The sequence below is a fragment of the Tachysurus fulvidraco genome, chromosome 3 (assembly GCF_022655615.1).
Source record: "Tachysurus fulvidraco isolate hzauxx_2018 chromosome 3, HZAU_PFXX_2.0, whole genome shotgun sequence".
Lineage (NCBI taxonomy): Eukaryota > Metazoa > Chordata > Actinopteri > Siluriformes > Bagridae > Tachysurus > Tachysurus fulvidraco.
The window spans coordinates 18,386,176-18,502,606 of NC_062520.1; the positions used below are offsets into that span (position 1 = coordinate 18,386,176).

The following is a 116,431-nucleotide window of genomic DNA, read 5'->3' on the forward strand; positions in this document are numbered from 1 at the left end:
GCCTCAGAATGCCAGTGTGGGACATTCCTGATGACTGCGCCTTGCATGCCGTCCTCACCAACCTGCTTCTCCCCCTGCTGAGCCTCTAATGAACGGAAATGCAGGCAAAATGTGCCAGCAGAGTCAGGTCTTAGCTACAAGTGCACTGAGAAACATTCAGCTCTACTGCCCACTCACAGGCTGTCACAGAGCACAGAAATCACCGCAGATATAGCTGAATCAATCAGACAACTGTTTCTCTATTTCAACAGGCTCAAGAGACTGCAAAATAAAGACTCTAGAAGATTCTATTATAAATTTCACTGAGCATTTGATTCAAGCTGATGAGGCTTTGTCTCAGTCTGAAGAATTGTCTGGCAGGCAGAGGTTTTTCAAGATGCCTATTCAAGCAATTCATGGTTAAGACTTGACACAGCACTGCACTGTTACACCACCTTCAAGGACACTGACGCTGACATAAGCTGACCAAAATATCTCCGGTAAGCCAGGATCCAGACGAAAGCAACCACCTTCCGGAATGATGTGCTTGAGGTCATGCCCCTTGAGTTGTGCTTACAGTAAGTGTCTGAATACACAGATGCTCTCAGGCTGTTAAATATTGATATGCAGTTAGTGTTACAAAAAGGGAATAGAACGAAAAAAGAAAATGAAACCTTGATCATGAATTATACAGTGTTAGACATGTGCAAACCTCAGGATTCCAGAAAGTATAGGCAGCTATACTAGCGACAGATTTAGCAAAGGGATCAAAATTCCATTCAGTTTGTTCGCGAGCCTGTTCTGAGTTCTGCTGTCTAAATGGAAATGCACAGTGAGAACAGCAGTAGCAGCTCTGACATACACTCACACTTACACCCTGCATGGTTTGACACCAGCACCATTTACTCAAACACTTACAGTATGGGATGGATTTTGAGTGGCTCCATGAATCTAACTTTGTTGACATTTTGTCAAAATCCTCACACTGCAATCAGAGCTGTGAAGTTGAGGAGCTATGTGTGGAAATTCAAACGCTCTCTGCAGCCTGATCAGAGATTGTTTATTTCATCATCAGGAACAGGGAAGCAAAAACAAAAAGAGAGCTTTGATTTTATGTAGTCACAGACAGAATATACAATGTATTTACATAAAATTATGAAATTAATACGTGTAAACAAAAAAGGACATTCTCACAAAGCATATTTGAATATTTGCTTAGAGTCTTGATCTCATACCCAATGCTGTGACACCTCCAGACTTGCTAATATATCACTAAGGAAATATAAATCACTTCAATTTCTTATTGCCATTGTTTCTCTTATAACTGAAAATGAATTCAAATATGTCCAACTGATCCAAAATATTCCAAAATACATGTAATACTATTGATTAAATACCCAGGAAAAAATTCAAAATAAAGATCTCTTGGGTGGTACAGTGTTGTTTGCCTCAGCTCCAGGGTTTTGATCTTGAGCTTGGGTTACACAATGTGAGTAATGTTCTTCCTGAGTCTGTGTGGGTTTCTTCTAGACCCTCTAGTTTCTACCCACTCCATAGATTGTTTATAGAGAAACGGTCTAGCTGTGTACATGGTGCTCTGTGACACTGGTTTCTCATTCACGGTGTATAGTTGCCCAGGATTTCTAGGATAGACTCCAAAGGGAACACCACCCAGACTAGGAAAAAGGCACTTACTGAAAGTGAATGAGGAACTCTGTCAGTAAACTTGGTTTGAAATTGAACTGTTAGACATGATTAGCTTAATTTTTTCTGTATCTTACCTAAAGTTAATCTCAAAACAATTAGAACTTGTATGTCTACATCATCTATCGCTTTTATAAGATCTTTTATAAACAGTTGTGATTCCTCCTAGAGTAGGTTTGCAAAGGTCTTGGCAACATAAAATATAAACTTAACCTCCTCCAAGCCTCATGTGTGGTAAATTATTCTTATGAATGATAGTACAAATACTTAGAAAAATCTTTTTTTCAGAATATATAATAATGCTTTTTAATTTATTCTACATAGGTATTAAGAGGGAGTTAAACATGAGTTTAATTAATTAAAGATGTGACGTTTTTATGTTTGAATGCCTTATATAATATTCAACTTACATTCCATCAACAGACAGTAAAATATCTGCTTTGAGGGAAAAAAAAAGTCTGTAGCATTTTTGGCAACATTTGAACAACAGAATGAATTGTCTGTATTTATCTCTTAGCCATGTTACCTGTCAGAGTGTATTACGGTGATTCCATTAAAGTAATCACTAAAAAAGGGGGATGTATTTTTATGTTTTCACTTTCAAAATGTTACATCTAAAAGGCAGTCTAGATTTCACTGCAAAATTTTGTGTACACACTTAGAAAGTCTTTGGTTGAAATTACGGCCATTTGCTAAAATTGGCTACCTCATTGCATGCTAGACACTTTAAAATCAGTTCTTTAATTATTATGCTGAGCATAAAAATGCACTCAGTTAAATATGCTGCAAACTGAAAACACATCTGTGTACTCTGAATTCCCTCAAGTACAGACAGCTTGTTGACTGTGCCCTTCTTTAAAAGCCTCTGGAACAATGTTAGATGACACTGAGGGCATGTTAATAGCTGTCAAACAATTATAGCATAATGGGATGCCTTTAAGAGCTCTTACAATGATGAAACACAGCATCGAGACAAACAAAAACTATAAGATAAAGCATGTGGTTCTGTTGCCATGGTAGCTGGATAGCTCCTTTTCAGTAAGTAAGCAGGGAGGTGGGGAGATGATCCTGTTTCCTAATGCGCCACCAGGGCACACTCAATGGGATACACATCACAGCTATCAGGAACAATGTAATTTTAGTGTTGCATGAACTAGAACTGTCCCACTGCTTGGGTTGTTAGATTTATGAATTCTATTCTTATCAATAGAGGTGTATAACACCCTATGTAAGACCAGCTTTAATAACAGAGCATGTTTTTTTTTATTATTATTATTATTTTGTTTATTGCACTCGGGCCAAGAGTCTGATGCATTCTCAATCACTACTGATGTCTAATCCATGTGTCTATGTGTGAGAGAGACGTCAGAATAAGTCCCAGCTGTGTGTGAACATTACATTCTTTCTGCCTTGTATACGACCAGGTCACACTGCTGATCACAAGAAGTGCATCCTTCACCATAAAAACACCACGTCCCACTATACTTTTCCCACTATAAGTTGTTCATTAATGCAACCTGTAAAATTCTCATTTAAAAGTCTCGCTTCTGGCTTAAATCACATGGTTATACTGATTAACTTCTAAGAAATGACGGACATTCATTATTCACTTTCAAAGTCTAATGGTTTTAGATTCATCAAGTGAAATTAGGGCACTCAACAAAAATTAAAAAAGGACAAGATTTAATCAGCTATGTCTTATCTGATTCATCACAATCCCATGTTATGCATAATGAAAAAAAAAAGGTTTCATCTTTGATTGTGCTTTGATGATTAATTCACCATTTAGCAGTCATTTAGCTATCCTCTGGTGATAAATCTCTTTTTTCATGCCGTCATACAAATGTACTTGACTAATGACTGAATACAAAGAGCTGTTAATAAGCGTACATATAAAGAAACCCTGCTACCAGAAGATGGCACTGAAGCCCAACTAATAATATAAGATTCTCTTATGATGAAAAGTGAGTACTGTATGTGTGACAAGACATTTGACACCAAGCAAAATGATGAAAATAGTAACTGCCTGTGGTGTGTGCATGTTTAAAAGTGTGAGAACACAGTGATGAATCAGGAAACAACACAAGCACACACAACAGGGACCATGAGAAAAATCACTGGAACATGGTACCCCATGGTTCTCCTGTGGAGATCTCATTCAGTTTTATCTGGATAGCGTTATTTAATGTCAAACTCACAGTTGGTACAATTGGCTTGATAGATGTCCATATGTAATTCGACAGACAGATGACAGATTTAAAAGAAGGTAAACATGAATTTTATTATTAAGGCACACTAGTTTTAGTTTTGGGCTACCACACGCTATCAGATCAATGTCAATGCACCTTGGAATAGCCTTTACAAGTTTTTAGGATTCCTGAATATTATTGACAAGATAAGTCCCATTTTTTGAGATATATCCTCTTGTAGGTTGATGATGGTGGCTGGGAATACTGTCTAACATGCCACTGCAAAATCTTTCATAAGTGTTCATTTGGGATGAAATCTTGTGACTGTGAATGCCATGCATGTGTTTAGATAATATCCATAGCCATCAAACCGTTTAGTGAGCCCTTGTGCCTTCTGGCAATGTCATTGTGGATGAGCCCACTCCGATCATGATAGAAGTGTTTATTCATAAAGGTGATCAGTCACAGTAACTGATCTGATTAATTTGTAGTGACCCTTTTGGCAAAGGGCACAAGGGCTCAGGATTAAAAAGGGGTCCTGAAACTGTTAGGTGAAAACGCTACATACTGCACACCAAGGTGTATTGGAATACAATGGATTGACAACTTATAGAATTAAAATATTGTTCTTTTAGTTTTCAACAAAGTGCATTAAAATTCTGTTTGTCTGGTACTTTGTACCTGAGCCTCATTTCAGCTTCTGTCAAGACAATTATCTTGCAAGAATCCACCTTCTCGCTCATCTCTACATAAATCTACTACCTCCATACACATCAGCCTGCTAACGCTAACTGCACAGACAGCTAAAATACAGGGAGAGAGCAACAAAGAACGAAAAGACCTCTCTGTCTAGACCAAACATTGAATCTGGCAATGAAAAAGATCTATTGAAGAGACAGACTTGCTCTTACTGTCCTCAGCATCTATAAGCACTAATAGCATGAATTCCCAGCAACCTCTGCCTCTCTCTCGCTGGGTATCCACAGTATACTGGAACATTTGCAAATTACATTAGCCGCAAAGGACTGACTTCAATCTCATACTGTATATGGCCATTTGTCGAATTATGTCAAATGGATTTGTCCAATTTCTCTGTTTCTGTTGATGTGTCCCCTTATTTAACTCATTCTATATGGCACTTAATCATACAATAAAATGGTATAATCAACTGTAACAGGTTATCAGGCGATTAAATATCGCTAGCAAAGGTAGAAAGAGACACTTCATTAACCTACAGGATTCTCATTGGTGTATTGATGGGGGATATTTACATAGGTATCTGCACTTCAGATGAATGAGAAATGGATATGCCTATGAATTGTTCAACTGAACCTTACATGTAGCTGAGACAATCTGTTTGAAAGAGTGTATACATAAAAGCAGCCCCTGTATGTGAACTACATGTCACGTGCTATAAGGAACACAGCAGCAATGAATTTAAAGAAAACTGTGCATGAAAGAACAATGTACATCGACTGACAGGGTCCTCTCTTCCCACAATCATGTGAGGAACATGCAAACTTTCATATCTGAAAGCCACACAGGCTTCACAGGGTTAATATAGTGGATTCACCTCATCATGCAGAATATTAACTTCGTAAGGGCAATCAAGGGCAGCTTCAGGTGTCAAGGGCATCCGTTTCTCTGTTTTCTGACCTACTTTGCGGTATGTGTCCATGTGGATTGCTTCAGTGCACCAATACTGCTTGCATTTCATTAACAGTTAAACCAAGTCTGCACTCATGCCATTCATAAAATATTCAAAGGCTTTAGGAACAGGTCCTGTAACAGACACCTCTACAAGTAACATTCCTCCTGTAACCTGCTCTGCCTGCTCAAGTCACTGGAAAAAATCGAAATGTTGTGTTTTCTGTAATTCGTTACTGCCTAAATTAAGATAGGCATCAATGTAATGATACTTACAATAATGACTAGCTCAGTTCTAAGAGTAAATTATATTGTAGTATATCATGTGTATATTATACCACAAAAGGGCATTTCATATGCTGTTTTCTTTTTGTCATTAGCCGTGAGCGAACATCTTATTGACTATCCTGCTGTTTTTACAGCTTACAGCTAACACAGTTAACCAAAACTGCAGCTTGTTGCGCCATGGTGCAACACAACATACTGAACACACTGAAACACAAAACATATGAAAGTACAGAGGAGTACAGTCTGTACACACAGTGAGATTATTGCAACCATTCTCTTTGTGCAGTATTTGGTTTGTTCTTGTAAGCAGCCCCTGTATGTGTATTACATGTCATATGTGAATTTTCGAGGGTTTTAAGAATACCATTTAGCTGAAGAATTCAAGCCGAGGCTATTTCTTCTGAATTTAGTTTGCAGTTGAAGTCCAGAGTAAAGAGGTGGATCTTTAATCTCCCTTTGAAAATAGACTCTAAATCTCAAATTCTTGCTAAATCTCAAATTCTTCATCTCAGATGCTATGTAGATTTCTGTTCTGACTAAGCCGTTATCACACACAGATAAGGAGACCTTCATTGTCACTAAAGCATATTACCATGTGAGCAATGGTAACATGACAATGAACTGTGACAGAGATAACATGCTATGACACTGTAACAAAATTGTATAATTGTGGAAACTAAAGCCTAGTAAAAGCCTTCTATAGCCTGGGCCTCACTTTGGGGGTAAACCCCTGATTTTTTTGTGATTGTTCTTTGTTACTATGACATTCCATGAAAGAGAGAGAAAGAGAGAGAGAGAGAGAGAGAGAGAGAGAGAGAGAGAGAGAGAGAGAGAGAGAGAGAGAGAGAGAGAGAGAGATCATCTTCACTCCAGTTTGTTGTACAATCCTATCTAAAATGAAATGTGGCTTCAACCTTTCTGTGACGACATCTTCAAAATCACTGTATAGCCTAATCATCATTTGTCTCTGTTTGATAATGTAGTAACATGTTTATTGCTTTGAAAGGTCATTTAATAGATATTTAAACTGCACTGCAAAGGTTATGATTTTACATTTGGGAAAATGGAATAATTAGAAATCCAGAGTACGTCTTAAAGGCAGGGTTGAATTAGGTCCAGCTTCACTACCTGGACTATTGTGTTTTTCCTATCAATTTATTTAATTGGTCATATATTCTATTAGATATTTTTCTTGCAATGATGTTATTTAATGTTATGTAGTAATTAATGGATCCTATTCTGAACTAAACTAACACAATACCTGGTACAATTATCCTCTTTCAGTTCTACAAAGGCAGAAGACTGGAAAACAGCATTGTAACCATAATAGTAATTTACTGTTGTAACTGCTATGTAGGAGTGTTTATGCATTATGAACCAATGAAATTAAGTGTTTACTAGTTGATTGAACATTTTCAGTTTATCTAGTGCTATATTTTAATTGAAGTCACAGTGGGGAGTCAAAAAACCTAACAAAAAATTGTAAGATAATTTTAGAGAAATCCAAATAATTGTCAGGACACTCCTACAAATGTTATCTGAGCTCAGGGTATCCGATGGTCGGGTGAATGTTAATAACTGCACTGTTCATGACAACTTATAGAAAGCATTATGAATGGAGATAATAGAGAAATGAACTGAATAATGTAATGGAAAGCACTTCAGTCAGCCCGGTTTTTATGAAACCTCAAATAAGAATCAAAGACTTCATCGTGGACTAAATAACAAACATTTATTCAAACACTGCTACACAGTTTCCCCCCCATGGATCCCTTTTCTTACATGGATCTGGCACAGTTGATGGAGAGAGATAGGAGATAGGAAAGAAGAAGGAGATGTAGCTTCTTAAACAGAGCCTGATACCAGTGTAACAAGGTGCTGCTGTACTTGTTCCCATACACAGCTAACCTATCAACACTTTCCAGATTAAACACAAATGCAGTATTTTAGGGAATAACCCCTCAGTCATCTTAGAAACATGCATGATGCATTCCTTAAATCAAATGTACACACACTATTCAATGAACTGTCTTTCCTTTGTAGTGCTGAGGTTACTATTCTAACAAAATAACACATTTATAAAGATTGTCCACCAACAAGAATAAATATCCAGAGTAAACAATTAAATAATTAATAAAACATATGTTTGATATGAAATCATCAACATGCAGACACTCTAGCTGTGCCACACTTTTTGTGGATTTACAAGAATACAGGGTGTTGTGGAAATACTATAGCAAAGCACAAAATGATCCCTTTTAAATACCCTTTGGCACATTTACATGTTTTTTAATAAAAAAAACTCACAGCAAAATCTGTTTAAAGAATATTATTAATCTTCATGTCTAATAAAATAAACATTTCATTCTATTTTTTTTTTTATGATAGTTCATATGGCACCATATTGGGTAAATACATCTAAAAATAGTTAACTTGTGTGTTCTTTTAGTAGCCACATTTATTAATCTGACTAAATATAAATATACTTTACATGGATATAGGGGCTGCTTAGATGAAATATGGTTCCAGAAATCAAGCATGTTGTTTCAGGATCAACAGTACTCACATATTAAATAGTTAACTGGACCTACTCGAAGAGATTTAAATGGAATAATGGAAATATCAATGACTTAAGCTTAAGAAACGTCTGCCCCGCTTTGCCCACTCAAGTGCAAAAATGAGTAGTGAACAGCACAGCTAGAGGTCTGGGCTGTGAGCGATCTTACAGTAGCAGCAGAGTGTGTTTACTAGCACCTGGTACTATCAAACACACTAAAGGAAGACGGTGATCTAGTTGCACCTTGATTTGCTACTGAACATATGTTCACCTTAGTGAGACCAGGAGAATTCTTTAAATTACTGCGTATAGCAAAGTTTAGCAAATATGTGTCATTGAGAGCAAGAAACACAAATTGAATTACGTTCATGGTGAAATTTATATTGCAAATAGGAGAATATAGTGCATGGTATTTCAAGCAGGGCCGGTACATACATAACGGTGAACTAGGCATTTCCTAGAATGGCACTTGAACATGGGCAGCTTATAGTACCAACATACATTTTCATCCAGTATGTCATTTTACCAGGCTTTTTATGAGTGCACATGGTAAGCACTTTAAATAGATAAGAAGACAGTCATCACCAGTGATGAATTTGTAAAAAGTTTATACAACAAACTGGTTGGAGGTATAGCTACATTCTGTTTTACCTAGAGCATCAGAATAGCACGAACCAGCCCTGATTGCAAGACTATACAACAAACTACAGAAAATATTCTAAGCACTTATGGTTATTAAATGCTTTCACAAAACAATTTTCTGATCCAAGCTTTTTTTTTTTTTTTTTGCTTTGTTCTCCATATCTAAATAGGACAGCACCCATTTTTGAGAATAATTATAATACAAAACGTTCCGGGCTCGGGTAATCACTGAAAAATTAATTTGTTCAACATTTATACAGTGTTTAAGTTAAGACTTGGCACTAGGTCAACTTCACAGTGTATAGAATAAAAGTATTAGTTTATATGCTACAATATACTGTACTTCTTCATTAGGACAACAGCCAACAGCGTAGAAAGAGTTCTGGGTTTGTGCTTTTGTGTCACTTTAGAAACTGGTGATTTCATGCAGTGTAAGAAATGGTGTCATCCAGAGTGCAAAACACACCAGCAAACTGTAGATGTGTGGACAAAAATAATGAACACCTCATATATGGACATCATGTGTGATGCATAAACAGTGAAAAAGCATCAAATGCTGGCTACTCTTTAAATGCTGGGGAGTTGGTGGAAGTTCCCTTGTAGAAAATGGTCCTGGTGTTGTCTGGGCTGTTCCCTCTTTCAGGTATTAGGATCATATTGCTTTTTCTTCGTAGTGTTGAGTCGCGGCTCTCTGGGCCACACTCATTGCTCTCTACAGGGGTGACCCGGATGGTGGAGATGGTTTGCTGAGGGTGCTGATCTCCTACTGAGTTGACTACAGTAGAAATAGAGGAGACAGCAGGAACTGTTGGGACTGTGACATGTATTGGAGCACCAGAGTTGCTTCTTTTCCTATCTGTTGAACCATAGCTGTCCCTAAGTGTATCACAGTTCGCTGAGTCTCGGTTTAGGTCATTGAGCTCAAAAGACTGTCTTAAGCTGTTCTGAGACTTCCAGGTCCAGAAAGTGGTGCCATCAGTAGAGTGGGCAGGAACCAAGGGCCGTCCATTCTCTGGGTGTGCTTCCACCCTGACTATGGAACCCTGGCTGGGAACACATGAACCAGGATCCTCACTCAGGCTCTTATGGCGGTGCAGAGGTGCAGTGGAGCTGGTGTGGCTACTACTCTCAGAACTGGTGGAGCCTGTGGGCAACAGGCCATGCTGCTTGGACATGCCAATTACTGGCACAATGCGTGGTTGTCCATTGACATTCTTTTCAATGCTTTTCAGCCACTTATCCCGTACACTGCCTCTAGGTGAAATGCTCATGCCTTCCTGAGTCTCCTCTGGAATATGCACCAGTTGGGAAGAGCCTGGTCTGGGCTGAATAGACACTCTTGTACCTCCAGCAATCCCACAAGGGTTACTGGGTAAAGTGCTGCTTCCAGTGGCCAGTATGAGACACGAACCTCCTGGACCTTGCTGTTCCCCATTAATGCCTATAGTGGAAGGTTCTGAGCTACAGCGAGGCTCCATGTTGCTGGTTGAACATTGGCCCATGGCACTCTCCACAGTCTGCATGGAACTCTTTCGACTGTCATTCTTACTCTTCCACTGCGACAACAACTGCTTGGAACGACTGGAGTCCATGGATGAATAGACTGTTCCATTGTGCATTGTGTCATCATCCATGGTTGGTGGGTGAATCCGAGGCAGAGTGTTACTAAAAGTCACCACGCTCTCCTTATCTATGGGGCTATGGGGCTGTGGGACTTCAACATCTGCACTGGATCTCTTCAGGTTAGTAAGGGATCTAGTGTGACGGGTCTGAAGATTACGGTGAAGGAGGCCATCTGAGTGTGAGGTGGACATGCCACCACTACTGCTACGGCTTTTAGCAGGTAGATGGTGGCCGATGTGTTGACCCAGCTCACCCAGGGACCTAACAGTATCCTGAACCTGAGGTTCATTCTTCAGCTTCTCCTCACTGGGTTGGAAATTCCCAACAGCATGCAGACCCTATTGTGATCAGAGAGTTGAGTATTTAAGTAACACATTACACCACAATAATACTAATGCCATATGTAATGATGTCATGTGAAACTCTGAATGTATTTTAACAGTAAAAAGCTTGATATGATTATAGAAAAAAAGAACTCACTAAATAAATGGCAATGCCCCCTCCAAGGAGAAATCCCAGGTAAACATCAATAGCATGGTTCCTGTGCTGGATAATCCGTGTTTGACCACATATGACAGCACTTATGATGAAGGAGAAGACCAATAAGGGCTTCAGAAGCTTAGATGAGTCTGTCAGAGTGCTGTTGAAATACATCTAAGCAGAAACATGTACACTCTCATTAAAGAGTTACCTTCACATATACTGCGCTTAGCATAGTATAATCTCACACTGTTGTTTTACTTAGATGTACATATCAAAGCCCGGAGGATGATGAGCTCATTTGGTACCAAGCAATTTGATGGCTATTAACTTCCACAGCACCTGCTCATTGCACTGTAAAATGATTGTCTATGGTAAAAAAAAATGGTAAATGTCCCTGAAACACGGCAAGGCCCTTGATACGTATGTAACTTCGTTGCATTAAAAGCAAGATAGATTTTTTTTGTCATATTACACTGTCTTAGTTTAAAAAGATACTGATCTGTTTTAGAAAATAAACAGTTGATTGCCAAAAATAAATGTTTGCAGTTGAGATGTACTTTGCCTATTTAGTAAGCTTTAGTCCTGGACGAAACTCCCTCATGAAGCTGACAGAGAAGATGCTATGAGTGTCCAGGCTTCATCAGGAGCAGTATAAAAAAATTAACATATGAATATTGATATAAGATTTTTTTTTTTTTTTTCATAACTACATACTGTATATGTTCTGATACTGATACTTCTATCAGACCAAGGCTTTTATATTTCCATTTACAGAATTTGGCATACGCCCTTATCCAGAGCGACGTACAAAAGTGCTTTTCTATCCTTATATTTATTTTATTATTGTTTTTTCCACCAGATTCTTCTTGATTCAGTCCAGTCCACTTAATTCAACCAGTTACATCTCCTCTATCAGATGACGGAATAACACACATGGCGGAAACGACTATCTGCCCTATTACACTTGCTCACAGGCAGCCATAAGTGTCTAATGAAGCTATGATTGATAGGGAAGTGAACATATGATACCACTGTAACCAATTAAGCATGGCCACTTTTGATCTCTTGTCCATGAATGTAATCTGCTTGTTTACTACTATTTATAAATGATACCCCGATACAAACAACCGATACCATCAGATACAACAGGTGATACATAAGTCTGTTCTCACACTAATAAATAGACAGTACATAATGACAGCAGTCTTAATCTGTTACTTGGTTAATGATAACAATCAAAGCAAAGAAGACTGCAAACTATGATCTGTGAAAATGTCAAGAGGAGGAACTGCAGTATCTTCCTGCAATATAAATAACCTGGTGAAACATCTTAATGTAAAACTCAGTATTAGACGTTCACTGCTAAAAGCACATGACAGCAAATAACCCTACAGTAAGCAAAAAAGCTGATAACCAGTTGTTTTTGCCAAACAGCAACAACCGACCATTGACAGCAATGGATTATGGAAACACAACTGAGACTCTAGCAGTCTATTAAAAAGCATGTACTCTATCTGTTAATAAAAAGTCTTATCCATATGTAGCATCTAAAAATAAAAAAATGAAGTAAACTCTACAGTGAATGGATGTATCCCAAATTTGACTGATAATGTATGTGCAAGAATAGACGAATAATTGTAGTGCATATGTTGGAATTAGTCTTATTATTTGTCATACACATAACCGGAAAACCTTAACTATGTACACGATTAATAAATGGTGTGGTAAAATGTACAATTTTATTTATTGTCTTATTGCCTTTTGTCTTTGCAGTGACTACAACTGTTCCAGGTTGTGAATCAGCATTACATCACTCATATCCTCGAAATAAATCCACACACTGCTCTTACTACTCACCAAACACTGAATCTAAAGCACCAAAGGGACAAACTATCAGGTGAATACCCTTTTCTGTACATTTTACATTCACTGTACTAAGTGCCAATAACATACATTTATCATTTTCGAGAGTTACAAAGCAATGAGACTGAATGATGAAATATTTCATTCCATAAACACATCAACGCTAAGTGCATTGCCTCTGTGAAGTGGACTGAATATTTTAAGCTTTAGTATGATAATGAGGTTTAACTTGAATAGACATTGTACACTGCATGGGAGTGACAAGCTACTCACAGAGATGTAGACAGCTGCAAAGGATGCCAAGGTTGCATGCTGGGAAGGGAATGATTTTCTGGAAAATGAGGAGAACCCAAATCAGACTAAATATTATTTATTAAAGAAAGTTAATATTTACCTTTTCTAAACAAATGCAGAGAACACCTACTGCTTGTACTCTGCACAGACTTTCAGCACAATGAAAGTGGTTTTATTAAGCTCAGGTTCAATAAGCACCTTCCTTTAATAAAACTTTCCTTCAGAATAATATCTAACTACATTTACCAAATATACAGCCACTGTATGTATTTAGAAGTAAGTGAAAAGGAGAAGTACGTTTTTTTTCTCTCCTGCTGTCTCTGGTGTAGGAACTTCAGTCAATATGCAAGTAAAACAAAACAGCAATCTGAATGCATATCTGCCTTTGGTAAAGAAATATACATCATTGAGCTGAGTCTGCTGCCTTTAACTCGACAGTTACTATTAGGTTGCTTGTACTGTCTAATATACAGGATGCACACTGGTCGGCTTTATTTTGTGTATTTCTCCTGTAGTGTTTTGTATCGTCTGTACTGTCTTTGTCTCACACAGTTTGTACTGTGATGTTTTATGTAGCTTTAGGTCATTTTATGTGGCACCATGGTCCTGGAGAAGTCTCATTTTACATTTACTGTGTCAGAAATGACAATAAAAGCCTCTTGACTTGACTTCTTTACTTGAATTAACTTGAAGCAAACAATAAAATGCAGTGTAGTTTACAGTTTATAAGCTGTTTGCTTAGGAAAAGTAACAAAAATCTACACAAATATTAGTCATGCTAACTTCCACAGCTGACATCATTTTAAAGACCAGCTTCTTAAGTGATTAAAGGCCGAATAAAGACACTCTGGACTTTAGTAAACACAACCTCTACTAGTGTAATAAATCTGCCTGATAGTACTCTGTCGAAATAATCTACTAATTTAGACAGAATTTGGTGAGCATTTCCAAGGACTGCCAAATTCATTGTGCAAAAAGAATAAATTCTACTAAATTATTGCCATAAGAGCTACATACAGTTAAAGTAACCTACATACATGTGTAAATCCAATTATAGATTTCTGACTGTTTCATTATTTACTGAATTTGCATTACACAAGAGAATTTGCAGTGTCATTACTTGCCATGAACCTCATTAAAAAAATAAGGAAAAGCCTCTTTAGTGCTCCAGAATAGCCCTCTAATACATGCATGGGCTCTTGTCACCTTAGTTAAAAAATAAACCCAACACCACTGGAAAAGGTTTGTTTAAACATACCATGTGGAGAAAGCTCTAAAGATAGATGAAGAAACGCTTCACTGAGGAAATATTCGGGTCATTCTGTGACAGACTTCTGCCTGCTTTCACATTACACTGCATGCACTGATGCACTACATATTCTGCTTCATACTGAAATAAAATAAAGCAGTTTTCTTTTTCCATACGAAGGCTGACTGTCTACAATCATTTATTATTCACTTCTACACCAGTCCTACCTGCCGGCATTAATGATGGCAGTGTCAGATCCAGAGCATATGTCTTCCAGAATGAAAGAGTTCTCATCACACGAGGAGTTCAGGTGTGTGTAGTTGGGTTTGCATACGGTAAGAAAATATGGTGTTGGGTAACCTGTCGACAGCTGGATGATGTCAGTTATCAAAGCAGTGGCACAGAGACCAAACACATGAACCCCTAAAATAAAAAGCAAATAAATAAATGAATAAAAAAAACTGAATGGTTAAATTTCAAAGATGATGTTACAACGTAATTAAGTGACAATGTACTGAAGTTTTTTACTTCTAGTATAAAAAAAAATTATTTTACTGAATGTTTGACTCATGTTTGTGAGTCCAACTTACCCACAAACCTGATGGCGCGTCGGACATAAGAGTTGAAATTGCAGCCAGCTGCATTGATGTTGGCCTCGGCTCCAGGGCCGCTCTGAGTTTTGGAAAGCCAGCAGAACAGAATACCTTCTCCAATCATTATCTGTAAACAAAATGAGGCTTTTATAGGTTTTCCTTCTTTCATTGTGGATTATCTTTCTGTAAATATGTATAAGAGAATGAGTGCAACATCTTGTATTTTATTTTTGCACACTTTTTAATTAATGTTCTCTCACCATAGACCTGCTGGTGTATCAGAGAAACATTTTTTTTCTCGTACTGCCCGGAATCTGTCCCTGTTGTTCTACATAAATTGCTTTTCCTGTAGTTTTGGACAACGTATAAGCAAAAAGCTTCTAACTGCTATCAACATAAATTTGTGTGGTGTACAAGCCTAAGATGCTCAATCCTAACACTCTGATAATATGCATGATGAATGTATTCTATAGACACTGTAGACACAGTTGCTACTGCTTCCTTGTCTATAAAGACTAGACTGCTGTAGTCGATAGGTGAGGAGTTTAAATCCCGGCAGGCCTTTGTGTTTGATGTTAGCAGTGCTCTACATATTGCGATGGCAGGCGAGCTGTTATGGATATAGACAGACGGTTGGCTTGATGAAGTGCCACACAGCAAGCTAAATCTGAACTCTGACAGCATGCAGATTACACCACACACCACTCTGTGTGACTCTGGCCGTCCAATCTCTCTCTCTCTCTCTCTCTCTCACTCACCCTCTCTCTCTCTCTCACACACACACACACACACACACACTCACACACACACACACACACACACACACACACACACACACACACACACACACACACACACACACACACACACAGTCTCTCCTCTACACAGTGACAATTGGCAAAACCACAGGAGTCCCAAAAGCCTGCAGTCACTTCCGCCCCTTGTGCTAAATCTGTCAGGTAAACAGACTTTAGACACAAATGAGCTGAGTAAAAAAAATTAGAATGCTCCACTGCTATTTAAACCCAAGCTTAGTATTTATGAGACTTTGAGAGCAGAAATATAGAGGCCATTCCACAGGATGCAAACCATCCATCATCAGTAAGAATCCGAAGACCAGAGTGGAATGATATAAGTGTGATCATCAGGTTTCAACAAAGGTTTGGCCACAGACATACAAACAACTGTTGCTTTTAAAAATTGGAGAATTACAAACATGGCAGAATGATGTAATCTTCTCAGATCGTTTAGCTCATAAGATGGACTGTGTGTATAAGCAGGGTGCTGTTTTCACAGTTCATACTTTAAACCCATTTAGCCATCTTGTGAACTGTATTTAATAAGCTTCAAGAGGTCAATATGAAGCCAAGCGTGAAACAAAGTATGTGTCTAGCCATAAGGGTGCCCTGCGAATAATAACCCTGTGTACAACAGCTCACAGAATTTATGTCATATACAGTATATATATACACACACACACATACAAATAAGCACATTATGGAAGGGCTAACTGATTTTCATTGCTGTCCCACTATATGTTAATGAATTTGCATTTAAATAGGTTATAAATGTCATATGGATGATATGGAATATATATATATATATCTTTTTATATGTAAAAAGAACTACTAGAGTATAGCTATTTGTGGTATATTAGCTGGGCATAACTGACCTCTAAATCCTTCCCACAGGCAATATATCATCTATCATCTTCTTTAAGGTAAAATAGCTTACAAGTCAAATGACTCAAACTCATTTTCCTATGTTAATTTATCTAGACTACAGGCAAAGTTGTCAATTATCTTTAGTAACTCTATAATTCCCATTCCCTGTTCACTTTATTAGTAAATCTCATGCTCATACCAATAAAGGTCAAGAGCTTCCATTAATAGTATCATCAAACATCAGGAAGGAGAAAATGTCTCTTTAACGTTAACCGTGGAATAGATGTTGACTCTAGATGGGCTGGTTAAATGGTTTAGAAACTGACGATCTCTTGAGATTTTCACACTGAAACTAGATGTTATACAGAATGGTGTAAAAACAGCATTGTGAGTGAAAGACTGAGGGATGAAACCCTTTGTAGATGACAAAGATCAGAGGAGAATGACTGGTTGGGTAAACAATAGATTGACCAAGAAGTTTGCTTTAAATTCTGTATATTCCATTGAAAATTTTTAAAAATGTACACAGAGTTGTACTCATCTGCTATTTGCACAAAGCAACATGGTTTGTCCATGTTATGTGTGTGTGAGTTGAGTTTCCTAAAGCTGTATATAATGTTTCCACATTGTTTAGAATGTTTGCACAACCTTCCATGGTCTATATATAGTAATTCAAGCTTATATATGTAATATATGTGTGTGTAAATATATTAAAATGTATATGAAGTTCAGCTAGTCATAAAAAAGAGGCTTTTTTTCTAAAGAAAAAAAAAAGCAAAATAACATACATCAGTGGATGGGCCTTATAAACTTGAAACTGGGGATTTAGATTTTAGATTTCAGAAGACAATTCCTTAAAATACCAAACTGGGAAATCAGAATTTAAAACTCTGTACTCGGAACTCGGAATTCTGAAAAAGAACTCGGAATTCCGAACTCGGAACTCAGAATTCCACAAACATAATGAGCCTCATCTTACTTGTGTGTATGTGTGTGATACTGACCGTAAGGGCAGGCACACCAAAGGTAAGGATGAGTAGCATGAGGAAGGGGATGACCTCGTGTGTTGGTTCGATGTACGGTAAACTCAGACTGCGATCATAGCAGCTGAAACCCCAGTGCACAGGTTTAAAAATGTCTGTCCATTCTAGGAAGTAAAGGCTCACTACAGATGAAACCAGGATTGGAAGCTGGAATAAAAGAACGGCAACATGGTTACAAAATGTGGCAAGTATCTTAAGTTCGAGAGTTAGTTCAACATTTATGTAAGGAAAGGTCCTTGTTTTCAGTGTCATGTTATGCAGGGAAGTTACTGCTGTAGTACGATCAGCTAGTCATGTGGAATCAGTTTGGTACATCTTGACTCAGTAAAAATACTTATGATATAGTACAAATTTATGATTTAGATCCATTCTGAACTCTGGCTTGGCCATCCATAACCTTGATCTTGTTTTGTTTAAGCCATTGCTTTGTATATTTTGTAATTCCTCTTCAACTTTTATGTTTTAGCAGAAGCCATAAAAATTTCCCACCAAAACTGACTGGTATATAGAGCTAGAAAATTAATCACCAAATTATGACCAATCAGGACCAAACATTCAGCAGTGCTGTGCCATTATGCCTCATGCAAGTGAATTTGGATTCTAATGAGTCTTTTACTAAGAAGAGTAAGTTTGCTACTGAAGAGTATGTTAGGCTTCACAGAGCAAAGTGTCCTCTCTGTGGCGTATTGTCTAAATTTGGCCATTGGCATCTTCTCGCAGACGTGTTCCAAATACAGCTTTAACAGGCAACCTTGAAAAGAGAAAGTACAGGAGCTCTTAGTGCTGAACAGAAGGACAACTCCTGCTGAGCTTGGGAGTGCTTACAGATCCTCCTTTGAATTCAACCACACACAAATATCAAAACACCAAACAAATGTCTCAAGCCAAAACATGAATCTATGTTCCACAGGACATTTAAAAAAAAAAATCCTAAAAGTGAGCAAAGACTGAGAAATGTGCAGAATAGTTACTCTCCTCATTGCTGAAAAAAGGTCTACAATATGTAAAGATTTGGATGTGTTGTAACCATATAGTAATGATGAGGAGCTCTCACTTTTCTCTCACTCTTATACAAAAATATAGGTCAGTGGAACCACCTTGACTACAGTAAAGTTTTGCAGTATCAGCATGCTGAGTCAGCTGCTCACTGTAGCACTGTGCATATCAAGCAGCTTCTCTTTTTACTTCACAACCTCATTAATTGATCAGGGCAATGAAACAGACATGAGAACCATTGTACACCAGAACAGGCCATGTACAGTAACACGATGGAAGAAGTGACATGTCCTTCTTTCCTAAAACTTGGCACACTTTTAGGAAAGGTAAATTAAAGGGTTAAGTCTAGATGCAATTTCAGCAACACAAAATCCAATCTGGAAAGACAGATTAGAAATCCTCTCGTACCTGAAAATAGGCTTTTAAGATTTCAAAGCTTATTCGAGTGTATCACTCATCAAATGGTCGACAAAGAACTTGGAGGAGGAAGAGAAAGTCATTTAAATAATGAATATATATGAATGGAAGATGGTTGCTTATTTATAAAGGCACAGGCACTGGTAATATCACAACAAGCACTTCAAGATTCCCACATCCAGCATTGTTCAAATATTCATGCTGTGCTGTAGGTAGCAGGTGGAAGACCCTATTAGGACACTCTTTAGCTTGAGCAAAAAAAAAAGAAAAAAAAAAAAAAAAACAGCTACACACACACACACACGATTTCTGTAAAGCTGTTTTGTTAAAATCATTAATCATGTAATATATTTCGGAAGTCACATGACTTTCAATTGATCAGACCGTTTCAAGCAGCTGATCACAATTCTTTACAAAATCTTAACATGTACGACAACAATAACGGGTGGTGAATGATCTCTTTATGTATTTATTGGTATATTTGTATATATTGTGTATAATTCCCATATGACTGGCTTGTATATGTACATTTAAGCACAGGGACATGAAAAATAGGCACAGGGAAAAGTGGCAAAATACTTCAGTATGAAAAAGTGGCAAGATATACTTGTTGTGTTTATCAATAAAATGATTAATTAGCATATACATGTATTTATTTATTTAATAAATTTCATTTAATATAATTATTTAAATATTATTTACGAGTATTTTTAGACACATATTTGCCCTTTTACATTAGTCCGAAATCTCTCTCTCTCTCTCTCTCTCTCTCTCTCTCTCTCTCTCTCTCTCTCTCTCTCTCTCTCTCACACACACACACACACACACAGACACACACAGACAGACACACACAGACAGACACACACACACAATTCTAACAATTCACACATAATTCACAATTCTAATTCTACAATTCTTTTGCATCTTTCCTCAGTTGTGTATTACTGTAGCTAAATGATGTTGTATTTACATTTAGATCAGACCCTAAACCTCACCAAACCCTATAAAATATAGGTCACCATAGAAAGGTGACAAATCTCCACTCACAAACCATCTACAAAAAAAAAAAAAGGAAAAGCAAATATGTTTCTGGTTGTATGTTTAACAAAGGAAAGGGTTGGATCAGGTCACAAGGTGCACAGCCATCTCCTGTGTTTGACCCAGATATGCTTGTTTCTCACTAGGCTTAAAGATATACTGTAGGGTGCAATCTTAAATAAAATAAAAAAATACACCTAATGAGGAACACTATTTCATGTACGGATAAGATTTAGAATTATCGTGATATTAAGGAAATATTTGTCAGTGCAAACACCCTGTCTTCACTGTACTGCTATAAAATAAACATGATCAGATCACATAAATGTAGTGAATCAAATATGAGGTACAAAGGAATTACTACTGTAGTTTTGTTTTGTTTTTAGACCAGGAACCATATTACAATGTGTTTTCTATCTAAGATACAACAGAAGGTATCACTGCATTTGATCCACAGTGCATAGGGAAAAAACCCACCAATGAAAGAATGATTTGCTTCAGTAACCTATTTAGAAAGTACCTTCTTGGCAACAACACAATGTGAACACTGATGTATGAAAAGCCTACTTTTAAACTATTTAGGGAGCCTAGATGCTCAGAATGGAGCTCAATTCACCTGCTACATTGATTTGTAGATTCCCAAAGCTTAAATCTCGTAGCTTAGTTTAAATGCGCACAATATAATTTACACACGTGAGATACATTTGCACGTTTGCACGACTGTCCAGAAAAAAGCAGCTTCTACTTTAATGGCTGATCACAACATCCAGATAAAAAGGAATCACTGACCCACCTCAACAAAATAGAAGCATGGGAGCAAAGAAAGGCTATCCTTCGTGGCGTTTCCCTTCGCTCTTTCTCTCGCAGACATGGTTATTTCTTTGCCTTTCCGTGCCAACAGGACAGCTGTCTCACTTGTAGCGTTTTTCACCAGCCGACAATATTCCAGGCGTCTAAAGGTGCCATTAGCTCCAAGGATGGAGGAGCTCGAAACGTCTTATTACAGCATCTCGTCCATTAACTAAGCAGCTGCACCGGTTTTGTAGAGCTTTTGTAATTTGCAGTATAGTAATGCGTGTATTCACGTTGGCTACAGGGGGATCATTTTGGCTAAATGGCTACTGTACTGATGCGCGTGCGCACAATAACAAACGCTTCACGCGCCTCTTATCTCACAGGGCGGGGGGATTCATCTTTATTTCCGTATTATTATTATTATTATTATTATTATTATTATTATTATTGACTAATATAAGCCCGTGTACAGAATTGGCAAAAAAGTAGGGATATTGAAAACACGTAATGTAACACCGAGATAAATATGGTTACTTACTAATGATTAATATTACAGTTAAAATATTAACTTGGCTCTATTGAAAGGTTTTCTTCCAAAATCAATCTAAATCCTAAATCTAAATATTATAATGTTTATATATGATATAATAAAAATATGTAATATTATATGTGTGTGTGTGTGCTCGACCATTTCAGACAAAATCACTTTTTTTTTTTTTTTGCAATTTTTCTTCCCTTTATCTATTTATTTATTTTTGCTCATTAAGTTACATCCAAATGGTTCCAAAAGCGTGACACATTTTAACTCATCTGTTCCTGTTCTCCTGTCCTAATAATAATATATGGAGGGGGAAAAAAGAATAATGAAATATGGAATACTGCTAATTGTTTCCAGTATCCTGACTATACTCACACTGCAGTCACACTGAGCTAATAATTTTAGGACATCCTCTACTTTCATTCCAAATATATACAGATTCTTTCATATATTGAATTATCTTGGGAACTGATATGCTCTAAAGTCAAGCATATATTGCATATATCTGTACCATCTAATCTACCAAGTCATTACTCCAATAGAGATGGAGAGTGTCACTTGTAGTCAAGTTTTATTGAAAAATCTTTTTGTTACAAGAACATGGTTAGTTGGGCTACCTCCAGGATTGTAGAAAATCAGCTTTTGGTACATTTCTATTGAAATGAGTATAATTATTATTGTTGTTGTGTGCTGCATCCAGATGTACTGTTAATCAGTTGTTATTTTAAATGTAACTTTTGTATTGACACAATATATAATTTTGTCTATGGTATATTCTGCTGTTTCTGCTACAATCTGAAAAAGAAAGCCAAAATAGACATGTCCCTAAAATTTTCCAGCATCACTACAGGCATTGTACATTAGCTCATTTTAATTTGTTGCTGTCTTGAGCTTGTATTACACTCTGTTGATTCCAGTGGTCTTGTTATTACTATTATTACTTTTCCCACTTTATTGGATGATCACGATAAAATCATGTAATGTAAATTGTCAATGTAAATTCAATGTAAATTGTCTTACACAATCAGCAATAAATCTGCCAACAGTAAGCATGTCTCATTTTATGTTTAAAGACTCTGACAACAACTTTATTATTTTTTTTTTTTGCTGCCAGGGTTCCTACACCTCTGTTTGAACATTCACTCCACAAAATTGGTAGATTTTCTGTCCTACTGCCTCTAACATCTTGGTTAACCCTGCACAGAGAGAAGAGGATGAAGAGGACTATGGAGAGGGTATATATACTCTTATGTTTTCCGATTATCTGTGAACAACAAAGAAGTGTAACCTCCACTTTTCTTATTCGGCTGTAATCCATGGATTTTCGGGTCTGTCACGTCCTATATTGGACCTAAGCAATTTATATTCGAATCATTAACCTCTCATATTCTTAGTCATATTTGTCATTATTGCCCAGAAGCAAATAGTAATAGAATGCTGGTGAAGTACAGAAAGTTTAATTATGTATCCATAGGTAGAGTGTAAACAAGTTTCATGACAACTGAACCACTTCTGTCAAGGATTTTGTGTGTACCATAAGGCCATGTTCTTGCAACCTGATACTGTACAAATCAAGGATACTTTGTCAGGATGATATGTGTATGTGTGTAGCATGAATGTAATTCTTAAAAGAAAATAGACTAGGTTTGCTTGTGACCTGTGGATGAAGATACATAGACCCAGAAAAAGTAATTATTTGCTCATAAACACCAACCTCTTATGATCTTGGCAATTTCAGACAGGCATCTTTAAAATTTCTTTTACAACTGCTGATACTTATAAGGGTATATTATTACTTGAAATCATATCCCTGGGTCATTCTAAACATTAAGCAATTGTCTGTTTTATTACTGCCTTAATGTTTTTATTTTTATGTTTGTGGTATCAACAACATGACGATAAATACAGCACATAGCAGGTTTAAATAATGACTTGACTTGCACATTTATTTCAGTAAGCAAAAACCAGACAGATCTGTGTCCGAGCTGGTATTATTATCCTTCACAGCTCCTAACACTCCATAGTTTCAAACTGTACACATATACAGTAGCACCGCTTTTACCATTACAACTACAGTATATCATAGATGAGACATTTTAAATTATGTCACCATGCATTGTTTTTCTCATTTAGTAAATTTTCTAGCGTTATGTCACAAACTGTTCAACCACCTTCCATCCAGGAAGAGATCTTTCCACAAGCCATCAGACTCCTCAATAACTGAACTGAACTGTACCGAGCACAATACACACACATGCACAATCAACTATAAAGGACTTGACTGCAAAGAACCACACCAAATACACACTCTTCCAATTCACATCCATGTCTATCCACATCCATTCATCTATATCTATATCTGCTGCTATAATACTAATGTGTTCATTCCAGTGTTTCTGCACATGCAATATTGTTGAACATACAGTATTTACACTGATCAGTGCCATTTTTGTGTATTATCTTTTGTGTATTGTCTTTTGTGTAATGTCTTGTATTTTTTGTTTGCACTGTCTTTTGTTCTGCACTGTCTTGTTTGTTTGTTTTGTCCTGCACTATCTTGTTTGTTTTGTCCTGCACTGTCTTGTTTGTCTTGCCTTGCTCTGTTTGCACAGTTGCACTTTATGTACCTAGGACTACTTACTAAGTCCTTAGCCCTGTCTTTGTTTTATGTAGCACATGGTCCTGGAGAAACGTTGTCTCATTTCACTGTGTACTGCAACAGATATATATAGTCAAATAGATAAATTCTTTTTGTCTGCACGCGCATCAGTACAGTAGCCATTTAGCCAAAATAAATGATCCTCCTGTAGCCAACGTGAATACTCGCATTACTATACTGCAAATGACAATAAAAGTTTCTTGACTTGACGAGATACAGGACCATTCGCACCCAAACCAACAGGTACAAAGCCACATTAGTGTAGGTTGTGGTTAAACCTACACCACGTAAACACCAAACCCTTACACAATACTGACCTGTTAAACACCAGATATTTACCTACATAATAACATGTTAAACACCAGATACTTACCTACATAATAACACGTTAAAGACCAGATACTTACCTACACAATAACATGTTAAACATCAGATACTTACAGTACCTACATAATAACATGATTACCAAATACTTACCTACATAATAACATGTTAAACACCAGATACTTACCTACATAACACGTTAAAGACCAGATACTTTTCCCTACACAATAACATGTTAAACATCAGATACTTACAGTACCTACATAATAAAATGATTACCAGATACTTACCTACATAATAACATATTAAATACCTGGTACTTACCTACATAATAACATGTTAAATACCAGATACTTACCTACATAATAACATGTTATATACCAAATACTTACCTACATAATAACATGGTAAATACCTGATACTTACCTACATAATAACATGTTAAATACCTGATACCTACATAATAACATGTTATATACCAAATACTTACCTACATAATAACATGGTAAATACCTGATACTTACCTACATAATAACATGTTAAATACCTGATACCTACATAATAACATGTTAAATACCTGATACTTACCTACATAATAGTTAAATACCAGATACTTAGCCACGTAATAATATGTTAAACACCAGATATTGTATACATCACACTGTACAGAAACAATGTCGCAACACATTTAAAACAAAACGAAGTTGAACAGCCTCATCTCTTGAGCTAAAATCGAACCACATTTATGCGCATTTTTCTTATTTTTTTTCACCCATGTTGTCTGGACACAAACAGAGTAAGAACGCAGGTGGAAAACGACGCATATTGGCGGTGTAGATGTCCATTGAAAAGACATTTGAGTGCTGGATCGTGAGTCGTGAATCAAACGAATCAAATTGCTCGGACACGAAGATACAACTAAAGCAGGAATTGAAATAATCGATTCAGTTAAGTGAATCAGAATCCTAAGAATCGGTTCGAACGTGCGCATGTGCAGTATGAAAGTACAAACTTTCGACAAATGTATTGTCAGTAGACACAAAGTAAAACCCGAGATAATGAAGAGTTAGACTGGAAATTCCATCTTCTCCTCTGGTACCTGAGATGTTGTTGCAGCACTAACACTTACTTGCTAAACAGGTAAGACTCTAACCTACCTTGTCAGGTGATAGTGTATACTACCATGTTGTTTGGTCTTGGTAAAAACTGCACTGAAATTCTTTTAAATCATATGGTTTATTTTTGTTTTTCTGCTCTGACTTGAACACCTGAGTTGAATTGGGTATGTAAAATGTGCAGAACATGGATAATTTATATCTACAGTACATGCCAAAATGTTAATGGACACCTGACCAACACACCCATATTTTCAGATTTTTAACCTCCACTCTACTGTGAAAGTCCACTAGATTTTGGCATGTGGTTGAGGGGATTGGTTCATTCAACCACAAGACCATTAGTGAGCTCAGACACTGATATCCAGTGAGAAAGCCTGGGGTACGTTCAATGTTAGCATCCCAAAGGTGTCCAGTTAGTACTTTCTGCACTCCATTCAAGTTCTTCCACTTGAACCTTGGCAAACCATGTCTTCATCGACCTCACATCATGCACAATGACATTGTTTTGCTGGAATAGGTTTTTCTATGTTAGTAGTTTATGTGAAGGCAAATTGTATTGCTACAGCAATACACAAATGTCTAATGTTATTGTGAGAAGCTGTTGAATTGTTTTTGGGATGTAGGAGGCAAGTAGACATAGGCGCTAGTAGAACATACACATAGTAACCCAAGCACAGGATTGCACCTTGGAACCTGGAGCTGTGACATGACATGATAATGTTGAATATGTATTATAAAATGTAGACAGTTAAATGACATTTTCTGGGAAAATGTAAATCAGGGAGTATATATAGGGTCAGTGACACAGTAGAAATCTATAAAGTTAAAGCACTTCTAAACATTTAAAATGTAAAATTTTATTATTCAAGTAAATGACTTGAAATTTCAAAACTACTACTTGTATTAATATATATATATATATATATATATATATATATATATATATATATATATATATATATATATATATGATTATAGTGTTATTAGGGCATAATATCTTGAAGCTTAATGCTTTAATTCTAAAGCATAGCTTTTTTTAAAATTAGCTTACAGATTATAAATAAGACTGTATATGTACTGAAATGCTTTATGACTGTCTGCATCATAAGTGTCTCCCTGATTGCAACAGACATAAGAGTCCATTGTTTGGATGGCCAAGGTCCTTGGCTGTTTTTTGGTACTACCTGCTGTAGATCAAATGCAGGTCTGGAGATCTCACCTATCCTACTTGGTGCTGTTCCAAAATCATGCTGTGATGCTTCTCAAGTGCAGGTGTTAAAGGTCCTTATCACCTTAGAGGGCAGCTTCGAGTTCTTTAGGTTTCTAAAGTGGTAACAATGTTGATGGAATGGGTCTTTCATACCAGGGTGCTGTTGTGACAGGACCATGAAAGATCCTGCATGATGTGAACACAGTATATCGATGTATAATTAGGCAGTACACTATAGTCATGCATATAGCTTTGGTTGTTTACAGTCAGATGCCTTTGACTGAAAATGAAGTGAATTAGAGCACTAGAATTAGGGCATAGAGTGATGTTCCAGGCAAAAAGAACAGATGACATTATTTTAGAATATACAATTAAAATATGAAAAGAGAACACTCAGTAATGTTTTTTTAAAACCTACCTAGAAAAGTAGTAAGGTAAATTGTACTGCCCCTGCTGCTTCTGTTTCTAGGGTTGTTTTTTATATTAATGAATGGATCAATTTAGCATATTTTCCAAGCATAACATCTGCTATAAATGGACGACAAAATAGTGTCAACATATGTATGTGCAGTATTCACTTAAATGTTCTGTTGGTTGCTGTGTTACAGAATTTTGACAGACGTGCTGTCAACAGACACAAAGCTGAAGTAAATCCGAGTATTAGACTGGAGAAACTTGCCAAAGGTAAGATTTTTATACACCTTGCCAGGGCATACTGAAGGAGTGTAGTCTTATTTGAAACTAGGTCTTAGAACATATTCTTCCAAACAAAATGTTGCCTTTTGTGGTTTCCTGCTCCGACACACCACTAATCAGTTTATTTTCCCAACATTCCTAAGTTGAAGTGGGTATATTAAAGCACAAACAGGATTATAACATGTAGAATATTTAATACTCCAGTTCCAGGTTTGGAATCCTGTGGCTTATATTAACAGTGATGATATTAGAAACAGTATACGACCGAATGTTTGTGGACGGCTGAGTTTTAACCTCCATTTACGGTTAGCTTAAACAGTTAAATTGTGTCTCTTGCTATAAATGGACTATAAAAGTAATTAATGGTATTGTGGGGCAAATTAACACAGTAGGTAGTGTTGGTGTCTCACAGATCTAGTGTCCATGTTATGTTTTTTATTTTGTACATGTTGCAAATGTACATTTTCTCATTGGCACCATATAATTTGCCACCCTATTTATTTATTTATTTATTTATTTATTTATTTATTTATTTATTTATTTATTTATGCTTTCCTTAATATTTATAATAAAGTACTTTGAAATTTAATTTGAATAAAGAGAGATAAATTGTGTACTTAAACTAAATGAATAAATGAGTGTTTAATAGATGACTGCATTGTATACTGTATGTATTCTGAATACACTGTGTTTGTTTTGGATAAAGATGGTGTTTAAGATAAAGATGGCCACCTGGTGTTTAAGTTCCAGAAAATTATGTTTACTTCTCTTGCACACTTTCTTCCCTTAGTGTGTGCAGTGTAATAGTGTGTGTTAAAATAAATGAACATGTTGGTATAAATAATCAGTGCTAAATAGTATGAGCAAAACATTACCATTTGGAAGAGATGGAAATACAGAAATGTAAAAGAGTCACAAAATTATTTCCAAAATATCAGTGAAGTCACTAAAATGTGGTAATGGTCTCCATCTAGTGTTTCATTCTGGTAATGTGCTTATCGTTCAACATTTTTTTTTAGGTTGTTCAGGGGAAAATGCAACCTGAAGGTCATCACATTGAAGTCTATGCTTATTTTGCTCTGGAGGTAAGACGTTGGAGGGCAATAACACAGTCATAAGTTTACCTTAATGAAATAACTGTAATTAGTTTCACAACCGTATCAAGGACTGTAGGCTCAGCTTTAATTTCCTAACAAAGTTATTTGGTAATTAATTTTTCAGGACACAGCTCAAGAAACCAAACTGTGAGTCTTCTGTTTCAGAGTTTAGACACATTTGCTGAATAGAACTGGGATTTGTAATGGTATCAGAGTGGATTGAGCTAGACTTGGAGAGAGAATTTCACTTAATAAAGTGTCTTAGTTAAAAATAATTAATGTACAAAAACTAGTGGGTAGTGTGCTCTTGTTCTGTAACTACAAGGCCAAAAGTTTCTTGCATGAGAGATCTATTTCACTGTTCTGCCCCAACTAGGCCAATATTATATTGCATGGGCAATCTCTTGCACCAATTTCACTCTGTAGCCTTCTGTGGGAATTTAACTTCTGTGGTCAGAATCCAATGTCCTAACCACTACACCAGGAAAGCACTGCGTTAGCCTTTGACTATTAAGTATATTTTGATTTATGTTTATTGCTCTATTGATTGTAAATTACAGTTAATGTATATAGTGGACTGTAGAGGGGTCTTGCTCTGTCACTACTAGGCCAACATAATCATGCATTGGAGACCACTTGTAGCAATTTCCCTCTGTAGCCTTCTGTGGGATTTGAATTTTGGTCTCTGTGATCAGAATACAATGTCCTAACCACTACACCAGGAAAGCACTGCTTTCCCCCCTGACTATTAAGTATATTTTGATTTATGTTTATTGCTCTGTGGATTACAAACTACAATCAATATAGATTGTGTACTGAAGCGTGGTCTTGTTCAGTCACTGCTATGCCAAAAGAAGATTACGTGGGAGACCTCTTGCACCAATTTCATTCTCTAGCCTTCTGTATGAGTTGAACTTGAGTCTTTGTGGTTAGAATCCAACGTGCTAACCACTACACCTGGAAAGCTCCTCTTTAGTCCATTACGATTGAGTATATTTTGATCTCTGTTTATGGCTCTGTGGATTATAAATTATAAATAATTTAGATCGTGTAGTGATGTTCTGTATCTACTAGGCCAAAGGAATCATACCCAATTTGCACCAATTTCATTATTTCGTCTTCTGCGGAATGTGAACTTGGGTCTCGGAGATCAGAATGCAATGTGGCACTTCTTTTGCCTTTATCTATTAAGTATATTTTGACCTATGTTTATTGCTCTGTGGATTATAAATTACAATTAATATAGATTGTGGACTGTAGAGGGGTCTTGTTTTGTCACTACTAGGACAACAGAATCCTAGTAGTGACAAAAGCTTTCTGCGTTATTTGAACTTGTGTCTCAGTGGGCAGAATCCAATGCCCTGACTACTACACCAGGAAAGCACATCTTTAGCCTTTGACTATTAACCAAATTTTGATCTACGTTTATTGCTCTGTGGCTTTTAGATTACAATCAGTGTAGATTGTGTACTGTAGCGTGTTCTTGTTCTTTCACTTCCAGCCCAAAAGAATCTTGCATGTGAGACCTCTCGCACAGATTTCAGTCTGTAACCTTAAGTGCTATTTGAACTTGGTTCCATGTTGCATGCGTCTAATGTGCGAAGCATTACACCAGGAAAGCAGAGCTTCAGAATTTGACAATTAAGTTTATATGTTTGATGTATGTTTATTGCTCTGTGACATACATTTTTGATTGTATACTGTAGAGTGGTCTTGTTCTCTCACTTCTACCCCAAAAATGTTTTGCAGAGCAGAGCACTTGCACCAATTTCACTCTGTAGCTTCAGAGTGAATTTCACTTCTTGAACTTGTGTACAGAGTCCATTGTCCTTACCATTACAACAGGAAAGCACCTTTTTAGTACTGTATTTGAATATTAAGTTTATTTTGATCTATGTTTATTGCTCCGTGGCTCATAGATTACAATGATTTACACACCTTTAGTCTTTGGTTAAAAATAAAAAAATATATATAGCTAATCACACAAGAGACCACCAGATGGCACACATTTACCCTTTGAGACTGGCAGTGCCATTGAACATTTTTAATCTCCCCACTGTAAACATTTCTTGGTAGTAGGAGGTGGCATGATTTTCAAAAAATATATAACATGATTTTGACATTTTTGACAATCATTATTGTACAGCAAAATATATCAGCTGTAACCATGTATGTAAATGAGATGAGTGCTCATAAGGTATTGACAGTGGATGCATATACTCGTGACAGGCCACATTCCTACTCTCCATTGGCTGATGCTAGTGGTGTGAACATTGGGTTGGAATGTTGCAGCACAACACTTTGGTATTAAACGAAATACAGCATTTCACTTATGATTTAGACTGTAGGTCTATATACTAAATATACTATGTATCAAATACTAAAGCTCATGTATTTGCTCAGATCTGATATTGGATCTGCACTTATCTATGGATGTGTAATTTGGCCAAATCTTTGGTGTTTCCTAATGCATTTTGTTTTATGTAAAATGTACCGCATGACTTATGTTTGCTCTAAATAAAGTATGCTAGGAATTAAACAACATTAGAAAACTAAGCCATGAGTGAGTTCTAAAAACATCATGCCTGGCCACTTGCAGGGAAGGGGAGCAAACCTGTCCAGTCCAGCTGAACAATTTTATATCATGTACTGAATAAAACAGTGCCCATTACTGAAAAGTGACTTAATGAATTAAATGAATGTGTGAGGCAAGTGAGTCATGGCTATACTTGATGTCTCATGCATAAAGAGTGTTTATCAAGACCGATTTTTACGAAATGTGGCTAATGAATCTCAATCAAAAGAAGACAAGAAACGTTACTGTGATAATTATTTAACCATCTGGTAAGATAGATATTTGCTTTAAACATTGGGTTGACACCCAGAGCTTGTGGATGAAATGTAAGATATGATTAGAGTTTTTTTTATGTTTTTTGCTCAGGATATAGGATTGAAGAGGTGCCAATAATTAGGTCATTTAAAATGCATGACTTTTACATGTAAATTAGATGATTAGGAAAGAAGACAGTCAGAGAAGCTAGGATCAACCAAAAGGCTAATTTGTTCTACATCTGCACCACACAATAATATCAAAGGGACACGCGTCACAATATTTTGTGCTGAAATGAAGCTAATGTAGAACTTTTTGGCATGAATACCAACATGGCTCACCACCAAAACACCACCCTGTCTGTGAAATAGGGTGGCGGAAGCATGTTGTTGTGCGGATTTCTCTGTATCAGTAAGAATTTGTGAGCCTGTAAAGATTGAAGGTAGGATAGATGCTGGCGAGGACAATAATATTCTGAGGAAGAACCTGATGAAATCTGACAAATGTTTGAAAACAGTTATGAAGTTCATAGTCCAACAGGACAAGACCCAAAGGCCAAAGCTAGTATGGGGTGGTTAGCTAAGCAGCAAAGAGACTGTTGCCTAGTCAAGGTTGTGACCTAAATTCAATCAGAAATCTATGGAATGATTTGAAATCATTCCATCAAGAAAATCTGTCCATCAAGAAAATCTGTCCATCAAGAAAATCTGTCCATCAAGAAAAGCCAACCCTTTCCTAATAAAGGAGAACGTAGAAGATCTCCAAATCTGGTGTGCCTTGTGGAGATTTACCCAAATTACTGTCACGTATTGAATCTGGTAGGTATATACTAAGAAACATTTCAGTTATATCAATTACATTTTATTTATTTATTTATTTATTTACTTACTTACTTTTTTTAAATAATTTAAATAAATTTAATTGAATGTTAATTGGATCAGGGAAAACAAAATCCATGAAGTTTTACAGACCCTTAAAGTGAATATTTTTGCAAGGTTATGTATTCATTTTTTATCCATTGTTACAATTATTTCATTATTCTTTAATCATTTGGTTGACGAATGCTTAATGCACAGATGACTGAAGCTACTGGCATTGATGTAAACTTCTGTTGTTTTACAAGGACATTCAGAAAACTGAAAACCTACCTAACTGGTGACATTTATAAATATTCTAGTGAATATAAGGCTCAGGTTTTTTGTTTTGTTTTGTGTGTGTGTGTGTGTGTGTGTGTGTGTGTGTGTGTGTGTGTGTGTGTGTGTGTGTGTGTGTTTGTGTGGGTGTTAGAGCAAGCTTTGATTTATGGCTTGCTTTGAATTGGCAGAGCTTCATTAGACAGAATTTAATATTCAGTAGAAGACAGCATTTTTCACAAGTTCTTATGTTTCCTCTCTACTTAAACCCAAGCTCTGATTTAATCTCTATAGAACAACGAAGTGATTCTCAATTTAAAATGAAATGTAATAATTTATTGATATAGGTACAGTATGCAGCCCACTCTGCCAAGCAAGCCAAACAACAAGTTGTCAGTTTGGAAAAGGTTCAACAGCAGCAGCTTGTAATCATAAATTTGTGTGTCAGGACATTAATAATGAAATGCTACCTTAAACAAAATGATGTCAAAAGGCTATCATAGTTGACAATGTAGTGAATCTTTGAAGTAACCCTGAGAGTGAAAAACATACAGTTATCCAGCATACAGACTAGAAGCTCACTTTTAGACATAGTGTAGTTCAGCTGTCTACATACAGAAAAGCTAATAGCATTAATCAGGGTTGCTTTTTTTTAGCGAAATGCTTTAGGTGGAATGGTGTCACTGTGTCACGGTGTCGCTGTGTCACTGTGACATGCATACATTTTTTATGTACAGACATTATTCACTCCAAAACCCCTCTTTCAGTCACCAAATCTCTGAAAATACTGTATCTCCTAATACATGGTACAGATTATATGCCCTGCTTTACAGCACTTCATTCTGATTACTTGCTTTTAAAGAAGATATTGGTGACCACAAAGTATTTTAAAATTGTTTTAAAACTGTGACACTAGTAAGCCACAAAGAACCATCATTAACTGTCCTGTCTGCTGCTTCTACCCTGAGAATGGGACAGCTCCATTCCTGCCCCAGTGGGCTTTAGTTAATGTTTGTTGTAGTTATTTGCCACTAGGCAATAATATTTTTTATTAAATGCCCAAAAATGGTGAGCAAGTCAATGTAATTTAACATGTATGGAGTTATGAATGAGAACTTTGTCAGAGCAGCGGGTGTTTTCATGGAGACTGAAAGACCCAAATGCGAGGATAGCTAAAACACGATTTATTAAACGTAACATAACACACAAAAACAAATGGGAAACACTGGGGAAAAAGAAAACCAAAACTCAATGAACAAGACACAGACCATGATGACAATACTATGATAAAATAAAAACAAATACAAATATTAACTATGTAAGACAATTAGACACATAAAAAACAGGTGTGCTGAGGCGGGAAGGAATAAACAAGGGCGCAGGAGACACGTGAACACCAAACATAAATAAAAAACTCATGGCAAAATGGTTAAATCCTGACATCTAAATCTAAATCTGCACCTGCTACATCTATGGATCAGCTGCCATTGCTGCTCAACATGATGGAATTGCAAAAACAGCAGTTGGTTACTGTCTATGATGCTTGTTTTGTTACGTAGTCTACAGTTAAATTGTTAAATGATCTGAGGAAACAGATTAAGAACAAGTTTAAGCATATTAGATGTGGTGTAATAAATGGCAGGCCATATGCAAATCTACTCTTTACATATGCAACATAGAGATTTTAATGCTCACATTTAGTTCTCTAGCTTTTCTGACATCTCTCTGTTGCAAATTTAATTGTTCGCTTTTCATTCTCAAAAAGTTCTCAGATGACGAGGAAACTTTGTAAGCTTCTGTTCTTAGTTGTGACATAAACGTAGGAACGTAAACACTCAAGAAACGCCTATAAAGGCCATCTTTGCGTTACATGCAGAACAACAGCTCTCCTTATTTCAAACCTCGGAAGCCGTCAGTAATCTTGAAGTTTACTTTGCCACAAAACAAAAAGAATGTACACTAACATTAGTGGGTCATTATGTTCAATGAAGTATGTGATTAAAATTGTGTGTGTTTAAGTCTATGAGTCTTAAAGAATTACAAGTTGGATTAATAAATTGAATCCAGACAAAATTTTAATACTAGTTTATTAATCTGCGGTTTGGCTCACTGGTTAAGGCTCTCGGTTACTGAACAGCAGGTTGGGTATTTAAGCCCCAGCACCACCAATTTGCCACCTCTAGTCCATTGAGTAAGGTTCTTAATCCAAGCTGTTTCATGGGTGACCCTGTGCTCTGACCCGAGCTGGTATATATGAAGGAAGAATTTCACTCTGTTTTAATGTACATATGAAGCTTCATCTAAACTTGCTAATCATGCATTACACTGCAAGATCAAGCTCAGTGCTCAGTATATACATCATATACATTCACATATCAGTTGTCATGGCTCAGTTCTTATTTTAGCCAGCATGTAACCCAGACGTGATTTTGTTGGATATAAGCCTCTTTCGAGTGTGGTCATGCCATCGTGATATGTTCAGTCAGATGTCTTTTTTTATGTTACACATCACTACACAGGCAATTATCGCTGTAGGCTCCTCATCTACACACACATCTCTCTCTCAGCACACATGTGCCAGTAATAGCTGCAAAAACTGTGAAAGTTAACCATCAGATCCTTTTCCGTCTTTGCACCTGATGAGGTGACGAGATGCAGCCGACCTGCAGAGCAAATGCTCTTTGTGTTGTCTTAAAAATGCATGTAAAGATTATTTAAGGCAAAAGTCTGTTCACATCACTAACGTATATGAACACATGAACAGTCGAGGCAGGAAAAAAATCTGATACTTCAAAGCAAAATGATGTTCACTAACATGCACTTACTTGTTACACTCTGACGGGAGACACCATTTATAGTGATAGCATCATAAATACTAAATACTTTTAATTTACATGTAAATGGAGATCTTCGACAGGCTGATGAGTTTTTGGATTCATATAAACATCTCAGAATCTGCGTTTAATTCATTGGAATTGACAAAAACATTTGCATGTAAATTTAACTGTTTATATTAAGGTTTTTTTTTCAAAAGATATAAACATAAATAGAAAAATCTGTGTGTTTTTTTTTTTTACAGGAATCTATTAAAATCTTGTGAGTCTCCCGACTTGCACCATGCTGTGAAAGCTGAGCTTGTTGCTGTAGCACTGATTATGGACAGCTCTCCTCTTCTGCTTACCATCCACACTTCAGTATTTCTCAGATTTTCACAAACATTTTCATTAAAGCAAAGTACACAGGATCCCTTGAACTCATGAATTCTTATGAAATGTGACTCACGCTTGAAGCGTGCCACATTTAAGTTTCTCTCTGTAGTTGTGTCTTTTAATAAGTGCTCCTTATTTACATATTGTGATGAAATGACACATATAGAGAGAGACCTGGCTTCAAGCTGTCTACAGCCACGGCTTGCTTGTTAAGCACAGGACACTGAAAAGGCTTCATTTTGTATAGAGCTTATTTATTAACTTCTATATTTTAATTCACTTATTTTCTTTGTTGACAAATGTTGTAATTATTCAGCTTTAGTCCTGCAGCCTGGACAACAGGGGCTTGCCATTAAAAACAGTGGCCTGTTTTTTCCACTAACAAATGTTCATTTAACATTGTTAGACACTCTATGAATGCCCTTAAACATCACTAGTTTGTTCCTGTGAATTTTCATGTTCATCCCACTCACGCATGCGAGTTTCCTTATAATTTTCCATTTTCCTTTCACCTGCCAAAAACATTATGTCATATGGATTGGCTACTCTCAGTTGTATGTATAAACTGTACTGCACTGTATGTGTGCATTACAATCTTGTGCCTTATGCTATTGGGACACCCTCTGGATCCACCATGACATAGACCAGAAACTAAAGATACTTAAAATGTGTCAGTATTTTGCAATATCATAAGATGATAACATGACCTAGTGATCTAGAGAATATAGCAAGATCTAGATCTAGAATTCTAGTGCCAGAGCAACCAAAATTAAAACCAAAGTGATAAGGATAGGATGATTACTGTACCAAAGTGAGATTTTAGGATGCTTAGGATGAATTTAGGATTGTTCTTGTACTGTACTTTAGCACTTTATTTTCCATATTGCATTCAAATGGCATTTTATATTGGGAATAACATTCAAATCCTCATTTTTATTTTTTAAAATACTCCAAACAAGTATATTTAATATCATTAAAATGTCACTTATATTCAGTTTCCTGCTTCCATTCTGTATTTTTAATCATATTTAATTCACGGTATTGTTCTGAACTCACAATTAATTCATAAATATCTTAATAAAGTTGCTGATTCCTGCTCTGCTTTGCCCATACTGAGACAATGTGACATAAATAACAGCTTCCCAATTAGTATTGAGCAGAGCAGATGTGAACTCTACACTTGGTCTACACTAAATCATCACTCCATCATGCTTTATGCCTGCTCAGTTAATGAATCTCTACTTGGTTAATGTGAACATCTGGGAGTGGGACAGGAAACTTTTCAGTTGTATGAATGATTTTGAGCACAGCGACACCCCTATAAACACCTTCAGCACAAACACACTATAACACTGGATATAGGTAAACACCGAGATCAACAAAGATCACTCAGGTCTTATATTACAAACTGTAACTAAAATTAATAAAATCCCTAGGGATAGAACTAGTCAGTGGTGGAATAGTATAAAACACTGACCTGTGTAAAAATGCATCACTGTAGTAATGATGATAAAGAAAATAATGCAAGTATGAGTATTCACATATTGCTTTTTACATTTCTACAATTTGCAAACTAATTTAAAAATGTTTTATACCTGAGAAGTAAATTTTTGTGTACTAACATTACTAAGAACTGAGTAACCGAATTGAATTGTTTCTTGTTTCTCTTGTTTCAGCATTGCATTTTGAACAAAATAAGTAAACTGCTGACGTGAACACTATTTCAAATTTCAACACTGTATACAGAAAAATAAAGTCAATTGAAAGCATCCTGAACTGGCTAGTTAGCTCATGTTAACTCATACATGCTACACACTTTTAGTTTGAGCATGACCTATAGACTGTGGTAGCACTTAGATATTTTTAACATGACAAGCAATCGCTATTATACAGAAAATTGACGTTGTACATCTAGTACAGCTTGTCTGGCTCACTCAGATGTCTGAAGGCAGTCAGTTTTCCTCAGTTTGGATGCTGAGCTGTGAAATTCCCATATCTGCATGAGATTTGGCTCACATAATTTGCAGACCATTATCACACTGTTCCTTTGAGGCATTTAAAACTGAAGATACCTGATGAAGTGTGCCAGGGATGATTATCTGTCCCCACAGTCTCAGATATTGCTACTGCAGACAAAAATTCATTTGGCGACTGAAGCGGATTCTCAAAAAGGTTTCATTACAGTGAACCATGTCCTGTTTCGAGCACTGTAACTAGAGTACATGTAGTTGTTTACCTTCCATCCTTGTAAATAACTGTACACAAGTGGATGTATTTAATGAGTTGATTCCCTTGTCATTGATACCTTTTCAAAGATTTTTACATTCATTCTCATCACTATTTGCTATTCTGCTCTTTTTCCCCCCACACAGTATTCAAAAAACAAAGGTCTTGTTGAGTTGAATTGTGTGTGCCAAAGCAGGGAAAACATATAAAATGTGCAAAACAGAGGGTTCTCCTGGACCAGGGTTGAAAATCATTGCCCTAACACATCATAAGGTTTAGTAAGTGTATAAGTGTACTATAACACTTTATCTCTCTACAGAGCAGCTGATCACGGCTGGTTTAATGGTGTAATTGTGTCATGAAGATATTTAAGGATATGAAGCAGACGTTTGGTCACGAAAGCAAACATCTCGCGCTTACAGGTGACTGATTGCATGATCGCACACGCGCTGCGCCGCACTCACGTCACTTTCCGTCGTCATCCTTTGCTCAGCGCGAGCGAACCTTACAGCCTGGCACAGAGCGCGCGCTCGACAACGCGGAGTGCGATGGGTCTGATCTCACACCCGCACGCCAGCCTGATGCGTGCACACGGGCAAACCTCGAGCCGAGATAAGAGAGAGGAGGAGCAGGAGTAGGAATGAACACGACCGTGCTATTCTATCTCAGCACTGTGGACTGGTAAATGCTCTCAGGCCAACCTTTAACCACCATGCTCTATTTCCAGCTGGTGATCATGGCGGGGACGGTCATGCTGGCCTACTACTTCGAGTACACGGACACCTTCAACGTGCACGTGCAGGGCTTCTTCTGCTACGACAGCGCGTACACGAAGCCGTACCTGGGACCGGAGGATGCGAGCGCCGTCCCGCCCGCGCTGCTCTACACCGTGGTGGCCGGTGTGCCCACACTCGTGGTGAGTCCAAAATACTTTCCACAGAACGTTCAAAAATAGTCATTTAAATCTTCCAAACATTCTCACCTGCTGTATGAAGGTATTAGATCTGATCCTAGTCTTGCGCACAGATTTTGGAGATGCGTATTTTGTGATTTTCTCATCCATCCGCGTGTTAGAGTCCATATAAAAAAACTCTCTATGTCTCTATGTGACCTAAATAGTCATTTAAGTGACACAGATTGTGTGTTGCAATTGAAAACGTTGTTTCCTTCATAACATGGTGTTAGTGTAACTTTTTTTAGTAGAAGTACTGTTATAGAGACAGACACTTTTCAACCTTTCTCAATAAGGGTATGAAGCCACAGTACATCCACAGTACATCCACAACAGCATAGTGTACAGCTACTTCTATACAGTTCTATACTATGGTTTCTGGTGTGTATAACCGTACATTATTATTCCCCATCCCAGCTTTAGATTCTTTGGTATTACTGGCACAGTGCTACACATTCTGCGGTCCTGTTGTTTTTAGATGGCTATAATTTGATCATAAAGATAGTCGCTTGGTTTTGTTGTTTTCCAATATGTAGTTGATTGAATTGTTTCTTGTTTATCCAAGCACACTATAATAAATGAAACGTATGTTGTATAGTTTAACTGTTTTTTTGTTGTTGTTGTTGTTGTTTTCTTGTTTTGTTTTGTTTTTCTTTGAAGGCTAGACGTGGCCTCATCAGACCCTTTATTAGAAACTAGCACTGCTCCTGCTCATCCATGCAATTATCCTATCTAACAAGCGAATCTTGTGTCAGCCGTGCAACGCATTAAATCATCCAGGTTTAGAGCTTGAGTTTATGTTCACATTAAATATCTGAAGGGATGTCTCAGTGACTTTGGTTGTTGGTGCCAGAATGATTTGAGAACTGCTGATCTCCTGGGATTTTCACACACCGCTGTCTCTAGTGTTTACATGAAATGATACAGAAAAAAGCATCCAGTGAGCAGCAGTTGTGTGGGTGGAACCACCTTGTTGATGAGAGAGGTCAGAGGCTAGAATGATTTAAGCTGACAGTAACTCATCTAACCAGAATGGACAGCATTTTGCCAAAGCGTTAGATGAATGGGCTGGAAAAGCAGAAGACTTCTTTGAGTGCTTCGATCAAACAGGAATCTAATGCAAGTGTGGGCGCAGTTCCATTTATCCTGGACAGGTCAAGTTCGGAATATGATGACCAGGTGATGTTGTCTGGTTTCACTGCCACCTATAGCCTCAGGTTTCTGTTATTAGATGTGGGTAGAAGCCCATGTCATCTGCTTTTATAGCCCATCACCCTCAGGGTACAAGTTGCTGTGCATTGTAAAATGCTTTTCTGCTTACCGAAGTGCTAAAGAGTGGTTATTTGAAGTACTGCAGACTTCCTGTCGGCTCCAAACAGCCATTGTCCTTGAACCTCTTTTATCAACAAGGTGTTTCTGCCTGCAGAACAGCTGCATACTGAAATCACATTTTCCTCTATCCTCATGTTTGATGTGAGTATTAAATGAAGGTCTTTACTTGTATCTGATTTTATCTCCTGTCTTTTATACTTCTCTCTGTCATCTGTGTATCACTAGTGTATCGCTAGTGTTGTTTTAGTAGGGTATGTTTTGTACTGGGACATTTTTGGTATTTAAGACAATTTCCATTCATGCATCATGTTTTTTAACACAATACATATTACTATAGATAATTTTGCCAGAACCCCCAATCCATCATAAAGCCAATGATTATCAACATTTTAAGAAATGACACACATCAATATGTCTATAAAGAAAACATCATAATGCCACATATGATATTTGTATCAGTAAAAAAGCTTTTCAGTGATAGATGCCATGATGTGATTGTGCTGATTGAGTGGAGCCTAAGCCTTCTTTAATGTTGCTGAATTTCAGATAATGAGGATGTGGATATAAAATAGAAAAATAAACACATTCATTTTGTTTTTTCCTTTTACAGTTTAAGAGATGACATGTTATAGATTCAGTTTATACAAAAATATAAAAAATGTTTTATGTGACCAAAATTTCTGCCTCTATTGTCTTGCCTTAAGCACTGGTCTTTAAAGTACTCTTTCAAAATTTCTCTGTCTGCCCTTAAGAGTTGAATTAGTAATAGAGCACATTGCTTTGTGCATTGTGAAATATATCTTCCTTTGAGCACTAGTGTTGGCTTTACAAGATCTGATATGTGCATTGAACAGGGGCTTTGTTTTATGAAATGCAGCTCTGCAGAAAAGAATCATTAGTGAAGCTCTTACTTGTTAAAAAAAAATAACTGAAGGATGTGCCTGCTGATATTAAGCTCATATGGTTGTGGGTAAAACAGTGCTATCGGTTTACATTTACTCACAGTTTGACTATGGCAGGTAAGTGCCATTTGTGTAAAAATATTTTTTTTAAACATGCACTCACAGAGCACTTTATATTTCTGTCAACTTAGAACAGAATGCAAAATGAGGAGAAATGTAGAATATCAGCTTCTGCTGAAGCACATATTTGGCAGGGTCAAAATTTGGTGCCAGCAGCACAAGGCTACTGTATGAACCCAAACTTGCCTTGTGTCAACAGTTCAGGCTGGTGGAGGTAGTGTAAGGGTGCGGGGGAATGGTTTCTTGAAACACTGCCTGACACACACACACAACATTCAGTTCAGAAAGAGAAAGAAAGCTTCACCACATGAAGGATCTCACAGAAAGCTTCACGATATAAAGGATGACGCATGCTTTAATTAAGTCGTTTATTTGGTGCATTCACTATTCAAGTCTCTTTGTAAGTTACTATAGAAACTGTCTGTATTACTGCTATACACAGTCATGCAGGTATGCTGTGATTTTGCTATCTGTATCAGTTTATCTTTTCTTGTGCTGACTTGGCATTGCAGTATTACTGCATTATGCACTTTAAAACATACATACATATACATACATACATATATACAAATATATATGAGTAAATCATCTTTGCCCAACATAGCCTGTATAATATTCTGACTCGCTGAAGTATTTTATTTCATAGTAGAAACCAGTGCCTGGGATGTTGCAAACAGAAAAGAAGTGGTTTATTCTGTCTGAAACGTTGCATCGTGTAAAGGTTTAGTGACTTTTTTAGCCAACTTAACTGTGCACATCACTAATGTTCAGAGCTATTTTTCGAAGATCGTTGTACTTTTGGGAACGCATTGAATTATGAAATCAGGAGACAGACTTACACCCTGTAGGTGATCTCCTTAAGCTGCCACTATCGGGCAGAGAGCTGACAGGAACAGACAAAATAATTTAGTGAGTGCATCGTGAGTTTTCCCGAAACTAGGGCAATCAGACATCTGACACACTAAAGAGATTCTCTTTGTCTTGCAGGCAGAATAGGTCTGAACTATTTCAATTGTGTGTATTTTTCTTCTAATTCGTTGGCACAGTTCCCCAGTCTATGGGTTTTTCTGAAGTTACTTTTAGAAACCGTTAGAAATAAACTAAATTAGAAACTGTTAACTTCCATTTTTGTTTGTGTTAGTATCAGACGATTGTTGTTGTGAGTTTGTTATTCTGTCACTTATTCTGTCTTATTTGTTGTTTTCCAGTTTTACAATGTGCCATCACATGAGCTGCTGCTGATGCATGCATGCATACATAAAGTTGAGCTGAAAATAAACAGTCTAACAGCCTGAAGGGTGAGAGGCATATTATGCAGTATAAATATTAATGACTGCTCTTCTCCTTTTTAAACTCCAGGAAAATTGATGAAAATCACAAATTTTTAGCTTTAGATTTAGGGAAAATTTACACATAAAATGTAACATACAGTACATATTATGTTGTTAAATAAACTTTGATTATTTATTACATTAAACTAACCTGTAAATTCAATTCACAGTGATTATACTAGAGTCTGGTTATGCTTAAATTTTTTACTTTGCCATTTCATTTGCCTTATGCAAAGCATTAGACTTTTAGGATTAGACTCTTAGGATTAGTAATTTAGTGGTCTCAGTGGTTTGAGGGCAACTGAAATATTATCCCATTCTCCTCTAAAAAGTAATCAGAGAAAAACTGCCCAGAGCTGCATGAATGTGTGCATTGGGCTTAATTTTGGAAGAGCGTAACAGTTTCAGTCCTGCAAAGTGAAAAGAGCATCTAGGTCGGCCTGATTGATGAGCTCAGTATGTAACAAACATGTTTCATCGCTATACCCGGATGACTTCAGTGCTGGTGGAAAATGGGAATCCAATATGTGACTTTCCCTTTGTTAGTTTCTGAGAATGCGGTGTATATTTGCGCCTGAGATCAGGCACACTGACAGATGTTCACACGCATCAGTTCAGCTCTCAGGTCTTTATTGTGCATTCCTGCGTGCTTGGCAATGCTTGTTCTATAGGTGCAGACTCATGGTATGAATAACTCGGCCAAGCAAAGATCTGAGTGATCACTGTGATCTAAGCTAAATTGGCAGTGTTATATAAATGATGCATGTACATACAGTGCTCAGCGTAAATGAGTACACCCCCTTTAAAAAGTAACATTTTAAACAATATCTCAATGAACACAAAGCAATGGTCCAAAATGTTGACAAGACTAAGTTTAATATAATAGTTTAATCTGACACCTCCAGGGTCGGGGTTCGATTCCCACCTCCGCCTTGTGTGTGTGGAGTTTGCATGTTCTCCCCGTGCCTCGGGGGTTTCCTCCAGGTACTCCAGTTCCCTTTAGGAGAGGTTTCTTTCGTGGACGGCACCCATGCATGACATTCCTGTGCAGTGTAATTTGCTTATTTGAATATAAAGTAGGTTCAAGGTCTTATGATAAGGCTGGCTGCTCATTTAGCTAACCCCAACAGAAGTACCTCAATCAATAATCTAACAAATAAATAATCACAAATACACAATCAAGGATGCAGGGTCTACAGCACTCACTCTCACTATTAGGATTATGCATGTGCTCACATACAGATATATATATGTGTGTGTGTATTATATATATATATATATATATATATATATATATATATATATATATATATATATATATATATATATATATATATATATATATATATATATAATGTTGTTAATGTTGAAATTATGATACAATCCACAATAATCCTGTGAATCTCTTGGCTGTCTAGATAGATAGATTCCAGCAGTATCCACAAACTTGGGCAATAAGGCATACAATATATTCTAAAAAAAAAAAAAAAGAATAAAATAAAGTGAATACATTTAATTGTACTGCCATCCTCAACAATTACAATTTTTTCAAATATATTAATGAATGACGTTTTTTAACAGTTAAATATTATGGAGCATCACAAGACTGTAGACTTTAAGATGGATTTATGTTGTGTTTTTGACTCGTAACTTCGAGAGAGAGGGAGCTTGGTGTGTAACAACTAAAACTAATCTTATGTACAATATAGTGTTAAGTAGTCTATATAAAATTATATAACATAAAGAAAGCGCTTATGCTCAAGACTTCTTCCGTATACAGTACAGACCAAAAGTTTGGACACACCTTCCAAAAGTTTGGACACACCACCTTTTCAACAGGACAATGACCCCAAACACACCTCCAGGCTGTGTAAGGGCTATTTGACCATGAAGGAGAGTGATGGAGTGCTGCTCCAGATGACCTGGCCTCCACAGTCACCGGACCTGAACCCAATCGAGATGGTTTGGGGTGAGCTGGACCGCAGAGTGAAGGCAAAAGGGCCAACAAGTGCTAAGTATCTCTGGGAACTCCTTCAAGACTGTTGGAAGACCATTTCAGGTGACTACCTCTTGAAGCTCATCAAGAGAATGCCAAGAGTGTGCAAAGCAGTAATCAAAGCAAAAGGTGGCTACTTTGAAGAACCTAGAATATGACATATTTTAAGTTGTGTCACACTCTTTTGTTATGTACGTATATAATTCCTCATGTGTTAATTCATAGTTTTGATGCCTTCAGTGTGAATCTACAATTTTCATAGTCATGAAAATAAAGAAAACTCTTTGAATGAGAAGGTGTGTCCAAACTTTTGGTCTGTACTGTATTTTAAATAAACAGACAAAAAGAATAGACAAAAACATTCACATATCAATGATTATATGCTTTTTATAATTTGGTCTATGACAATATGTGACTAGGTTCTAAGTTGAATACATTTAGCCATAAATATCTATTGTCTAATATTTGATTAGAGATACTCAAATGTGTTCAGTGTATAGCAAAAACTGACCTTGCTTTTAGTAGGTACTGTATATTGCAATATTCCTTGCAATACTTTAGAGCAAAGTGGTAATGCTGTGTTGTTAAACAATTAAAGGTTGGTCTGCATTCATTCGGCCAAAATTAATAGCTTTATGTTTCACACCAAAATATTCACAGAAATCCTCTTGTAAGATTTTTTTTTTTTTTTTTTTTTTTTTACAAAAAATCGTTAAAAAAACTATATTTCTTTTTTTTTGTTTAAGTGTTCATTTGCAATATTGCATGCTACTGAATAAGTGTCACAACTGTTGGATTTTGACTGAAATTTATCATAAAGAATAGTGATTTATTTTTATCTGTAGAGTTTGACACTATTATAATACAATTGCACAAGCAGAGGTAATACACATGGTCTGTCATTTATCAATACTGAACGCAAAGAATTTCCATCTGCCTTCTGACTATGAAACACTGCAAATAGGAGACAAATCACAACTAAAAGGGTAAAAACAATTTACCATAGCAAAAGTTAGGTAAATGCACCATTGTGTATTAATGTAGTAAATCCGATCATTTAAAAACAATCATTGATCATTCTGAACAACTCAAACTATTATGATTGGGAAATTATTTAATAATTGTGACAGTCCTGTTGCTGTGAGTATTTCATGGACAATAATATTAACAAGAATGAACAAAAAAGCCAAAAGTACTAACCAGAAATTGGTTGTCCAGTAAGAAAGCGGAGAAGAGCCTGTGAAATATAAGTATACAGTTTTGTTTTGTTTGTTTTTTTTTTTTTTGTCAGAACTAAAGCGGCTGCCAGTAGAGGAGGTGATGGAGTCTTTGAGACTTAGTTCTTATGCAGATTCCCCTTTTGTGTACGAGCTGATTTGAAGTCAATTTCACCTCCATGTGCTGACTGTTTAAGGAATGATGGTGCCTACTCATGCTTTTCAATAACTTGTTCTTTGTCATAGAATCATTAAAAACCTTTCTCGTTCCCTCTCTCTCGCTTAATGAGCTTTAAAGTGGAATGTGAAGTGTGCTGTAGCTTGTATCTCAGTGTTACATTTCATTACTCCTCCTATCTTATTCATTTCATTTTCTCTTGCTATTGTACCTGCAAGTCAGTCAAATCTTACTTCAGGGTTGACAGATTCGATAAGCAAATATAATAATCTGCTGAGTTACCTGCTTCTCAACTCAGGTAGTCCAGGTAAACTTTCTGGTAGCTCCTGTTTGGGAAGTAGTAACTGCACAAAATGAACTTTCTGAGCATAGCAAACAATCATTAAAACAATTGTGTTTCATCATTATAGCCTTTTCATATGTCTTGCATTCTTTATGTAGTGAAGGATTTTGTGTCTAGTTCTTTCATGCATAATCAACACCTGACATTCATACGTCTAACAATCTAACAATTTGCCAGGAGAGACAGATAAGAAGAGAACTCACCAAAATCACTAGAACAAGACGAATCTGTGAAGAGAACAAGGTGAAGAGAAGAATCTGGGAGATTCTACAACCTCAACTAAAGATCAACAAACTGAGTCCGTGTTCAGAATTTTTTTAATCATTTGGTGAGGGAAACTTGTCAGCACTCTCAAATAACCCTGTTTTTCAAAAGAAGTAGACCAGTGTTTATAGTGTAGAACTGTTCATTAAGCTTGGTCCTTTCTCCTGGTGTCTGTAGGAAATGTTAAAGAAACAATTTGGTCCATTCATCTTGAGTCTGTGGAAGCAGAGGCTTTGTCCTTTCTGTAAATGTCTGTAGGAATTGTTAGACAATTTGGTCCGTTTTTTTATAGACTGTAGAAGCTGTGGCTTGGTCCTTTCTCCTGGTGTCTGTAGGAATTGTTGAAGAAACAATTTGGTCCGTTCATCTTGAGTCTGTAGAAGCTATTGAAATAGTTTGGTACTGAAATTGCTACAAGAATTTAGGATTCTTGACTGGGTGCTTAATCGGTAGCAATATTTGGTGAAGAAATAAAAATTGAAACGTGGTTAGAAAAACGGGGGGCTAGAGCCAAAATTAAGAAACTGTATGTTAATTTGCCTTCCATTGAAAGATATGGAAAGTTTTTAAGTATATATCTAAAGTAAATCTGAGCAAGGATTCCACAGAAAACAATTTGCATTTGAAAAGGCACATACCAAGGGTGATAGCCTTGCACTGAAACCAACAACACAGAGACATGGAACTAAGCCTCCTAATGTAACAATTGACCAGATGATGGAAAACCTGAATGAATACCTGGACAAAAGGCTGGAAATAAGAAAGTGCTATCATGACATTTGCCAGAAGTACAGAATTAAGCAGTCAGAGAATGGAACAACTTGGCTGACATGAAAATGGCTTACGGGAAGACGCAGCATTTTACGGCAAACCTAAGGGGAAATGGATGGTCTGTTATTGTGTGCAAAAATATTTGACAACACCTGCACAAGTGCGAGTCGGACAAACTACAACGTGAGCTTAATGCAGAAAAAGCAAAGGATAGCACTTTAGCTGAACAACTACAAAGTGAAAAAAAGGATAAAGAAAGGATGAGAACAACAGGTTGATGATTTTGCTATCTAAACAACAGGGATCAAACAACTGTTCTGAAAGGCAGACTGTACACGGCCTATAACGCCTAGCAGCAAGAATCAACAAGGATCACTCTATCCATTCAAAGAGCTCAGAAAAGTAGAGCATCAACAACACCATTACCTGAAAGTGACAATTATTCTACAGGGAGCCATGATGACAGTGAGCAAGAATCATTCACATTTGCTCATGTCACAAAGGACAATTTAAATGCTTGGTTTGCTCCTGTCATTGTAAAAAACAGATGAACTGAAATTGAGGAGGAACAGCAGCAGCAGCTGCCACCGCCGCAGCAGCAACCTGCTCCTTAGAGCCAGCAGAGTGTGAGGAGCAGCCAGCAGAGCCAGAGGGGCTGGTCACTCAAGAATTCACAGAGCCCATTGAAGTGAATGCATTCCCAACAAAACATGGCACAGCAACACACACTGCCAAAATACTGGTGAAGGACATAATTCCATGACCACAAGCGTCAGGACAAACAGAGAGGACAAACAGGATCTTAAAAGAACGCTTATCAAAACTTCACCAGAAAGGAATGTTCTGGCTTGAGGCCCAAAACAAGGAAACTGGACTAAGCCCTTTTGAGATCATCACAGGTCGTCCCATGTCCCTACCTGGTACCATTGGTTTAAGAAAAGCTGATGTGCACTTGACGTCTTACAGCCTTGTCCAATACTGTGAAAGACTCAGCCTTGCAGTACAGAGTGTGGAGAAGCAAGTTCGTGATGCATGGGAGCCACCTCCAGAGGGGGGGACACAGTATAGTCTTTGGACAATGGGTTCATAAACCTCAGCGATTGCCATTGGAAGCCAGGTGGGAAGGTCCAGTTCAAGTTATTTTGGTCATTAATGCAGTAGTTAAAGTATATGGAAAGGACAAGTGGATTCATGTAAGCCATTGCAGATCGACCTAGAGACGAGGGATAGGCGGCAGTAGTGTTTGTCAGAGTCCAGATATGACAGGACTAAAGTTTTTAGGCTTTAGCTTGTTGCCTAAGGATGAAGATTACGCCATCAATGATAAACACTGTAGAGTCCTGCCAAAATAAAAAGGGACGGTAATAACGGTAAAAGGACATAAATGCTTAAATCTTAGCTCTACGGCAAGATACCTTTCCCTTTCTTTCTTGTGTGTTTTTTAGTGCTCCAGAGGACCTACGCTATTCTGCATCATCAAGTTAACAACTGCTGGAAGGATCAGAAAACACTCATCTGCAAAATCAACACAACCACTGGACCATATTCCAAGACAAAAGAAAGGCATTACTCCTCATGCAAGCAATTTTATTATTCAACATTGATTTGGGTGCCAAAATTAATGCCGTGGACAACAAAAATATTTACATGCAGATGGTTTTATATACATTTTCTTTTTCTTTATTTTATTTGTGTGATCAAAAATGATCAAATCAGGGATTGAAGAATTTTGTGTATGTAATCAACGTCTGCTGTTCCGGTGCCCCACCTGTAATTTACATATAACTGTAAAGGGGGAAACAAATGGCCGATTACATTGTTCCTACCTGTACTTAACACAATGGCCTGTCTGTAAAGCAATCACCTGATCAATACACAGGATGGCCCTTCTCTCCTGTCCATTGTTCTCTAGTAGGAGGTCCTAACTGTATCTTTCTCTTGTTTGAAGGCCATTTGTTACCAGGTATAAAGTCTGGTCACAAAGACAGTACCTTTGGGTTAAGTTCCAGAAGACTGCTATGCTACATGAACATCTTCAATAAACACTTTTCCCCTGAACTTGGTCCAACTTTACGTACAGTAGGAAAAGCATTCTAGTACGTTGGCGAAGCACTTAGCATTCAAATTCACGGAAAATCTAACAGTAGTCTGTTCTTCTTTGTTCTTTTTAATCCTTTCAGTATTATAATTGGTTGTATCTGACACACAGCACCATTTTGTAAGCAGTTTCTGGATACTTACTACAGATGAGACAAAACATTTTCTAAATTTTGACTCTGGTTCTGTTTTCTTTGCCACTATCTCTGCATTCATATTGTGTGAGCAGCCTCTGTATTATTTAACCGAAAGCCAATTAAAATAGAAAACGTAAGGAGTCTTTTATAATAATGCAGGGAGTCTACCTTGCCTATTGATGTACTATCTGTCATAAAGACCTTTAAGTATCCATTTGAAACAAACATGTTATTGTTAATTTCCTAGACAACATGCACGAATGTGTGCAGATTTCATCAAATATTAATCAATAGACTAAAATCAATAGATTAAAATTTAGGTCCATTGTCTATGTTTTTTCTAAATTCCTTTGGTGGTGTGTATTCCTGTATACTTCTGGGAAATCTGAGCAAGGCTTCATTCGTTCACACAGACATTGAGGAAGATAAAGAAGGAGAACCTAATCATGGTTGTTGCTTCACACCCAGAATAACATTTTTCTGCCAGGGGGAAAAAAAATCCTTGTTAACCTAGGCTTACAGTGCTGGTTGCTGAAAGTAGGTGTCACACCCATTATTCTGTGCTCTTCAGTGCAGAGCAATGGCTTGGTTGGTTATAATGTTTGAAGAAAGGGCTCAGTGGGTTCAGCTCTGTGATGAAAGAGGAATTATACTGGAGGTATGCTCATCCCTGTGGACTGTCTGCTGTAGCTGAACTCTTCACCCTGTCAAAAATAGCAGAAAATGAAGAAGTGTATTTTGCTCAATAAAATAGGATATATGAGGCATTTTGATGAGACACTATGGATGATGTCTGGTACTATTGCTTATAATAAGCAGCCTACAAATACTGTTTGCTGCTTACTTCTCATCCTGCATGAACGTGGTTTCCTGGAACTGTAGGTTCTTACGGTCAGTTAAAGGTCCTGCATTTTAGTACTGGTCACGGTATTAAAGACACTGCTGTCAGCACAAATAAACGAACACAAATAAAATTTAGCCCCGTTTTTCAAAATATAATTCCGAAAGTTGTACTGCAAATTTCCAGTAACAATTAAAAAAAAATTCCCACTCGTTGCTTATAGGCTACAGAACACACAATGTATTTATAGCCCGACAAAAAAAATGCAAAAACCGAAACTATATTAATAGCCTTATTTTATTTGTGAAAAACAGAATAGCATCAACATCTGGAACACCTGCAGTTTCTGACTTGCACCTTAAGTCTTTTAGAGCTTATTGGAGGTGAGCAGTATATATCAGAGACACATGATCTTATAAATCACTCTGATGGTGCTGGAAACCAACAGAACTGCTCCTGTGAGGTCCAGTGTGCCATGAGCATTGCTTTTCTTTGTGGCCTGTAAGACTGAGATGTTAACAAGCAGTGACATTTCTTTTCATGGTCCTGTAATCATATATTTTTTTGTATAAATGTATTTTATCAGCTGTATAAGCCTAAAGTCACCATTCCTAAATGATTCATAGTTGATTAGAATTAATAAATGTCAGATTTGTCAAATTTGATGTGAATGTGGTGGTGCGTAGCATTGCTGCTTCAACGCTTCAGGGCCCCTGGTTCGATCCTGAGTTTCAAATGGCTTGTTTGTTTCAGTTTCCTTATGGTTCTTTGGTTTCCTCCCAAAACCAGGTCAGGAGACATAGTGGCTACTCTGATGTTTGTGTGATGAGTGCATTCCTGCCTTGTGCCTATTATTCCTATGATATCTTGACCATGATAAAGCTGTTATTCAAGATGAATGACTGAATTTATTATGCAGAGCTTTGGTTCATTAGACCATGGATTGCTTCTCTTAGGACAAGTCCAATGATATTGATTCTAGTTGGGGCGTAGATGACATCACGTACCTGTGATCAATAATGGCACCTTCAAGCTTATACCATATTTCAACTTTATGTCTCATTCTGGGGAAAGTATGCTTTAGATGCCCATTAGACTTCAGTGGCATTTTACTAATGATACAAAACAAATTGAGTTAAGCAAACAATAACATTTTATGTTGTACAAATACTTTTATGGGCAATGGCATGATGGCATTTGTATAATTTGCAGAAGTCCAGTAGTGGATGTTTCTATACGTGACTGCAAACACAGTTCCACTTTAAAGGGGACATGGTCTGTTTGAAACTGTATTCTGTTCTTTTATTCATTCCTGGTTTCCACTAGCAACTGCAAACACTTTTAGTGAATTATAGCATTTCACACACTGGTGACCACTGTATTTAACATTGTACACCCCAGCTGCATGTGCTCTGGAAGCCCTCCAGACAACTGACTGCATGAGCAAAATAAACACTGGCCTCTCATCTGTCAGGAGTGGACATATTTGTGTTTTCTCCTAATTTCTCAGTGATGTAAACTGACTACATAAGATGAGATCATCTCTCTCAATATGATCGCTGTATTCAGCAGGTGGCTTGCAGATGGAGCTTGTTTAGGTGGCTGGGCTTTACTTCCTGATGAATTATGATGCTGTGACACAGGAGCTGCGTATGCCGACTTTAGACTGTGAAACTTTAGCTTCATTTTATAGTCATTAGCAATGAATGTGTTGTTAATCTTCCTTTTTTTTAATCTCCCACTCCCTTGTTTTTTGTCCTCTCTCTCTGTGATGTCATGCTGTTTCAGATAACAGTGACAGAAGCTGTGCTGTTCCTGATGCAATATACATCAAAAGATCTGGATAGTCGAAAGAAGACCATTGCAACTGGGGACTGCTGTTACCTCAACCCACTGGTGCGCAGGACTTGTCGCTTTTTGGGTATGTGAGTTAACCAGAGAACGTACAGGACACATATAACTCTCTTTCATGCTTTTATCTTATTATTCATGTTTACATGAAAAGGATTAAAGTAGTGAAATGAAGGACTTGTCCTGCTTTAAAATGTTTCATTACACAAACAGGCCACCATCTGCACTCATCCATCTTACTTTCCAAATAACTTCACAGCTACCACTGGATTGCTTGTGAAATAATTTGGATTTTGTTCATAGAAGCATTTAAAGAAATCTTAATGATCTGAATTACAGAGTCGTAATTCAGAGTTGGTGGCTTAAGTCAGCAAATGTTGCATCAGTATTAATCTTATAAAATCTGCAGATATTCAGAGTATGATACACAAATACTTTTGTTAATTTTCTGATCATTTAAAATATGCAAATCATTTGCATGTCTTGGTTTGCCAGAGCTGTGTTGGATTCAGAGATGCAGTTTTTCCCAAAAGAATTCAGACCACTGCCTTTAAACACAAGTATTTGCCTGGAAGCCAAAATAAAACAGGGATAGAAAATGCAGTCTGAAGAAGGAAATTGTGTTTTTTTTCTTTGCTGTAACATGCAATACGATGTAACATAAACGTAAGATAAAATTTCAAAGTGAAAACTAAATGACTAATGCTGATTGGTCAGCGTTAAAAAAAATAAGTCTAATAAGACTTACAGTAAATATGTTGCCAGTATAAATGCTACATGAATTGTCCTAGTTTGAATCATTACATTATTTGTAAGTTTCATTTAATAATATGGCTTCCAGCTCATAATATAGCACTTGATCCATTATTTTAATTGACTTATTTTTTGATTAGTTACTTATGGGCAAAACTTCATGTGATGCAATGTTATGAATTTACATCTTTACATTTAAATCTTTTTGAAAACATTTATTATACTTATAATCATCGGATAAGTGGTAGGAAATAACTGAATGAATGAATGAATGAATGAATGATTGAATACTTATAATCAGCTATTTTGAGTTGTTTGAAATATTAAACAATAAATTAATATTATTTGTGAACATGAACATGTTTCTCAATTGTTCCCAATTTTTCTGTTATATACTTTAGTTTTCTATATCCTTTGGTGTGCAAAAGAAGTTCTGTTGAATTTAAAAAGATGATATTATTTAACTAACACTGTCATATTTAAGAATGTAATAGAGATGTGCGGATCAGATCAAACCTCACCCGAATCATCCGCCCGCCACCCACCACACCATGCTTTTATCTGCACCCAATAATATAACATAGTAACATAATATGCTGGACGGATGCTGCTTTTAAATGAACATTTATTTATTTATTTGTTTGTTTGTTTGTTTATTTGTTCATGAAACAATATGTTCTTTATTTAGCCAGATTAAGCTACATTTTATTAATAGCATACAGTTGGGGAATGCAAATAAACGAACACAAATAAAATTTGCTCAGTCTGAGCAATGACTGGATATCGGCTATTAGCCCCATTTTTTCAAAATATAATTACGAAAGTTGTACTGCAAATTTCCAAAATACATAAAGTAACAATTAAAAAAAAAATCCCACTCGTTGCTTATAGGACACAGAACACACAATATTTTTATAGCCCGACAACAAAAATGCAAAAACCGAAACTATATTAGTAGCCTTATTTTATTTGTGAAAAACAGAATAGCATCAACATCTGGAACACCTGCATTGAGACGATTAAGCTGTGTCTCTAAAACGGTCTGCTGCATTAAAAGAGTGTTCGCTCGCACCGCTTTGTGCAGGAATGCACAAGATTGTCCAACAAGCCGCTGCAGCCGTAGGAATCGATCTTGTTTCTGCCAGAACGAAAGCAAATTTTCATATGGTATTTAGAGTATGTACTCATATTTGCATCATTAATGACTTGTGCCTATCTCATCCACCTGCGACCCACCCGAAATGAATCAAAATTAAATTTTTTATTACTCGACCCACCCGACCCACAGGTTATCAGCAGCCCCCACGGATATAACTGCGATCCGTGCATCACTAATATGTAATGTTGGCGGTGAATGGCATTCCATAGTTCTTTTAAGTGTATTTCTACCAAAACTCGATTTCAACGAATTTCAGTGAAACAGTGGTTACATTTCCAACAGTAGCAGTGTACTTGATACTACTCCTTGTTTCAGCTGAAAAATGTTCAAGGCTCATACTCAAGGAAAAACAGGACAGATGTGAGACTTGTCTCTCTTTTAGTAAAACTCTGCCATGTCTGTGCCACTCTAACATAACTTCTGAATAAAATTAAGTTTGGAGTTAGGTCTCAGCGCTGAATAGGAATGTGTCATTTTGGCTGTAAATTCTCACTAAATGATCAAAGCTGAATTCTGAAAACAAGCCACCTGCACTGTTAAACTCTTAAGTCCAACCTGTACAGGGTGTGCATTCTGTGGTGGCATCTACAGTGGTGTGAATAAGTCTTGGCCCCTTCCTGATTTTTCTTTTTCTTTTGCATGTTTTTCACACTTTAATGTTTCAGATCATCAAACGCATTTAAATATTAGTCAAAGATAACCCAATTAAACACAACATGCAGTTTTTCAATGAAGGTTTTTATTATTAAAGGGAAAAAAATCCAAACCCACATGGCTCTGTGTGAAAAAGTGTTTGCCCCCCTGTTAAAATGTGACTTAACTGTGGTTTATCACACATGAGTTCAATTTCTCTGGCCACACCCAAGCCTGATTACTGCCACACCTGTTCGCAATCAAGAAATGTTGGAATGTCAGTATTCATGACTCCAACATAAGAAAGAGACTGGGCAAAAATGGCCTACATGGCAGAGTTTCAAGATGAAAATCTTGATTAATCCCAAGACTTTTGGGGAAATACTCTCTGGACTGATAAGACAAAAGTTGAGCATTTTGGAAGGTGTGTGTCCCATTACATCTGGTGTAAAAGTAACACTGCATTTCAGAAAAAGATGATACCAACAGTAAAATATGGTGGAGGTAGTGTGATGGTCTGGGGCTGTTTTACTGCTTCAGGACCTGAAAGACTGGCTGTGATAAATGGAACCATGAATTCTGCTGTCTACTAAAAAATCCTGAAGGACAATGTGCGGCCATCTGTTTGTGACCTCAAGGTGAAGCAAACTTGGGTTCTGCAGCAGGGCAAGGATCCAAAACATACCAGTCTACCTCTGAATGGCTGAAGAAAAACAAAATGAAGACTTTGTAGTGGCCTAGTCAAAGTCCTGACCTGAATTCTATTGAGATGCTGTGGTATGACCTTAAAAAGACGGTTCATGCTCGAAAACCCGCCAATGTGGCTGAATTACAACAATTCTGCAAAGATGAGTGGACCAAAATTCCACATTGCAAGTTATCGGGCAAGTACTTTTTCACACAGGGCCATGTAGTTTTGGATTTTATTTTCCCTTAATAATCACAACATTCATTTAAAAACTGAACGCTGTGTTTACTCGTGTTATCTTTGACTAATATTTAAATTTGTTTGATGATCCAAAACATTAAAGTGTGACACACATGCAAAAAAATAAAAAATCAGGAAAGGGGCCAACACTTTTTTACACCATTGCATGCTTTATAATATCTGACAGTAGATAAGAGGGTCTGAAGGCTTTATCTGACTTGCATCTGATAAAGTGAGTTTGTCTAAGCCTGCTTTAGAGTATACAGAGTATCCTGTTAGATTCCTCAGTTTAATGCCTGCTTGCTTTCAGCAAGATGTTATCAACGGCACACGCTAACTATTTGTCTACTGTTCCTCTATAGAGAAGGTTTTTTTTCTTTTATACTTTGCACTTTAATATTTTATGTGTTGATATATTTGGATTTAATTATACCTTGGTTCAGGTGGTAAATCTATGGTGAATTGTGGCAGTGGCAATTTCAGCTCTTTCTAGATGATGTATGACCTAAAGTCACACATCATATTTGCATAATGACTCGAACGCTCCTGTTTTCAAGAAGAAATTAAATTTAGAAAATGGCTCTAGGTCATGACATGTTCATAGCCAACTCTGCCTGTACCTTCACTGTTTGTCCTCCTCCGTTCTCCTGTCAAGTCTGACAGGGAGAGGTTCCTTGTAAGTTTTTATTCAGGAGAGAAAAAAGAGAACGAAGGAAAGAATGAGCATTTGACAAATGCTTCAAAGAAAGTTTGTGAGCCAATGCATTATTCAGACTCTTTCTTATTCCTCAAACCCTATACTACAGGGAAGACTTAAGAAGCCCTGCACATAGTTAATATAAAAACATTCATTTTTATATTCTTTAGTGTTGTTGTTGTTTTTTTTTAAATTAAGGCATATGACTACATGTGACTAGAAAAAATTAAATCACAGTCGGTCCACAAGGTTTTTTTTTTTTGTTTCGGACATGTTATGCATATGAGGGTTTCCATAAAATAGGCATAAATTACCACACTTGATTAAACCAAAAACATCCTTTACATAATAAACAATAGCAACGTCTTTGCTCATTGTTGAGTATTGTGAAGACAATTCAAGAGAAAGACTTGCAGAAAATGTTGTTGGAATGTCACTGAGTTTATACTTATTGAGAAAATATCATGCATTGTTATATATGATAACACTGAATGTACATTTTTTTTATACATAAAATGTTATCATATATAACAATGCATGATGCACATGAATGAACATGATTTATAAAAAAAAAAAGAATGTTAATATACAACGGTATTATTTGCATTTCCACTTTTTTGACAAAAGTGCATTTAATAGTCTTATGAAGGAAAGTAGCTTGTATCATAATGACACACAATCTTTTATTAGAATTAGGGAATAAGCTTTTCAGGGAGATACTGACATGTGATTTTGCCAAATGGGTGGAGCTTAAGCATTCTTTAAAGCCGAAAGACGGAGTTTCAGATACTGTGGTAGCCTTAAGCAGACAAAACCGGAATCATAAACCCTTTTTGTTGCGTTTTGATAATTTGCAACAGTTTAAGAGAAGACTATGTTCAAGATGTAGTTTATCCAAAAATATGAAAAATTTTGATCGTTGTGATCGAAATTGTCCTTTCCGCCTATAGTCTCCTATAGTTAATTTCGGAAATGTTATTCATGTACAAAATGATTTATTCTCTAATTATAATCTAATTATTCTGTAATCTGTTGGAGACAGATGACAGGGACTTTTTTCTCAGAGGCACACACATGCATATGCAAAAAATCTGAAATAGAGTCAATTAAAATCCTCTTCCCCTAGCAAAACCTTTGATGCATCCCAAAGTGATATGTATTTTTGTTTAAACCCTTGAATTAAAGCTGAAATTCTACATTTCAATCAAATCTTCAATGCTTTATTTTAAATCTATTTGACAGAGTGAGAATGTGTATAAATATTCGGCTTATGGCTCTTTCTTAGTTATTTGTGTTTAGCACCTGCATCTTTGATGTGCAGTTTGCACTCAGTGCTGCAGTGAAGCCCAGTCAGCATCAAAGCTATCAAGACTGCCCAGCTTTTAACAGTGCTGCTTACGTTATAGCCAAAAGATCAATGTGATGCTGACTACAAAGTTTTAACTTCCCAGTTGTTGCATTTGGCTGGTCAGCAAAAGTATATTTTAATAAGTGTGCTACTGTAGCAGAGTGGACAGAGTTACTGCATCACAGTGCCAGGGTCCAAAGTTTCCTCCTCAGCTTGAGTTACTGTCTGTCTGGAGCATTGCAAATAGGCTAAATGGCCCCTTGGTGTCCGAGTGGGTCCGAGAGGTGCCCTGTGATGGACTTCACCTACAGGCAGCTTTTTCAGAAATCTGAATAGGAATTCATATACGTACACCAGTCACTTTATTAGGATCACATAAAGACCTGCTCATCTATAGAGTTATCTAGTCAGCCAGTCATGTTACAGCAGCACGGTGTATAAAATAATGCAGATGTATGTCAAGAGATTCGGTTAATGTTCAGATCAAATATCAGAATGTGGGAAAAGTGTGATCTTTGTGACTTTTATCATGGCAAGGTTGTTGGTGCCAGATGGTTTGATTCGAGTATTTCAGAAACTGCTGATCGTTCACACACAACAGTCTCAGAGTTTACACAGAGAAATCACATCATGATTGTGGAAGATCTTGAGGCTGAAACATCTTTTTTGGTCAGAGACGTCAGGGGAGAATGAACAAACTCAGATAATCACTCTTTACAACCGTGGTAAGCAGAAGAGCATCTCAGAATGCATAGCACCTCAAACGGTTTCTCTTCAGTTAGCCAATAACAGGAATCTGAGGCTATCAAGAACACAGACTCACCCAAACTGGACAGCTGAATTCTAAAAAAAAAAGATAATTTAATTTATTTTTCTTATCTTCAACCGTCCAGCTAATGACAGTATTGCAAGCCACTCTGAAGCTGGAATCACATTACACACAGCTTGGTTTACATGTGGATTGGAAGAAAAACTGTACATTTGAAGTGATTTAGGTGATATATTAATTCTGACCTTATATGTGTTATTCTTTAAATTCTGAATTGTTCTCATATTCTTTGACATTTTATATACAATTGGTTTTACTGGGAGAAATAATGAGGCAAACTAAAATATATATTTGAAGTGTGAATATTTAATTTTGCCCAGTGCTGTGGTTATTATTAACTGCATTTGCTGATTGGATGGATTTTACAATATATTTTTTTTATTTTACTTTTGGCTTTTTTATTTTTTCCAAAGTTATGCAAATTGGCCTTTGGGTTATATGCTGTGTTATTTTATTATTATTATTATTATTTTTAAACTAGTATGGCTTTATTATTTCTTTGGGGTAATTCTGTTCAGTAGTGTGTTAATTAGGGGTTTAATAACGTCGTATACATACATTCTGTTTGTGCTCTTGAAAGGAGACGTTACATCTGGAGGATAGAATAATATCTTTGATATAATACTGGCTGTGTGATTTTGGCTTTTTGAGTACGTTTGATGTAGAGAAGTGGAGACCTGGCAACAAGTATGTGGCATTTCAGAACAGAAGAAAGAAACAAGGCATCCTCCAGTGACGAAGATAAAGGCTTCATTTAGTTAATGGTCTGACAGCGGAATTCTTTTCAGAATGCTTTTCACGTCAGGAAAAAGTTTTGTTAGGATGCAGAGACAAAAGCCGATGACAGGCATGAAGTCTGTATGGCACCTCTGTCCAGCTTTGTGCTCTTTGTTTTACAATCATAACTTTCTCTGAGCTCTTTTCGCTCTTATAAATACATTTAAAAGAGGTGATGTCACAGTAATTCCAAGTGTTTCCAGTGTTTCTTGTACAGAAATATACAGTGTTGCACATACTGTACAAATCTCAATCACAATAAAGGTCTAGCATTTTCAAGTCTGGTTACCTCCTAAAAGAAAGAATACTGCTTTTGATGTGTCCGTTCAATGAAACTAAGAGGCATTTAATATATCATGCAATATATAAAATATGGAAATATTAAATATTGCTGCTATTATAATAAAACTGCAGTTATCTTTATATCCATCTTTATTTGGTTTTAGTAATTTACAAGGTTTAAAATCTATATAAACATCATAGAAGGGGGGCACAGTGGCTTAGTGGTTAGTACGTTTGCCTCACACCTCCAGGGTTGGGGGTTCGATTCCCGTCTCCGCCTTGTGTGTGGAGTTCACATGTTTCCCCGTGCCTCGGGGGTTTCCTCCGGGTACTCCGGTTTCCTCCTCCTGTCCAAAGACATGCATGGTAGGTTGATTGGCATCTCTGGAAAATTGTCCGTAGTGTGTGAGAGTGTGAGTGGATGAGAGTGTGTGTGTGTGTGTGTGTGCCCTGCGATGGGTTGGCACTCCGTCCAGGATGTATCCTGCCTTGATGCCCGATGACACGAGGTAGTTCGGATAAGCGGTACAAAATGAATGAATAAACATCATAGATTTGGCAATATATATTTCAGATTTCATAAAGCTGAGGTTACAGCACCTTACAATATAAATGATTTATGCTATACTTTACATTCAATAATACAATAATCCATCACATTTGTTCTGTTTTCCCCTGTTTTCCCTGCAGGTGTATACATGTTTGGCCTCTTCGCGACCGACATCTTTGTGAACGCGGGTCAGGTAGTGACAGGAAACCTGGCCCCTCACTTCCTGACTGTGTGTAAACCCAACTACACTGCACTGGGCTGCCAGCAGGCCTTACGCTACATCAGCCACCAGGAGGCCTGCACCGGCAACGTGGAGGACATCCTGCATGCCCGCAAAACCTTTCCCTCCAAAGAGGCGGCACTCAGCATTTACGCCGCACTCTATCTGGCAGTGAGTATCATCTTAACTTCCACAAATGGTTCCTTTTGGTTTTTTTTCTCCTCTGATCCCCAAAGGTCAGTTGTGCCTCTTGGACAGAGTAATTAGTTTTGATCATAATGTCTTAAAAAACAGTGTTCTTAATAACTACTGTTCATGCTTTTAGGAAGGATCTGACTTTTGTGTGAAGTGTAGGCACACACACAACACACATGTTCATTCATGCTTCAGGCAGCACACATTTCGGTAGAAGGCTGCTATTTTTCAGCCGTAGCTATATTTCCACTGCGTTTTGTTGTGGACAAAAGCGTTAAAGTGTATCTCTCGGTGTCAGACCAATCAGGGCTCTAATGTATCTTGAAGCAGTGCAGACAACACTACTGCTGGCTGCTTTTGAAATGCAGATGTGGATTTCCAAGAGACAGACTTGCATTCTGTTCATCAGTGTGAGAAATATTATGATGGAAGGTGGTATAAAATATATGCCGTGATGACAGCTGTGGTGTTTGAGAGAAGAGGGAACTCTGCGTTTGCCATCTCTCCTTTCTTTCATGATGCATTGCTAATGTAAAATAAGATGTAGATAGATATTAGAAATATACATAATTTCCTCTAAATGATTACTGAAGACTAAAGTGTATTTAAAAAAAAAAAACGACATTTAAAGTGTATTAACAAAGGGTTTTTTTGGCAATTGCCACTCAAATTCATTTCTAATGGAGGAGCTATGGCCTTATCATGCTTCATTTGTTTCCATCTCTCTCACTTTGCCTGTGGTTTAAAAATACGTCCACTCTTATAGTGCCAATTCATTTCTTGATTTACACTCCAACTCTGTAATGAAAAGCCATGATTAGAGACCCTGCACTCATGAATGAAAAGCGAAGGAGACAGAGGATTCGAAATGCTTAGTTAATGAGCATCTGTTTCATTTGGGTCCCATCTCATTTCTCCCGCAGCTCCAGGTGTGTGCTTGTGTGGGCCCACATCTTCATCTCCACAGGGAGAGGGCTTTCCATTCTTTTCTTGTACTCTAGACCAGAGCTGGGGGATGAGGGCTGATGGCTTGCCTTCAGAAAAATGCTAATATCCTAGGAGGTTAGTATGGGAGGCAAAAGAGGGGAAATTGTAAGCTTTATTTGGTCTATTTGCACGGGCCATTACATCTCATCATATCATATATCATATTGGGTACAGTGTAAGCCAGGTAGGGGAAAGTTTCTGGTTGTTTCTGCAGAAAATCTACTGTTTTAGATTCTGTGATTAAGAAGCAGATAGTTGGATCAAGTACAAGTGCACCCTGTTGTGTAGGAGGATAGTCCTGCATGTTCTGGCCACACTGTCACCACAAATTAGGCATAAAACATGCATGACTTGTATACAAGGGGATATTTGATCGATTTCAATCCTCGTTGTAGGGCAAATGATCAATAGCATTGGAAATGAAATGTAAAATGTATATTCACAGCTGAAGGGTTTTTTTGGCAAAAAAAAACGTTTCAAAGCAATGACAAATGTTTACAAGAATTCAAAAAAATCATAATAAAATCCCAAGCTATTGAAATGCCGACTAAGTGAGAGTGTAAATCATTACAGGTCCAGATGAAAACTTAAAACATGGTTAAATGAAATAAACACTATTTTAGTTCATTATGTGATGTAATGCTGACAGTGAAAGGCTAATTCTGTAGTCAATAAGGTTATGAATATAGGAGGAAGAGCTGGTGTATCGTAACTTTGTCAACATAAATATTTAAGCCTCCAGTTTGGCCAAAAGCACTGGCCTTGATCTGATAGTTTTAGTGCTGCACAGTCACAGGGATATATCTATCCAGAGGAAAACAAGGAAAACTGTGTTCATTTAATATGCCAGGACCTTTCCGGCAGTTCCAGGCAACAGCCAGTTTGTGGGTTAAAGTTTGAAGTGCAATACAAGATGTTTACAAAGGAAAGAAAAGTGTGTGTGTCTATTTATCCCTCTGAGGGCAACTTGTGCAAAGGTTATACCTAATTTTGTGATTCAAAATTAGATGCAACCTTTGTATTAGCATGTTCTTTTAGACCTTTTTTGTCATTTTTGTAGGTCAAAATAATTTCTTATTTTATCAGGGAACAGACATAGAAAAAACAAAATCTCAGACCTTTTCTCTATCAACACACACACACGCGCACACACACACACACACACACACACACACACATTTACTGTCACTCTATATACTAACATGTAACATGAGCAAAAGAAAAACTGGATAAAAGAAAGATTATACACAATAAACCTAGAGAAGTTTTGAGGTTGTTTAAACAGTGTTAAACACCACCTACATAACAACAAGCTTTTTGAAAGCATTCCAAAAAACAAGCTCTTTGTAAGAGGAACCAGTAACGTAACACTTTACCAACTGTCACTGGGACTACATCTGGTACTATGTGCTATGGCCAAATCAGACCAAAATCAAACTTTTTACACTTTTTTATGGCAATACTAGAGATGTATAGGAAAAGGGGGACTGCATACAAGTAGAGCCCTGCACGGGACTGTTTTTATAAACCCGCACCCACCCGCTCCCGCTGAATTTCTGACCAGGACCGCCTGAGCCCGCAAGCTGCGTGTTCCACTCCCGCCTGCACCCGCAATGTTTGTGTCCACTCCCGCCAACTCCCGCGGATTTTTTCTTCAGAGCTTGTGAAAATTTTGATTGTATGCAAATGATCAGACTAATTATTAGTTCAGGCTAATGTCCAGAAAAACAGAATTAAACATGATTACATTTAAATAAGATAAATTAATACTAATGCTAGTACTAATCATCTTCTCGACATCATGTGTTGACTCCATTCTTATTATTAGGCTACACGCCAAACACCACTGGGTCCCGCGGATCTCCCGCTAAATTTTCTGACCGCCCACTCCCGCCCGGGGCAAAGGTGAAACCGCCCGCTCCCGCGAGATTTGCGTTGGGTCCCGCGGGAGCCCAATCCCAATGCAGCCCTCTACATACAAGGAAATGCCCCCCTATGGACTGCATAGTCATTACCACTTTGGGGTTGTTTTGATGTTGGCGGTTCAGAAGGTGATATTATAAATACTGATAAATACCAGATAAACATGTGATAAACATGTAATTATCCAATCAACTCATCATCTAGCAGTGATACAGTGCATACAATCAAACAGATACAGGAGAGTTATATAAATGTGCACATCAGTTATCAGTAACATTCTCTATAGTGTGGGGAAAAAACATCCAGTGAGCTACAGTACTGAGGGAGGAAATGTCTTTTTTATGAAAGAAGACAGAGGAAAATGTCCAGATCAGTTTAAGACAACAGAACCGCTGTGGTGAGGCACTCAAGCACTCTTTATATCCATGGTGAGCATCTCAGAAACCACAACACAGCAATACTCAATGTCGATGAGATATAGCAGTATAAGAGCTCATCAGGTTCCACTCCTGTCATCCAAAAACAGAGGGATATCGGAAAAAGTGATGTTTTTCCACCAAGGTCAAAGTCACTGAGACACTTTTTCCAATACAGATGTGTGTTGTGAATATTAACTGAAGCTCTTTTCCCCTGTATGTGCATGATTTTATACACTATGCTGCTGATGTTTCTATAAAGTATCCAGTGGGTGTATAAAGAATATAAATTATATTTCATGTTTAAATATATATGCAAAGTGTTTACAGCTATACAGCATCTGTACGTTTAAGATATAAATATATTATTATTATGGGGGGTTAGTCATTTTCTGAGGGGTGCCAATAATTCCAGAGAACACTATATGGAAAAGCTGCCGCATAACATAAAATAGAGTTGGTCTCTTGGTGCTAGGATACATCTCTGTCATAGCAGCATAACATTTGTGTCACAAACAGTAAAACAAGAGACATGATGCTGCATCAGAACTGACACTAGAGAGAGTTTATAAAGTGGGTCAGGCAGATTAGCATACATGCAGTACACAATCCACTCCATGCATGTGTAAATATTTGGCAGTGCCTGTTAAACACATTTGTTTATTGTAGTATTTTTTTTCTTTGCGATGCAGTAAATTATACTTGCTATGAACGTATTTGAGGGATTACACTTGCTGATTCCATAAGAATGAGTGAAGTTTGAACAGTACAGTGATTCCTCTAGAATTGGACAATGTATAAAGATCATTTTTTTTATTTAAGTGCCATCTTTGTGCAGTGTATCAGCTGGCCGGCAGACAGTCTTGCCTCAGGCTCTGTGTCTGGCTCTCCTCTCTCACTCAGTCAGCCTGATTTAGCTCAGAATATTCAGCAGCTGCACACTGCTTGCATATAATTCAGGTCATGCATGTACATGTGCACACACTCCTGAGTCTTTATCTTTTACATGAACAAAAATCACTCTTATTTTGTATTTCTTATCATGCATACACAACCACAACACTTTCATAATATTTCACATAGATCATCTGGCATTTACAGGCCTGGCAGGATTACAAATTTTCTAATGCGTGTTGTCAGCAGTCAGCAAAACACGGCTTGTAGGTTTGTAGCTCCCAGTCGTGATATTTTTCCTCTGACTGATACAACACAGTGTTTCCTCTGTCAAGGTACTAAAGCTGAACTAATCCATGTTTACGCAGCGATTGATAATCCACTTGAGATGAAGAGTTGAGCTGATGTGAACCTGGATCCTCCTTTCCTCTCTTTGCAGATGTACATCACTTGCTCGGTGAAAGCCAATGGGACTAGGTTGGCTAAGCCAGTCATGTCTCTGGGGCTGATGTGCCTGGCCTTTCTGACCGGGATCAACAGGGTGGCAGAATACCGCAACCACTGGTCTGATGTAATCGCTGGCTTTATCATCGGAGTGGCCATTGCCACCTTTCTGGTAAAGAGCTGTGCTACATTTGTCTCATGTTTTTTTGCTGTACGCCGTCCTAGTGAGCTTGATTGTAAGTGGAAAGTCATTAGGAAAGTGTCAGTCACCAGTCTGACTTTCATGAAATTCCAAATAACTGTTATGAATAAATAATCATCCTAAATACTAACATAAATAAATGCAGGAAATCAATGATTAGTTCAACTCATGATTATGAAATATGGTTCCAGGATTTTAGTTTTTCTTTCCAAAATTTTTATTTTGTATTTGTTTTAAAATGGCCTATTTAAAAGGTTTTAAAATCACAATAATTTTTTTCTTTCTTAATGTCACTTTTTAAATCCGTCAGTAGTGGTGCTTTTCCATTCACTGATGAGCTTCAAGCACTCTTCTGTGCTTGAAGAGAAATGATATGCCAGCTGTTTAAAAATAAATCAGCCAAATAGCTCAAAATAGAATCTGCTGTTATTTCATCACTGTCTCTCTGTTCTGCTAAACATCTCACCCTGTAATTCATTCATTCAACAGGAAGTTTGTGTTAGAATAGCACTACCAATCAATGAGCAGGTCCAACATGTTAGTGGGGAGTGACAACCAGGGACATTACTCGACGATCAAATATGTATCCAAAAATATTTGAAATTAAAACGGAACGTTGCCACGGTACAGCTCCAGGAGCCCCAGAATAATCCTGAGATTGGGGAAAAAGTGCACTTCTGCACATTCCCTCTCTGTTTGTCTGGGTTTCCTCAGGGTTGTCCAGTTTTCTCCCACTGTTTAAAAACATGCAAAAACTGTACATCTTTGGACTGCTGTGTGTGAAATCCTCAGTATTTTCTCCGTTTCTATTGCAGTATGTGCCAGTGGATTTCCTGTACAGTAATACTATAATTTTTATACTTGGTTATATATAGTATGTAGGAACATTCACACACAACAAATGCAGCACACTCAGTAAACACACTGGATGAATGTGTCATTCTGGCTAATAGAAAGTCAAGCTGTTTCATCCACTGTTCCTGTGTCCAAGCAGCTCTCGCTAGTCAAACAATCCACACTCCTGTTTACACATTTAAAATGTATGCCCTGAATTTTTATCTATCTATCTATCTATCTATCTATCTATCTATCTATCTATCTATCTATCTATCTATCTATCTATCTATCTATCTATCTATCTATCTATCTATCTATCTATCTATTTATTTATTTATTTACAGCGGCAGTGGGACAATGTCCATGGTTAAAATCCTATACAAATAAAATTGAATTGAATGAATTTTGGATGTAGCAGACACAGGAAGATGGATTATTTTTCTCAACTTCCAGCATCAGGATGTAGATGTGTTATTGTTGAGGTGAAATCCAGCTTGTTAGAGATCTTTCCAAGCTCTCATAGCTTGTTACTGTGGGTGATGAATGCAAGAACAGCTTCTACTGTGTTCTCTCTGTGTATGTCACTTGTGCTCTGAGCAGCAGGGAACTAAGTTAACCCTCGCTGTGAACACTGTATCCATTACTTACTATTTATGACTGAGCTGAAGAATTGGTGACTTTTCTAAGCCTGTGCCTGGTATGTACACTCTTATAACCATGCACTCTGGTTAAACCTTTAGCCTGTTTAGTATATACATCTGTCTGTATATAGATATTTCATTGTCAGCCTTATTAAATAGATGTATGTTTGGCCAGGATGAATGTTGCATTTAATCTTCACTATAGGACCAGTCAGTATGTGACGACTTTGGAGCATAGATGCAAATGTGAGGTGATGACCAATCCACATTTAGCCTACGTAGCGCTTACAGGATTTCAGAACTTTTTTACAAGCCTCATACACCACTGTGTGGGATGTATATGGACTCCGTTCATGAGGCTGTTGCTGTGGGTGAGTGGTGTCCAGTCGTATCTGATAATATCCAGGAGGAGGGCTGGTGTGGATGCAGATTTTCATTCTAATCACATGATTTGGTCTTTCTACGGACATTGAGGTATGGCTTCTGCATGGTTGGAATGAAAACCTGCAACCACATAAATCCTTCCCAGATAAGACTGGACACTCTGGCTGAAGGTTCTACATGTGCAGGAGAACAGGAGAATTCATATAAGACATTGATTTGGGCAGATTATCACTGTTCTAGAAACAGTCAGCTTCTCCATTTCAGAGATTCATAACATATTCCCACTTAATAATTTGGCCACATTACATCAGGCATGCAGATTTATCCAAACTTTTTTTTTTTTTGATGTTTTATGTAAAGGCACTAATGCAAGATAATGGGATAATGACATGTCAGGCTGGGCAGTATCACAATATAATATCAATATCATGCCACTTTTAAACACTTAATTAAGTTGAACACTGAACATAGCTGATTTAGTATGCTCTGAGTCTTTAAAATTGTAAAATATAAATTTTATTTATTTTAGAAATTAGATAAAATGATCATGTTAAACATTAATGTTTTGCTGGTAGTTTGTTAGTGATCCTACAGTATATATTGTGCTCAATATCATGTCAGAAATCATTTCCAGGTGTCTTTGCACTGCTTCTGTCTCATTACCTTCTTCTAATGTCATGTTTTGCTTCATCAGAGTTGCACATCAGTGTGTGCTGATATACTGCGTATATGATTGATTAAACTGCACAGGTTTGTGCGAGTAAATCTGCATGTTGAGGGATGAAGAGACTTGCACCAGTGAAATACCGAGCTTAACTGAACAGACTGTAAAGAAGAAAGAGAGCCAAGAGATCGTAGAGATACACAGTGACAGTGTGGAGGAGCTGCTTAGTCACCCTGGCACCCATCAATTTATTGCAGGGCCTTTAGGGAACTCAAGAACTCAAGATGGTATCATTTGGAGCGGAGATTATATAAATCGCTCGCACATGCCTTTCATTGTGCTAGTGATTTTCACCAATTTTCATAAGAGATGGAATCTGTGAAATTGTCCAAAGCCTATTTTAAAGGCTTGCCAAACTCAGAAATCCTCTATTCATTTGATTGACAGTAATTAGTTTATCAGAGGTCAGATTGTGTCAGAACTGATCAGAGAGTAGGAGTGCTTTTCTTTTGGTGGCATCGCAGTGACAGTTACATAAACTACACAAAAATAAAGATCTCTTATTCTAAGGCATCATCAATTAGTCTGCAAAAATTAGATGCTACTTCAAGGATCTTCAGTAACCTCTGATCATTTATGTTATAGAGGTTAACATTGTTACTGTTGTCCCTAAAATGCAGTGTGAAACTGGGGTAGCTCTGCGTTATACCTTTATGATTTTTGACCACTGTGCTATGGCAATAAGGAACACAGCTAAAGCATAGTTCAGACCAAACATGATTAAAATCCACCCAGCTGAGAGGACATTTAACTGAAAGGGAAAGAACACAAGACGTGAAAGACATGCATTTGTTTCTGGTTACTTTCACTTCTGTCTGACTTTATCTATGCAAATTCTGACCTGTGAATGCATGAGGCTTGGTCCTTTCTTTCTGTTTAATTAACTAGCTAGCATGACTCCTGCATTCTCTGCAAAATCAGCATGCTGTTGATGTGTGCAAAGCAACAGCAACAAAAACATCTGATTTAATTGTAGTAACGAATTTTACAAAGGGTGGACTGTGTGTATTGTATTTTGTGCATTTTTGCATTAACAGTCAAGCTATTCAGTGTACCGTGCATTGCCATTGAACTAATATTTTTATATGGATGTTCCTTATTTTTCCTTGTAAATATATTTACCAATATACAAACATCAATTCTGCTAATACATGTTTTATCACAGTTGGTGCTAGCATAAAGTCATGTATGCTAGTGTTTATGTGGTAAAATTCAGGGTTTTGTTTTTTTTCTCCGCCTTATTTCCTTCAGGATTTCTATGTTAGTAATGTTGGCACCTCTGCTATACTTTTAATTTCACTGCACCAGCTGCAGGTCTATTCATTATGTTCTCATTTACACATGAAGACACACTGTTGTAGTAACTGTAGATCTGTTTTGGATTAATGTGTAATCTGCTACAGGAATTTGCATGGGTGATGTATAAATATGGCTGAGTAAGCCAATAACCATAAACGTCACCCACTTTGCTTTGTTATAATGCACACAATTCATATAATGCACTGTTGCTTGTAAGCCTGGAATTAATCATCATCCAAAGCTCAGAGTGAAAATAGAGTGAGAAATTAAGCTGGGAGTGAGTGAGGGATGGAGGGAGTGAGGGAGGGAGCAAGGGAGCGAGGGAGGGAGCGAGTGAGTGAAATAAGGGAGGGAGGGAGTGAGTGAATGAGTGAGGTTGTGAGTGAGTGAGGGAGGGAGGGAGTGAGTGAGGGAGGGAGTGAGTGAATGAGTGAGGGAGGGAGTGAGGGAGGGAGGGAGTGAGTGAATGAGTGAGGGAGGGAGGGAGTGAGGGAGGGAGCGAGGGAGGGAGCGAGTGAGGGAGTGAGACATAGGCGGGTGAACTAATACAGCGCATCCTCCAATATTCATGAATTTCTTTTAGGACTGCAGGGCAGCTGTCTGTTAGTAAAATGAATAGAGGAATAGTAAAACATCTCTTATGAAACACAGACAAGCTCCACTTTATTAACTTGCTCATAATGTCAATTTGAGACAGCGCTCTCATAAAGGCAAAGACTACAAGTATAACAATACTTCCACATCACGCTGATTGAATAGTGCTTCACATTCCAGCATTCCCAATTAGATATAATTTGTGTTAGGCTGTAGCGTGCTTGGGGTACGTCTATACAGAACCACTGGAATGTAAGGATTTGACAAGGTAGCTAAAAATGGCCCAAATTTCAGCCTTATTTTTGGAGTGAAATCACCAGAAATTCTGTCTGTCTATGATTTGTATGAATTTAGATTCACAGTGTGTGTGCACTTCCTCTGTCTCGTCTTCTATCTGGTAAGAGGTACAGCCTTTGCTTTGCACCGATTCACTTTAAGAGAATGTTCACTTGTTCTTCCACAGAAGGCTCTGCCCTCCCTACTTCCTTTAGTTCTAAATTATATGCTGCCACTTCCTTACCAAATATAGGTATTTTAGAAAAAAATACAAGTGACACATGGCTGGTTTACACTGTTTCAGGTTGTGTGTGTGGTCCATAATTTCAAAGGAAGCCAGATGTTAAGTGAAGACCCCCAGCAGGAGGACATGATGGGCTCGCCCAGGGTGGAGAGTCCCCTTGAAAAATACATCGCCTCGCAGGTACAAAACGGCTGCATTTACCTACTCTACCTACATTCACTCACACAAGTGCTCTCATTTATGGAGGACATGAATGTTTGGCCCTCAAAAAATAGTCACAGTGTCACACCGTTGAATATGAAACATCGGACAATCGAGATATTTAAGATAATCTCAATATCCGCCTTGTGCGCTGGTCGTCTCTGTGTGTATGTGTTTGTGTGTGTTGCGCATACGGCCGTCCCTCAGATGGCTGAGCTAAGAGCGGAAGAGGAGGCGCTGACACCCCGCTCTCTGAAAACACGCCTCCTAAGCTTCTTTGAATGGATCGCAGGCAAAAGAAACCACTTCAACCACCTGCAGAGCACAAGGCAATAATAAACGTAGGAACACCTGTGTGAGTGCCGCATGCCAAGCCTCTGGAATACAGCTCATTATTATAAAATCCTTGTTTAAACCTGACCACATGCATTAAGCATGGAACAAAAATAATGATCTGTTTATACTCAGCCTGTATCCAGAGCGTTTGGCCCGGCTAGCTGATTCATCCTTTCCTATATAGAGTGTTTTTCACTGTAACTCCTTTAAGTTGATGCAGACAGATGGCATTGTATTGTCTGCCTTGACCTTGGATTAGAACATCGCTGTTCTTTCACATTAGTGTAGCTACAAACCTGAATCAATTGGTCCAATACTTTTGAGAGCATCATTTGTGTCAGAATCAGCTAATAGATGTTGATAGATTTTTTTTTTTGCCATGTGAACAAAAGAATTTATCATCTCTTAATGGGCAGAGCTGGTAATAATTCTTTGTTTCCAGTGTAACTTTATTAGACCCTATGATTCACCCTGCCAGGGCCAAGCAGAAGTTGATATAATACATTTCAAAATATCCAGTTCTCCATATAGCTTAGTCTGAATTTAACTCCCCAGGCACAGCTGTCCTCGGCTGCTGATCTATGTACTGATTTAGCCCAAGTGTTTAACCATCAATTAAGCCACATACTGCAGTCTTACCACTGAAGTCCCAGTTACAGGCTAATTACACCATAAGTGTGGACCTTTAAGCAAAATTTACAATCGTTACAGGAAGAACATGTGCAAGCCAACAACTCGCTGTTTTAATCCCAGATTGCTGTTTGTTTGTTTGTTTGTTTGTTTTTTATTATTATTATTATTATTATTATTTTAATAATTTGTAGCTTTGTTTTTTTGTTGAGATGCATGGGGTGAATTGTGTAACATGAAAATGATACTGAGGCCAAAAAAAATCCCATGACTTTTTTTTCCCCAAGGTTCTTTTCAGGCTCAAGAGACGCTTATCAGTGATATTTGTCTTTGGTGACAAAGCACATATAAATGAATAGCATATGAGAGAGGACAGCGATATACCCTATTCCGCTCGGTTGTTGACAAAAACATCCCTTAGCTCAGGCTGCTGTCACAACCTATAACAGAGAGGAAATGTTTTCTCATGAAGGAGAGTTAGCAGACTGAATGTACAGTAGCATGCTGTTGTATTGCTCTGGTTTGCAGAAGCATTTTGACTCCAAACAAATATCACTGATGACCGGATTAGATTTATCCACTCTGTAGGATAAGTATCTGTACCTCTGGGAGTGAATCATACTTACATTGTGTTTTTTTAAAGTGAAAAAACTGTAACTAGTTTTTTTTTTTTTTTTTTTAATGATTGTGTGTCAAGATTGATTGTGATAACATTCAGCTGTCCACGTCCAGCTGCATAGATATGCAAAGTTCTGTCCATAGAAAACTGAACTAACTGTTTTTATATCTATGCATAGAAAGTGTAATAGCATGGAAATATTGTCATATGCGCATAGTTTAGCAATTACTGCAGACAAGTGATAAAGATGAAAGTTAAAAAGTCTTCGAAAAGTTCATACTTTGCCTCAATGTTTCAGCACACACAGCTTTGCAGTGGGGGTGAGTGTTGAGTGTCTGATCAACTAATACTGCACAGCTCAAATGAAATTGGCTAACTTGGCTTTTTATAGGGAAGTTGTTCACCATACATGTAGATTTGGGGCATTTCTTCATGCAAAAGTGTGTGCTTTGCACAGGCAGAACAGTGCAGAATGTGTAGGATATATCAACATCCAGTAGAAATGCCAATTCTCCTGTGTCTACCTATGGTTAGGACTTTTAGAGCCGTGGTCTAATTCTGTATAGTACATGTACAGTAAGTGCAGAATACAAACAAGCTGTGCTTCCTTATTGAAATTTGTTTATCCTGATGGCTGACAGTTCTCCTTCACCACAAAATTTGTTCCTCTCATACAGACTCATTTGCTTTCAGATTTGGCCTGCAGACAGGGGTTATATGGCAGCTGAACAACATTATTAAGGTAGCACAAGGCCACTAGTGGCTGCACTGCATGGCTGCATCCCTGGCTTTATGGTGTGCTTCTAATTAACACCGCATCAGTTTCTAGGTGGCACAAATCAAGAATGGCTGCTCAAAACAAATCCCACTCCCCTCTATTTACCAGCAAACCAGCTCCACACAGCTGCCTGAAGATCGAAGACTAATCACATCCCAGACTGCCAGAAGTTTTGATTCTAACATATTACACTGTCTGTATGTGCATGAGGGATAATTGTAGTTATTTCTGGATCAAGACACTAAAGAAACACTAGCATTTGTTCATTCTACATGGATGCCAAATGTATTCTAAAGTGCTATCTCATCTGTCTCTCACAGAATCACATCGCCTTCGACGAAGTCACATGACCTTGAGTCAGCAGTGTGGCAGACGCATTGGACATCCACACTCTTTACCGTGCAGTCGTCATAGTCATGGTGCACACTACCCGTGCAAGTCATATCCTCAGTGGTGGTGTTTTGGATCACACTCCCCAACAACTTATATATATGTACTGCTGTTTGCACAAGGTACCCCCTTACTACCACACCCATTCCCCTTCTGGTTTGTGTTGTTTGATAGTGAGCCATGACAACTGGAACTCAGTTCAACCCAGGAGTCACTGTGTGTAGCTGGAGAGACTGCACCTGTGTAAGATGACCAGAATTTGCTACTTATGAGATTTAAGAAGATATGAACTTATTGCTGTTGATGTGTGTATTTTCTTCTTATTTTTCACACTGTATCATATGTATAATACATTGTGCTATAATGTTTGTCAATATATATGTGACATAACATTTAATTCTTTCAGTTAAAGTTAGAAGTTGCCCATGCCCAAATCTGTTTAAGTGCACTTTAATTAGTAAATTCAAGGAATCTCATGACATGGCATCAAAACACAGGTTATGAACCCCAGATTCTGCTGATACAGTCGCAACATAAGTCCGTGTTGAAGTCTTATGGAGCCTGGTATGAGCACATCCTGGCCTGCTGTGCATCCTCCTCTCCTTCATTCTGCTGTGTGAAGAATGGATCAGTTGTGTAGACAATCACCACTGCTCTTTTAGAAGCCTTCCTGGAAAATATACTAAATCAAAGTTTTGCATAAATGCAGATACAGGTCAAGAGCTTGAGTCAATGTTCACATTAAACATCAGATTGGGGAAAACGTAATCTCAGTGTTTGTGCCAGAGGGGCATGTTTGAGAATTTTGGAAACAGTTGATTCAGTTCAGACATCACAGTGGCAGGGTGATTTAGGATCCTGACCCTGGGATATCCACACACAACAGTTTCAATTGTTGCAAAGAATGATTGAAAAAAGCAACATCAACAAATAAAAAGTTCAAAAATTAGGAGAATAAAAGCAGTTGAGAGAAGAATAGCCAGACTGGTTTGAGCTGACAGGAAGGCTCTGGTAACTGAAATAAGCACTCTTTACAACAAAGCTGAGAAGAAAAGCATTTCAGAAAACACCATACATCAAACCATGAACTGGTCCTCTTTCATCAGCAAGTTTCCAACTCCAGAACTGAATGATTTTTTTATATTCTCTTGTGTGAAAATCCCAGGATCAGGTAACCTGGATCACATTTCCCCCATTCTAATGATGGCAGGCTGGATAATTGAATGAAAGAGCAGGTGTATATTTGCTACTATTAAAGTAGCCGATGAGTGTACATCACTTAACACATAACAATACTTGAACCAGTCATTTAGGTAAGACCATTATGCTGAAAGATGATTCTCTTTCTCTCAGGCCTGTGTTATTTTTAAACTCTTATTGTTGTTTCTCTTTTTTTTCTTTCTTTCAAATTTCAGTAATTGGCATGTACTAGTTCTGTTATGTCTGGAGAGATGCCATAGATGACACCTGTAACATGAAAATCAAACCGAGATACCTCAGCTACAGTTAATTAAATGACCAGATGTTTAAATCTTTATCAATCTAATCTAAAATACAAGGTGGAAGCAGCAGAATTGAATTGTAGTAGAATATCTGAGCTGTCAAATAGTGACCACTACAGTAGCCACCGGTAGATTAGCATCCAGTTGCATTGCCGGTTCCAGTCACCCGCTACTTGCTCATGTGACCAGTTCATGGAAGAGCAATAACATTTCAAGCTTTCCCACTTTCATGGATCCTTTTGGCTGTTTCTCTAAATGATGGTCTATTTTTCTATCAGAATTCCAGCACTTTAAAACTACAGAAATGTCAACTGAAAACTAGAAGAAGATGATTTAAAATATCCTCTACATGACTATTTACATAAGCACTTACAGTGTTAATCAGGATCTACTAAACTAATGAATGTGGACTAAAGTTACTGCAGTGCTTGTAGACAGTATTAAAGTCCAATGAATAAATAAGACCTGAAGAGTGAAAATGCACATACAGTATAGTTTCTCAGATTTTTCTTACTGTTTATTTTCTCAAGTTTGTACAGTACATGTTATGTGTCTTATAAAATAACAAAAAAGGACATATTGTTCCATGTGTGATTCATCTAACAGAAAAAAAGTCCTGAGAATTGGTGATATAACTTGTTGAATTACTGTTCCAATGACTGGAATTAATTTCTCATTTAAATCCCTGATTTGTTTCTAACATTTCTATTTTGCATATTATAAACATGACTGCGATTTTCTATTTCTTTACAAGTTTCTACATAATCTTTGGTTGTAAAAGTGCGTGCTTACAACCTTCTGGACTTTTTTAACGATTCATTTCTTTCGCCGTTCACCTGTGACTTGTGTAGCTGTTGGTTTTTGTATGAATGTTGCAGGTCGGCATCTTCTGAATTTTAATCAGTTCCAGCTCACAGCTTCATTAAAAATATTGTGTCTCATCAAACCATGACCTTTTACACTGTAGAGGAAATGTCTTTGAATAAAATATATTCTGACCTTGTTTGGCTGCTGTTTGCCAGAGTGACATGTTGAGAATGTGGAAAAATATTACATTCTTCTCAAGGATGCATTCAGGCATTCAGAGTAGGAAGTGTCTTGAGGCGTCTCTGTCCTCTGACCTGGGGGAAATGTACTGGTTTGCTCTGTAGTACTTGGAGAATGTGGAATAAAGTGATATCATGTGAAATGGTGGTGGACGTGCCGTTCCCATGGCATCCTGACGGGCACAGCATGTCCTGAAATGCAAACACAGAGATGAAGTGCATCAGCAGCCTCGTGTTTATATCTGTCATTCAGTAACCTCTATCTCATCTCTTGCCCTTCATCACAATGCTTCTGTTCCACATGCACTCATTTCTCTTATGTTGTTTTCAGACAGAAAATCTCCTCCTACTCTATCAGAATAACCGCATACCTCTCAGAAACAGAAGAAGTTGGTGCCTGTCACTCAAGTCTGTCTGACTAAACAAGGTTTGTCAGGAGCCACTGTCATAATATTAAGCAAGTGTGGAAGTGTATGTAGCAGTGAAAAGCTCACAGCACATGTAGTTCTCATGCTGTTCAACATATTATATTTGTAATATATATCACATATACCATATAATATATACATACAGTATATATGTCTATTTATACAATCAGATTCATGTCTGGCTGAAGATGTGTAAATTTGCACTGCAATTCAATTAATATCATCAGAATCATTAATAAATAAAGCACTTGGTCTGTAGTCATTAGAGTAATATAAATAAAAATATCAAAATATTATCAAAAAGTCACTGTATTCATGAGAACTTCATACCTAAAATGTTGTGTTGAGTGTGATTTTGCAAAGTTAGGACCTTTACAGACTTGTAACTTTATTTCTCATTAGTCCTGCAGTTGAGTTTTTGTAATATCAATATATGCATGCTAAGAATTTATTTCTTTTGTTAGTCATTTCAGAGCTTAATTCATTTCTGTCAACTTTTTGTTTATAAGAAACAACGACTCGTGTTTATTCAAGAAGGAAACCTGAATCTTGAATAACGTCTATAATTAAGCCTTATTTTATCTATTCATTAATAAACACACACACCCACACACAGCTGACCTACTTAGTTTTAAAATGAATGAAACCCCAGCTATTAAAAAAAACTTCTCATAGCTATCTATTGCTGAGATTAGAAATGATTCAGGTTTCTAGCTAGGAATGGTTTTAAATGTTGTTTTAATAAAATATCACACATCCCCACACATATCTTTATTTACAGCAACCACAGACAAAAGCACCTGAGACACACTTCCCTGGAATGAAACAGGTGCAGATTTTGTTTGTAAGTTATTCCAGTTCAAATCTTGTTTCTACGCAACTGTATAATAAGGACCATTGTCTTCTTGAAGCTACTCACATACAAGAAACAGAATCTGAAGCTTAGGTCACTGTGTTTCCTTACTCTGAGTTGCACTTCACAACAATAGCATTGTTTCCTACTGTGACACACACAGTTGCCATTGGTGCTAATTGTTCATTAACCATTGTCTCCAGAAAGTCTAAAAATAGGAAACATGAATAAGAAATAACACATGGCTCCTTTTTTCTTTGGAGCAAAAGGCTACTTTATACATTATAATATAATAATGATATCCGTAATCACACTCAATGACCCGGTAGATTTGTCAGCACATTAGTGACTGAGTGCATCACTAAGATCTATTTAATGTCTATTATATTTATCTCCATATTAATTTATTTTTAGAGCTGTAAGCCCAGAGATTTCCAAAGCATTTTTTTTAAAGTGTGGTGTTACTGTTTTGCTGACACTTTGTTAGCACATCTAAATATTGTGATGCATGTGGTGATTGGGCATTGTGAAAAGCTTCTATTTCTGTGATAAATTTAGCCACATTGCCGAACCCTACTACAAAGCCAATGTTTGACATGTTTTTCCACCTCACTAAGGTGTTTAGAACTGATGCTTGTACTGAGAAAAAAAGGAAAACATCTGACTGATACTGTGGCAAGAGCCATGCTATTTTTTGGTGTGATAAAGGAGGGAGGATAAAGGAGAAAGTAGCTTCTTACCGACAAGCAGCTCACACTGTTTCTGTGTAAATTGTGTCCACTGTCTTGTTCCAGTTTCTTGCCACAGCCTTCTGTTTCTGCTTGCACTGCACTCCACAAATAGCTATACACGTCTTGGTTACATGGGTCTCCTAGTGTAGCTGGCCTTGTGCCATCTTCATTCAGCAGGCTTTTGGATGCTGCTGTCCAGAAGAAGCTTTTCTGCACATGTCGGTTATGCACCGGCTCTCCTGTATGACCCACAACTGGCCTCTGTATCACTGGCCTGTGTCTAAAAGCAGGCAGCAGATTTTTGGGTGAATACACCCCCAGATGTGCCAGTCCAGCCAAGCTCTTCTGGCACCATTCCAGTCTCTTGGCATCTGGCCATTTGCAGAGATGCAGAGGTTCAGCTGGTTTTGCTTCACGATTCATTGGAGCAAATGCTTTACATCGCCAGGTCAGTGATTCCACAGATGTCTGCTCAGGAGTGGCAGAAGCTCCTCGTATTGACGTCTGATTCTGCTTTAGCTCCGAGATGCTTGGACTGGGGATATGAATGATATTTTGTTTATGGGTCATTGAATGAGTAGACATGGAGATTATCTGGAAAGATTCCATGTCTGAAGTGCTTTGCCTCAAATCGTTGGGCCGTGCTTGGAGTGCTACAGGAGATTTAGTAAAGGGTGAATTATCTTGAGATGTGTCACATCTTGGGAGTAATGTTTCTGCCACATCATTCTCCTCTGAGCCAGAGAACCAGGATGTAACAGTTAAAGACAATACAATGTTCCTTTCATCCAAATATCTGCATTTCTCTTGCTGTTTTGACTTCTGCCAGACAAAAAATGCATTATCGTCTGCAATGAGAGAATTTGCTCATGTTAACTGAGAGCAGAAGGAATCAAGGAATCTTTTGTCTATCCCCAGTGGCAGGTTTTCACCTGAATTGAATCCCAAGCATGAATATTGACACTTAAGGCATTCAGTGAATAATTATGTGATCAGCAAGTAGGCAGTGATGCTTGTTGTCAATAATTAAAAGTTTTGCAGTTTCTCTAAACTCATCCTAATCAGCTATGCTGCTCTTGTGTATCTAATTTGAAAAACAAAGAAATCTGCATTTGGGAAAAAACATTGTCACACTGCCCTCTCTCTAGTTCCCTCATGGCCAGCTTGTTTGTGTGTGGTGTGAGTGTGTTCAAGCAACTACATTAGGGATACTGAGAGTCCCTGGCCTTGTTAAGCTGATGATTAATCACAAAGCTCCCACTATAAATGTCAGAGCTAAAGCTGCCGTGGACCGGCTCTGATCGATGACTTATTCTCTGGCTCTCTTCTGCAGTGTTAGCCTTGTGTGACACAGAGGGACAGGACACCACTTGTTACTCCCAAATGCCACTTAACCACAGGGATATGGGGCAAAATTTTGCTTTATGATAATTTAGACTTAATTCAGGCTGTATGTCATGTAATGCATGTGTCTGAAGAGAAAATGTCATGCTAGCTGAAGAGAAAATCCTGGAACATCTGGGGGGGGAAAGTATTGTGAAGGCTAATGCCCTCCTTATCCTTTTATAAACATTTGAATGAATGGTCTTCCTTTATTTTGAGTCATGAATTTGCCATATTCTTCCCATATTTTACTAATTAAATTTAATAGTGATTTTTCAAAGTTTGGGATATTTGCTATGTTTCCAGGATTCCTAGACTTGCTTTGAGACAGTATGCTCTTTGTCACAATGATGCTGTTTTGTGTAGCAAAACACTCTAACCAACTCTGGGGCCGTCCAGGAACAGATATGCAGAGCTCGTGTAACACTTATTACATGTGTAATCCATTCAACAAATTACGTGACTTCTGATGGCAACTGGCTACCTCAGAACTAATTCAACATCAGCAGTTTTTCTACATTTTGTGTAGATTCATGAAATATAATACAAATTAGGTCCATTTATCTTCCGGTTTGTAACTCTAAAAAAATTTATCATGATATACATGAGTGTATATTATTACATTTTTTAACCCATCTTTACAAAAAGGTGCCAATAAATCAGGGCCTGTGTTACATATCCTGTTAAATCATATTTAAGAGAAGAATGGAGGAAGTACTCAGTCTCCTACACTCACAGATATATTTACGACTTTGAGCAAGCTTTAGGGTTTATGTATTGTGAGCACATTGATTGAACTTTGCTGCTGTATTATTCCCTCATTATGCTCATTATTTTGTGGTATTTTGCTTTTAGCACATTAACTGTTACATGTGTTGAATCGGTCTTACTGAATGGGTTTGATTGCTTACCATTCAGTGCATTGTCTGCATCAGAGCTCTCCCAGCCGCTGCACAGCTCTCTCTTTTCATCTTTCCTGTTGACACATCAGCAGCGACCACGTCAAGTGAAAGACATGTTGTGAATGCGTTCATTAGAGTGCTTCAAGCCTTTTCAAAGTGCTGTGTAAGACTTTACATCAAAAACAAATCTCGGACTGTAAGGTAATATCTTGTGCAGAAAAAAAAAGCTCTAAGACTTACTAAGTTTCATTAGTTACTATCCACTTTCAAAGTGAGAAAAATATGACTTCATTGAGACATGTCTGGGGGTGCGATTTGTTCATTACCAGTAAATACAAATGATGTATTGTGCCATCTTTGAGAAAAGGGGCTTTAACCAACTCCCTTCCATTCAGTGGAGTGTCTGATGGATAAAGTTGTTTTGGTAACAGCCACAAAAAGAAAGGCATTTAACCACACAATGGCATTACAGACCAGGAACCATGCTGGTAAGCTGTGAAATGAACCAAACACTGAGATTTCTATGAGCAAAATCAATGTCCATTTGTTGTCCAGCTCATGAAACCTCTCACTCTGCAGCCTGGCCACTGAGTCCTGAAATGGCTGTAATCATTCTGAGGGGAAAACAACCCATTTCCACTAATCAGATTATTCCTGTACACAGGTCCAAGTTCACATGTAGCAGAATTACACGAAATTGTTTTATTTGCTACACTAACAAACCTGTCCTCAAGCATTCTGATTATTCCTTTTCAACTCTACCTTGCTTTCTCTGTATTACTGAAATTCTGTCATCACGGCTTGTCCCAGTGGGGTTTTTGCAGTCCTTTATTCTCTGATAGCTTTGAGGCAGAATCACTGAGAGAAAATGAAGGCAGACACTCAGTGAACTCATGGATGGCTTTTCAGAGCATCTGAGAGCTCAGAGAGGAGAAAAAAGAAATACTGCTGCATGATGAGACCTGTTCATTACCCTTTATTTTCTCAGGTCAGACATCAGCCTCCCGCCAGCCTGAGTCACTGCCTTTTAATTCCTTCTTATAAGCTGAGCTAAGAATCAACATGTCTTTACAGTCAAATGGAGGAATTAAACCTGTAACAAAATATACTAAAAAAACAAAACTGCCAAACATTGTAAATGCTTTTTTAGATATTTGATATAAAATTACTGATAAGACTCAGATTGAGTATACTGTAAAAGCTTCATTTTTGGCACAAAACTCAGTAGAAACTCATTGTAACTGTGAGAACACAAGCCCCACTGTGAAGCGCATATATATATACATACACACACACACACTATATATATATATATAGACACACACATGGACAAAATTGTTGGTACCCTTCGTTCAATGAAAGAAAAACTCACAATGGTCACAGAAAAAACTTTAATCTGACAAAAGTAATAATAAATAAAAATTCTATGAATGTTAACCAATGAAAGTCAGACATTGCTTTTCAACCATGCTTCAACGGAATTATTTAAAAAAAAAGAAACTCATGAAACAGGCCTAGACATAAATAATGGTACCCCTAGAAAAGACTGAAAATAATGTGACCAAAGGGACGTTAATTCAAGGTGTGTCCACTAATTAGCATCACAGGTGTCTACAATCTTGTAATCAGTCAGTGGGCCTCCATATAGGGCTCCAGGTAGTCACTGTGTTGTCTGGTGACATGGTGTGTACCACACTCAACATGGACCAGAGGAAGCGAAGGAAAGAGTTGTCTCAGGAGATTAGAAAGAAAATTATATACAAGCGTGATAAAGGTAAAGGCTATAAGACCATCTCCAAGCAGCTAGATGTTCCTGTGACTACAGTTGCACATATTATTCAGAAATATAAGATCAATGGGACTGTAGCCAACCTCCCTTGACGTGGCCGCAGGAGGGAAATTGATGACAAATCAAAGAGACGGATAATCCGAATGGTCAAGGAACATCAGTGTCAGATCGCACCATCCGTCGTTGTTTGAACCAAAGTGGACTACATGGGAGATGACCAAGGAGGACACCATTGTTGAAAACAAATCATAAAAAAGCTAAACTGGAATATGCCACACTACATGTTGACAAGCCACAAAGCTTCTGGGAGAATGTCCTATGGACAGATGAGACAAAAATGGAACTTTTTTGCCAAGGCACATCAGCTCTGTTAACATACGGAAAAATAAAGCATATCAAGAAAAGAACACTCCCTACTGTGAAACATGGAGGAGGCTCTTTTATGTTCTGGGGCTGCTCTGCTGCATCTGGCTCAGGGTGTCTTGAATCTGTGCAGGGTACAATGAAATCTGAAGACTATCAAGGGATTCTAGAGAGAAATGTGCTGGCCAGTGTCAGAAAGCTTGGTCTCAGTCACAGGTCATGGGTTTTGCAACAGGACAATGACCCAAAACACACAGCTAAAATCACCCAAGAATGGCTAAGAGGAAAACATTGGACTATTCTAAAGTGGCCTTCTATGAGCCCTGACCTCAATCCTATTGAGCATCTTTTGGAAGGAGCTGAAACATGCTGTCTGGAAAAGACACCCTTCAAACTGGAAACAGCTGGAGCAGTTTGCTCCTGAGGAGTGGGCCAAAATACCTGCTGAGAGGTGCAGAAGTCTCACTGACAGTTACAGGAATCGTCTGATTGCAGTGATTGCCTCAAAATGTTGCAAAATATTTAGTTAGGTGTACCATCATTTTTGTCTTGACCTGTTCTATGAGTTTCTTTTTTTTAAATAATTTAGTTGAAGCATGGTTGAAAAGCAATGTCCGACTTTCATTGGTTAACATTTCATAGAATTTTTATTTTAGTTTTGTCAGATTAAAGTTTTTTGACCATTGTGAGTTTTTCTTTCATTGACCGAAGGGTACCAACAATTTTGTCCATGTGTGTATATGTATAACATTTTTATTTTAATGAATGGCTTCATCTAGGTATGGATGGTGCCATATTTTACTAATGATTTTAATATGGCTATAATTTCCTAAACTTAATTTGATAGACTTCTTTTGATAGCTGTTTGTCCTCACGATGCTGTTTATGCTGAGCTGAGAGTCAAAATGTCTTTACAGTCCAATGAAGGAATTATGCAACAAACAGAAATATCCAGTATAATATACAGAAACTACTAAATCACTGGTATCATCTTGGCTCTGTTTGATTTTGTGTGTGTGTGTGTGTGTGTGTGTGTGTGTGTGTGTGTATATATATATATATAGAGAGAGAGAGAGCGCAAAAAATCATACTGGTGATCAAACATAACAAGCAACATACCTTTTCTTTCTTGATTTACTTTCAGCAGAAATCATATTTAGTCCTACGTCGAGGATTTATAATACTTGGAGAACTTGACCTGAGAGTACATTGACTTCCAATTGCACAGCATACTGAGACATACAACAGGAAGAAGGTAATTGGTAACACTTCATTAAATGCATGAGAGCAGCAAGAAGTCTTAGAAACGGGTTCTGCCTGTAAACAGAAACTACAAAGGTGTGTTTTTCGTGCTGTAGTTTAAAGCTTTATTTAAACCTTGATGTCTGAGTCATGCACAGCTTTAATATTTTTATAAGCTCGTACAATGGTTTTAAAATACACCTGCAATGTGTCTGTCTATGCCTCTCTCTTTAAAAAAAAAAAAAAAAAAAAAAAAGCAAAGCAAACTAAAAAAATTGCTTGTATGCATTTTTTTTCTTTGATTTGAAAAACGTAAAGTAAATTCAACTTCTCAGTGAAGTCCATATATAACATTACAGTAACTGCAAGTGAAATCTTGGTTTACGTTACTGAGTCTTCTTATATGGAAGTTTACAGAAACTCAGGAGCTCTTGAATTTACCCAGTTTTAACGGATACCGCATTTCTTGTGCAAACAATTTACAAATATAAATATACAATTTGGATTTGGCTTGATAAACAAATCCTACTATTCACATCCATCTCTCTATTTTTGTACAGATTGATATAAAGCTGTACCAAGAACAAGAACATTGCATGTACAATTCAGAGATATCATCGTCAAGCTCCCAGCATCAGAATGAGAGTTTGCTCAAAAGCTTTTACCTGAAATGTGTATTTTACTTAATACCGCCTCAGCAGTAAGCTCCAGTTCTTCAGCCTAGAGGCAGCCGGTGTTAATGACAGCATGCAAATGAACTCTGTGTTCTGTTTCCTTTCCTGTGACATATTCCACATTGAGTCAGCAAATACTAGAGTGTGTACATGTAAAATTGCAAAAACTATATTTAACCAAAGTAGGGTTGAATGTGGATGACCTCATTCCTCCTCTAATTCATCTCATGCACTTTCTAGTGGACTTTTATTGAACAGTGATTAAGCACAGGAAAGTGTTGTGCAGAACTGTAATTATCTCTCTCTAAGGGTAGAGTCATAGAGAGTAAAAGGTCAGCATACATGTAATTATGTAGCATAAAGTCCAATACATTGGTTCTGTAATTGAAAAAAAGAAAGAAAAAAAAACCTCTATTGAACATTCATTCTCTATAATGTGAGGAGGAATTATTCAAAAGTGACATTTAAATCTAGTTGAGAAAGTTTTAAAACTCTAATTTATATCAGTAATTTATTTATTTATTTATTTTGAAAAGGTTTTCTACTGGATAAACACTTCCTCAGAAGCTCATGGCTATAGAATTATCAGATAAAGGTGGGAATCCATACATCATAACTTTTCACTGTCAGCACAGCCGATAGTGTTTTCCATTAAAATCTTCCATACACCCTGTTAGTAATACCCTATGCCATCCTTATTTGATTTTCTTCTGTATTACTCTTTCTGATATCATCTCATACTGTGACTGGTGATGAATCTGTTTCCCAATCTGAGCTAAAAGTCTCACAGTGAGGAGAAATGCAATGCAGAAACATGCAGTGTTTGATTTTAGGCGTAGTTTATGAAGGTAAATTGGACCGCCAGTAGCGGAGTTGTGCACCTTTGGTCTCAGAAGACGTGCCACGATTTGAACAATTTTCTTAAGTATTTTAGTGTGTGTGCTGAGGAGTGAAATGGTTTTGCTCTAATAACGAAGTGGTTTGTTAAAGCGGTCATCAGACTCAGTGCACATTTTTGCTCAGTTCATCCTCATACAGCACAGACGTGCAGTAAATGCTGTTCTCAGTCTGGTTTTCCATGCACCGCTGTTGCTGTAGAAGCCATTCACCTATTCAAGAACAGGAATTGAAGTGACAGGACTTTTTTTTTTTTAACATGACCAAGCAGTTCAGTGAACAAAATTCTGGTTTCTGGGAGTACACAACGACAGCATATTCATGTTCTATTAATATTCCATGTACCATTAATGTTTTAGTCTTATAAATCAGAAAGGACTGTCTGTGCCTGGTGCCTTACCTTGAGTGTTTAGACAGCATGGGGCATAATCCTGCCTGCCTGCCTGCCTTTTCAAACCATAGAGATGCAGTCACTCTCCTATACACGTACAAGTCAAATTGCTGATCAAGGCAATGATTTTAGGGCACAGTGTTATTTGAAGAGAGAAGTTATATTGTTTAATATGCGAGTAGACCAAGCGATTAACCTACTTTAGGATCACAAAGCACTGCGGTCTGTTCATTCAGAATTAGATAGAAACAAAACAAAAATCAGATGACAAAGAAAACAACAGGCCGTATTTAGCCGCATTAAATGAATTTCTTAGTTTATCAGTTTATCACCACAGACCTAAAATCAGACCAGAATCAGTTTATCACCACAGACCTAAAATCAGACATGCCTTATGTCACAATTTACACAATATGTGCACTTGATAACTGATGCATAGTATAAAGAAATTGCTTAGAAATTATTTACACATTTTCATGTATATAAAGATGGTTCCAGTTGTAAAAAAAAATAAAAAATTTGCATGTTGTAAACATAATAAAAATGAAAGATGAAAAAGCATTAAAATCATCTAAAAAAAATAATCCATAGTGCAGGGTTATGCCAGAAAAGCTTGTTTAGGGCTAAACAATTAAATTTCGAATTGGTTGTGAGCAGGTGATCAAAGATGGCTTCTTTCAAAGATGCCTACACGATTTGGATAAAAGCAAATGTACCAAATAATTACAGAACTAAATTCAGTGACTAATGTCATCCAAATATAATAAAGCCATAAACCATTGCTACTGAATTTAATTAGATTCCTTTATTATCTCTTTCTTTAGATTTTTCACAAGACTGTTGGCAAAAATGGTGAAAGTATCTGTCCTATCCTACACACATCTTTGAGACAGCCTTGTCATCGCTTGAAGGAAATAACGAGTGCACTTCAGATCCCTCGGTCCTTGGCTTGGCTGGTATAAGGCACGGTTATGTTTATAGTGAGACGTCTGCAGCAATGGTATTTTGCTGTACAATTCAAGCACTAGGATTGTAAGGTAAAAAAACTTGTCTTTGGTCTTCACTGTTTAGATAAAAGCTTCCGGGGGATTAGGAGTCATCTCTGCCCACTTCCTTGGCCTCAGGTCTCTGAGACAGCAGGAACGACTCCCACACTGCCAGACACTGCAACAGAACACACATTTATAATAGCATTAGCATCGAGTGCCTCAGTGCACCTATGCCACTGTTTTTTGTCTGGGTAGCCCTGCAACTGCCGAGTAATGAGAAGCTATCTGAAGGCTGTCACAAGGGCTGACACACGACGACTTCCAATTTACCACCCGATTTCATTCCCAGGCTGTGGCCGGCTGCAGCCCTCTGCGTCATTTATGTGTCACTTTCCAGGCAGGAGATTAATGTCCTTCCGACATCACAAACCCTCTCCTTCCCCAGAGCCCACAAACTTTCCTGCCGATTCAGAATAGCCGTCCATTGTGACTGCCTGCCTGTCAAAACACTTAATCAGGGTTGCACCGTACCAAAGGAGGCAGATGAGCTCTGACCTTTTTAAAGCAAGTTAGATGAGAGATTGAAAGCAGTGGCCAAACAAGCTGTGAAATTAGGGGGCTTATGTTTTCAATTTGACAATGCATATAAATTCAGGTAAATACAAGACCAATCCTTTTATGTCTGTCTCAACAATAAAATTCTAACAAATAGTGAAAAGCAAATCGTTCGTGTTAAATAATGACAAACCAGGGAGAACGAGCGAAGAACAACAAGCTTTTCTTTTTGGTCTTTTCCGTGTGTGTGTGTGTGAGAGAGAGATATATATATGACATTAAATGTTCATCTGTCCTGAGAAAAATGACAGCATAAAGCCAGCATGTTGGTTGACTGCTCCAATTCACTCACTACCATTCCACATCAAACTTCACACAGTGAATCCACACGTCAACAGTGTTTCTGAACTTTCTAAGATGTAATAGAAACGTAATACATGTGAGAGCTGCCGATCAGTGCCTGATTTTTGCCTTTGTGAAAAATGGGAAAATTAAAACAAAAACAAAAAATTACTTCAGTTACTTCAACCCAGAAAGATTTTGCTTATCAGAACCAAAATTCACACTGTACACATAAAAAGACTGAGAAGATGGTGATTCACCATCTTAAGGGCAAATGCATACACGGGGAGCTGAGAAGTGGCTGCTTTGGGCAATAGGTTACTGACATCCTCAAGGCTGGTGATGATCAAACTGACAGCTGATGGAGATGATGAGCTGCCAAGTGGAGCTGAGCATTGTTATGCTTTGCTGTGTGACATGGGCACACATCAAAAAGAAAAACTTTGCTAAGATCTCATGAGGGGATCTGGGGAGGAAAAAAAGAAGCTGGACTGAAAAAAAAAATCCGAGGCAAAAGAGTGAATTCTAGAAGCAGTGAAAATGAAATGAAAAGAAAATATCTTGAATCACATCAGCTTTTAAATGTTTGTGCAAAGGGTCTGCAATAGTGACCCTAGCCCTAAAACAAGAATAAGTACTCAGATGCTTGGACAAATGGCATGTTTTTGTTTGCATGTATCTGCAGCGGTAAAATTGGTCGCAGCTCATTTCCAATGACGGAAAACGTTCGCGCGCTCTGATATAGAATCTATATCAGACACACAGTATGGTGTATGTGGAGTCTTAGCTGAGTATAGAGGTCTCTGACCTGCTTCATCTACAGCTGCTAAGGAAAACGCTGGTAAACAGATTTAATCGTGGCAAAATACAGGCAGTGCAGAGAGAATAGATCAGCCAGTCCTGTACATAAACACGAATACATATGCAGTTGCATGCCTCACACACAAATTAACGTGAAGCTAAAGTTCCGACTGTATAAACAGGAGATAGAATAACCTCTACACACTGCTACTGAAAAACACTGGTGTTGATTTTAGATGTCTAGCATAAATCCCGAATACAATGAATAATTAAAAGGCTTAAGAACAAACCCTGCTGTGCCCCATGTCCCACAAGATGCAGTGTTTAAAACCCTCAAAAATACCCTGTACTGTCTAAAATTAAGTCGAACACTTAACGACAGGATCTTTGTCTTCCCCATCTCTGAGCAACATCCTTGTTGCTATGGTGTCTCCATGGCAATCCTATGAACTTGCCATCTTATAGTGTGCGGTTGCTGTGCCCACAGCGTTCCACAGGCTACAATGCAAATTGCTCTAAAATGTACAATATCAACCCACATAGTAAGACAAGATTCATTATATTTTTCTAGGTTTCATATTCTACAATAATCAGAAGGGTATAATAATCAGTTTCAAGTGTTATGTGGAGAATTTCCTGGAGTTCTTGTTTCTTATTGTATAGACATGCAATGTCAAATCTAAGTGACGAAACCATCTCCTTAATCTTCCTCTCATGTTGTTCATAGAGCCAAAATATAATACTGTAAAATTAAGATTTTAAAATGAAACAATTGATCTTTTTATACTAATAATTAATATTGAAATGGATAACGCTTTTCCCTTTTCCCACCTCTCTTCCCACTTCTCGTGCATTACTTCCTCCTGACTCTTTTCATCTTCTTGCCTGCAAATCTTCCATCACACACACTTCTTCACTTTCAGCTCCTGTTTCCTAAATCTCTAAGACCTGCTTTACTTTTTGTACATATGCTATTATCTGGTAATATCCTTTCCTACATACTGTTACTGAGGCAGGGTAAAATTCCTTTCCATAAGGGCATGTTGTGGACAGTTAGTACCCACACGCTCATCTCCTATTCTACCGAGTTTCATCCTCTTGCCTCAGCTTATTGAGGCCATTCTAGTGCACATTAATGATTCAAAGAGTTCAGGAATGCCACATGCTTCCAACTATCCCCTCGTCCCCTGCATACCAACTCTGAAGACTTATTTTATCAGCACAAACTGATATGGCCTTTCGTTAAGTCAAAAGACCTTGCACAATTTGTGTGCTTCCTTGCTGTGCACAATTTGGCAGCCTATAGCACACTGATGTCTACCAATAAAAAGATTCAACAAAAATAATTGAAAATTAAAATCTATTATGTGAAAATGTAATCATAAGGGAGAAGTTGGGTTGTCTTGGGTCTACAAGCACACGTTCCTGCACATATTCACCTAATACAAAAGGTTCTAATGAAGAGGTGAAATTCACACCGATTATAATCACCCACTTCCTCCGCCTATTGGTCTATATGAGAGGGATTGAAGATATATCACAGACTTGCTCACAAAGTCCCCAAACCTCACCAAATGTTCTTATCGATACATCAACGTTTGGGTCACAATTTCTGATTCTGAACTCCAAGAAGTCAAGTGTAGAGCTGTGGGAAGCAAATAAAAAGCACGAATACTGTACACGTGTAATAACATCCGATATCACAATATCTCAACTCTCTAAAGCTTTTTGGCTGGAAATATTAGCCTTTCTTTATGGCCTTGGAGGCTCATTACTTAAAGCGAGCTGAGTGAGGGTATGAAAATGAAATGCTACTCCCCTCTACTGGCAAATGCCCAAATGACTCCAGGCTTACAGCTACACTTATCCATCAAATACTCTTAATAATAAGTTCAAATCTTTAGTCTGGTTAAAGGGTAAAATAAAGAATAATTTGCAAAGCTTTACAAATATTGTACATATGGATACATTCCAAATGACTAAAATAGAGCGTGCTAGAAAGTGCTGCTTCTCTTCCCCATAAAGCGACTGTAAATCTGTAAACCTATGGTTTAATAGCCTACTTCCTCCTCCATCTTCATGACCGTCTTGGACACGAGCTCTTTCAGAGAGCACCGTTGGGACGGGTCATTGCTCACCTTTTCATAGTATTCCACATTCTTCTCTGCTGTTTGTGTAAAGACGGCTCTCAGGTCAGACCTCATGCTCTTCTGCCAGCGGCTCCAGTCTCCTTTCAGCGTGTTATTGGCATATTCCAGTTTGTCTTCCAGCTTATCGATGTCCTCTTTTATCTGCACACGAGCACAAAAGCACCATCAGATAGCAGCACACACCCACAATTCCTAGTAACTAGCTTCACAAAACTTCAGCAGACTTGTTCATCCACATTCATGTGTTCATGTGGCACTGAAAATGTAGAAATGTTCTGGCTTTCATTACTGAGTGTGAATTTTGATCAATACTCATTTGCAATGATAAACATGGCCAACACATAATGTCGCACTATAATTCTGATCATTATTTTTTTGGCACATATAAGGCAGGTTCTGTCACTCTTCCAATGACAAATCCAGGCTTCATGTTTTTCAAGCTTTCAAACTCTTTCCATGCCATGAAGCACTACGGCCCACTGCACAACGGACTACATCTCTACCTGTGTAGAGTTCTTAAGTGTTCTTATTACAATCAACAACCCACCCTTCAGTAGACAATAGTACAATGGTCCTCTTATTGCTGCATTACCTTGATCAGACCATTTTGTCAGAGTAGTTCCTAACAGCTTGGAATCTTAGCTAATGCTCTCATGGGTCCAATTGGCTTCCAATTGGCTACTGGAGCACAAAGAGAAAGATTGGTAAACACACTAATCGACGGCTGGGCTGCTTAAGGCCCTTGGGGATGACTGTGTGTCAAATTAGCAAGCTGTGATGCAGTGTAAAGCTTTAGAAAAATCAGACACTTATTGACAGCTGAGCTGATGAAGGTCGAACATTGTGTGTTTGCCGTTGCTTCTGCCCAGGTCCCTTCTGGGTGGTGTGTTAGTACACGCTCTGATTAGGTTAGGCGATGGAACAGGAGATGCTTTAGGTGAATGGGGTTGTTACACAGAGGGAGGGAGAAAGAGCTGGCATAATCAGTAAGTAAGTGTCTGGTGCTGCGTCTCCCCTGTGACGTGCAGGACAAATCATTAGTCACGCTGATCTGCCCTCACTGTCAGTACAAAAGGAACAAGTACCTTAATAATAATTAATACCACACACACACACTCACACACACTCACACACACACACACACACTCACACACACTCACACACACTCACACACACTCACACACACACTCACACTCACACTCACACACACACACACACACTCACACTCACACTCACACTCACACACACTCACACTCACACACACTCACACACACTCACACACACTCACACACACTCACACACACTCACACACACTCACACAGTCCTGAGGATGCAAAGCTAGATATAATTATAAAGTAGAATTTGATGTAATAAAACAGTCTTTAATTAATTGAAACTTAAAACTTAAAAGTAAATCGTGGGTGAATGTAATGAAGGGTTTCCATATTTTTTCATTTACCCATTTACCTTTACTGCCATCTACAGGAAAGTAAGTTATATCACACTGAGCTCAAAAGGCCACTGAGAAATCAATTAAACGTCCTTGCAAATAACAATGTCATTAAACTCATTGTATTTGACATTGCATATCATATTTTAAGATAAAATAAGTTTTATTTGCATAGTTACTGTACATAATTCTTAGGTAATGCAAATAAAAGTGTAACTAATCAGTAAAAAAAAAATCACAGTAAGGTTGGAAACTGAAGAAAAAAAGAGGGGATGAATCTACTTATTAACAAACAGGGAGTTAAATGAGTGAGTGAACGATAAAGAATAGATCTCAGTGTGTGGCGAATAAACAATTAGGAGCAAATAGAGGGACGGTTTGTTGAGTTTGAGGTAATTACTATGCATCCGCTCCTTGATGTGGAGGAAGGTAGTGGAAAGGTTGAACATACAGTGGGGCTAAAAGAAAGCTGCGTCATCTGTCTGTCAGTGAAGGCTAACGCTATGACGCTGAATAAGATGACTGTGCGGAAGCTGCTGTGATGAGTGAATTTCCCCACTGTGGGATCAATAAAGTTCATCTTATCTTAGAAAAAGGAGTGGACCAATAGCAGAGCCTTTAGAGACACCTTGAAAAACACCAGCAGACAACTCGTAATTCCCAGCTATAATAAAAAGTTTTTGATTTGTAAAATAGGAATTAAACCCAGAAAGAGCTGTACCAGCAATGTCAACAGCTGAAAGGTGTGCAAGAAGTGTGTCGTGTATCAAAAGCAGCCCTCAAATTAGGAAGCAAAACAGTACTAATAGCCCTTGAATCTGCAGCCCGAAGGTGATCGTCCATTAACAAGAGCAGTTTTGGTGCTGTGGAATGGCCTGAACCCAGGGTGGAAGAGCACATATACTGTATATAGTTTGAGGCAAAATTTAGAACCACCACTTCCAACACACACACACACACACACACACAGAGAGTGAAAGGAAAGGTACTAACTGACAGTAGAAAATCCATAGCAGAAATCAGCAGTTTAGTTAGAAAACATTTGCCAAGCCCACAGTTAAAGTTTTAAGTAACACACAACTAAAGCAGGGCTGAAGATTTCAGAACATGCCTAAGCTGAAACCATGCTCACTGATGAGTCGGTAACATATCAGTACACATTTACTGTAGTAGCACCCTCATACATCAGGGTGTAATCACTTGAAATTCCAGTGTTTAAAATGTTACCAGCTCAAACCAATGATGCAGAAGCAGACAAAGACATTAGGAAAGGAGTCCCCACTGCTGTTAGAAAACCAGTACCTCTTTAATCTCGCCTTTAAGCTTCTGCTGTTTCTGCTGTTTGACCTCCTCTGGGTCTTTGCCCACCAGGCTGTCCCATGCTAAACTCAGCACCTTAGAGTCCTTCATAGACACAATCAATACAGGGGCATACATCAGATGGAAAAAAAAGGATGGTGTACTAATGTTTTCAGTGCTATCACAAAATGTTGGCAAAATGTTGGCCAACATTTCAGTTACTTCCCTTTTATAGTTACACAGTAGGGTATGGTGACATTCAGCATAGATAACAATATTTGCATAGGGTTGCATTCCAATTCTGTAGATACATCATGATCACCACTTGAAAAATGCCCAAATGTTTCTACATAAAAATGTAGATTCTATGAATCATAGTTAATAATAACAATACAAAAAGTAAAAAACTGTATTCATTATTTGGCTCCAATTTCGCTTTTATGACTGCAGACATTCAGTTGATTGATAAACAATAACAGGAATTAACAACACTGAATGAACAGAAAAATCATACCAAAGACATTAACTGTTAAATCAGCCTGAAACGCATAAATATTTCATTTGTAATATCGAGCTGCGTAAGTACTATAAGGCTGTAAACGGAATTAATGTACTGTACATTTTCCCATCGTTACTGTTCACCATCAAATATTTAACAGTAAGTACCGAGTGGCCATCTGACTGAAAACAAAATGCTGCTCTCTGACTTTTGTACAGTTTTGTATTCCTGAGAGAAAAAGGCTATTATATAAAAGTTTTATTACACACACACACACACACACACACACACACCTTTTTATACTGTTGGAAGGGGAAAAGCTAAATTAAGTTGATTGTGATGTTTATGTTACATTACCATGTTTACAAAGGTTGTAAATCATTTTAGAGGGCAGCATCCTAATTACTGTGAGAATTAATAGCTTTGAAATACTAATTGTTCCAAACGGTTTGTTTATAGACAGGATGCATGGAGCACTGCATTGTTAAAAAGAATCCTATGATGAGACCCGTGCAGCATAGTGAAAGCCAAGTGGAACTGTGCTCACTGGCTGTAATTAAATTCACTGGAGAAAGGTTATTGCTAAGCTGAGAAAGGGGCGTCTCCAACCTTCAAACACTTCTGCAAAAGAACACAACCTTATATAAAGTCTTTCCCTTCTCCACAGAAGGATCTTTCTCACACCCATGACATTTGATGGAATTGATGTAGAAAGTCAAAAGCCCAAGAGACTAAAGTATGACATGATTAGCAGAGACTTTATTAAACCATATTTACTGTGTTCTAGCTGAAGCGCATTCAGGCTCAGAGGAACTTACATATTTATATAATCTCACCACATTTCTCTTTAGGCTTAAAATGGATCGCTTTCATATGAAAGCAGACACCGCTGCTGAGGCAAGGCTTTATTACTAATAATCTCTGGGAAATTGCAAGAGAGCATGGGGTGAATTAAATGTGTGGATAAAAAAAAAAAGAGAGAAAGAGTCAGATCGCACTCACTGCTTCCCTTTCCGTCCTCTTAGCGGCAAGAGCTTCATTCTTAGCCTCAAACTCTGCTTGGATGTTGTCTCGCCTCCGCAGTACTGCCTGTGTATAACAAATACCATGATCAATACACCTTGATTAAACGTGCAACTAGATGAAACACCTGATAAGCCCCGGTAAAACATAACGCTCCATATATCGATCAGATCACTAATCCAAGTCATACAAATCAGTTTGCAGCACAAATATGATGGCACACAAGCACTGATAAACCTAGACTAGTACACCGTTTTAAGTGGTAGTCTCAGAGGTAACACTATAAAGCCTAACGACTCTTTCTTGTTTCAATTCAAGGTCAAACAGTCAGCAAACGAAATGCAAGAACACATTTACGTGCTTCCTCGTACTATAGCACACAGATCTTTTAAGTGAATGAATTGTTCTTGCTCACTTCCATTTACTGACTCATCTTTTTTGTTCAACGATTCATTCAGAGACCCATTTTGGCACATTTATGGTTAAATAATGTAATAATTAACATCTCAAATGGGTTAGATTCCACTGACATGATTATTTTCATTCTGTTCAACAGAATGATTCGAGTCACTGGGATGAATCAAAATGAACAACTGTACAAACCCTCCGACATACAAACTAACAGAATGTCAAGAGGTTTTGGCAACGTAGCACTGGGTGATTATTTCTACATGATATTTTGTGCATACTTTTGTCACGTATGTCCATCGTCTGAAATATACCGTACTTGCACAATAGCATTGATCTACAAACTACTGCTGCTTTTTACATTATTTCTGTACAATACTGAAAAATAAAATACATACAGTGCTCAGCGTAAATGAGTACACCCCATTTAAAAAGTAACATTTTAAACAATATCTCAATGAAAATATTTGTGCATCACCCTAATTTGAGTTCAACTGAAAAATGTGTATTTTAAATTAAATTATTAACTTTACTTTCATGTTATAAGTTAAACAGATTAAACTGTTATATTAAACTTAGTCTTGTCAACATTTTGGACAATTGTTTTGTGTTCATTGAGATATTGTTTAAAAATGTTACTTTTTAGATGACACGGTGGCTTAGTGGTTAGCACGTTCGCCTCACACCTCCAGGGTTTCTGGTTCGATTCCCGCTTCCACCTTGTGTGTGTGGAGTTTGCATGTTCTCCCCGTGCCTCGGGGGTTTCCTCCGGTTACTCCGGTTTCCTCCCCCGGTCCAAAGGCATGCATGGTAGGTTGACTGGCATCTCTGGAAAATTGTCGTGAGTGTGTGAGTGAATGAGAGTGTGTGTGTGTGTGTGCCCTGCGATGGGTTGGCACTCCGTCCAGGGTGTATCCTGCCTTGATGCCCGATGATGCCTGAGATAGGCACGGGCTCCCCATGACCCGAGAAGTTCGGATAAGCGGTAGAAAATGAATGAATGTTACTTTTTAAAGGGGGTGTACACTTTTACACTGAGCACTGTAAGTAGCTCTTCTATGAAGAGGCATGTTATGCAACAAACATTAATACTACGTTTTAAATGAATTTAAAAGGCAACACTAATTGACAGATGAATGTAGTTGCACTGTAGCATAATAATATTTTCTTCACTGACTAACTAATTAGCTAAATGCCTAGTAAGATATCGACGTCACTGTGGCAACAGGGCCGTGATTAAGTGCTGCTTGTGAACGGAAGGATGAATAATGGAGAAGCAGTCAATGTCATGAATCAATGTACACCTGTGTGTGATTAACAATACTCTTTTTATACACTGGGTGTTTTGTAGAGGAAAAAAGTAAAAGAGAGCTGTTGCTGCCAAGCAGAGCAACCTGATCTGGCAGAGTCTTGTCATGGTTGTGTGTGTGCAGTGGAAGTTTTGCTTTAGATTACAAGTAATGTTCTTTTGTGTACAAGGCTGCACGGAAAGCAAAAACCCTAAATAAACAGTCCTGTGCTCTCTGTCATGCCTGCCTCTCGAGTCCTCATTGTCCTCATGAAAGCCACAGTACAACAGTCACACACAAGTCATGTGTGCATGTGTTTGTTACTTCACTCCTGCTGAACTGGAATATATGTGAAATTTCTTTTCCATCGAACAACATCTTGGTAGCATACATGTGCACAAGGAAATTATAATTCATATTAGAATAAAGTACCTTGAGGTTATCTGCACAGAGCACATACTCGTGCAGTGTTGGGAGGAGGCTGTTATTGAGGTGCTCAAGCTGCTCCTCGGTCTCCTTGGAGCACCTGTCCAAGCAACTCGCCATGAGCTTCAAAGGCTCCACCAGTTCCTCTTCTGAGCCAGACCACAGGGTGTAAGCTGGGCCATACTCCTTCACGTCGTCCAGGTACTCTGGAACAGCAGCAGTTTATTTTGTGTGACACAACCAGCAATGCACCACAAGCGAGTGGCCTGTGCTTGGTAGTTTTGGAGTCTGAAGGCAGTACCTTGTTTTTCTTTGATGATCCGCTGGGTGACTTTGTCCAGTGAGGTCAGCTTCACACTGAAGTTGTCCACATAGTCCTGAATGGCACTGAACTCCTCTGGCCGATTTTTGACCCCACGGACCGTAGCAGCCACGGCTCGCACCGTCTCACCCATCCTGCTTAAGAATCCTGGACCTTGCTTCTTATGAGACGCTAGCTCCTGTAGATGCAGAGTTAACACTGATAGCACAAATACTGTGGCCTTAAAAACTACATCTACATCTTTAAATGCAACCTCAGAAGCCCAATAACATTTTATGACCAGAAGTTTCAATAATATTCTTAGACCAGAGACTCAACAATTACCTTAGCCTCTGTACTACTGTATTGCTAATAGCAATCTACCAGGATACACGCATTGCATTTTATGATAACCTAATCCCAACAGAGCCCTCAGGTATTCCCACATCCTATTTAAAATAGACAGTACATAGGAGAATACAAATATTTGGGCAATTATTATTCAGATTAGAATGACTCAGACATTCTGTTCCATATCATTCTAAAACTAAAAATTTCATCTTCAGGGAAATCCACATGCAAGAGCTTGGATGTTCCTGACATTTTTGGCTACACTTCAGAGAGATGTTTGCTTTTACATTGCAAATCGATTCCAGTTAAACGTTAATACTGCAAAAACTTTTTTTTTTACTGCAAGTGAGCTAGAAGTCTACAGAAGGAAAGGGAGAAAACAACATTGGATAGATAATGTGAGTTGATTAAAAAACAAACCAAGTACCTTCTTGCAGTGAAAAGAACCAAACTTGTCTAGACCAGTTAAACAAATATTTAATATGGTGTACTAAATAATAAATTCCCAATTACTAAACAATGACCAAGTGTATGTGCCGGGCGAGTGAGTCATGGCCAAACTCATGGTCTCGCTCCTAACATGTTAATGAAGCATTGAGCATTAGACCTCGTTTATATTATTATTAAAAATAAAAAAATAAAAAAAATGTTATCACCAAGTGGCTAATGAATGTGTGTCAGCAGAAGACCACAATCCCTGCCCTGACAAATTATTTAACTAGTCATTAATGCTGCCAGGATTCATTTGCACAGGCTTCCTTTAAATTTTGGGAGGACTCACTGTGTTGCTCAAGATGTGGAGAAGTCCAAACAAGCAGGTAAAGATTTTAAAATGCATATAACATTTCAATCATGAAAATATTCATTCATCAAGAAAATATTGTTAGAAATAAAAAGACTTTAATATAAAACACCAAATTCAGCTTGTTTATATGTATGTTACTTCAATATTATTTTAAATTCAGAACTCCGGGGCATTTTTTTTTTAAAACCACACCCAGATTCTTTTTTTTATGCCCAAAAATCATGACTCTTATTTAAATTAAAATCATGTAGCCACAGTTTGTAACTGTAACTGTGTGTCTTACCCAGGCTGGTGCTGTAATGAAGATCTTAAAATCCTCACTGCTGGAGAGAATGGGATGGTCAGCTATTCTGTTGAGAAACCGGTGTAATGCTTTTTTCCGGGTCTCAATGAAGTCATTAGTGAACCTTTCCACCATTCCCTTCATAACAAATTTTTCTGGTAGGGGCTATAGCAAAACAAACAGTCAAGGTAAAACTAGATTTTATAAAACACCATATAATAACTGAGCATAATTTCATTCATTTAACTATTTCAGTTCACCTACATGGACAATAAGAGTTGGATGAGCCTCCTCCAGTTTGCCTTTTAACCAAAAGAAGTCCTGGTAGCGCCTGCGGACTTCATACTCGCTTGAGTCAAACTCACTACGTGTCGTCTGACATCAGAAAGATAGCGAAGAATAAGGAAAATAATCATTAAAAAGACAGTAAGGTAATATTTAGCAAACAAATCGTTTTCATAATCATAAACCTGTGGTTCTGGACATACCTTGGTCAAAACCCTGTATGTAATAAATGTCTCAATGGCTGTCACATGACTCTCAGGATTGTCAACTGTGATGAATATGTCCTTAGTGCCAGGTACCGCTTCATCGTCTTCAAATCTGTACTGATTGACCATAGATCCAGGGGACGTCTGCATAGAGACGCTGAAGGAGCTTCCATCTGTAAAGGTTGCATCCTGAAAAAAAAAAGAACAAGCATTAAAAATGTCTACTTTTTACTTAAGTGTTTCCCGAATCTTAATAAAGAGCTCGACTAAAACAATCCACTTGGAAAGCACTTGCTGTTGGTGAGGATGACCGTGAGATTACCGTGCATGGTACCGCTTAGAGTCCATGAACATGGCTTAGGACTGTAATTGCAACAGTTTTGCACTCAGAGAACAGATAAGGTAACAAAATAGACTTTGTGTTATTTCCTGGATACATAATCGCACACAGTAATAAAAGGGAAACTACTTTTCATCATATTTTTGAGTGTTTCCTTTCAAGTTTTCTTCCGTATATCATCTCAGGGAATTTTTACTTGTCACCATCATATTTAGGTTGCTCATTATAAACAAACGGATACTTTTATACGTCTAAAATTTAGACGTGTTTCAATTTCTGTTAAAGTGCTTTGTCACAATTTAAATTTTTCATTGAATCAATGACTTATTAACTATTCGATACAAGTATCAGCCCAAGGCAGGGACTCTGGAGGTGTCTGAGTCAGAGGTGTTAATCTGTCCTGGAGGGGTAAAGTGTTTTTGACACCAGAATAAACCTACGAAGAAGATCTGTATATCTGAGCCTGGCGTTGCTGTGTACATCACAGTAATGTTTATGCTGGTGTACAAAAGCATAGCCATTATGCTGGTTATATCTGTAACCAGTTATGCTGGTCTGTTTTCAGCACTTCTGTCTTTTGTCTGTGTATTCTATTCAAATGAGCTGGCTGAAATGTCTCCTTTTTTATTGAAAAAAGTGTATACACTCACTACACCATGATTTATTTAGTGACAGACAAATATTTCAGCTTTTCCCAGAAGCCTGAGAGCTGATTAATGAGAGGACTGAACCTCTATGGAGCAAACCAGTGCCAGCAAACTGCACTGTAGTCAGCACAAATCTCACATCGTGCTACAAAACAACCCACGTTACTAAAACATTTCTGTCGTTTTAAAACGTTACTGTGCTGTACAGGCTTTCACAAGGAAATGAGACAAATTGCTCAGCAAAAAAAAAAGTCATCTTCATGACCTGAACTATTTTATATTCGACCTCTGAAACTCTGAGAGGAAAAAAATGACAACAAAAAGTTCAGGCAACAAAAAAAATAATATTAAAAGTTTTTTTCCTTACGCCTTTTTCTTTTACATCATTTTTTAAGTTTTAAATGCCTTTATCGGAACTCTTAGCACTTAGCATGTCGTTGGATTAAATCTCAACACAGAATAAAAGTTGCTACAGATTCGCTAACGTGTCACTGACACACCAAAACGAACCGACACACCAAAACGAACCGATACTTCACTCGTTGGCTCTCAGCTCACAGAGATAAACCGTCGTCCTCTATTCAATTTCATCTTTTCAGGGGGTTTATTTATTTACTTTTTTATTTACCTTACTGAAAACTTCCAAGTCTTCGTCCTCGTCCAGCTCCAACATTTGGCCTGAGTTTTCTTCCGGTATCGAATCAGTTTCGACACCAGTGTCGCTCATACTCGCTCAAATCACTGCTCACTTTCTTTCTTTCTCTCAAACTGTCACGAGTTTCAGTTTGGCGTGAAAAGGAAAGAAAAAGGAAAGAGGTGAAAGTCGCTGACAGAAACAGAGACGCTTTTCTCTGTGCGGAAACGGAAACCCTGTGATCAGGGAAGAAGAGCAGGGTTTGTTGTTGTACTCAGTACACTAGCTTACTAAATAGTAGGTGAAGTAGTGCGCACTAAAGTCTACACAAAGTACTATTAAGTAGGCTAGTGTGCTGTTTGAGCACGTGACTACACGATGTAAAGATATGTACAGATGATCTAAGCTGAGAGACAACACTTTATAAAGTACACACGACTTCTCCAAGTTTCCCAGAAACCTTTTGTCCAAAAGTATTGTCTGAAATCACCTGTTTCTTATCCACCTTGCTGTGTAAAAATGACTGGAACAACAGACCAAACTGATTAATGGATGCATTTGAATATGGACCATAAAAAATAAATAAATAAATACACAACTTACTCTAACAACACATAGATTTCAACATATGCAAAAATATATTTAGTTTTAAAAGCACAAAATATCTCCTTGAAGATCAGGTTTAAAGTGTGACTTGATTTTTAATGCCTTTTATTTTTATTGTAGGAAGGGTGAGGCTTTATTACTACTTCTGCTGCTGCGTGTGTGTGTGTGTGTGTGTGTGTGTGTGTGTGTGTGTGTGTGTGTGTGTGTGTGTGTGAGTGAGTGAGTGAGTGAGTGTGTGTGTGAGTGAGTGAGTGAGTGAGTGAGTGAGTGAGTGAGTGAGTGAGTGTTCACTTTTTTAAACATGTTTTTATTGCAGATCTAACAACTTCTGCATGCTTTATTCTGCCTGGTTACTTGGCTTGTTTTGTTCCAGTGTATAGCGATAGCTTGCAGATAATCCACATCACCAAAAGATGTCACTGTAGCACAGTCAAAGGCCAAACAGGGCCAATAATCAATATCCACCTGCATGTATACACTCCCAGAAGAAAAGGATTTCTTTTGTAGACATGGTTATAGCTTAGAAGCTATAGAAGGTAAACCATCTGTTTTAAATCTCCATAAAACTTTTCAAGGCTCATTGAGAGAAACAATTTGAAGAATATATTGGAGTGTTTTCCTGAATATAAATACTGTATATCCTTTTCCCCCCAAATATCACTATTCAAATAGCCATTTTCTTTAAATGTCTGTATATTGAAGCTTAAACTGCTTGCTAGCAAAAGTCAAGGAGAATGGAGGCTATTTTATTCGTCATGAAATACAATATATTAAAGAGTGAGGCTAGTCCACATTAATGTAAAGTGCTTTATAACGAAACCTTTATTATCAGTAATCTGAGCTCTTCACACAAATTCAATCAGAATCACCATCTGATGATATAGAATACAGTAGAAAGTGAAGCAGTACAACGCTCTGATACACTGTCACAACACTATTATAAGAGTTGTTGTATGAGCTGCAATTGCATTCTGTATGTTTTGATTTCAATGTAATGAATATAAAAAGAAAATAATCAAGGGGATATTAATGAGGATATACTGTACAGCAGACCTGCGGTATCTTGGTATATAATACTTTTCTGGGCAGGTTGCCACTAGCACATGGATTGAATAACCTTTTGCACACAGCTTTAGGACCATATCATTCAACTGTTCAGATTAGGCAGTATTAGAATAATTCTACAAAGGTCAGTCCTTTACTGCATTCACCAGAAACTGGTAGAGCAGCGAATGCAGAAAAGGTCATGGACCACAATCATATTATATTGTTTTTTTATTTTATCTTATTTGATCTTTTTTATGTATGTATGTATGTATATATATATATATATATATATATATATATATATATATATATATATATATATATATATATATATATATATATATATACGTATATATATATATATATATATATATATATACGTGTATATATATATATATATATATATATATATATATATATATATATATATATATATATATATATATATACCTTTAATTTGGTCCTACATTGAACAGCTACACATTCCAGATATGTTACTGCTCTCCAGATATATGTTCTTGATAAGCAAGAGCTTAGAGTGTTGATATTTTATGGAGTACCACCATGAGCAAGTGCTGTTCAATTCAGGGCATTAACTGTCCCTTAACTGTACAAAATGTGATTGATAAACGGCACCTCGTGAAAGAAATGTCTGTTTCTCCAACGAGGTTGTGAACTGATGACTCAGTTCCTTATTAAAATCAAGAAATTTCACTCAGCACAAGTAATGAAGTAGAAGTAAAGTATGTTGTCAAATAATAAATCATTCTAAACAACAAATTAGAAAATTCACACAAATTCACATAGTGCAGGCTCTAACTCAGGCAATATTCCGATTCACTTCACTGCCTCGCCCCATCCTACTGTAGGACATTTTTGCCCCACCATTGCCCACTGGGCCAATCTGCATGTGCAAAGAATGTTGTGCTTTGATTTCAGGATTGGATTTCATGTGTTCACAGAGCAGAAAATGAAAGCTGTGTTTTTCTGTGTAGGAAATCCATGATCATATAAAAAGCACATCTCAATTAGGTTTCAATACTTGCTAAATATTATATTCAGTGTGTGTTTATGAGGGAGGGGCAGAGAGACAGGTGCATACTCTTGGACCACTCTCTGCTGAGTGGGAGGTCCAGTGTAGCCTGGCACCAGGAAGTGATCCATGGCATCATCCCAAATCCACACTGAAAAAAAAAACCCACACAGTGCTGTCCTTCCATCAGTGATAGTTAATAATTAGATCAGCAATATGCTACAACAATGGCATACATAGATCTGCCGCTTTCAAATTACATTTGCTTCCTGTCTGAGCCATTAGAGAGGCAGACCAGACCATCTTCAGAAAATCCCTTATTGTTGCTGTTTCGGAGTGCAGACACTTGGATAGAGCAGGATGCTCTACAGACAATTATATCTAAGCATGCCCAAATATCTCTGAAATGTGGAGCCTGTGTTATTTGGCAAATTTGCTGGCAGATCTACGGCATCTTGTAATGCACTGGGATTTTGTACCCTGCACATAAAGCACATAAAACAGCAAATGAAGAAGATTTGGAGCCACCTGGAGTGAGAGCAGGAGTGAACAATTAAAAATCAATTTGCTGTCAAAAAAGCTTTGCTTTCTAATTAAAACCACATGCAGACAATCTCCTCTCAACTCTGGCGGATCCACAGTTGCAAAGTGCACATTTATTTATCTTCTTCCCCCAGACATGTGTTCCAGTTATTGCCTTTATTTTAATGATTTTTCATTATTCTTGCTTCTTGAGATGTAGAGATTTCAGGTGGGAACATTATATAGGATTTTCTATGGATGTAATCATGCACCTAAATGAATTTTAAATGTGACTGATACTGAATTCCTACCAGGTGTCCAATATAACAACTGTGGCTTGATTATCACTCTCATTAGAGACATGCACATGTCAAATTAAGAATCACTTCTGCTGCTTTCTGCTTTTCTCTCCCCATCCCCTTTTCTTCTGGCAATGCCTGCTTCTGCTGAATGGTCATTTACGGTATATCCAAAATATTTTATTTTAACATCCCTTACAAAATCTTAGCAGCTCCCACCACTTAGGCTACTTCTGCCATTACTTTACAGTGGCCTCTGAACATTTACTAATAACCTAGACTCTTATCAAGTCATCTGCTCATTGCCTCTGATGTGCAGAGATGGGACTGAAATAGTAATGAAAGATCTGCTCTTATTCTCCTGCATGATGTTAAAAAGGTCAAAATGTCTAATGGGCTTCTGAGAAATTCATTGCAATTTTTTTAGACACCAAATGAGTCTTTGGTTCTCTACAGTTAAAGGCATGAGGAATGAAATGTAGCTATTAATGAGATATATATTAAATGATGTTGACATTTGTCTGCTTTGCCTTTTTTCAAAAATATATCCTTCTCTTTAAGACAAATATGACTTCAGCTTATTGTGGATTGAATATTTCATGTTTCTCAGAAGAATCATATTGTCTCAATGCACACTTGTCTCTAGAGTCTACAACAAGACATAATGATGCTGAATTCGGTGCCACACACGGCTGCCCTCCTCTGCTCCCAAATGTCCCACAACAACCGGCTTTAATGGCATCCTCTAATTAGAATAATAGTGATTATCTTGAACTTTCAGTATGTAGACCTCTAACCTGTGAAATCTAATTAAGTCTCCTTCACAAACAAATAAAAAAGCATTACTAATCAATCACCCAGAAATAAGATAAATTGGAATAGAGACGCGAGTGATTGTAGGCTGAGCTGGGGAGATAAGGAAAGGGGAGAACATGTGCAAGTGCGTTTAGTGGAATTCCAAATCACCGTGTTGCACGCATGCTGAGCATCGGGTGTGGCCATGGCTATTTGAATTCATTGTTCATTACTAATTTGTTTGTTTGCTTATTGTTATTTTTCACTTTTTTTTATTTATTTTCACTGTACGACTCTAGAATTTTCAATAGAAGGTCATTATCACATACATACAAGTTCTACATGCCACACACAAATTACTGACCCTCTTGTCTTCCTGCTAGAGTGTTGCTAGGTGTCAATTTTTCAGAAATTCTAAAGTGTACTTCCTATTATTTCCCTCATTTTCTAATATTCCAATATTTTTAGTTGGCTTCTTCGTTTTGGCAGTACAGTATGTGTGAATTAAGTTAAGTGACTGAGTGTATCACAAGGGAAAATGGAGGTTCATGCTAGACACCATGGTTCTACACGTCCTGCCTAATGGTCTTGTTATAGGCATACCACCAGTAGCCACTTCATGCCACCTCCATATTTTTTATGCAGAAATATCATGGTGGAATTCAATGGTTAACACCGGCATCACTTACCATCGACAAATATCCGTACGAACACTAGGAGAAAAGAAATGATGGTAAATATTGGAGCTTCTTTTGGACTATGCTAAAGGAAATAAGTGTTACAATTAAAATGTAATGCCTTTGCAACTTGGACAGTTAAAGGGGTGTTCACATTTATTTCCAGGTATCCACCTGGTAATAACTACATACTACAGCAGTCTAACTTTGGAGACCCTGAGGCAGCAATGTAAATAAAGCAAGTGGCAAGAAGAAAAAAAAGGCTGAATATACCTAGAAGCTTGCTAGATAAGTTAGCTAACATATACAACAACACCTTTGGGATGCATTGTGTTTTTTGTGTTTTGCCCATATATTCTTTAAAGATTTCACAAAGTGTGGTTGTGTGAATGTTTGCATATATTAGGTAAGGTTAACAAGTTGGGAAATGAATTGAAGGTAAAAACTGTGCAAATGTTGTTGAAATTTACTTTCTGACTACTGGCACATCAGTTCCACCGTACACCTCTTTAACTGTCCATCTCTTCCCTATTCTACAAACAATTATTATGTGGGAATGAGGCTTAAAAAATCTATACATGGATCCAAGTCATTTCCTGATGTTTTCATTATAAGTCATTCAAAGTAAGAATAAGCACACAAATCCATACAAAACAACCCTAGATTTTTTTCACAGAGAATATAGAGCTCACTCATTAGGCTGCTGAGTTCTCTAGTTTACTCTCCAAACTTGCATGGCTGACAGAAGGCTGGGTTCAGGAAGAGAGTGGGACAGGCTGGTGGGCAACAGAAGGAGGACAGTGCCGGATGAATGTAGCCCAGACACAAAGCACAGCTGGCTCGTTTCAATAATTAGGCTTGTGGCTGCTACAGCATCAATTCCGAGACCTTATGCCGGCACCTCCTCCTCTAACGACTCATCTCTCACTCTATTTCAGCTCAGTATGTTTTATTAATAACAGCAGTGGTGCTTCTTGGAATGTCAGACCATCACTATAATTGTGTGTACTGGAATTATTTGCTATATGCTGGTGTTTTAAAAAGAAGGAACTCATTTGTAAGTGTGCTTTTACTTGCATTCATAATTGCCTGTGTTCATTAAACTAAACGAAGATAGAGTTATAGGTAAGAGTGACGTGAATTCAAGATTTAGAGAAGCAAAACAACAAAAAATGCATCTTGCTAATAATTTATTACTTTTACGAATGTTTCAACTGTGTTTTTTTTGCGTTTTTTTACTTTTACTTACTTTTATGACAATTTATCTTGCATATGTTTATTGTCTATTTCAATATCACTCAATGTCTCACCCCTGTCCTTCAATCTTTCCTTATGTGTGCTTTTCTCTGTCTGCCTCATTACTTCACACCTCTCACCCTCTCCAGTGTCTATCCTCCAATTTCTTTCATCAACTCTCTGCCTCCAGATACATTATATAGATTAAACATTGCACAGGCACACAGCAGAGTATCTATGACTGCAGCACTTTGTTTTGCTAAATAATTAACAAGCCTGGTGTTGATTTACCATCTAATGTAATACTTCCACATCCTTCTAGAGGAGAGATGGACAACTGGCTCCTGTCCCTGCCTTGATGGGCCCCCAGAAGCCTCAAGTGTGAACTTGGAACATTAAAATTTAAAGCGATGCATAGGCACTAACCACAGCGGAGCCTTTTGAGCAAACAGAGCAAATTGGCTGGCATTAGACACAGAGACAGAAGCTTCAGCAGTACAATGATAACACTGTCTCTCTCTAATGAGGTGTTTGTAGAAAAAAATAGCCAATTGTAATTTGGATTTTCCTTTCCTCTCTTTTCTTGGTAACTGTGTTTCCTCTGAGGTATTGATTTAAACTCTGGCTCCGTAATTAGTGTCCCTTGGAACATACCAAAGTTGGCATGTCATTTTAGTTATGTTAATCTGCGTGGATAGTATGATCCTGACACATCCATTGGGACCTCCATACAGGTCATCCATTGCTAAGGATACTATCTGCTTCCCAATTACACTATCCGTTTGAGCTGCTTGCCTGCTGTTCTGCTCCTCAGTCACTATCTCATAATGGGGGAGAGCTGTTTTTATGGGAGCTAAATAAACAAGCATACTGGAAAAGGTCCCATTTAATCAGCTTACCCTTTGCTTTGGTGCTGGGTGACAGGATGTCTCTAGGAAGAAGCTGGGCCTGTCAGGCTTCATTTTCTAGGACCCACATTGATGGCTGTAATGACTAACCATCACCTTCCATTCTTCACATTATCTCCACAGTCACATCCAATAGTGGTACTGGCTCTTCCTTTCTCTTAACACATTCCTAATACAATTGATCTACAGTGGAATGTGAAAAACCTTGTATATGTACGAACGTGGCTTATTACACTTATCACACTCTTATTGCATTTAATAGATTGTATGGATTGAAGAAATACATACATACATACATACATACATACATACATACATACATACATACATACATACATACATACATACATACATACATACATACATACATACATACATATGCTACTCACATTGATTAATATTGTTCTATATTATTATTATTATTATTATTATTATTATTATTATTATTATTATTATTATTAACAACAACAACAACAACAACAACAATAACACAAATAATAATACAAATACAAATACAAATACAAATAATAATAATAATAATAATAATAATAATAATAATAATAATAATAATAATAAAACTTACTTATTTCATCATGTGCTTAAACTTTAAGGTCTATGCTTGTAATGAAATCAATAATCTAAAGCTATTGCAAAAAATACATAGACATAGATCAAATAAATAGGCATGAGTGACCAGAAGATGACATGTCCACACCTATTCACTTTCATGCTCTTGGATATCTACTGGGTCTGACACCCACCCGGGGATATTTGTTATACTGGAATTGGGAGAAAAGGAAAATGCCTGAGGCCATTTCGGCTCTTCCTGTTTTGCTTTGGTCTCCTGGTAGTGCCTGAGTAGCCTGAGGAGTGTTATGTGGAAGGATATGAAGTTTTGAAGTGGCACATTGATTCAGCAGCTTCAAAGACATCCGTTGCAAAGCCACAAAGCCATTACCCAGACTACCTGGTTGCTCTTAATGCAAATAAGGGCCAGCATTGTTAGACCACATCATAGCAGCCTGCTCTTTCAATTCCCTCTCATCAAAAAGCAATGAGAGTGGATCCAACATCATTATTGGGCATTTGTTTGTGCACAAATACGTGTGTGTGTGTGCCTCGGCTGGTTCAGAGTGTGAGGTTTTGAGTGAATGTGTGTGATCAAGTGCAGACTGCGACTGAGTACGTAGCTCTAGATCCATGAGACTGTACATATGTTTGTGTCCTCACGTCTGTGTATGTATGTATGTATATGCATGTGTGTGTGTGTGTGTGTGTGTGTGTGTGTGTGTGTGTGTGTGTGTGTGTGTGTGTGTGTGTGTGTGTGTGTGTGTGTGTGTGTGTGTGTGTGTGTGTGTGTGTGTGTGTGTGTGTGTGTGTGTGTGTGTGTGTGTGTGTGTGTGTGTGTGTGTGTGTGTGTTTGAAGGTGATAAAACATCAACCGTACTTTGATGACAAGGACTGGAAGGTCTCGTTCAGGCTGCTGGTGGCACATAGTGCAGTAGATCAATAGCAGAAGCGGCTCGCTTTAAGAAGCACTCGCAGGTCCAGTCATACTGATGATGATCAGAGCACTGGCGTGACCCCCCTCCCCCAGTGATGAATGGAAAAGCCTGCTCTGCACCCGCTGTCACATCACCACCACTCCCTAATTAGGTCTGTTTTCCCTATTAAAGAGCTTGCTCACACTAAACACCACTCCTGTTTATTGCAATTAGTTTACCCATTAACTTGCATTTCATAACACTGGTGCTGTCTTGTGTGGAAATGAGTCAAGCCCTGTGTGCATTATGTATGAGGCAATGTTGGGGAGCTGTGAGGAGGAGGATGTAGAAGACAAGTTCAGCAAGTCCTTTGAGAGCATCGCCTAACCACGCCATCCAACGTGAACACTTTTCTTCTGACATCTCCCCTTGGACTTCTAAATGCTCCTGACCGCAGTATAAAAAAAACTCTCCTTGCTCCATTTCACTACAGTATATTGGTAACCCAAAGAATTGGCACTACATTCTAAGGAATATGAGATCATTAGGTCATGTTGGCCCATGTATTACTTTATTGTATGCGCCATATAAAAGTTCAATAGCTCAATATGTCTTTGCTCACATTTACTTGCCTCATAATGCACTGATGAGGTGTAATGAACCCGGTAAGTTGTCGTACCATGCCATGTGAGGTAATGCTTTGTCACTGTGTCTCTTAAGGCTTGAGATCATAGTGCATTGAATCATTTTCAGGTCAGTGGGGCATAACAAGATGCCATCTCAGCTATGATATATCATTTCATTTCAACTAACGAGAGTCTAACAAACTGCTTTATAGCCCAGATAAAACATCATCAGAAACAAAATCTGTACAATCCTGATTATTTTTAGAACACAAACAGGTTGCATCATTTGGGAAAAAAAAAAAAAGTAAGAAAGTAAAAAGGTCCACGGCACTCTAATATCTCCTCTCTTGCTTTTTATCTACTCTGACTAAACCATTTATAGCCCATCTTTGTAACTGCAGACATTTCCTTCTATATCATCACTCTCATCACTTTTCTATTAGCTACTGTCTGTGATAGGACCCTTCTGTCTCTGGGGATGTTGGTCCAGTAACACTATGTCTGATTCCCAGCTATACTTGCTTTCTAAAAAAAAAAAAAAGAAAGAAAGAAACATGAAATGCATGAACAGAAATTCAAAGAGGAAGTTTGAATTTTTTATGTAGTTTCTCACCCTTGCGCTCTCTCCCTCCATGAAATATCTTCATCTTTTCTCTTACACATATCTGTATTCCTGGCTTAGACAAATCACTGGAGCATATAAAGAGCAGAAATGATTCCACACCTTTAAGGGAGGCTTAGATAACCTAACACCTGGGGGTAGTATAAAAGTGGTCCTGGGAATAAGCACTTTCTTCCAAGGACCTAGAGATTCTTAACGTTCTATAGCAGAGGCCTCGTCACCTCACATGTCATCCAGCCTAATCATCAATGCAGACGCTCTCTCGCTAAAAGGCTACCATGTTCCTCCAAATTAGATTTGCACTGGAACACTAATTATTTTCTTTTCACATTCCTGCTGTAATGCAACCCTTTTATGCTAATCATTTCCTGAAAAATGAGCAATTACGGTTTGGGTTAAAATGCACGCTGGAGTAAAGGATATATTCTCATGGCCGACAGATAATAATGACGGCAGCCCTGTTCACTGTTCAATTTGTCTCATGATTAAAAATACATTGAGGCACCTGCATAAATAATTCAGGCCGAATGTTGAGTATGAGGGGAAGAGAAAAAAAAATATTTTTCAAAATTACTGGGATGTCCTGTTTTGTGCAGAGTGCATTCTCTTCGCGCTCTGCAGAGTCCCTGGTGTAATTGCAAATAACTGCACTCCTGCTGTGTCTTTCCTGTTGTCCTCTTCCATCTCCACCACAAACAAAGTCTAAATCAGTCCTCATCACCAGCCTCACATATGCAGCAACAACAGCAATGTAGAATTATCAAGTTTAACTCTGCAATGTGTAAAAACGAGCATTAGGATTAGAAAAAACTCATAAGCTCTCTCCTATATGCATGATTTTCTACACTCAAGGATTCTTCTTATTTTGCTCTACTAATACTTCCATCTTGAGTTCAGATCTATACAAATATTTTTCCTAATGGTCTCAAGGAATAAATATCATACACTAAAGCTGGAAATTGTATCTGCTTCTACCTTCAGAAGATTACTGGAACTCTATGTGGTTAAGACTTGTTGAATAAAATAAGGTTCAAATCAAATCTGTAGATGGGTTTTATTCTGAGTATGGATATGTAGAGTGATGTAGAATGAGATAAGACATGCTTGAGCGGGAAAATCAGTTATACAATGCAAAGCATGATCTCTAAGCTAGTACAGTAGTTCCCAAGCTTAATTTCCACAAGTTGACCTCAGGGAAAACATACACATACAGACCTTCTGGAAAAGTTAAAGCATTTGGTGAGATACATTCTGGCACAGAAGTGTGTGTGTGTGTGTGTGTGTGTGTGTGTGTGTGTGTGTGTGTGTGTGTGTGTGTGTGTGTGTGTGTGTGTGTGTGTGTGTGTGTGTGTGTGTGTAGGAGGATGGGTAGGTGGGGGAAAATGTAGCCACCTGGATCACTACAATATCAGACTGTTAGGAAAGGCATATTAGTCCCCTGCAGAGAAAACATCATTCTGAATCCATTGGCAAGGCTTTAATTGTAATGGAAATGAGATTTGTGCACACGAGGAGCTGGTACGGTGGCATTGTGCTACTGTCAGATCTCCTGACGAGTTAATGCGCGGTCTCTGCTGAGCGGGAGCCTGTGATGAGCTGCAGCAGCCAACAATGCCTTCAGAGCCCCAATACAGCCATACAAACTGATAGAGTGCAACTACACATTCTGACACTACTCCACTACTTTTGACACTGACACAATCTCTGTCTGTCTGTCTGCCTGTCTCTCTGTGTCTGTCCCTTTCCTTGTGACTGCAAATGTATTGGACTCTGGGCCAAGTACATGCATCTTTTTACTCAGTACCTGATTAATTACCCCTGTTGTTACAGGGCTGTATTGCAGTGATTAATTCAGTGTTGCCCTACACTGCTGTCTTACCTACTACTTAAGATTACTTATTGTACTGAATACCAGCATGTGGGTAGAGCAATTATATAAGGCATTATGGTGAGTGCAAAAGGGTAACCATAATCAATGCAGGACACATAGGAGAGTTGAGATATTGCTCATTATAAATGAGTCAGGGCTGTTTTGTGTCACAGCCTCCCTAGAGATTGCCAATAATCAAAGAAGGAGCGGATGTGCGTCCAAACCACACAGCAAACTTCTCTCTGTGTTACTAATTGGGACATTTGCTGTAGAATGCTGGAGAACGCATTCACAGAGGTGTTCAATCTTTATATTCTAAACGATTGCTTAGTACCAATATCTTCTGCTGTGCAAATATTCTTATTCAAACTTTAAAAAATGTATAAGGTGCATTTAAAAATTTTTCATGATATTTATAGGTGTCTCCACCGTGCATGTTTTTGGTGGTACAGTTGGCAGCATGTTGCTGCATTAATCTTAAAATAGTGCTGAATGAATATAGGCTGCATAATCTTTTCAGCAAAGCCCCCACAACACCCCACCCCACCTCACACTCTCTCTTGGCATGGAAGTGGTGGAGACCAGACAATATCAGGGGATTAGCACTGACCTTTGTAGTTCTGACATTCACCAATTTTACTTAATTAACGCCAAGCAGCCTGCCTCTGACCTTTTGTCATGTGAGCTGTCACTGGAAACCTTTCTGTTGACTTGAATAGCAATGCTATTTGTTAAAATAATCAGCTGGACTGGCCTATGAAACTTCCCCAGCCTGGTCCACACAGTGCACTGTGTGACCATTATGAGAAAGCTTATTCACACAACATCACAGGGAACAAGACTGCTGACAAATATCATCTCTGTTCATTAACCGTTATATTCATTTGACTCGAGAGATGACAATATTTACCTATGGGTTTACATCTTAATGGTGACAGGAAAGAACATGCTGATATGATTGGTGCAGGGCTGTTTGTGTTTATGAGTGTGTGTGTGTGTGTGTGTGTGTGTGTGTGTGTGTGTGTGTGTGTGTGTGTGTGTGTGTGTGTGTGTGTGTGTGTGTGTGTGTGTGTGTGTGTGTGTGTGTGTGTGTATGTGTGTGTCCATGTGTGAGATGATCATCACCAATCGTGCGATGCAATTGTTTCCCTGATTGATTTCATTCCGTGTTCAACACTGAAAGTGGGGCAGCTTATAGCCAAATACATCCAGCATGCTCTGCAGTAGGATTTCAATTAAGTCTGTTAAATACAGTTTGAAATCACCAATCATGTCACCATTGTTCACGGAGCTGTAAGATTGCAGAGACATTTTTTTGGTTTTAGCATTGAAGAACCAAGCCTTGCTGGGTAATGTTCTGTGTAAGCAAGGGAAATGGCATTGTTAAGGAGAGCTCATGTAACGGTAATATCCTGTCTAAATTCAATTTGGAGAACAATCAGAGCCATTAGGCCCCACACTGAGTGAGATAGAGACAGATAGTGCCATGTGCTTCTTAAAAGAGTAATGCTTTCAATGCACTGAAACATCAGATTGGTTTTAATGTTGTTAATACATAAGTATGAAGGGGACATGGAAGGTTCTCCTGTGGTTTGTGGATATTAATATATATGGACAGGATTGTTGCTAGGCCACCTCAAGCTCCACCCCTTAAATATACTTTATTAGATTAAATCGTCAATAGCTTTAGCTCATTCATTCTTCCTTATTCATCCATTCCATCATATCTCCAAACGTATAATTTTTTTATGTACGGTGCTAGGACCTGGGGGAGGCTCCTGCTGCTGCTGCTGCTGCTGCTGTAGTACTACTTGCTCTTGAGACTAGAGTAGAGACTCAGCAACTGCTGAAGTGCCAGGATATTGCCCAAAGCATACTAAGATAAATATTATACTGAAATTACAGTCATACAGCAGGTTGCAGTTATTTGCACAAAAAGAACTGTGCATGCGCAAGTTCTTCACGATGTCGACACATAGTGTACACAATGTCCCAAATTTCAGGTTTTGGCCATAAAACTTAAATTAAAATTATTATGAAAAAAACATAGTTAAAATGTGCTTTTTTTACTTACCTCAGTTTCTTTAGAAATATTTACCTTAAGAGTGTTTTTTTAACAAATGTACACAGAGGAGTGATTTAAAAATGAAAAAAAAAAATGTTTTACATTTCTGCCATTTCAGAACTAGAACTACTAGGCTGCATACAAGGATACCATTTGAATAGGAGGCCCTGTGGGATTTGTCCTAGCAAGAACATGGTGAACTTTTAATGAAATAGTGATAGGAAAATTTTACCAGAGATAAATATTATTTTTTCACCTGAAACATTAAATTGCTGTTTAAAAACTGCTTAAATTGGTGGTATATAACACTATTTTTAGCTTTATGTATGTCCTGAATTGGTTCACGTGGTCCCTAGGCAAGAAAGGTAATTCAATTCTGCATGGGTGTTTTATAACGACAACCTGGATGGTCAAGGCTAAATCTGTGTTAAAGGTAAAGGTCACTGCAAATCAATAGAAAGTTATTCTGACTGATCTCCTGATCACCTGACCCTAAAATGAAATCATGATGACTCAGCAGTAATGTAAGTAGCCTCTTCTGGGATAATGATGTCCCCATCCACAGGGCATGAATGCAATATGTAAATCATGTTCTTTGGCCTTCACAGTCACCAGATTTTGGACAATTTGTTACCCAATCCTAGTGATGGAGGAAATATTTTTTGGCAGAAAGGTGCTTTTTGCTGCAGATTACACGAGACTAAAATCTAGGCTAATGTGTTTTAAAGCTGTTATTACGACATTGTCCCGACACCTTATTAAGTCAATTAACATTGCTGTTTTCAGTAGTCACTTATCTGTATCTGTATCTCTTTAGTATATTGATATAATAACATCATAAATTATAGCTTGCATAACATCATAAATTATAGCTTGCATATATATACATTATATATATATATATATATATATATATATATATATATATATATATATATATATATATATATATGCATAAGACTATATATACATACTATATATACATATTATCCACTTTACTTATCAGTTACAGATACAGGCATGTAAAATTTTATCTTTAAAAGATTTAGTGTCTGTGTCACTGTGTTGTCCAGTTTCTAATCAGCAAAATACTATTCTTCTCTCTCATTTGTACTGCTGGTTGTAAATTGCCCCATTCCCTTTGAATGCAGGCATGATTGTGAACATGTCCTTATCTTTGGGTAATGAGCTACTGCCGTTGATGTGTCCCCGCCTTCCCCCAACTCCTCCTGCTCTTTCTCCACATTTCCCCCTCCTCTCCAAAAATGGAGACAGGGGGCTGCTAAACCGGGTGTTTCATCCTATTTGCTCATTATCGCTCTGGGTTCATTGCCAATAATAAAGATTTCTCGGGCTGCAAGACTTTTGAATTCAGAGGAAATTACATTGAGCAACAGGGAGCCTGTGGCTCTAAATGTTTAATTAGAGCTGATAAAAACAAGGGGATCAATCACTAGCAGTGATCAGGGCCTGCAAGTGAAGATCTGCAGTCGACTCCATCAGCAGCAGTTGGGTTGACTTTGGTCCCTAGAAATAGTGCCATATGCTGTGCAGTAGAAGAGAGGACAGGAATGTCTAGCTTTGAGATGTTTACTGAAATCACTTATGAAGATAGACAGAATACATAATTATTAGGAGTGGGCTTTCTGCACTCTATGTGGCAAGTACAACCAAATGGGTGATAAAGTCAAGAGTAAAATCAGCAAGCGCTGACTTGCACAGTATGTTGTT

General features: G+C 37.7%; 4 protein-coding genes across 8 annotated transcripts; 1 reads left to right on the forward strand and 3 right to left on the reverse strand.

Annotated features, from left to right (window-relative positions):
- Positions 1-7,520: 7,520 nt before the first annotated feature.
- On the reverse strand, positions 7,521-21,407 carry LOC113644890 (phospholipid phosphatase-related protein type 4). The gene is made up of 7 exons (XM_027150057.2): positions 21,063-21,407; positions 17,780-17,965; positions 15,109-15,238; positions 14,746-14,941; positions 13,249-13,306; positions 11,110-11,283; positions 7,521-10,967 (listed from the first exon to the last, which is right to left on the reverse strand). Exons 1-7 carry the CDS (start codon positions 21,138-21,140, stop codon positions 9,567-9,569), a joined length of 2,223 nt encoding a protein of 740 aa, XP_027005858.2. The 5' UTR covers positions 21,141-21,407; the 3' UTR covers positions 7,521-9,566.
- Positions 21,408-25,310: 3,903 nt separating this feature from the next.
- Positions 25,311-76,131, forward strand: plppr5b (phospholipid phosphatase related 5b). 4 transcript variants are annotated; one of them, XM_027148737.2, is made up of 10 exons: positions 25,311-25,725; positions 27,522-27,597; positions 28,629-28,694; positions 38,832-39,020; positions 52,374-52,506; positions 60,533-60,783; positions 65,467-65,643; positions 70,733-70,852; positions 71,081-71,214; positions 73,557-76,131. In XM_027148737.2, the coding sequence occupies exons 3-9, from the start codon at positions 28,644-28,646 to the stop codon at positions 71,207-71,209; spliced, it is 1,050 nt and encodes a 349-aa protein (XP_027004538.2). In that variant the 5' UTR covers positions 25,311-25,725; positions 27,522-27,597; positions 28,629-28,643; the 3' UTR covers positions 71,210-71,214; positions 73,557-76,131. The 4 variants fall into 4 exon arrangements, with proteins under 4 accessions (XP_027004538.2, XP_027004541.2, XP_027004542.2 ...); XM_027148740.2 differs by lacking the exon at positions 71,081-71,214 and adding an exon at positions 73,152-73,200 and having other exon boundaries at positions 25,313-25,725; XM_027148741.2 differs by lacking the exon at positions 71,081-71,214 and having other exon boundaries at positions 25,316-25,725.
- LOC113644146 lies at positions 74,063-86,475 on the reverse strand. Its single transcript, XM_047811257.1, has 5 exons — positions 83,743-86,475; positions 80,481-80,545; positions 78,196-79,034; positions 76,128-76,366; positions 74,063-74,296 (listed from the first exon to the last, which is right to left on the reverse strand). The coding sequence occupies exons 1-4, from the start codon at positions 83,775-83,777 to the stop codon at positions 76,202-76,204; spliced, it is 1,104 nt and encodes a 367-aa protein (XP_047667213.1). The 5' UTR covers positions 83,778-86,475; the 3' UTR covers positions 74,063-74,296; positions 76,128-76,201.
- A 138-nt stretch (positions 86,476-86,613) lies between these two features.
- Positions 86,614-101,212, reverse strand: snx7 (sorting nexin 7). Of its 2 annotated transcripts, XM_027149540.2 has the most exons (10): positions 100,905-101,212; positions 99,287-99,478; positions 99,063-99,173; positions 98,799-98,963; positions 97,360-97,558; positions 97,065-97,264; positions 94,915-95,001; positions 93,417-93,518; positions 90,653-90,805; positions 86,614-86,991 (listed from the first exon to the last, which is right to left on the reverse strand). In XM_027149540.2, exons 1-10 carry the CDS (start codon positions 101,001-101,003, stop codon positions 86,917-86,919), a joined length of 1,383 nt encoding a protein of 460 aa, XP_027005341.1. In that variant the 5' UTR covers positions 101,004-101,212; the 3' UTR covers positions 86,614-86,916. The 2 variants fall into 2 exon arrangements, with proteins under 2 accessions (XP_027005341.1, XP_027005342.1); XM_027149541.2 differs by lacking the exon at positions 93,417-93,518.
- Positions 101,213-116,431: the final 15,219 nt, after the last annotated feature.

What these genes read in the sequence shown, in the direction of transcription:
- LOC113644146 (XM_047811257.1), bottom strand. Translation starts at nt 83,777, where the DNA reads ATGATTTCTGCTGAAAGTAAATCAAGAAAGAAAAG. An exon ending in AGTAAATCAAGAAAGAAAAG is followed by an intron (nt 80,546 to 83,742) that starts GTATGTTGCTTG and finishes ATGTGTCAACAG; the next exon opens with GAAAGATGAAAAGAGAGAGC. An exon ending in TGCAGACAATGCACTGAATG is followed by an intron (nt 79,035 to 80,480) that starts GTAAGCAATCAA and finishes CTCTCATTGCAG; the next exon opens with ACGATAATGCATTTTTTGTC.
- plppr5b (XM_027148737.2), top strand. Translation starts at nt 28,644, where the DNA reads ATGCAACCTGAAGGTCATCACATTGAAGTCTATGCTTATTTTGCTCTG. An exon ending in TGGCCATTGCCACCTTTCTG is followed by an intron (nt 65,644 to 70,732) that starts GTAAAGAGCTGT and finishes ACACTGTTTCAG; the next exon opens with GTTGTGTGTGTGGTCCATAA. An exon ending in AAAAATACATCGCCTCGCAG is followed by an intron (nt 70,853 to 71,080) that starts GTACAAAACGGC and finishes GCCGTCCCTCAG; the next exon opens with ATGGCTGAGCTAAGAGCGGA.
- LOC113644890 (XM_027150057.2), bottom strand. Translation starts at nt 21,140, where the DNA reads ATGTCTGCGAGAGAAAGAGCGAAGGGAAACGCCACGAAGGATAGCCTT. An exon ending in CATGCTTCTATTTTGTTGAG is followed by an intron (nt 17,966 to 21,062) that starts GTGGGTCAGTGA and finishes CTTTTATTCCAG; the next exon opens with CTTCCAATCCTGGTTTCATC. An exon ending in TTGCAGCTGTCTACATCTCT is followed by an intron (nt 11,284 to 13,248) that starts GTGAGTAGCTTG and finishes GTTTCTGCTTAG; the next exon opens with ATGTATTTCAACAGCACTCT.
- snx7 (XM_027149540.2), bottom strand. Translation starts at nt 101,003, where the DNA reads ATGAGCGACACTGGTGTCGAAACTGATTCGATACCGGAAGAAAACTCA. An exon ending in ATCCAACTCTTATTGTCCAT is followed by an intron (nt 98,964 to 99,062) that starts GTAGGTGAACTG and finishes GTTTTGCTATAG; the next exon opens with CCCCTACCAGAAAAATTTGT. An exon ending in ATGTGGAATACTATGAAAAG is followed by an intron (nt 86,992 to 90,652) that starts GTGAGCAATGAC and finishes GTTCTGTTGCAG; the next exon opens with TGTCTGGCAGTGTGGGAGTC.